Genomic DNA, 137500 nt, shown 5'->3' with positions numbered 1-137500 from the left:
TTCTTTCTTTCTTTCTTTCCCTGGTCCACAGAGTACCCAACACTGCCATGTCTTTTCTTTAAGTTATTCTATGGTTACTTTCTTGAGCAAGGGTGCTTTGTCATGCCTGGGAGGAAGAAGGCATGTGATAAAATCAAGACACAGTCAAATGACCTGCTCTCTAAGACTGTCCCCCAAAATTGTGTGCAAATCAAACGGCACGGACAGCTGAGTTCACCCCACCTACCCCCTCTCTCGCCTAGCAGCTGGAAGTTATTTCCCACCCAATGAGCTTTATTGTGGGACAGCAGGCTTGGCCCACGGTTTCCAGAGAAAGGGTCACCGTGTCTGGTAATCCCTGACCTGTTCTAGGACAGTAACAAGCTGCTGCTGCCTCACTTGTTTTCTATCATCAGACTTGGAGGTGCTGTAGCATTCCCCCTTTGATATTGCTGCCTTCACTCTTGCCTCCCCCTAGTCAGCCCTCTCCTTTCTCCTCTCTGCTTTTATGCCGGTTTCCATAGTAACCACTTGTATTCTATCCGTGACTGTGGAGAGAAATCTTCCGGGAGGGATCCTATGCCTTCCAGGAGCTGTTTGGGTGCATTCTCCTTATCTCCCTGCATGGATTTTCTTTGGCTTGTCTTTCTCGCCCCGCTTCCCTCCCTACAGCTGCACCCCTTTGAGTGCTAGACCCCTGCCTCCCCAGAATCAATAGCCTGCAGGGTGGGTGCAAAGGATGTTGCCAGCAGAGGATGCAGCCTATCAGTTCAGGGGGCTTCATACAAGGATAGGCCCCAGACATGACAGGTTATCCAAAGGAGCCTTGGGGAAGAGGATTGATGGTACCTGAGATCCTGCTGGACTGGTTCACCGGTCACCATCCACAGTGACCTTACTTGAAAATGTTCAATGAACAAAGACAGCCTTGACTGCTTTGATGCCAAACCCTGTCCCTTCTCTCCTGAACTTGAGCCTTGGCAAAGCTCCTGGTCCTACGGGGGCTCCCATGTTTGTCCTTATTCTCTTCCTTTTCCTTCAGGAATGTCAGTTATACTGGTTGGAGGACAGGGCAGGATTACAAACCCACACAAGTCTGCACACACACATATGCACACATACACATGCACATATATGTACATACACATGTAGATATACACACATGCACACATATACACATGCACACACATACATACACATGCACACATGTACATACATGTATATACATATATACACATACATACACACATGTATACACATGCACATACATACACATATACATACATACACATGCACACATATGTGCACACATATATACATACATGTACTTGCACACATACGCACACGCATATACATGCAGACATACATATGTATGCATAAGTATACACATGCATACATACATATATACATACACATTCACACATGTATATACACATGTATACATACATATACATACACACATATACACCCATGCACACACATACACATATGCATGCATACATACACATGTACACATATGTACACACATGTATAATACATATACTTGCACACATATACACACATATGAACACACATATAGATACATACACATATGTACACACATGCATATTACACATATGTACCCATATGTACACAAATGTATACATACTTATACATGTACACATGCTCACTTGCACACACACCAAGGTATCAAAGATCTACAACTGCAGAAGTACCTACTATCCCAGCCATGGCCAGGCTCAGCTAGTGACCTGGAGAAGCAATAAGAAGACCACATGCAGAACTGTTTGAAGATGGCCAACCCTTCCCCATTTTTCCTTGAACCTGGTCACTATGCTTCCACAGCCTGACCGTAAGCAACAGTCCTGAGAAGATCCTGCTTCTTTCCATAAACCCTCATTTATTCACCCCCCGAGAAGGCTGGGCTATATTTAGCGTATGATGTCAGTGGGTTGTTTGGTGTCTTGGAAATTGGCTGGAAGCCACCTCTCACATGATATATGAAATCACAGATAAATACTTCTTTTCACCCAAAGAAAAACAGCTTAATAAATGCAGCCTCTTTCCACTTCCATCTTCTCCACCCCCCACCTCCACCTCCTCCTGTCTGCCTGCCACTGTGGGATTTGTCTTTCTGAGGCACACAGCTCGGCTGAGTCTGTGAAGTGGAAATGAGTCTCTCCATGGTACAGATGAGAATGAGGCTGCCTGGGTGCTCTCTCCCTCTCCTCCAGCCTGGAAGGCTGCCAGTGCAGCCCTGAAACACACACACACACACACACACACACACACACACACACACAGAGGCAAATCTATACCACAGTGACTTTATGGGGTCCAGTATTTATGGCACGGCCTTTGCTCTGGGTTGCTGTTTTGCAGGTAGAGATGAGAAACAGACAGTGATTCAGGATTGCCATTAATGGTGAAAACAGCCCTTGTGCAGGTTGTGTGCAGTAAAACCAAAACGCAGAGAGAGAAGCTTGGGTCTGCCACGCCAGATCAGCCTTGAGGCCCATGAGGCTTAAGCTCCGATACGTGTGGCAGCTGGACCGCAATTTTCTGCTCTCCCTGTCTCTCCATCATGTACTCGGACCATTATACGGAGCTGTGGGGGAGAGTGGGTGGGGTTCGAGTGTGGGATTAAATTAATTCTTGCCCTCCTGTGGGGATCTGTGTATCTGCCTGGGGCACAGGATTTAATTACCCTTAACTTAGCCTGTACAAAAACCGGTTTCATTATCAATAACATACTGGGCCTGTCCCTCTCCCAGTCAGTGGTAATGGTTCATTCAGTGGCCTGCAACAGGTCCCAAGAAATGGAGGCCTCAGCTCTCAAGGGTGGTTTGTTTAATTTGTCCTCAGCTTTATCTAGTTGCCCCCTGTTCTGACCTTGGCGGATCACAAAGAGGAAGGAAGGGCTATGTTCTCCTCTGAATTAACTTGGACTTCTTTGAGTTTCCCTCGAACACTGTGCAGTGCCAGGGCTCTGCAACCCGGTGTGAGTGACACCAACCCTACCCCAGGGGATGGGGATGGAGAGTCCCTTTAACATCACCGTGACCTCAGCCATACAGCAGCCCCATGAGAATGGTCAGCTGGATGAGGAAGACAGAGGCAGCAAAGGAGGAACAGAGAGGACAAACCCATATCTCCCTTTTGTATGTGTGCCTCGATGTTGTGTTGGGTGGGATAGATGAATGGATGGTGTGTGGGTAGATGGATGGAGGGGTCAATGAATGGATGGGTCAGCGGCTCCACAGTGGGAACTGCAGAGGACTGAAAAGTTTAACTGGGGGGAGCTTATTTTTTAAATGAGGGATTGTGGACCCATACGACCGAATGACCAACTAGGCCTCTCCCAGCCCCTGAAACTCTATGGCTCTCTGATCCTATGATTCCGTGAGTTTATAAGCCATTTGGAAATTTCACTGCTCTCCTGTCCCTCCGGTGATGTGCGTGTGAGCCCCTCCTCTAATCAGAGTCCCATGCAAGGGACTAGGAATGCAAAGGACTCGGGAGAAAACAAGAACACTCTTCCTTTGGACAGATAGGATGTTGTCATCCTATTGACAACATGTTCGGCGGGGCTCTCTGTAGAGCTAGGACCCCACTGTCGTGGTGCAGAATGTGGAAAGCAGTTTCTCCAAATGACCTTCACCAAACTGAACAAGACTGGCCTATCATGATGGACAGCCTTTTTTACTTAGTTAAAGCCCCATACTTGCCCCAGGTCATGTGACTTGTGAGTGGGGAAGTCCTGAGAGGATTCCACTATAGGTTCTGGATGCCAAAGGCTAATCTATGCATGGTGCATGTGCCAAGTCCACTTGATGTGCTTAATACGTCTGGTTAATTTGATCTTCCAAATGTCTCAGTGAGGAAGCCATCACCCCTTAACAGTCGGGGAAACTGAGGCACGCTCTAAATATCATCTTGACGGTGGCTGGAGGTCTTGGTCTCTGTCTCCTACCTGCAGCTTGACCCAGGCACACCAACACACTGTGGCCCACTGGCACCCCTTAGTCCAAAGCTGTAAATTGATGGCCATTCAAGAAGACCTTACTGTAAACATGGAAAAATGGAAAACGGGAACTCTCAAAGTGGGCAGAGTTCTTGAAATGAGGCTCGGTCCCTGAGATTAAAATCACTCCTCAAGGTACCATATCCCAGCTTGTCAAGAAACTCTGAGTCTGCTGCCCTGGGAATGCCCATCTTGATTCAAGAAGATCCCCTTAGATTCTGTCCCTATCACTTTATCTTGATGATGCTTTCTCCGGGACCTTCCATATTGGAAAAGACACCATCTACTGAGCATCAGGCCAGGTACAACTCAGGGGACAGGAACTGAGACAGGGAGGAAGGAGGATTCTGCCCCCATCTCTTGAAGCCTGGTTCATAGATCTGGGAGTGCAGCTCAGTGGTAGAGACCCACAAGGGTGCAGACTTGATATCCAGCCCCTACCCATCCATTTACAGATAGAACCAGGCTGCTGTCCTGCACTGACATTTCCCTCACCCCAGCCTCCAGGTAGCACCCTAGATCCAAAGCTGACTCGGCACCTGCTGTAGCCAAAGCCCACAGCTCTGTGGAGAGGGAAAAGGGGATCCAGACCTGAACGAACAGAAGAAGGGGGTGAGGGCAGCCATCCAGAAAGAGCCGTGCCTACAGAGGCCTGAGAGGACTGAAGCTGGAGCAGATATGGCTCCTGGTGCCTTGCCAATAAATACACGGCCCCCTGAAAAAAACCTCTGTAGTCCTAGGAGGTCTTGTCAGGACCTCTGAAAACAGTTAAGCAAGCCAGTGTCTTTAAGATGTTCCAGACAGGACCTAAGGCTGGTTCTTGGTTCAATATAGAGATTTCGGTGTGTGTGTGTGTGTGTGTGTGTGTGTGTGTGTGTGTGTGTGTGTGTGTGTGTGTGTGATGCGTTACATATGTTCATGTGTGCACATGCATGAGTGTGAATGTGTGAAGGTCAGGGATCTGGGGATGCCTTCCATATTTTACTGTTTTGAGACAAGTTCTTTTATTGAGCCTAGAACTCATCCATTAGGCTAAACTGACTAGCCAGTGAGCCTCCAGGAGTTCCTGTCTTCATGTCCCCGGGACTAGGATTACAGAGGCATACCACCATGTCCAGCTTTTTATACACCTTCTGGGGATCCTAATTTACTCAGCGGACACTTTGCCTGCTAGGCCCATCCCTGCCCCCAAGCCCCTCAAAGGATTTCTAGTCTAAGTGAAGATGAGGAATAAGTCTTGAAACATCAATAGCATCTCATTCCCAGGGAGGAGAATCATTGGTCATGCAGGGTGGTAGGGTAGCAGGCATGTGGGGAAGTGATGAAGGGCTGGGATTAGGGCTCTCCCCAGGCAGATTTATGAATCACTGCTCCCTGCTGCGGCACAGTTCATGGCTGCTTGCCCTGGCCTCTCTGAGTTTATGCCCCCCACCCCACCCCACCAGATGGTTGCAGCATGGCCACACCCACTACCTCCAGCAGGGAGTCTGAGCTTCCTTACCCCTCTAGCCTCTGCAAACCAACTCTTCTTCCTGGCTGGACCTGTTCAGAACTTCCTCTTATTCCTCCTTCTCCTCCCTCTCCTTCTCCTACTCCTCCTCCCTCCCTTTCTTTCTTTCTTTCTTTCTTTCTTTCTTTCTTTCTTCCTTCCTTCCTTTCTTTCTTTCTCTCTTTCTTTCTTCCTGTCTGTCTGTCTGTCTGTCTGTCTATGTATCTGACTTGACAAGGTCTAGCTATAGAGCCCAGGTTGACCTGGAACTTGTGGTCCTCCTGCCTCAGCTTCCTGAGTAGCTAAGATGACAAGCCTGCATCACCACACCCGGCTTTAGATCTTCCTAAATGAGTTTGTCTAAGTCTACTCCAACCCTACTTCATGTAGCTTGGGGAATAACGATATGGAAAGAAATGTCTAAGTGATAAAGATATTGAATGTGAGGTTTATATCAAAGGCAGTTCCCTGGCTCTACTGAGGATAGAAATTTATGTTAGTGTGCGTGTGCGTGTGTGGTGTTCACGCTCACGAGTGTGAATACAGGTACAAATAGAGAATTATACCAGTGGACAATTCTGAGTCAGTTCTCACCTCTAACTTGTCTGACCGGGGGTCTCTTGTTTGCTGCTGCCTACACCAGGCAAGCTGGCCCAAGAGTTCCAGGGGGTCTCCTGTCTCTGCCTCCCATGTCTCCAGGGGAGCACTGGGTACCACATTAGACTTAAACATGGGTTCTGGGAATCTGAACTCAGATCCTCATGTTTACACGGTAAGCACTTTACCCATTGAGCCACTAGCCCATGACATTTATCAGCAGTTTCTTTAAGTGTAATCATTTGTACTTGGGAGAGGTCCCCTCAAAGTGCCTGTTGGATGCTCTGAGGGGTGGGGCTTCAAAGCAAATAGGGCCTTGACCAGTGCCAACTACAAATACACAGGCAGGTCCCATCTTCTCCCTCGCACCGTGCAACCAGGGAGATGACAGCAAGACGTCTTAAACTCAAAAGCAAATTACAGCAAGGACATAGCTGGGGCTGCTTGCTGGTCCTTGCCCAGCTGTAGGAGTCAGTGGCAGCTCGCAGGGTGAAAGTTGGCCTGTCAAACGAGCCCGTTCAAGCCTGCAATACCACTGTCGTTTGCCCAATGGGCTTATGATAAAGAGCAAGATGGGAAAAAAAATATGCCAAAAATAGTGCCCAGGAGAGATCTAAGTCAGGGCAGGACTGGAAGCCAGCACGGCCCACCCTGCTGGCCCTGCCATGGGATGGCTGCCTGGAGGACCTGTTCTGACAGGAATGGCATGTTCCAGAGCAGTGACCTCACCTTTCAGCACCAAAGAGGTTTGGGGAGGAAGAGCTGCTGAGAGCCCATCTGTGAATCCCTGAAGAAAGGGAGGGAGATCAGAATTTACACTGCAAACTTGACTTTGCGAACAGCCAGCGTGTTGAGACAGCCCCGTGGGCAGACAAGTTTGCTGCAGGCCTGGGACTCGCCCGAGGCTGATGCAGGCTGGAGATTAATCTACAAAGAATAAGTGGAATGAACTCCCTTCTCTCTGGAGCCCATGTCAGTCCCTTTTGCCCTTCTTTGAGGCCTTTGCTATCTGTTTCCTTCTTTGGACAGAACTCTAGGGGCAGGAAAGAGGAAGCCAGAGCCTCTTAAGTCCAGGTGAAGAAGGAGGCTGTTCTGTCCGTTCTGGAGGACCATAGACCCTGGTTGGTGGTAGGTGCTGTGAATTAAAGACCCATGTTCCAGCCATGTCTGGAGCCATCTCTCCGGAGGAGAAAGGCAGGATGGCTTCTTAGTTCTTCACAAATGGGAAGAACTTCATATATCTCCAGCCTTTGATATGACAGCTGCAGTGCATGGTGCTCCAACCACAGTGCATGGTGCTCCAACCACAGTGCATGATCCTCCAACTACAGTACATGGTGCTCCAATCACAGTGCATGGTGCTCCAACCAGTGGGTGGTGCTCCAATTACAGTACATGGTCCTCCAACTACAGTGCATGATCCTCCAACAACAGTGGGTGGTGCTCCAACCACAGAGGGTGGTGCTCCAACCACAGTGCATGGTGCTCCAACAACAGTGGGTGGTGCTCCAACCACAGAGGGTGGTGCTCCAATCACAGTGCATGGTGCTCCAACCACAGTGCATGGTGCTCCAACCACAGTGCATGGTGCTCCAACCACAGTGGGTGGTGCTCCAACCACAGAGGGTGGTGCTCCAACCACAGTGCGTGGTGCTCCAACCACAGTGGGTGGTGCTCCAACCACAGAGGGTGGTGCTCCAATCACAGTGCATGGTGCTCCAACCACAGTGCATGGTGCTCCAACCACAGTGGGTGGTGCTCCAACCACAGTGGGTGGTGCTCCAACCACAGAGGGTGGTGCTCCAACCACAGAGGGTGGTGCTCCAACCACAGTGCATGGTGCTCCAACCACAGTGGGTGGTGCTCCAACCACAGAGGGTGGTGCTCCAATCACAGTGCGTGGTGCTCCAACCACAGTGCATGGTGCTCCAACCACAGTGCATGGTGCTCCAACCACAGTGCATGGTGCTCCAGCTGCTCTGCATGGGGGTCCTGGTAGGGAGCCCTCCTGACAGGTGGGTATCCTGAGTTCCAGTTTGTGAGTGAAACAGTGAAGTGTTAGAAAGGAAAGTGACAAAGCCCCAGGTGGCCCTGCTAGGGAGTGGTCCAGATTCGAGACATAGTGCGATCTTGGGTCTTAGTCCAGTGTCACTCATGAAAGAAATAGAAATTTCCCAGCCTGCCCCAGAGTCAGTGGCTTTGTGCAATTGCAAGCTGTGTTCAAAATCCCAAGTGGATATTAAGATCCCAATCCTTCCTGTTATTGTTCCTTCACCCACATGTTATGAGGACGACAACTTATGTAATGGATTTTTGCCCCCAGTGCTGGGAGTGAAACCTGAGGCCTAGCACAGATTAGACAGGGGGCTCTACCCTGAGCTATGTCCCTAGCTCCATGAGCTAGACCTTATCTTTGTTAGTGTGTGTGCTGTGTGTATGTGTGTGTGGTATGTGGGTATGTATGTATGTATGTATGTATGTGTGTGTATGTATATATGTATGTATATGTGGTGTGTGTATGTATGTATATGTGGTGTGTGTATGTATATATGTATGTATGTGTGGTGTGTGTATATATGTATGTATGTATGTATGTATGTATGTGTGGTGTGTTTATATGTACATGGTGTGTGTGTATATGTATGCACATGGTGTGTGTGTATATGTATGTATGTGTGTATGTATATATATATATGTGTGGTGTGTGTATATATGCATGTGTGTGTAGTGTATATGTATGTATGTATATGTGGTGCATGCATGTGTGTATGTGTGTGTATGTATGTGTGTGTGATGTGTGTGTATGTATATATGTGTGGTGTGTGTATGAATGCATGTGTGTAGTGTATATGTTTGTATATGTGGTGTGTGTGTGTATATATGTACGTGGTGCACAGCGTGTGTGTGTGTGTGTGTGTGTGTGTGTGCGCGTGTGTGATGTGCTCACTTGCAGAGAATGATGTCAGGTGACTTCCTCCAGCATTCTCACCTTATTTTTTGAGGCAGAGTCTGAACCAGCTCTGCCATTTTGGTCAGGCCACCTGGCCAGCAATACTAAGAATCAAGTCACAAATGGCCAGACCTTGCATTTTGCATGGCTGTTAGGATTTAAACTCAGATCCTCTTGCTTGCATAGCAAGAGCTGTCTTACCTGTTGAGCCATCTCCTTAACCCATGAACCAGATTTCATTTTAATTTTTAAATGCTCACTCACTCATTCATTCATTCATTCATTCATTCATTCATTCATTCATCTTATGGGGCATCTGAGAGCCGCGATGCATGAGTAGATGTCCGAGGACAATTTTTGTCTCTCTCCTTCTACCATGTAGGCTCCAATGAGTGAACTCAGGATTTGGTGATCACCATGTTTACCCATGAACCATATCGCCAGGAGCTGTGCTACCATTAAACTAGATTTTTGTTCTGCTCGCAAACACAGGAGAGACCTCCAGGGTTGCAACTTGGTGGCTGTTTTTCTTTTTTTACGGTAGAGGTTCTGACTGGAGGTCTTGGCCAGAAGGCAGCCCCCCACCCCCGACCCCGGCCCACAGCCTACAGTAATAATAATCGCAGTTGTTATAATGTTATAATGATGTTGCTCTTTCCAGAGTCCACATCTATCAGCTTGTGTCTCTGCTCACTGGCTAATTAGCATGCTCACCTGCCCCTGCCCCTCCCCACTCTGCTTCTAGAGTCTTTCACTTCACTCACAGCAGACTAGCAAGCACAGCAGTCCCAGGGGAAGCCCCACCCCAACCTCACCCCCTGGGGACCCTTCTCTTAGGTGTCCTTAAGCATCAGGCACACTGCCCCAGTTGTTGTTCAAGGAAGGCATCCCCAGAGTTTCATTGAGGCTAACTTGAACTTGACCCCGCCATGTTGATCTGCTTACTACAAGCTCCCCTGGGGAAAGGGTGCCAAATCTGCCCATGGGTAGATTCTGGCAACTGCAACACCTGACAGCGCGTCACCGGTTGGTTTCTACTGAGAGCATCCGTTCGGACTTGTAGGGACTTCAGAGACTCCTCTGAGCCAGCTTCTCTGGAGGTGCCTAGACTGTCTTCTGGGCAGAGAAGCCTCACAGCGCCGTCTGTCAGTGTGATAATTTAAAGGAGAGTTCTGCACTGGGCCCGCGGGGCTGACAGAGGGGGTCACTCAGCACTTGAACCCGAATGTGGAACTCAATGCCAGGTTTGTAAAGTTTGCTGGTGCAGTTCCTAGTTACTCATAAGGAGTGGGTAGAAATTATACGATTTTTTTGAAAATAAGGAAACTGGAAGAGAGAAGGCATCCGGGACTCATTTGTAGAGGCGGGGTCCAAGCCCAGAGGACGCAATATCTCGATGCTTGCCCTCTGTGGGCACCCAGCCAGCTCTCCTGGGGAACAGCGTTTCTGGTGTGTGGCAATGCTGGAGATGGAGCCCAGGGACTTCCTGGCACAGGTTAGGTAAGGGGCCTCCCTACCACTAAGCTACACTCCCAACCTTTGACCCACATTTTGAAGGAGCCATTTTTATCTCTCTGGCCGCCATTAAACTTGAGCCGCAAGGGAATGCAAGCAGGCATAGGGAGGGCAGGGCGCTGAGCAGGCCTCATCAGATCAGAGTGAGTTCACACCCCTCTGCACAGACATGGGAGGCTTCCCATTTCTCATCCGCTCCCCAGTCAGCTTTGAAGAAAGACGTATTTTTAAACACAAGCCTGCAAGAGAAAATGCTCTCCGCGTGTCCCCATAGCCTACTAACCACGGGGGCAAGTGTTGGCAGCCGGTTCCTTCTGACTATTCTGAGGGTTGTGTTCTCAATTGGCTTTCTATTCTTGTCCCCAGCCCATGGTGGAGCCACCATCCTCAGAGACAATGGTGTGTTGATGAAAGAGGTCTCCTGGGTTCGCGTTTGTTCTGTCTCAGGACCTGCTCTGTGCCGCTTCAGGCAGGGCGTGAACTGCCCTTGCGTATCCGTCGCTAGTGGGGTTTTTTTGTTTTGTTTTTTGCATTCTTTTCTGGAGTGCTGGATATTAAACACTTAACACTCCCTGCGCGCTGGATAAACTTCTACTCCTGAGAAACATTTCTGGCCTCTTTTGACTTTTTTTTTTTTTTTTCGGAGCTGGGGACCGAACCCAGGGCCTTGCGTTTGCTAGGTAAGCGCTCTACCACTGAGCTAAATCCCCAACCCCCTCTTTTGACTTTTTATTTTGAGACAAGATCTTGCTAAGTTGTCCTGGCTGGCCTGCAACCTTTTCTGTAGCACTTATATGTTTTAAGTGTGTTCATGCATATGAGGGTGCACTGTGTATGTATGTATGTATGTATGTATGTATGTATGTATGTATGTGTATGTACAGGTTCACGTGCACATGGATGTGGAGGCCAGATGACAACTTCAGATGCTTTTCTGGAGCTACCTACCTTGTTTTTTGAGGCAGGGTCTCTCACTGGCTTGGAACTATCAAGTAGGCTAAGCTGTCTAGACAACAAGCCCCAGGGTCCTTCTTGTCTCAGGGGTCCTCATGCTCAGATTACAGGCATTACCACCATAGCTGGCTCTCCCCATCCACCCTCCATACAGGCTCACCCTAGCTATGGAACCCTCATGCCCGCATTGCAAGCATTCTGTCTGAGCATTTGAACCATCTCTCTAGCCTGGGCCTTGAATTTTATGGTCCTCCTGTTGCCTAAGCCTCTTGGCCTGCTTATACATTTGATTGATTGATTGATTGACTTTTTTGATTTTTCAAGATAGGGTTTCTCTGTGTAGCCCTCGCTGTCCTAGAACTCACTCTGTAGAACAGGCTGACCTTGAATTCACAGAGATCCACCTGCCTCTGCCTCCTTAAGTGCTGGGATCCAAAGGCCCATGCCACCACTGCCTGGCAGCTTACACGTGTTTTGGACTTCTTGTCGACTGCCCGATGGTTCCAGAAGGCCAGTCCCTACCTCTTTGCCCAAGGTTAAAAAGGGCCGGACTTCTGAGGGAAAGCGGTCATCAAGCTCTGGGTCACTTTCACTGGCTTTCAGAGACCAGAGTAATACATTTCCCTCTTTATGAAGGGAAACTTCCATGGTGGAGGCCAACCCCGTCCTTCAGGTTAGGGCTCATTTCCTTCTCTGAAGAAGATAAGGACCTGCCAAGTCCTCGCTGACCTGCTCTGCGGCACAGTCAGGATGTCCTGTTGAGTGGCGATGGTGTGTCCCCGAGAATTAGATTGTTGTTGTTTCAAGGCAGCCATCTCGACCCGACCCGGTGGCTGAGGGAACCGCCCTGGTCTGGCTTCACTGAGGAGTTCTGCTGCTGCTGGGTCTATTTGAGTTACGTAACATAAACAGCTCCAAGGAGATGGGCTTCCCGGCTCTTGTTTGTCGACTTGTCTCCACAGAGCATTGCCTGGGTGGTGTTGCTGGCTGTCTCTGCTCTGCTCTGGAGAACAAAACAGCCCTGCCTTGACCTTCCCTGGGGCCAGCCTTTCTTCTCCACTGCCCTGGCAGGAGCAAAGAAAGCGAAGGACTCCAAAGCTACCTGTGATCTCTTCAAGAGTTTGCCCAGACCTGGGATTATGGGTGGATACGAGCCCTCCCTGGAGCCTCCTATGAGAAGTAACTATATACACAAACTCACAAGCAAGCACGTGTGTACCTGTGCACCGGAGCATGTACGCATGCACCCACGTATGCATGCATCCGCGCATGCGCACATACACATGCTCGCACAGGTTTTTTTGTTTTTTTAATTCAAAGGATAGTGGTAGACACCAGCTCCATGGAAAAGCACCCAACAGTGCCCAAACCTTACAGAGTTGGGTAGCCCAGCGCCTGGCTTAGCCGTGATGGCTTTCAACTGGGTAGACACGCCTCTTGGTACTCCTAATCTGGCACAGCCGCATCGGGAGAAGAGCGGTCCCAGGGCATCCTATCTTGCTTCTGCGTTTATGTGGCCGTCTTAAGGCAGAAGAGCTATTTTCGGGAATATCGTTGACTTCAGGGTCCCTTGTAAGACTCCATCTCTACTCATCAGTTTGGCTATATCCCGTTTCCCTAGCACCCCGTGCGCTATCTTCTCGGGTCACCAACCAACCTGAGGGTAAAGGGAATGATTCCTTTCCTCTTTCAGAGTTGTGAGACTGAGAAGACTAGAAAGACAGGTACTCAGAACTTTGGGGGGAATGTCTGGTCCTAGGGCACTGGATGGTGAGTGGGGGCTCAACAGGAAGGGTCCAGAAACCAGCGAAGGGATTTCTCCCCCCTGAAGACTTAGCAATAAAAGGAGACATGTAAGTGTGCACCATATGTACGTGTGGGGTATGTGTATATACATGTGTATGCATGCATGTGGTATGTATGTGTCTGAAATTGAAGGTTTTGTGTGAAGAAAGACCTCAAAATCTCCACACTGAAGCCAGGTCTGGTAGGGTAGACCTATCATCCCAGTAATTTTGGAACTTGAAGAAGGAGGCTCAAAGTTCAAGCACCCTTGGACCATAGAGTGAATTCAAGGCCAATCTGGGTAATTGAGTCCGCTCCTGTCTCAAAGGGTAAAATTAAATTGATAATAATTTTAAAAAGAGGGCCGGGGATTCTGAGCAGATGGAGCCCTGAGTTACAACCACAGAGAGAAAGGAGTGGGGGAGGGAGGGAGGAAGGGGAGGAGGAGCGACTCCTGGACAATTGAATCCCAGCTGTGGCCTCTGATGAAACTCCAAGTATCCAGTCTCCTGGCAGTTCTAGGATAGTCTGTAATTTGCCAAGTCCCGGAGCTGCCCTCCTTTTCTCTCTCAAGGTCAAATTCCAGCATACTTCAGACTCAGTACTCCTACACAGCTCAGGGTCCCTTGAGAGTGAGTGTATGGTGTGTGTGTGTGTGTGTGTGTGTGTGTGTGTGTGTGTATGTGTGTGTGTGTGTGCGCACACGTGCACTGTTATATATGTATGTGTGATATGTACGTGTGTGGTATGTGTGTGTACATGCGTATGCATGCATGTGGTATTATGTGGGGTGTGACTTTCTCACGTGTATTTCAAAAGTTGGGGTACAAGCATCCTTCTGAGAACCACCTCCCTGCCCCTCCTGCTCCCCTCACTCGAGGGGTTCCAGGAACAGGGTATAAAGCACACAAAGAGAAACAGTGATCTGGTGCCACACTGCATTTTTCTGTTGTTTTTAGGAAATGTTAATGACAGGCTATTTGATTACCCTAAGGCTTGGCTCTGCCCGCTCTCTGTGAAGCGCGTCTAGTATTCAGTAACAATATAAGTAGCAGAAGTTTTTTGGCATTTAAGAATAAGCTCATCGGACGCCGCCATGCCGTTTGGAAACTCGACAGCGGGGCCAGCCAAGCTTGTGGAGATGTGAGCCTTTTTCTGCAGGCTGGGCAGCTGGCCAGGACAGGGAAAAAAAATGTGCATTGGCTAAGAACCACTGCCACGCAAACACTTCTGGAAATTTCTGTGCTCAGGCCTGCCAAGTCCATTATGCATAACATGAATTACAAGCAAGTTTCTCTCTCTCTCTCTCTCTCTCTCTCTCTCTCTCTCTCTCTCTCTCCTTCTCTCTCTCCCTCTCTCTCTCTGAGCAGTTGCTTCTTGGGCTTAATTCTTCTTTGGGTTTTGTAAAATACATACAACTCAAATGAGAAACACTCTCTGCAAATCCACAATTCACTACTCTGTGTGTGTGTGTGTGTGTGTGTGTGTGTGTGTGTATGTGTGAGAGAGAGAGAGACTATGTGAGTGTGTGACTCTATGTATGTGACTCTGTGTGTGACTCTTAGTGTGTGTATGTATGTGTGTGAGAGAGAGAGACTCTGTGAGTGTGTATGTGACTGTGTGTGTCTGTGTGTGACTCTTTCTCTCTCTCTCTCTCTGTGTGTGTGTGTGTGTGTATGTGTGTGTGTGTGTGTGTGTGTGTGTTTCCACTGGGGCTGCCAAGTTCATAACTTTCCTTGAGTTGGGAGAAATGGCTTCCAACTTGAGTTGGAATCACATTAAGTGCAATGTGTGGTAGGCTGCTGTGTTTCCTGGAACTTCTAGAAAGGAAGGATGTCTTGAATCATGAAGACTACAAAATAGTGAGACCAAGAAGCAGTTACATAGAGAATATGGTGGAGGGGGGAGGACAGAAGAGGGAGGAGGGAAGAGGAAGGGAGGAAGGAGGGAGGAGGGAGGAGGAAGGGATGAGGAGGGAAGAGGTAGGAAGGAGGAGGGGGAGGGCTGGGGACACAATGGCTCTGCTTATGCTCAGCAATGCCAGCCACCAGAATCGGAGACTGCCTCAGTCATGCTGGTTTTTTGTTTGTTTGTTTGTTTCTTGTTTCATTTTATTTTATTTTATTTTTGTAGGTCTCACTATGTAGCCCTAGCAGCCCTGAAACTCACTATGCAGATCAAGCTGGCCTCAAACACACGGAGATCCAACCACCTCTGCCTCCCAGGGCACTACAGGCACACACCACTTCGCCCAGCTCCAGCCAGTCGTCCTGTGAGCAAACCTGCCTCCCTGAGCCTAAGATGACAGCCCCCCAGCTTGCCGGCCTGCATACCACGGATCCTTGAGGTCTGGCTCAAAGCCCCAGAGAGTGTGAAAGTGCCAGCCACACAGGCGGATTTTCAAGTGGATGTTGGTCCTAGGAAGGGGTGCCAAGCTGGTCAAAGGGAGAGCAGGCAAGAGAGAAGTTTCCAGGCCTCTTGTCAAGGGTCTGCCTCTGCGTGCCTCCCTCCAGGGCTCAGCGAGGCAATGTTTGCATCATGTGTTTTCTGATTCCCGAATTGAGGCCGGCAGGCCCTCTCCTATGATTCAGACGGGCTTAGATTACTCAGACTCTGCCCAGGGCCATTCTCAAGGGCTGGCAGCCTCACGCCTCTTCTTCAGAAGCCCAGGAACCACATTATTCATTGCCAACATGAGATAATTGTATTAGCACATGATGAGACAGTTACAGTGAGGTCCTTTCAGCTCCCAGCAGGCGTCTGCACAACCTTCCAATAGCAACTCTTCATCCCTCTCCAGTTACTCCCTCTCTTTGCTTTCTGGAGGGTTTGGTTGACTGGAGAGCTCCCTGGAATTAGGGAGATGGCTTAGTTGGTAGGGAAATTGCTGGGCTGGTATGAGAACTTGGTTCAGATACACAGCCTTCCAAATACACACGCCACCAAGCTGGACATGGTGGTACACATCTGTAGTCCCAGGGCTGGGAGGGCAGGAAGAAGGGGATTCCAGGGAGTATGTGACCATCCAGCTTAGTTGGATCAGTGAGCTCTAGGTTCAGAGAGACCCTGCATCAAAAATACAGTACATGGCGATAGAGGAAGACTCCCTCTGGCATCCACATGTGTATGCACTGATACCTGCATACCTGCTAGCTCGCTCTCTCTGTCTCTCTGTCTCTGTCTCTGTCTCTGTCTCTGTCTGTCTCTCTCTCTCTCTCTCTCTCTCACACACACACACACACACACACACACACACACACGATCATAGGATCTGTTAAATCAGAACTCTGAGATGGTCTAAGAGCTGATGAGGCAACATATGAGATTCCATCAAGTCAGCACTCCAGGGTGTGCCTCAGTTTCCCTCTGCACTGGAGAGAGTGCAAAGAAGCCCAGGAATCAGAAAGAGTCACCGAACTTGACACCATGTCATAACCCGGGACCCGACTTCTGCAATGAGGACAGAAGCTCTTCCCTCACAGCATGGCCACAAAAGACCGTTATGCAGAATTGTGTGACGGCTTTGCAGGTCATGAAGTAGTGTTCTGATGTGGGCTGGGATCATCCTCCAGGGAGACCTCACTGTGGAAATTCCAGCATGGGAAAGACGGTGAACACGACATAGTGTGTGTGGGAAAGCTCTGGACACACATCCAGCACACCATGGAACTCTATTGATTATTGACTGACTGAGTTAGTGATTGGCTGTTTTTCTAATCTGCAACTCACTAAGCGTCCATGGATGCTCTTGAATTCCCAATCCTCCTGTCCTGCCTTGTCTCCCCTACAGATTGGGATTACAAACATTTACCACCACACCAGGGAAAGTGGGGACTTATTGGAGGAACAATGTGTGTCTTAGTTAGGGTTTTACTGTTGTGAATAGACACCATGACCAAGGCAACTCTTACAGGTATATTTATTTGGGGGCTGGCTCACAGGTTCAGAGGTTCAGTCCAGTATCATCAAGGTAGGAACATGGCAGCATCCAGGCAGGCATGGTGCAGGAGGAGCTGAGAGTTCTACATCTTCATCTGAAGGCTGCTAGTGGAAGACTGAATTCCAGGCAGCTAGGATGAGGGTCTTAAAGCCCACAGTGACACACCTACTCCAACAGGGCCACACCTCCCAACAGTGCCACTCCCTGGGTCAAGCATATACAAACCATCACACTGTGACTTAGTTTTATTTTCTGTAGTTGCTGCTCTTTTTACAGCAGCCTCTCTGCATGACCTATAATATGTTTCCTCCCCTTTCTGTGTCTTTCCTCCCTTCCCCTGTCTGTTTATACTGTCTCATCCTCCCTTCCCCTCCCTCCGCCCCCTATCTTTTCTTCAAGAATCAGAGCTTGCAATTGTTGGTGATTTGACAGGACCGGCCTAGGAATGGAACTGGGTGTCCCGGCACCAATTAAACATCCTTCTCCTCCCAAACTGCCTCCCAGAACTAGAGTTCACCAGAAACAGTTAATAGGTTTGAGCATTTGGGTAGAAGAAGGGCTGGAGAGATGGCTCAGTGGTTAAGAGCACTGACTGCTCTCCCAGAGGTCCTGAGTTCAATTCCTACAATTACATGGTGGCTCCCAACCATCTGTAATGGGATCCGATGTCTTCTTCTGGTGTGTCTGAAGATAGCGACAAATCATTCTAAAAAGGAACATTTGAAAGAAAGAGAGAAAGAAAGAGAGAGAGAGAGAAAGAAAGAGAGAGAGAAAGAAAGAAAGAAAAGAAGACGAAAAATAAAGCCAGGGGCCCAGAAACACTCCTGGTCTGGTCTCTGTGCCATGGTCTGCCCATTCTTGACTTGTGTTAGACACACACTGTCTGTTTCCCTTCCTCCAGCTCCTGTGCCTTTGTTGTGTGACTGAAGGAAGCCAGAAGTCAGGAGAATTGGCAGTGCTCTGCCCCCTGGAAGTCCTGAACTCAGGTCATCAGGTTTAGCAACCAATGCCTTTTAACTACTAGTCAGCCATGCCTGGCACTTGCTTTTTAAAGTAGGCTGAGTAGAGGCTGAGAGATGGCTTGGTGGTTTAGAGCACTGACTGCTCTCCCAGAGGTCCTGAGTTCAAATCCCAGCGCCCACATGGCAGCTCACAACCGTCTTTGACTCTAGTTCCAGGGGATGCAACATCCTCACCCAGGCATACACGCAGCCAAGGCACCCGTGCACATAAAATAGAAATAAATAAGTTTTTAAAATAGTTGAGCAGTAACAAGCGCTCACAGACCAAACTGCCCAAGTGGGGTGTGGAGGCATAACACAGCGCTCTGGAGGGAGGGAGGGACAGGAGGACGAGGAGTTCCCCAGGGACAGCACCTGAACTTTTCTGTGTTCGCTGGTTAGAAGCTTGTCAAGGCAAGGTTTATTTCTGAAAATACGAGGTCCATGGGGCAGATTGCTTAGGATAATTTTGCCCTTAAAAGAACCTGACAGATGTGCTCTATAAAAATGAAGCTACTTGAAAGTCTGAGGAACTAAAGAGCACTGGCTGGCTTCTTTATTCGGTCTTTCCCTTATTTGACTTAGAAAGAGCAAACAAAACAAAACAAACCCCAGATATTTAGATTCTCCTGCCCGAGTCTCTCTGCCACCATGCCATCCCCAGTCTTCCCACCCTCGACCCCAGTGCCCATACAGGAACTGGTGCTGTGTCACTCTAGGGCTGTGTTGTTTCCAAGAAAAGCAAGCTGAGTCTTTTGAACAAGGGAGCCAGCTTGTCTCTCAAACTGATGCCTTAAAGCCTTCGGCCCCCTACGGCACTATGTCGTTGAGATGTTGTTGGGGGACAGAAACAACCCAGACTTTCGAGACAGCCTTGATTCTTCCTCTCCTCTTCCTGAATCAAGATAAATGTTACCATTTGAATGTGCAGGTCCCCTCCACCACCATCCAACCATCCAGGCTCATGTGTCTGAACACTTGTTCCCCAGCTGAAGGCACTGTCTAGGAAGTTGTAGAAGCATCTGGACATGGGGCCTGGTAAGACCACAGGAGAGGGATTTCCAAGGATTACGGGTGACCTGTAGAGCATATGAGACCCCAGAAAGCACAGTGTTCCCTTACATTGTCCTAGATCTAGAATACATGTTTGTTTTAATTTTTTTTTTTTTGGTTCTTTTTTTCGGAGCTGGGGACTGAACCCAGGGCCTTGTGCTTCCTAGGTAAGCGCTCTACCACTGAGCTAAATCCCCAGCCCCTGTTTTAATTTTTTTAATATACTTTTTTATTTATGTGTACATGTGTTTCTATGCATGTGAGTGCAGGGTCCCTGGAGGCCACAAGAGGGCGCCAGATCCCCTGGAGCTGGAGTTCCAGTGGTTTTGAGTTACCTAACGTAGGTGCTGGGAACTGAACTCTGGTCCTCCCACTTCCAGATTCTCGCCTTGATTTTTGTGTTTTGATGTTTGATTTTGTTTTCACAGAAGCACACCACCCTTGAATTTTTGATTCTGACTTATTTCTTTTAATACGGCGATTGTCGGTTCCAGCCATCTTCCTTGAGGCAGAGCCTCTTGGATCTCGTGAGAGAAGCGAATCAAATCTAGGAATCCTCACAGAACAAATGTCAACTTTTCAAGTGAATTCAGAGGTTTATCCTTAAATGTCTCCTAGGCTGAAAAACAATACAGCTTCAAAACTTACCTGAAAGAAATTCGGTGAGGGCTGGGGAGACAGCTTAGTTGTGAGTAGAGGGGCCTGAGTCAGACTGCAGAAACAATGCAAAAAAAATCAAAACAAACAAACAAACAAACAAAAAACCCTAGACCCAGGCCAGGGAGAGATCTTGCCTCAAAAACAAGGTAATGATAATGTTTGAGGAATGATACCTGGGGTTGACTCTCAACTCCATGTGTCTTCACACATACATCAACACACACGCACGCATGCACACACTCACACATGCATACACACAGAGAACAAAGAAATGGGCTAACCTACACCTGTAATCTAAAACTTGGGAGGTTGAGATAGAAAGATTGGTGTGAGTTTAAGGCCTGAACTACACAGAAAGACCCTGTCTCGAAAAATAAACAAAGAAAGGAAGAAAGGAAGAAAAGAAAGGGGGTAGGGGAGAGGGAGGGAGAAGGGAGGAAAAACAGAGCAGAGAGGGAGGGGTGTGCTGTAAACTATGATCAAGACTGTGCCTTCAAGGACTGGTATCCGGTCATCTCTAGTCCTTCCCTTGTATTTTCAGCCTGGCTCTTCTGTCTCCGTTACTGTTCACCTCCCTCCCTCTCTGGACGATTTAATTATCCGTGTCTAAAGGCCAGGGAAGCAATTACGTTTCGGCTACTGGCCTGGAAAGGCAACCCAGGTTCCTCCAGCCTGGGATAACCTAATAAGTTTTAAAAGCTAGTCTTCCTCTTCACTTTGGAAAAGCTAAAACTGCCAGGCCTGGGGAAAGTGGAGTGTGGAGCGTCCCCTCACACCCGGCACAGGGCAACCATCAGCATCTGAGCCAAGTCTGGTGAAAACGTGTTCTCGTTATCGACTGTCAAACGGCTGGAAATCGGCAGTCTCTAAGAGGAACGTTTCGAAACAGCGATCTGTTATAAGGGTCGTTATTTCTGCATCCCCAACTAATGTGTCCTGCTTTCTCTCCTGCCATGGTCTGGCTCAGCTGGGGACAATCTTGTTCCCTAGGTGGGTCAAACAATGTTAAGAGCTGGTATCTGTGAAGTAGTGATGGCATTTGTGTGTGACGGGCTTGCCTCTGCTGGGCACACCTGGTTGTGCTAAGGTGGGATTTAGGCTGACCTGAGATTTCTTTCTTATCCTTTGTAAACGTTTTCTTTTTAAAAATAATTTTTTTAAAAAAAAAAATAGGGGCTGGAGAGATGGCTCAGTGGTTAAGAGCACTGGCTGCTCTTCCGGAGGTCCTGAGTTCAATTCCCAGCAACCACATGGTGGCTCACAACCATCTGTAATGGGATCAGATGCCCTCTTCTGGTGTGTTTGAAGACAGTGACAGTGAATTCGCATACATAAAATAAATAAAACAAATATTTTTTGAAAACGTAGATGTGTCTAGGAGTTTTGTTTGCCTGTATGTCTGTGTACCGCATTCATGCCCAGTGCCCACAGAGGTCAGAAGAGGGGATCAGCACTCTGAAACTGGAGTTTGGATGACTGTGAGCTACTGTGTGGGTGCTGGGAATCGAACCCTGATCTTCCAGAAGGGCAGCCAGTACTTGTCACCGCTGACCCATCTCTCCCCATTTAAAATGCGACACTCATCAAGATCTAAAGAAGATATATATCTTTATCCTTTCACTCTGGTCTACAAAAGAAGCTTGCTGCTGACTGGGGCTGTGTGTTCTGCCGGCACTATCGAAGCAAGCTAACCTAGATAGGAACTGGAGTTACATCAGCTGTCAGGCAGGGAGTCTGGCCCCGCGCCAGCCTGTGAAAACCAAACGAATTTGCGTCACCGTTCCCTTGGTGATGTTTCTGGGAGCCTTGTCAGCTCTCCCATGAGGCTGCTCCCTTAATATGTCAACAGACGTCCCTAAATCTTTAGTGCTGAATAGCTCTTTCCCGTCTCTAGAAGCACGTTGGTGACCAAACAGCTAACGGATGGCGTGGCTGCCATCTTTAGAGCCCATTTCTTTCATGGATCAGGAGTTTGTACGGGGGGTGGGGAGGCTCTGAGAAGATTTTTGCTGCCCTGTGATGCAGTATCTACATTTGAGGGATCCGGTCAGCAGCTTCAACCCAGAGCTGCCTTTCTGCTGCCTTCCTTAGGAAAAGCCCTCATTCCCCCTCCCAGCTCTCCCAAACCTTCCCATTACCGGGTCACAGTGCCGAGTATGGAAGAAGCGGTCACTCTGAAGACCCCCAGAACGGGCCCCGATTAAGAGCGGCTTTCTGACCACCCTCGCCGAGTGTGGGAGAAGCGGTCGCTCCGAAGACACCCAGAACAGGCCCCGATTAAGAGCGACTTTCCGACCACCCTCCACACGTTTATCCCCTGCTCATTGTGAGCCATAAATAAAAAAGCACGTCTGCCTCCGCCCCTGTGAAATCTCTTGTTTTCTGCGGGATGTCTTTTTATTGATCTCTGCTGCTGGTCAGGCATGTTTTCCTTGGAGAAGCAGTAGAGGGAACCATGCCCCATAATCCCTACCACGTGGGGCACTAAAAGAGCCCTGTAGACAGCCTAGCTGAGTCCTTTGCCCTACATGGACCTCCAGGTCATTAGACAGTTGCTGCCCAATTAATCACAGTCTTTAGATGTCTTAATGTGGAGAACGTGTCTTTCCTCTGTGGTGATTAGGGAAAGGTGTGCTTTGAAAGTTTATTATTATTATTATTATTATTATTATTATTATTAAAATTTTTATGTGTGGGGGCGTATTTTGCCTGCGTGCATGTCTGTACTCAATGTTCATGTCCAGTGCCCTCACGAGTCAGAAGAGAGTGACTGGGGGTGGAGTTACAGATGTCAGTGAGCCACCATGTGGGTGCTGGGAACTAAACCTGATCCTATGCAAGAGCTCTTAATGTCTCCTGGCTCTCTGCCTTTCTTTCTTTGTTTCTTTTTGACCCAAGGTCTTATGTATCCTGGGCTGACCTCAAATTCACCACCTAAGGCAAAAAACAGCCTCAAGCTCCCAATCCTCTGGCGTCCATCTCCCAGATGCTCAGATGATGACGCTGTGCCACCCGCCATCCTGAGACTTGAACCCAGAGCTTTGCGAGTGCTTGGCCAGCACTCTCCCAACAGAGCTATCTCCCTGGTGCCCTGAGGTTCTTTGAAACATCACGAGTTCCACCAGTGACCATGACAAGGGATTGCAGAAGGAGCCGCTGTCCCTTCAGTGAGCCTAGAAGTGAAGGCGGGCTGAGAGTCCTCTGTCTCTGGGGGGTTTGCGGCTGTGAACCTACCTCTGGGTAAGGGCACCTGAAAGTGCTTCTTCCTCTCCCTTTCAACCACAGAAGTAATCTTAGCTTCAGTTCACTCTGTCTCCTATGATGCGTGTGGTGCCATCTCTCCAGCCTGGCTATATAACTCTTATATATAAAACCAAATGTGTTTATGTATACACATACACATGAGGCACACTCTAAAAAAGAATACTGTTACATACAAGTGTACACATGAAAACCCATATGAGGTTCACACCTGCGCACATACATGTCACATGCAAGGGAAATAGCAGGTAGGCATGAGGCATGTGTGATAGCAGGTGCAGGATTTGTCCCTCATGCTCTTTCTCTGTGGCCTTTGGTATGTCAAAATGGCTGATGAGCACAGGTCTGGTTTGCCAGGCATGGTACTGAGGGTCTGGTGACCAAGAGTGCCCAGAGCTCTTATTTCTACAGAGAGACTAGGGAAGGGTATGGGGCACAGGGAAAACTGGAGTGTGTATCCCTTGAGCTTCCCACTGTCTCCTTTGCCACCACAACCAATGGCTGTGGGGTGACTGGAGGGACCTGTCAGTTGGCCAAGAGCTTCTTGTGAAAATGACAAACTCTTTGTGGGAACCTCATTGTTTAGGAACCATGTGTAGTGCCTATGTGCTGCCACTCAGTTCCTTCCAGGCATGGAAATCATAACACACATGTAGACATACATACATACATACATACATACACGCAAACATACCTACATACACACATACATATACACATGCACACACAGAGACATACAAACACACATGTAAACACATGCACATACACATACACACATATATACTGACACACAGACACACATATATAAACACATGCACACACATATATACATACACACAAACACACAGACACACACATAAACACATGCACACACATACACATATACACACATACATACATACACACAAACATACATATACACATGCATACACAGACACACACATAAACACATGCACACACATATACACATATATACAGACAGACACACATACATATACACATGCACACACATACACACATATGCATATATACATACACACAGACACACACATAAACACACATATACACATACAGACACACATGCGCGCACACACATATACACATATATGCAGAGATTACAAGCACGTACCACAATGCCTGGGTTTTCTATTTTCTTACACGGTTCTGAGGATAAAACTCAGGACCTCATACTTGTGTGTCGAGTATTTTACTGGTTGAGCCATCATTTCCAGGCTCTGTAGCTGATTTTAACTCATGCTTGGTTTATTCATTCACCCATCCAACCATCCATCCATCCATCACCCACCCATCCACTCACCCATCCACCTATCTATCCATCCATCCATCTATCCACCTATCCACCCATCTATCCACCTATCCATCCACCTATCCATCCACCCACCATTTATCCATCCATCTACCTGCCACCCATCCAGCCATGAATCCATCCACCCATGGATTGTTCACTGTGATTGTGCTCTGTATGGAAGCACTAATAATAACCCAAGAGGATCCCTCAGGAAGGACACAGGGAGACAGTTGGTGGCTGCCATTAGACACACATCTAATACTGTGCTTGAGGTAGGTGAGCAACTCCATCTGCCACAGGTGAGGGTAAGAGGCTTTTCCAGAGAAGAGGAGGCCTGAGACCTGGGTCTGCAAGTTTGAAGGCACCTCAGGTGATCACCAACATCTTGTCTCCATCCTTTTCCTTACATCCTTTGACCCCTGTGGCTTTAAGTTCAGCCATTTCATTCAACCACCAACTGATGTACAATGGCACCAGCACAACCTTGGGGTCTGCTGCTTACTACACTCTTTTGTGCAATCAGGGATTAAATTTCAAATTCACCGACACCAGAGATAAAACGGCTAATTATACACAGTAATTGCATTTAAAATCCATGCCTTTGAATGCATGATGAAATCTCAGTTAAAGGCTTCTGGAACCCAGCACGCACGTGAGTAAGGGTTGCTGTGTGGGTACGGCTACCCACTTGTCCCCTCGGTGCCTCGCCTAGAATGCAACCTGTGCATTTGAAAGAATATTTTTGCTTCCCTTTTTCTCTGCTTCAGAGTTAGCCATCCATTCGAGTGAAATAAATCAGAGGAAGAAAGGAGAATTAATGTGTCCATGCAACTTAAAGAAGAGAGATAGAGAAATCCTTTTAAAGATCCAAAGATTTAAAAACACTAAGGTCCAGCAAGATGGCTTCTCTGGGGCCTGTTACCATACCTGATGGCCTCAGTTTGAGCCCCCAAATCTCACATGATGGAAGAAAAGAAATGGTTCCTACAAGTTGGCTCTTTGCCTCCATACAGGTGTGTGTGTGCGTGTGCGTGTGTGCGCGCTTGCGCTTGTGTGTGTCGTGTACGTGGAGGTCAAAGCATAACATTATAGAGTCAGTTCTTCTGCTATGTGGGTTCCAGGAATTGAACTCAGGTTCTTGGGATTGGCATCAAACACCTTCACCCACTGATCCATTTCAATAGGCCCCGGAAGTTTTAAAAATTCTAAACTAGCAACTATATTAGTCATTTTTCACAGTGCTGTAACAAAATACCTGATCAAGGTCATTTAAGGAAGGAAGGAAGGTTTACTTTGTCTCACAGTTTAAGACCAGACAGTCCCGCCTGGTAGGGGAGTCTTCCTGGCAGAGCGTGAGGCAGCTGGTCACGTGGTATCCACAGTGAGGGAGCCTCTGGTCACATGGCCTCCACCGTCAGGAAACAGCTGGTCACGTGGTGTCCACCGTCAGGAAACAGCTGGTCACATGGCATCGAGTCAAGAAGTAGAGAGATAAATGCTCAGCTCACTTTCTCCGTTTTATTCTTTTCCCTTCCTTCCTCCCTCCCGCACTCCCTCCCTCCCTTCCTTCCTTCCTTCCTTGTTCCCTTATTTTGTCTTGTTTGTTTTGTTTTTGAAACAGGGTCTCACTGTGTAGCTCAGGCTGTCCTGGAACTCACTGTATAGACAAGGCTGGCCTCGATCGAACCCACAGAGACCCACCTGCTTCTGTCTCCCAGGTGCTGGGATTAAAATCACGCACCACCTCCCTATTGACTTTCTTCTTTTAAATTCAGTCCAGGACCTCATCCTGGAGTGGTACCATCCACTGTCATTCTTCCCGGTTCGGCTAAACTCGCTCCTCGATGTATCCAATGGCGTTTCCATGGTGATTCTAAATCCAGCCAAGTTGACTGTGAAATGTAACCGTCCATCAGAGGAAAATAAAGCACAGGAGTTCTGTGCATTTTCTAAAGTTTGCTGCACAGTATTTTTAGATTAATCACCGAAACTTCTATAACTGCATCTTGAATGTGCGCAAGGTTTTGCAGTGTTCAGAACCGTTCTTCCTCTGACTTTCATATTTTATTCTGTGTGTATGGGTGAATTTTACTTTGTTTTGCTTTGCTTTGGTTTTCATTTACTTGTTCGCTTTGAGAAAGTCTCACTGTATTTCCCTGACTGAACTCCTCACAGAGACCTGTCTTCCTCTGAATACCCAGTGCGGGGATTGAAGGTGTGTACCACTGACTGGATGTTTTGTCTGCATAACTGTCTGTGCACTGCATCTGTGCAGTGCCTAGGGGGTTCAGAAGAGGGCATCAGATCTCTTGGAGCAGGAGTTAAGGTTGTGAGCCACTTTGTTGGTACTAGGAATTGAACTCCATCTCTCCAGCCCCTGACTCACCCTTTCAAGTATTAGTTATGAAATAGGCTCAGTCATCAGGATCTGTTCTCATAGTTCGCCAAACATCACTCACATCTGGGGGCGGGGACAGGAAGGCACGTAGCTCCACAGCAACCTCTCAGCTGTGTGGGATGTTTGGAGCTACTCCATGGCTGGTCCAGTCTCCTGGAGCTCTTCCAGTTGGACAGAAAATGAAGGAAGTAATGTCAGTGACTCATTCTAAATGTTGCCCCACAGAAGAAGCATTTCCTCTTGACAATTAATGAGAGATTAACAGAAAGAAGACTCCTGGGGTACTTAGCAGGAGGTCTAGAGTGGGAACACTGAGATTTATCTCTTTCTGTCAATCTAGCTACGGAAAGATTTTATTTATTATTATGTGTTTATTTGTGTGTGCTATGTATATGTATCTGTTTGTGTATGTATGTATGTCTCCTGGTGTCTGCATATGTCTATGTCTGTGAATGTGTATGCATGTGTGTATGTGTATATGTGTGTCTGTGTCTATGTCTAAGTGTGTGCATGTGTGTATGTGTTTATATGTGTGTATGCATGTATGTGTGTATGCCTGTGTATGCATGTGTGAATGTGTATATGTGTATGTGTGTATATGTGTGTATGCATGTATGTGTCTGTACATATATGTATATGCATGTGTGTATGTGTATGTATGTGCCTGTGTATAAGAGGTGTGCATGTGTGTGTATGTGTGTATGTGAATGTGTATATGTGTGTATATGAGTATATGTATGTGTGTGTGCATGTTTACATGTGTATGTGTGTATGTGTGTATGTATGTGTATGCATGTGTGAATGTGTATGTGTGTGTGTATATGTGTATGTGTGTGCATATGTGTATGAGTGTATATGTATGTATTGTACATATGTGTATATGCATGTGTGTATGTGTATGTATGTGTCTGTGTGTAGGGTGGTGTGCATGTGTGTTTGTGAATGTGTATATGTGTGTATGCATGCTTGTATGTGTATGTGTGTATGTATGTGTGTATGTGTGTGAGTGTGCATTTGCATGTTCAGGTTTATGTGTGGGCCACAGATCAATTTCAAGTATTGTTCTTCAATAGCTACCCATCTTGTTTTTTGAGGCAGGATCTTTTGGTGGGATCTCAGTGATCTTCTTGTCTCCAAATCCCCAGGGATTACAAGTGCATGCCACCACATCCAGACTTCTACATGAGTTCTGAGGACCTCATATTTACATGGCAGGTACTTAGCCAACCGAGCCATCTCAGCATTTTGACAAGAGGCAAGGGTGCCTCAGAGAAACTGCAAGCTGATCCTTGTCAGAGCACATCGTGCCTCTGTGCAGTGACAACTGTTGGCCCTGCCCAACCACCAAATGACATAGAAAACATGTCATCTGCCTGTGATCTCCCAGTAGAGGCCCGGCTACTGAGAAGGGCCCCTCCCAGAAACACTTGCTTGGTGCTCCAATTTGGCAGCACAGAGCTCAGCGTGTATCTCAGAGGAGGTGACCTTTCCACTCTGTCTGCAAATAAACCAGGCACCACAAATGCAAAGGTATAATGGTTGGATCCCAAGGCCACTGCTTTTCTTGTCTTGTTTTCAGAAAATGGAGAGATGTTTCCACAGACTTTCCTAAGAACCCTAAATCTTGTTCAATCAGAAAACACTTAAAGCTCACATTATACCTAATGACCTTGGACGCAGAAAAACAATCTGGGGGAAATAGACTCGTTGCTCCCTGAATCAACACAGACTTGATTGGAAGGGGACCTACGTGGAGAAAGGGGATTGCTGGGAGGCAGACCTGAGGGTTACAGGGTTACTTCCTTCTCATCTCCCCATTCCTCATCTCCTCCCCAACCCCATCCGTCTGTTTCATGATCTCTGAGAGGCAAGCAAGCCATCCCTGGCTCCCTCTGCCGTGTATCTGTCTGCTGGGACATCGTCTCCATCCTGATAGGTCAGACCAAGGACCAGAGTAAATCCTTCTTGTTGTATGGTCTTGCTGTCAGACACTCAGCCAGAGCAACTAAGAAAGCAATGAATGACCCAGTATCTTCCTTTTCAGAATTATCGCCCCACATTTTACTAAAGCAGAACACCAATCCCATATATGATGGTTTGCATATGCTTGGTTTAGAGAGTGCTACAATTAGAAGGTGTGGCCTTGTTGGAGTGGGTGTGGCCTTGCTGGAGTGGGTGTGGCCTTGCTGGAGTGGGTGTGTCTCTGTGTGCGTGGGCTTTAAGACCCTCATCCTAGCTGCTTGGAAGTGAGTATTCTGCTAGCTGCCTTCAGATGAAGATGTTGAACTCTCAGCTCCTCCTGTACTATGCCTGCCTGGATGCTGCCATGTTCCCACCTTGGTGATAATGGACTGATCCTCTGAACCTGTAAGGCAGCCCTAATTAAATGTTGTCCTTGTAAGAGTTGCATTGGTCATGGTGCCTGTTCACAGCAGTGAAACCCTAACTAAGACACCATGTTCTGCCATCCTGTTGAAGGCCATTGCAGTTTTATTTTGCAATCCCAATCCTGTTGTGAATATTGACAAACTATTTCTGCCTGTAACACCACTGCACATCTCTTAAGTTCTTTGAGCTTCCATTTTCCCAGCTTCAAAATGAGGGGGCCTGGGCTAGGCTATTTCTAGCTCTTCCTGTGCCTGTGTGTTTCAGTTCTGAAGCATGTCTGCGTTAGCGGATGCAGTGCTGAAGGAGCTGAGGGCTTCTTCCTAGACCTCTTGGGGCAAAACCTGTTTCTTTTGGCTCCCCTTTCCTCCTTTTTCTTTGTCTAGGACCTACCTCCTTTTCCAACTTTTCATAGGCCTACGGGCCACATGAGTGGACCCTCCTGTTCAGCCCACCTTCCTTCTGGGGAGTCTGACCATCACTTACTGCCCCAGATTCTCCTTGAGATCAACTCTACCTGAACCCTGCCCTCGGGAGCTGCAAGACCACAGACGTGAATACTTTTCTAGACATTTCTTTAGAAGTTTATATTTCATCTTTTAAAAGTCGACAGCAAAAACTTGCATCCTATCCATAGGTTATTAATTTGTTCTGTTATTGAAATACTGTTCTAAAAATAAAAACAAACAAACTAGGAAACCAGATGAGGCTGAAGCCCAGGGAAATGCATGGGACGTCTTCCCCAGTTGTGGATACTCTCAGAATCCAGAATGCTTCCATCCATGCACTTCTTCAGCTGCTTCTGGAACGTTCTCTTCAATTGGAGGCGTGGAGCTGGTGTATTAATGATCTATGTAGCTGAGTAGCACAGTAAGGCATCCTCCCAGCACTCAGAGGCTTAGGATCCAGGCCAGGGACCAACCAGGAGATGTTTGAGGAACGACGGTGAGTCCTGATGATCACTGTGGTTGGCTTGAGACCCTCCTAGGAGACTATAGCAGCAGGAAGTATCCCAGGGCCATGTCTGCGGGGCTGTATTGCACTCAGCCCCCTTCCTGTGTTATTTTTCCTGGGAGCCATGATTTGAGCTTCTCTGCTTTGCCGCACTCCCCCTACCACATGTACTAATGCCTCCGAAACCGTGAGCCTAAATAGACCCTTCCTCCCTTCAGTTGTCTGCACTAAGCACGTCGGCCGAAATACTAAATAAATGCATGCAAAGACATCACAAGAGTAGGAAGGGGGCGTGTGTGAACACAGTGTGGAGAGAGACTCAAACATGAACTTGAAACATGGATGGATGTGAGTGGTGTGGGAAGAAGGGCTCCGAGGTGAACAGCGAAAGAGTCTGAGACACAGAGCCACCTCCGTGTGAAACCTTTAGATTGACTCCCTTCTGGGTGCTGAAACTGTGACCCTTTGGAAGTGAAGGTGGGGAGAGCATACGTGATGGGAGGGACCCAGGCAGGAACCTGCTAGGCTGTTATTTGGGGCAGAGTTGGGAGGCGAGGGGTGCTGGCCAGTTGCCTGGTGCTCAGGTCTGGGGCCAAGCTGACTCATTTCCTTGCATGCTATGCCACTTCCCACCGTTCTCACACCCAAACACGTTTCCACGGAGTCCTATAGAGCCTCCGTTCCCCTAGTACAGGCATTCCCGACTGGTGTGCGTACCCTAATCATCCTGCAAGAGGAGCCTCATTATTAGCCTTTCACGGGCCACTTAGGTTTCAGGGAAGGAATGAGGCTTGGTGAGAAAGTTGCCGCAAATCAAGTCATGAATCCGTGTACCTTGGTTCAAGTTCGGATCTGATTTCAAAGCCTGGGGTCTCCGGCGTCTCCCCAGCGGTACCCCGAGTGCACTTTCCCAGGGTGCCGGTAACAAAGGTGCCACAAACCGTGCGGCTTTGAATGACAGAACCTGATTGTCTTGCGGTTCTGTGGGCAGGAAGCTGAGATCAAGGGGTCACCGGGGCCACCTGCTTCAGAAACCTACACGGATTAGCCTCTTCCAGCAACACTAGGCACCTGCGGCTTGGTGCAGCAGTGTTTCAACCCTCCGTACCATCCTGTCCCTGCCTGGCTCTCTTCTCTTTACCTAAGGACACAGCCTCACTAGGTTGGACCCCTCCCTACCACCTGCCCTCTGACTTGTCTATGCAAAATGGTCCTCCTTCCACACTAAGTAAAGGTCACAAGACTTGGGACAGTTCAGGATTAGCAACTAGAGCCACAACACAGTAGTGTCTCTTCAGAGAGCAAAACCCAAGGGAGAGAGCCAAGACAGGGTGAGCCAGGAAGGTAAGCGACACTCGACTGCCCCGTTTCTCTCCTCTCCCCTGCCTTCTTTTCTTGTATATCGGGCTGTGACAGGCAAGATACTCGCAAAACAGAATGCCGCTTTAAGAAGGGTTAGCCATCTGGATACTGACATTTTGTTCATTGTTTGTTTTGAGACAGGGACTCAGGTAACTCAGGTTAACCCTACGTAGCTTAGACTGACCCTGAGCTTCCGTTCGCCCACCCAAGTCTCCACCCCACTTCTTGAGGGCTGGGTTACAGGGATGTACCAACATGTCTGGTTTATACAGTGCCAGGATTGAACCCTGGGCTTCACGCATGTTAGACATGCATCCCACCAACCAAACTGCCTCTCCAGCCTCAGATAGTGAAATCTCTGATGAGAAGCCCCTCCCAGTGGAAACAAGGGATGGAGGGAAAAGAGAAGCCAGCAATCAACCCAGATCAACTCGAATGGTGGTTTGTTCATCTGTCGACAAGCAAGCACGGCCCGGCATGCTCACCCGGGAACGGTCAGCTGCGGTGCACCATTATAAATGTTTGCGTTCAAGCGCCTGTTCCACGTGTTTCCTCCTGACTTCTGGTCTGTGTCTTTGGGTGAGTTTGGGTGAAAAGGTGAGTTTGCTTACTGGATGGACATACAAGGGCCAAGAGCTAAGACCTCCGGCCTGCACCTTCATCTGGGACACCTGCAGCAAATCTTCTAAAACTAACATCCTCGTGGCAGAAGCGGATGTCACTGAGCAATGGGAGAAGCAGGGGTGTCAGTCTGTGGCTAAGCAAGTTACGCCTAGTATTGTTATTGGGAAACAAAGGTACCTTTGGGGTTCTTAGTCTCATTAATAAAAGAGTTTAAAGAAGGACCCAGAAGGAGGGTCAAAGCCAATTTTATTAATGTTTTGGGGGAAAACAACAGGACTGAAAACCTCCAATCCCAGCAGCAGCTGGGGAGGGGAAAGTTGGAGTTTTTAGGTTAGAAATGGAAGTTAGAGAAACAGTGGGAAAGAAAAAGCATCTTAGGGTGCTAAGCCACAGACGTGTGTTCAAGGGAACCGGATTGCAGGCTCTCGTGTTCCATGAAAAAGATTATACCAGAGACAAGGGGTAGAAATAGAAGTAGAGACAGCCTAATGAGAAATGCACATCACCCCCAAGAATGGGAAGTGGGTGTGAGCTGAGGAAAGGACCTTACAAGGGTGTGTTGCGTGGCCCCTGGCACTTTATAGGACATTTACATGACCCCCACCTCTCTCGAGTTTGTGTGTCCTTGGCTTTTCTCAGGCATGGTGAAGAGGAGGCCCAACGTGTAAAAGCACTTGCCCATAAGTGTGAGGGCCTGAACTCCAGTCCTCAGACTCCACATGACCCTATACAGTAGAAGGTCTGTCTGTAACCCCAGCACTCCCCTAATACTCCCAGGGACATGAGAGGTAAAGACAGGAGAATCCCTAGAAGCTCATGGGCCACTACCCTGTCCTGTGCCTCAGCAAACAAGAGACTCTCTCAAACAAAGCAACAATGCAGACTATAGTGGAGACTGATTTTCAAGTCCATTCTCACACCATACATACATACATACATACATACATACATATGCACACATACACACATATGAGTGTGATATTCTGAATTATGCACTGATTTTTAGAAATGTATTATTTAAAGTGAAGCCTCTTTCTTGTGTGTGTGTATGTGCATGCTTGCACATGTGTGTATATGTGTATGTGTGTGCCTGTGTATATGTGAGTGTGTGTATGTTGCATGTGTGTATGTGATTGTATGTGTATGTGTGTGCATGCTTGCACATGTGTGTATTGTGTGTGCTCTGTGTGTATGTATGTGTGTGTATGTGTGTATATATGTGTATGTGTGTGCATGCTTGCACATGTGTATATGTGTGTGTGCTCTGTGTGTATGTATGTGTGTATGTGTGTATATATGTGTATGTGTGTGCATGCTTGCACATGTGTATATGTGTGTGTGCTCTGTGTGTATGTGTGTGTGCTCTGTGTGTATGTATGTGTGTGCATGCTTGCACATGTGTGTATGTGTGTGTGCTCTGTGTGTATGTATGTGTTATGTGTGTGCATGTGTGTGCAAGTGTGTATGCATGTGCGTGTGTGTGCCCATGAGTGCATCTGTGGATGTCACTCAATCCAGCTGCTGTGTAATTGTTCTGTGGAGCACAGACACTCAGATCTCCTTTCCAGTCCAACTGTGTCTTTAGATCTGCAGAAGGGGTGCATAGGAAGGGAAGAGGGTTCATGACTACTTCTAGTAAGCAAATGGTATCATGGAAGCCCAATGTGGTGAACTCCAGTGTTGGGCTCATTTCTGACACTCTTAGTCCCAAGACATCCAGCCTTCTGCCATGGAGGAAAAGAGGAAACAAAAATCACCCCGGCAGTGCTGCTTTCTAGGGCTGCAATTTCTAGCAGTCTGTGCTGGAGGCCAGTGGGTCCGTCTGTCTGTCTCCCTCCCTCCCTCTCCCTCCCTCCCTTCTTCCCCCCTTCCTCCCCCCCCAAGTCTGTCCCTCCCTTCCCTCCCAACACATAAAGAGAAAAGGTTCTTTCTGAATCACAGTTTGCTCATCTAATCTGGGCCAGGCCTGGACTCCTCTCCCTTATTTCTTTTCTCAGAACCAGGGATATTATAGCTACACTGCCATCCGGCAAGGGAAGAGACGGTTTTGTTTTATTAATTTAAATTTTTATGTGCATGTGCTTTGCCTGCACGTGTGTGCATGTGCATGTGTGTGCGTGTGCGTGTGTGTGTTTACATGATGATGTGTTGCTCTGACTTTACAACAACAGTCTTCAGTGGATACACAAATATGTGTGCCACCACAAAGTGCCTCGGGCACTCTGAAGAGTTCTGGGCCCGAGGGTGGAAGTCGGCTTTGAAAACCTGAGTGTCCTCTGAAAACTAAGCAGTAAGACGATGCTAACCCTAACCCCCCCCCCGCCCCTTCTGAATTTCGCAGGAGCTTCGACTGAAGGGGCTTTCTTTCCACGGCCTGACCTTTACGCACTTGTCACCTGCACAAACTTCAGCGGCCACTTCCAAAATGAACACCATGAAACACGCTCACCTCCCGTGCTGGTCCCCTCTCCTTTTTTTCTCTCCCAGGGATTCCCTGGACCATGTGCACCCTGACATGACAGACACCCGGAGCTCCCCCGGGTCAGCATTGCCCAAGTGTTGCCTGGGCTGATGCAGGACAGAAATGTGAGTGATTTGCTGCAGCTTCAAGAACCAACGAAGCTCGTGGGGAGCTGAAGCCAGGTTTCCCAACAGAATGAAAACCGGAAGGAAGATGCTCTCGGGGGTTTCCTCGTCAGACTGGCAGGAGTCCCCTGAAACAGTGAGAACAAGCGAAGCGAGCACCCGAGAGATAGTGGGGTCCTCAGTTGATCCTGTTGTCTGACTCTGCCACATTCTCTGGCCGAGGCCCGATGCTCTTCACCACACTTGAGGTGAGATAGAAAGACAAGGACAGCGAAAAGGCGTGGGAAAGGAAAGGAACCCTTGACCCCAGGGTCTAGTGGGTGTCTCTCCCAGCTGAGAAGCATCAATTCCCAAACAGTCAACAACAGCTTACGGCTCCTCTTCCTTCCGTCTGTCCATACACTCTGCTAGGAATCTCACCGGAAGTCCTGTACACGGGAAAAGGACAGGCCCTAACCTCTTGTACAACCCTGAAGGTTCCTGGTTTTGCTTATCAGATTATATCCCATCCAAGTCACCCCCAGAGCTGCCCTAAATATCTCTTACGGGGAAAAAAAGGGAGAAAATATTTTGTGTCAACCCTTTGAAGTATAACTCGAAAGTCATCAAAACAGTATATATGACAACTGCTAGGACAGACTTCTAGGACAGACAGACTCTTAAGGATGACTCTCCCAGAACACATCTGTGTTCTCAGGCTGCCTATCCATCCCCCTAAATACCTTTCTTTCTATTTTTAATAAACTCCAACTCTGCTTCCTACTGGTTTGTCCTGAACGTCTTTCTGCATTGAAGCCAAGGATCGGTGTCTTTGAGTCAAGACCTCTGAGAGGTTGAGGAAACTCCGGCGGCTGACTGATGCAGGTGACAGCGGATCCTTGACTCCCTCCCTGCTGTCACTGACACACCTCTCCCCACTGTGGAGACCCTACTGCACCACACTCATCTCTTGGGATGTAGTAGGGGGAGGGGGCACAATGGGGCAGGAGAAGCCTGTGTACTCTCTAGCTCTGTGTTCTTTAGCTGTTCCCAGTGAAGCTGAGCTGGACAAGAAGAGGCGTAGACTTACCTGCCTCTTGCAATTGTGGCATGACACAGGGCCTCCATTCTTTTTCTTTGTTTCTTTGTTTCTTTGTTTCTTTCTTTCTTCCTTCCTTCCTTTCTTTCTTTCTTTTTAAGAAAATAGACAATCTTCCACATTTATGTTGCCTCCCTCCCAACTATTTTTAATGCTTTATTTTTGTTTACGTATAGATGTCTATAGTTATATATACCCCTCGTGGGTACCCAGAAGAGGGTATTAAATCCCCTGGAGCTGGAGTTATAGGCAGTTGTGAGCCACCCAATATGAATGCTGGGAACTGCACATGGGTCCTCTGAAAGAGCAACAAGTGCTTGTAACTGCTGTGTTGTTTCTCCGGTCCCAGGCTCTCTGGATTCGGAGGTCTCAGTCTTCCAGCTTCTGCCTTTGATTTCATATATGACCACATTTATTTAGCTTCCAATATAAGAAATCCAGGAGGGCTTGGGGGAAAAGTCTAGGCAGGCAAGAACATCTGATGACCAAGCACGAAGATTGGAGTTCAAATCTCTAGCACTTGTGTAAGAAGCTGGGTGTGATCACACTCACCTATAACCCCAGTGGTGTGTAGGACAGAGACAGGAGGATCTCCTGGGCTTGCCTTTCGCCAACCTAGCTCCAGGTTCACTGAGAGGCCATCCTGTGGGGGGACAAGGCAGAGAGTGAGAGAGCAGGACACTTGCCATCCTCCTCTGACCTTTGCATGTGCACAGGTGTGCAAAGTGACTCACAGGCATGCGCGTGTGTGTACACACACACACACACACACACACAAAGCAAAAAAAACTAGAAATGTTGACTTACACTTGTAATCCCAGTATATGGGACCTTAACTTTAATGGTTTCAATATTCTTGCCCCAGGGAGTGGCACTATCAGGAGGTGTGGCCTTGTTGAAGTGGGTGTGGCCTTGTAGGAGGAAGCGTGTCACCGTGGGGGTGGGCTTGGAGACCCTCCACCTAGTTGCCTGAGAGCTAGTCTTCTCCTGTCCGCTTTTGGATGAAGATGTAGAACTCTCAGCTCCTTCTGCACTGTGCTTACCTGGACTTTGCCATGCTTCCTGCCTTAATGATAATGGACTGAACCTCTGAAACTGTAAACCAGCCCCAATTAAATGTTGTCCTTATAAGAGTTGCCTTGGTCATGGTGTCTGTTCACAGCAGTAAAACCCTAACTAAGACAAGGGACTCAGGTAGATAGATCCCTGGGCCTCACTGGCCAGTCAGTCTAGTCTACTTGGTGAGTTCAAACCAGAGTCTCTCCAAAAAAAAAAAAAAAAAAAAAAAAAGACAGTATTTAAGAAAGGACACCTAGGGGTTGGGGATTTGGCTCAGTGATAGAGTGCTTGCCTAGCAAGTGCAAGGCCCTGGGTTCGGTCCCCAGCTCAAAAAACAAAAACAAAAACAAAAAAAACCAAAAAAAAAACCAAAAAAAAAAAAACCAAACACCTAAGATTGTCTTCTGGCCTTTCACACATATGTATACACACTCAAGCAAACACAGATGCACCCATACGTACATGTGCACATGTACACTCACACAACGGAGCTCAAAGCCAACAAGCCAAGCAGTTGCCCCGAGTATGGAGTAAGAAAGTACTTATATAACATATGGGAGAGAGTGCCTGGTGCCGGGCAGGTGCCAAGGTAAATATCCGATCCAGCTGCTCTCCATCCACTCGAGTTTCTGATGGGTCAAAAGCACAGCCCATAATAAACACAATGTTGCCTCTGTCTGCTCTGCCTTTCACTCCTGGGGTTCTGCTGCAGACAGAAGGAACCAACAGCAACCATCAGAGAACCCTATTGAAAGTGTCACTCATCCATTGAAATGTCCTCTCCATTCAAGAATGCAATGATTAATTATTCATTGCTTTTGGAGCTGTAAGCGAGGACAGGGCTCTCTGCCTGAAAGCCAGAGCTTGACAAGAGTAGATTTCCAACTGCCAGATTTTGGTCACGGCCTGGCTCCTATGGGATGGACCCCAAGTCTCAGATGTGCAGGGCTGGGAGGCAAGCTTCAGAGGGAGCGACCGTTCCGTGCCCATTCCATGCCTGCGATGGGTCTCTGGGAGTTATTTCCCTGCATGGGTGGCCCGAGTCCTTTGGCCTCCAGCCCCATGGCTCATTCCACCACTCTGGGCAAGCAGAAACCACCCACCCCAGTGCAAGTCTTTCTTCCACGGCTCAATGGCACGAGCACCTCATTAATTCTCCAGGCCCGAGGTTGGGGATTACGTCAGAGTCTTACACCCGCACTGTAAGTGGTCTAAATGCCAGGGTAACCGGATTTGTAGGACTGCCTTCGCACCACGGGTGCAGACCTATTGATACATAGTTCTGGGATATGCTTCTCTTCCATCGGTTGTGCTTCTCCAGGACAGCAGGTTTCAAAATGGAAGCTCAGTGTCCAGCCAGGACGCAGGCACGGGAGCGGGTGGAGGATTCTTCTGGCTAAGGGCCTCTTCAGGGTAGGTGAGATCTTGCTGATGTGTCCCCAGGAGGAAAAGGGGACAGAGCTAAGCCATACGGTGTGGAGTTTCACACATCTCTCTAAAGATGAGCTTCCTGTGGTGTAGACGCTGGACTGCTGCGGGAGGAGGGGGAGTGTTGGGCAAGGGAGGCACAGTGACACATTTCCTGAGGCCCTGGGCTGTGAGCCTGCACAGCGGAGGCAGAGTGCCATCTGGTGGCCATAGGTTGACATTGCAGGTACCATCCGGGCCTTTTTCTTAATAATGGAGCACTTTTGGGCTTTTGGAAGATGAGGAGGCCAGATATGCCCACTCCCACTCTTCATTCTACCTCTGTATACTCACAGTCTCCCATCCTCCTTGAACCATACAATGACTTCAATGACTTCAAGTACTCAAAGCAAAGGAGTCCCTGTCTCACCCCTGCCTGAAACACAATACGTTCTTCTCCAGTCTGCTGAACCCCACACTTTCCAAGCTCCATCTGTGGACGTGTTTGCACCCTCAGAACACCAGCCTCACGGTGTTCATGCTGATAGACCAGATCACAGGGCATCTCAAGAGCCTCTGACACCCTGAGGGGCTGTGGGTGTCTAGGCACTGAAGTGTGTTTGACGTCTGTCTTAGTTAGGGTCTTATTGCTGTGAACAGACACTATGATCAATGTAAGTTCATAAAGGACAACATTTAATTGGGGCCGGCTTACAGGTTCAGAGGTTCAGTCCATTACCATCAAGGTGGGAACATGGCAGCATCCAGGCAGGCATGGTGCAGGAGAAGCTGAGAGTTCTACATCTTCATCTGAAGGCTGCTAGCAGAATACTGGCTTATAGGCAGCTAGGATGAGGGTCTTAAAGCCCACACCCACAGTGACACACCCACTCCAACAAGGCCACACCCACTCCAACAAGATCACACCCACTCCAGCAAGGCCACACCCACTCCAGCAAGGCCACACCCACTCTAGCAAGGCCACACCTCCTAATAGTGCCACTCCCTGGGCTGAGCATATGCAGACCATCACAGCGTTGAACCCCACCATCCCACTCCCACCACCCCACTCCCACCCCTCACCCCACCCCCACATTAAAGACACTGCACTTGATAAAATGTTAGGGAACACCGGTCTATCCGACTCGTCCAACATGTGACCATGTTGCTGTCTTTTCAGAACAGGAAGACGGCTCTGGCTGTGACAGTAACGTCCCACACCATGATTGGCTTAATTAATATTTTCTTAGTTCTGGGGCTAGAAGTCTGAGGTCAAGGTCTTCTTAGAGTTGGTGTCCTTAAGGCCTCCCAAGGGCACTACACAGCTGTTATCTCCCTGTGTCCTCAATGGTCTTTCCTCTGCGGCTGACTGTACCCTACTCTACTTCTTACAAGGACATCAGTCATGTCGGAATAGGACAGATCCTCCTGACTTCTTTTTACCTTAGTCACCTCTTTGAAGGCCTTGTCCCCAAATGCATCCACCTTCTGAGGAAACGCTCCCCTTCTGGGGCGTAAGACTTGAGCATTTTGTTGCCCCTGCTCCCGGTTGCCCAGTAGACTTGATGGTAGGATCCAATTGCTGAAGACGACACGGTACACGTAGGCCACAGGAAATGGAGAACGACTGACAGTTGTATCTGTTTTCATTAAGTGTACAGCCCCTGGTGGATTAATCATACTCCAGTGGCCAGCCCCACACTCGAGAGTAAATGGGCAGCACAAGTTCGTCTGTTAAAAAAGAAAAAGAGGCAAGGAGATAAAATCAAGGGCATGAAGTTGGGAGAGGGCGGGGATGTGGGTAGATCTGGGAGGGCAGAACCACGGGGTGAATATAATCAAAATGTATCGTAAGTATGTATGGGATTCTCAAGAGGTTAATTAAGATATGTTTGAAAATGCGTCATATGATTTTAGGGGACCACAGCAATGTTTTTTTTTTTTTTTCCCGAGTGGCTCAGGCTGGCTGCCAACCCAGGATGCAGCCTGCATCACCATGCAACCTCAGATGACCTCGAGTTCTGACCCTCCTGCCTCTAACCTCCCAAGCGCTAGAATTATAGGCCTGTGCCACGTCTGGTTTATATACTTCTGGGGGTTAAACCTTTGGCTTCACACATGCTAAACCATCAGTCTACCAACCGGACCCCATCTCTAACCCCTCAGTGAAATTTCATGCTTTGATGGAATAGTACACACAGCATAGGAAGGTGCAAACCAATGGGCAGGGTTGCCACCACTTGTGTTTATAAATAAAACTTTATCAGCACACGTCCTCATCTATTCCTTCATATGTTGTCTATGGTGACTTTTTATGTTTAATGGCACAGCTGGGACGCTGTAGTAACAATAGTCACCTGGTTTGGAGAGCCTGGCGTATTTAAGTATTACTTAGTTTTTGGACAAACAGTCGACTCCTTCTCTACAACACGCACTTCCGGGTCAGTTAATTTTGATCCCCTAGGGGCTCCATAGTTTGCTGGCTCTGTGCCAATAGATAGCATTGTACGGGAACCTTTGACCAGGAGCCTGTCTGAGGCTGGGGTACAGTTCAGTGGTAGCACAGTTACACATAGTCCCGGGCTTCATCCCAGGGACTACTCGCAGGCCCGACCCTACATGACTCCTCTGGGAGCAGGTGAGAAACTGCAGCAAGCTCTTCTGAATACTGCTGCAAGCTCCTTTAATATACCCTCCACTCATATCCCATTGGTCCCAAGGGAGCGTCTCCTGTAAATAGCAGCTCCTGATTGGCTAGCAGTGTCTGTGCCAGTGGTCTTTCAGGCAGTCCTCAATCAGGTCCTCCTGCTGGACATGCCTTTGTGGCTGCATTTGTAGCAGTGATAACATAGAGGTGGCCCAGCTATTCCTGCTACAGTGAAGGGAGGTGAAAGGAAGAGGATGGGAGAGGGAAGAAGGGAAGGAGATGCAGAGGGAGGGAGAGGGGAAGGGGAAGAAAGAAAGGAGCCATGTTTCCCACTGATGAAGCTCTCTTGACTTCTGTTCCACACGGACGCCGCTACCTCATTGTTCTTTCATCAGTGATTAAAGTCCATTTTGTATGCTTAGCAACCATCGTCATTCTACCCTTTAACGTATCAATGTCCATTTTCCTGGACAAGATCGTGGCACTGGGATTAGGAAAACGATGTTTTCGTTCTCTGAAAACATATCCCGAAGCACTTAAGTGCGTGTTGCCTGTCACCGACTTCCGAATGGCTCAAGCTCTGGGAATCTGTGCGTCTGTCTGCTTGTCTGCGCATGGACCACGGGAGAGAGAGAGAGAGGAGAAAGGAGAGAGGAGAGAGGAGAGAGGAGAGAGGAGAGAGGAAAGGGGAGAGAGGAGAGGGGAGAGGGGAGAGGGGAGAGAGGAGAGAGGAGAGAGGAGAGAGGAAAGGGGAGAGAGGAGAGGGGAGAGGGGAGAGGGGAGAGAGGAGAGGGGAGAGGAGAGGGGAGAGGGGAGAGGGGAGAGGGGAGAGGGGAGAGGGGAGAGAGGAGAGAGGAGAGAGGAGAGAGGAGAGAGGAGAGAGGAGAGAGAGAGAGAGAGAGAGAGAGAGAGAGACTGTGGTGAGTCCAGCTGAAGGCCAATTCAATGCTGGATTGTTCACTTAGTACCACTGTAGCTTTGACATTTTTTTCGGAATAAAAATGTTTATAATATACTCCGAGATAAGCAAGCAGTCAGGTGCCTGCCTCCACAAGCTGTCTGACTTTTATAGTGTGCACTTCGAATGAAATGTTAATGTCTCCGTTGCCAAGCGACCCCATGTCTATTTTTGTTTTGTTTTGTTTTGCTTTTTTTTTTTTTAACAGTCCTAGGCCTCTTGCTTGCTAGGGAGAGACTACACTGACCTGCATTCCGAGCCTGCCTTCTAGATTTTTCTTTTTAATTTGAGACAGGGTTTCGTGTATCCCAGGTTGGCCTCTGACTCACTGAGGCACCTAAGGCTGACCATGAGCTTATGATCCCTCTTTACTGTGATAGAATCGCGGCTGGAGTCCGGACAGACCACACCAGGCCAATGCAGTTACGTGTGAGAAGAGGTTTATTTTGGGGAAGGGGACAAAGGGGGGTGACAGAGACAAAGGGGGAAAAGAGAGAGAAGAAGAAGGGGCGAAGGTCAGGAAGGGTCTGCCTTTTATTTAAGCTGTGACATCACGGTTCGTAGGTAAATGTGGGAGGTAAACCCAATGGATGCTGGGAATGTATGGCGATTGTCATGGCAACAGTGGGTGACGTCACCGTCATCGCTGGGTTCATTGTCCATCTGCAACCTAACTGTAAAGCCGGTTCCTGATACCAACACTCTTCCATCCACCTTCTAAGGTACAGGGGAGTCCTCTAGTTTATTTGATGTTGGGGATTGAACCCAGGGCTTCATGCATGCTAGACAAACATTTACTAACTGAGCCATGCCTGTAGACCTATTCTAGAGTTCTTAATGATGTCGACTGACCAAGATATTGAAGTGGAGCATCTTCAAGCTAGACACACCACCGTCCTACAGGATGCTCTTTGAGCTGTTGTTTGTCTTTATTTATGATGTGTGTGTGTGTGTGTGTGTGTGTAATGGCCCGAGAAAGGTTGCAAGATCCCCTGATGCTGGAATTATAAGGCATTAGGAGCCACTTGGCATGGGTGCTAGGAATTGAACTCAGGTCCTCTGAAAGAGCACTGTATGCTCTTAACCACACCTGCTATCTCTCCAGCCTCTTCTAGAAGGTCTCCTAAGTAAGCCTGGGAGCTGGTGGGGTAGCTCAGCAGTTAAGGGTTCTACCTACTGCTCTTATGAAGGACCTGAGTTTGCTTCCCAGAACCCACGTGAGGCAGTCTGATCTGAGGGCACTGTGGGTATCTACAACTTACTGTACAGACCCTGACACGGACATATAGGCACACCAACAAAATGAGTCCTTTTTTTTTTTTAAGGAGCATATTTTTTCTAAACAAACCTGAGATCAGCCCTTCAGTCACTCCCATTCATGCTCACAATGGCTGGGAGCTGGGGTTTCAAATCCTGGGCTTACCACACGGCATTGCTTGCCCTCCCTCTAGCTGGGCATCTCAGGCTTCCATAGTCAGGGCCTCCCCTCCGTGAGCTTCAGCGTGATTGATGAGTGAACTGTGGCCTTGGGATCTGCTCCTGTTGCACCCTGAGCTCAGCGGTGCCACAGGCAACCCCGGGAGGGAAGAGAGCTTCATTCCCAAACATGGTGTCATCTAACATAAAGGTTAAAGACTGAAACGTTCTGCCTGAGGCAAGCAGGGGGAAAAATAGGTTTTGTAGGAAACCTGCCTGTTATATATAAAAGACACGCTAAAAATAACTGAAGGGACCCAGCTACTGTAGGCCTCCTGGGTTGCCCCATAGGAGTTGCTGAGTGAAGAATCTGTCAGCCCACAGGACTACTGTCAATAGCTCAGACCTCATGGGTTGTGTAGAGCCCTCCCATTGCTCAAAAGGAGGCAGGTCTGAACAGGCTATCCCCAAAGGATCCCACAGAGGAGAGGATATGCCATAGAGGCTGAGCATCCTGGAGGTAAGTGCAGTATTCACTCAGTGATCAGACCATCCTTAAGTTGGAGCCAGTGAAAGCAAAAGTCTTTAGTCAAATCTGCCACTGGCTCTGTATAAAACATCCTGTCGGACACGGTAGGTATCTGTAATCCCAACACTTGGGATGTGAAGGCATCTGGAAGCAAGGTCATTCTCAGCTATGTATCTTGTCTAAGGCCAGCCTGGGCTACATGAGATCTTGTCTCAAATAAAGGGGGAGGGAGCGGGACTAAGGCCATGCAAGCAGGAAGACCAGAGTTTAATCCCCAGAATCTTCACCAAAAAGCTGGACTTTGGGTAGGAGAGATAGCTTAGCATCTAAAATCTCCTGTCACTGAGCCTGGTAACCTGAGTTCAATCCCTGTAACCCATGTGAAGTTGGAAGAAGAGAACCAGCTCCTGAAAGTTGTCCTCTGACCTCCACACTCTTGCCACAATGCACGTGCACCACCCCCAAAGCTATGTGTGCTTGGTCTGCACCCTGATAAATCTGTTACCCATGCACCCATAAACACATGCACACAAAAGAAGGAAGAAAAGAGGGAGGAAGAGAGGGAAAAAGAGAGAAGGAAGGGCAGAGGAAATGAGAAAAATGCTCTACTTTCCCCAGCAGTGCTCATGGAAAGCGGGATTTTGCTCACCTGGGCTGTTACCACAGCACCCGCCAAGCCCTGGACCTCCATGTTCTCACTCCAATTTAGACTTCAGCCTGTAGCCCTGTGAAGTTCAGCTCGTTCCATTTCTAGTTCACTTTTACAAATCAGATAACCAAGTGTCATTGCCTAGGTGAGTCCTTGGTCTTCTGTAGGGTAGAACTCATACACAAGCCCACTTTCAAGGGAAGGGAATTGATTAACACTCCCTACAGAAAAGCAGCAGGGAGGTAACCCAGCAGGCAGAGGAAGATGAAGTTCACGAGAGAGTGGGAGTTTTAGCGTGGGTGTGCTCACTCTGCTTGTGTTAGAGCCCTACTCTCACCCCACCCTGGGTGACAGTCTGTCAGCCAGGTTGTTGCTTCCTTGGTCACTACTCTTAATCTGCTCAAAGCTCCTTCCTTTGCTGCCTGCTTCCGTGGCTCCCCATGGTGTGCTTGCTGTTGTAGGCAGACTGCTGGCTCCCAGCACCACACAAATAAAAATATTCTGTTAGTTTTTGTCAACTTCCCAAAAGCTAGAGTCACCCAGGAAGAGTCTCTGTCAGATTGGTCTGTTGGCAAGCTGTGGGACATTTTCTTAATGATTCACAGGGGAAGGTGAGGCCCACTGTAGGTACGCCCCCCAGCCCCCACCCCCGGTATTGTTTAAGAAACAGGCAGAGCAAGCCATGGAGAGCAAGCCAGTGAACAACATTTCTCCATGGCTTTTGCTTTGGTTTCTGCCTCCAGGTCTGTGCATTGAGTTCCTGGATTGGATCAATCAGTATGTGTAAGACAAATAAATTCTTTCTCCTACAAGTTGCTTTTTGGTAATGATCTTTAGCATAGTAAATAGGAACCTAAGACACTAATGAACCCACAAGCATGTAAAAACCTTCAGATGCTCCATATTTATTAAATTGTCTCAGCCCCTTCCTCAGTGCTATTAAGGCCTCTCCCTCTCTCTTTCTCCTTCTCCCTCTCTCCCCCTCTTCCTTTCTCCCTCTCTCCCTCTCTCTCCCTCCCCCTCCCCCTCTCTCTCCCTTTCTTCTTCTCCCTCTCTCTCTCTCCCTCTCTCTCCCCTTACCCCTTACCCCTCCCCTCCCCCTTCCTCTTCCTCTCCCTACCCCACCCCTACCTTTTCTCTCCCTCTCCTTATCTTTCCTTGCCTCCCTCCCTCTCCTCTCCTCTCCTCTCTTCTCCTCTCCCCTCCTCTCTTCTCCTCTCCCCTCCTCTCTTCTCCTCTCCCCTCCTCTCTTCTCCTCTCCTCTTCCTCTTCTCCCCCCCCCCCAATCAGCCTTCCTAATTTGTTTGGTCCATGACAATCGAGAGAGGAAGGGAGGAGCTTGTCATCCCATCCTGTGAAAACAGCAAAGATTGTGTCAAATCTATGTTTCTAAACCTCCATTATATTTATCCAAGTGCCAGTCTTAAAAACATCCAAGAAGCAGCCTTTGGAGGCTTGGAAGATGGTTCAGCAAGCCAAAGTGCTTACTGAGCAAGCTGACAGCCTGAATCCAATCCCCCAGAAGCTAGGTTTAGAACAAATGGGGTGGCATGAATCTAATCTCGGCATTCCACAGTGAAATGGTAGAGAGAAACATGAGAGAAAGCCAGAAGCTTCCAGGCCAGCAAGTGTGGGATGCTACACAGCAGAAACAGCAAGAGAGACCCTGCCTCAAAACAAGGTAAGAAGGCAAGAACTGATCCCCAGAGTTGTCATCCATCCACCACAGTGGGAGTTGTAGAATGGCACAGCACCCCCTCCCCAAAATAAGTAAATACAATAATAAAAAAATGAACAGCTTTGAGAGTATACACACAGATGAGTTAAAGACTGTCTTAGTTAGGGTTTTACTGCTGTGAACAGACACCAGGACCAGGAAACTCTTATAAGGACAACATTTAATTGAGGCTAGCTTCTAGGATCAGAGGTTCAGTCTATTATCATCAAAGTGGGAGCATGGCAGGATCCAGGCAGGCATGGTGCAGGAGGATCTGAGAGTTCTACATCTGATTCTGAAGGCTGCTAGCAGAATACTAGCTTCCAGGCAGCTAGGATGAGGGTCTTAAAGCCCACACCCACTCCAACAAGGCCACACCCACTCCAACAAGGCCACACCTACTCCAACAAGGCCACACCTACTCCAACAAGGCCACACCTACTCCAACAGGGCCACATCTCTAAACAGTGCTGCTCCCTGGGCCAAGCATGTAGAAACCTTCACAAAGGCAGAGACTCCAAGAGCTGTCTACATGTCTATGTGTATAGCAATACCTCACATAATACACGTGTCCTGAGAGACAAATGGTAAATGATTCGTGGTGTTTGGCACCAGTATTTAGCCTTGAAAGGAAGGAACTTCTGACCCATTCTACAGCCTGCGTGAGCTTTAAGGACACAATGCTACTTGAGATCAGTCAGTCACACAAGGATAAATAATGTTGTGATCACACTAAAGTCACAGAGAGTGGTTGTCAGGGCATGGGTTGAGAAAGGGGTGCTGTTGTCAATGAATGGAGGGGTTCAATCTGCAAATGGCTGATATCCTGATCTGCATTGGAAATGTACCCCAAGAGAGTCCATGGTTTGAAAGATTAGCCCAAGCTGGGGGCACTCTTGAGAGGTGATCATGTCATGGAGAGGGGCTTAGACCATGGAGGGGGTGTTAGACCATGGAGGGGGTGTTAGACCTTGGAGGGGGTGTTAGACCTTGGAGGGGGTGTTAGACCATGGAAGGGGTGTTATTTAGATCATGGAAGGGGTGTTAGACCATGGAGGGGGTGTTAGACCTTGGAGGGGGTGTTAGACCTTGGAGGGGGTGTTAGACCATGGAAGGGGTGTTATTTAGATCATGGAAGGGGTGTTAGACCTTGGAGGGGGTGTTAGATCATGGAGGTGGTGTTAGACCATGAAGGAGGTGTTAGACCATGGAGGAGGTGTTAGACCATGGAAGGGGTGTTATTTAGATCATAGAGGGGGTGTTAGACCATGGAGAGGGTGTTAGTTAGATCATGGAGGTGGTGTTAGACCTTGGAGCGGGTGTTAGGTCATGGTTGAATCAATTGGTGAGTATAGTAACTCAGTTGAGTTGAGGGATGATGGACTCATTTCTCTGTGAGTACATAGAAACCTAAACAACAGATGAATCCATTGATAACTTCATAGATCTTAGTCAATGGATTCACACACATCAGTGAATTCATAGATAGTTGCTTTGTCAATGAATCATCCATATGGGTTCTTAGGAGGAATGGCCTACAGCTTGCCCAGGAGAAGAAAGTAGGTAAGCCAGAGAAAGGTATATTTTGTCCCCTGACACTCTCTCTCTCTCTCCCTCTCTCTCTCTCTCTCCCTCCCTCCCTCCCTCCCTCTTTTCCCCTCCCCCCTCTCTCCCTCTTTCTTGTTCCCTCCCTCCTTCCTTCTTTCTTTCCTCTGTGCCTCCTGGCTGCTGTGAAGTGAGCAGCTTTGTGGTTACCATAATATTCTACCTGACCATAGTCTATACAAGGGATCAAGCTGACCACAGACTAAATCCTGAGCCCAAGTAAACCTTTCCTCTCTTAAACTGTTCTCTCAGTTTAAATTGTTCTGTCAAGGCAATGAAAAACCTGTAGGTTGATGTTATTATGAGGGCTGGCACAAGTTAGATCAAGGCCATGATTGGACAGTAAAAGAATAAAGCAGGGACAAAGTTTTTGTAGGGAGGGAGAAAAGGAGGAGGGAGAATCAAAATGGAGACTGAGAAGGATGAATCTGGGTGGTCCTGGATTGCCAAGGTAGCTGGGATGAATTTCTGTAGACAAATTTATCTTATCTAGGTGGGCGGTTTATATCCTTATCAATTGGTTGTAAGTTTATTGTGTGGATGTATTGTACATTGAGTATTTAACATATAAATCTGGTTGTGGGGTTACAGCTTGTTGAGCCTTGATATTACCGGGTAGCTGGGACCAGAGTTTCCGGCTGGCCAGGACTGGCCAGGGTGACTAGCAATGGGAGTGAAGAGACCACTGGGGCCAGAAGATAGCTAGGCTAACGTAGCGTGGTGCCTCACTGAAGCCAGCCACCGCTGAGATAAACTAAGGTTAGTTCTATATGGCCCTACAGTGTCAGAACTAACACCAGGGAGTGACCACCCCAGTCCGAGAGTACTAGGAGCCCAGCACGGAGCATGCGGGAACAGGTTGTGCCCTTTTTAAAATTATACCACAATGACAACAACAAAAACAGTTCAAAGAATGTGAACAACAACACCAAACTTACCTCACAAACAGCCAGAATGCAAAAATTTTATGTTATCTTCAATTTGAAAAAAAAATTTTTTTCCTGTTTCCACTGTTTTAGCTGTTTTAAAGTGATCCCTTAACACTTTTTTAAAAGGTGCTTCTCCAAAGCCTGGCGGTAGTCATGCATGCCTTTAAATCCCAGCACTCAGAGGCAGAGGATCTCTGAGTTCTAGGACAGCCAGGGCTGCACAGAGAAACCCTGTCCCAAAAGTAAAAGTTGCTTTTCTCAATATTTCTTTATTTTTATAGGCAGGGTCTTGCTGTGTAGTCAAGGGTGGTCTTACATTCACTGTCCTATCCTCAAAAATTCTGGGATTGTAGGCACCTGCCATTATGCCCGGCCTTATTTAATTTAAATCTTTATCAGCATCTTGTGGTGGTTTGAGTGGCTTTCACAGACTCATAGACTTGAATGCTTGGTTATCTGGGAGAGGGGCAGCACTTGAAAGGATCAGGAAGTGTAGCCTAGTTGGAGCAAGGGTCTCTCTGGGGGCCGGCTTTGGGGTTTCAAATGCTCAAGCCAGGCCCCTATCTCTGCCAGCTGCCTGCAGATTTTAAGGCAGAACTTTCCAGCTCCTTCTCCAGCACCATGTCTGCCCACGTGCTGCCATGCTACCCACCATAACAATGGACTGAGCCTGTGAACTGTAAGCCAGCTCCAGTGAAACGTTTGCTCCCCTTGTAAGAGTCACCCCGGGGCTGGAGAGATGGCTCAGCGGTTAAGAGCACCGACTGCTCTTCCACAGGTCCTGAGTTCAGTTCCCAGCAACCACATGGTGGCTCACAACCATCTGTTGTAACACCACCTCTTCTGGTGTGTGTGAAGACAGGGACAGTGTATTTATATATAATGAATAAATACAATCTTTAATAAAAAAAAAAGAGTTGCTGTGGTCATGGTGTCTCATCACAGCACAGGCAGTGGTGAAGACACAGCAGAGGTGAACTGGATTTGATTGTGTCATCTCTGTGCATGCGTGTGATGTGGTTTGGTCCTACTCAACTCACTAAAACCCAAATTTACTCTGCCCCGTCTAATTCCCTTCCTTTCCTCCAGTAGCCCAGCTTCTAGTCCCCTGCCTTTTATTTCCCTCTCTGTCTTTCTAGATTCCCCATGTGAGGAGGAAAGTTGAGTCTTTCTGAGTTTGACCTATTTCATATCCCAATATGACTTCTAGCTCCACCCATCTCCTGGCACATGGCATGATTCCATTCTTAATGGCTCTATAATACTCCATATATATGGAATATGTGTATGTATATGCACAGTCCATTATATAAACATACACACTTCATATATATGGAATATATATTATATACTCTCTATATGTCCAAATATGTATACTATATATGGAATATATTATATATATTATATATCACACAAACACATATATAGTATTATATATTACACACACATACACACATACACACACACACACACACACACACACACACACACACATGCATATTTGATGCTTTACTGATTGGGCCGTTTCCCCAGTCCCTCCATCTTGTTTTTTGAAGACAGGTTCTTTCACTGCTGTAGACTACCAGGTATGCAAGGCCTGCTTTACTGACTGAGCTCTCTCTCCAGTCTCCAAAGGGTTTACTTCTGCTTTGGTTCAGGATTCTAGACTGACGAAGAATGGGCTTCTGTAGTCCGTAGGCTTGCACAGTAGGCTTGCAGAGAGAGGACAGTGTCTAGGACAGCAGCTGCTCCAACACCGTGCCAAGCAGGCCACAGGACCCCAGACACTTGCTAGATGTGTAGTGAGGGTTTCTGTGGCTGTGAGGAGACACCATGACCACAGCAACTCTCACAAAGGAAAACAAGAACTTGGGGCTGGCTTGCAGGGTCATAGGTTTAGCCCATTATCATCATAGCAGGAAGCATGGTGGCACACAGACAGACATGGTGCTTGAAGAAGGAGCTTTCTGCCCCTGGATCTGAAGGCGGCAGAAAGAGTAACGGAAATGGATCTGGTTCGGGCGTATGAAACCCCAGAACATACTTCTTCCAACAAGATCACACCTCCCAACATTGCCATTCCTTAAGCAGTCAAACCTGAGCCTGCGAGAGCCTCTTATCCAAACCACCGCACTCGGGGACCGAGGCTCACCTTACTTCATGTTCTCTGACGTCCATACCATTCCCAACCCTTGTGAGTCTGAGAAGTGCTAGGACCCCCAGACTCCATGCTGCTGGAAGCTGGTGAAGCTGGAACCACCAGTTAGTCCTACCCATACAGCCCCGGGGCCCCCTGATGAACCCCTCTCTTTAGAGAGAGAGCCGGGCACAGGCGCTGGGCAGCCTGGCCCTGCTTGTTCACCGGGATGCTAATATTTCCCAGGCTGTCTGCTCGGGCATGAAAATAAATCGCCCAGACAGTGCTCATGCGTTTTGCTGGTTACAGATTTTCACTGAGAGCAAACAAGACCAAGCGTGCGTTTACCTCCACATTTCCCTCCTGGCACTTGGCTCTTCCTTCCCAAAAGACCCGAATGGGTGCTTAGGATTCCCTTCCTGTCCTCTGTCCTTTAAAGCTCTTATTCAGACCACCCTCTTCCAATTCCATGCGCTCCCAGAGACGCCTGCTGTGACCGGGTCTCTCAATGGGAGAGCTGTTCAGACCTTTTTGGGTGCCATCAGAACTGGTCAGGAGGTAGGGCTTCATGTGTATCGATCGGGGAGGCGTGAGGAAGGGTGGTCTTCACTATTTCGGTGTGTGCCTTAGGGTTTCTATTCCTGCATGTGATGGTTTGCATATGCTTGGCCCAGGGAGTGGCACTGTTAGAAGGTGTGGCCTTGTTGGAGGAAGTGTGTCACTGTGGGGTGGGCTTGGAGACCCTCCTCCTAGCTGCCTGAGGATGCTCAGTTGGTTCCTGGCTTCCTTCGGGTGGAGATGTAGAGCTCTCAACTCCTCCTGTACCATGCCTGCCTGGATGCTGCCATGCTCCCACCTTGATGATAATGGACTGAACCTCTGAACCTGAAAGCCAGCCCCAGTTAAATGTTGTCCTTTATAAGACTTGCATTGGTCATAGTGCATGCACAAACATCACAACCGGGGTTGGGGATTTAGCTCAGTGGTAGAGCGCTTGCCTAACAAGCGCAAGGCCCTGGGTTTGGTCCCCAGCTCTGATAAAAAGAAAAAGGAAAAAAAATCACAACCAAGAAGCAAGTTGGAGAGGAAAGGGTTTATTCAGCTTACACTTCCACATTGCTGTTCATCACCAAAGGAAGTCAGGACTGGAACTCAAGTAGGGCAGGAACTTGAGGCAGGAGCTGATGCAGAGGCCATGGAGGGATGTTACTTACTGGCTTGCTTCCCCTGCGTTGCTCAGTTTGCTCTCTTATAGAACCCAGAACTACCAGCCCAGGGATGGCACCACCCACAATGGATTGGGCCCTCCCCGCTTGATCACTAATTGAGAAAATGCCTTACAGCTGGGTCTCATGGAGGCATTTCCTCAACTGAGGCTCCTTTCTCTGATAACTTCAGTTTGTGTCAAGTTGACCCACAAAACCAGTCAGTACAGGTGTATATCTATGTTTGTGTGGTTTGTGTGTGCTTGTTGTCAGAAAATGTGTGTAGGTATATGTGCACACACATGCACAGAGGTCACAGGAGGGAGTCTGGTGTCCCACTCTGACACTACTACCACTGAGACTGTTTCTTGCTGAACCTGGTATTCTTAGACTGGCAGCCAGTAAGCTCCAATAATCCTCCTGTCTCCACCCACAGAGTAACAATGTTACAAGTGAGCAATGCCATGTCTAATTTTGTTATGTTTATGTTAATATTGGAACTCCAGTCCTCCTACCCATTGAGTCCTCTCTAGTCCTGTGGTCTTCATCAATCAGGCTAGTGGGGAAGCGGTCATTTCCAAGGCAGCCTCTAGGTGGTGCTGTTCAACCACATCTTTGTACTGCAAAGACATCCATGTGAGGGGAGAGAAGGGAAGGAAGGGGAGGAGAGACGAAAGAAAGGAAAAAAGGAAGCAATTATTAGCTGTTAAGAGCAATATTCAATTTGAAAAGAAAACTGACTGTGGTTAGAAGGATCAGAGACAACACATTGAAAAACCCAGTGTTCTTAAACTGAACTTCCTGATATGTTTGCCAAAGACATTTTTCTCTTTTTACTTCATGGCATCTAGTGAATGGACTTTTCGTACTGAAGAGTTTGGGAACTGTGTATATACCAGGGTTCTCCAGAGAGATAGACGCTGTACTCTCTCTCTCTCTCTCTCTCTCTCTCTCTCTCTCTCTCTCTCTCTGTGTGTGTGTGTGTGTGTGTATGTGGTATGTGTGAAAGTGTGTATGTGTGTGTGTTTTGTAGTATGTGTGTGTATGTGTGTGTGTGAGTGTGTGTATTGTGGTATGTGAGTGTGTGTGTGTATTGTGGTATGTGAGTGTATGTGGTATGTGTGTGTGGTTTGAGTGTGGGTGTATTATGTGTGTATCGTGTGTGGTATATGTCATATGTGAATGTGTGTGTGGTGTGTGTGGTGTATGTGAGTGTATGTGATGTGTGGTGTGTATGTGTGTACACAGGGACATTCACACACACTCCTGCATCCCCAGCAGTTTCCATATCCCAATGTCAACATATGCTGTCCTTGGGACTTTCTGGGGAGACCTGGAGAAACCAATCCCAGAAGCTTTCCAAGTGCCCCCCACCCTTCTTAAACTCTACAAGTAAGCAGATGCAGCCTCATCGGTGTGATCGATACTGTCAACCTTTCCAACTGTGACTGAGCACTTAGGTGGAAAACTTGGAACAGGACTCCGTTGTCAACAGCGCCACCTTCTGTCCAGTGAAACTCCAGCTTCTAGATGGATTTCTCTTTCTTTTCTGATCTTGTTTTAGTTTATACTGCCCTGCATTCCAGGACACAAACACACCCCAGATGCACACATTTAAAAGGCATTTTCCAGTGGCCTTTCAGTTCCGTGTGCCTCTCAGATTAACTTAGTCCGTGCCGTGCCTTGACATCATCATCATCCTCAGAAGCAGCTGAGACAGACTACTCTCCAGTGATCCACAAGCTCAGACCCAGACCTCCCCGTGGAATGATGAGGGTAGAAAAGGCAATAACACCCTTATTTGACTCTGCCCCTATGCCCCCCCATGACAGCTATAAGTAAATCTGGTCCAGCTGCCTTTGGGTTCTGAGGACGAGCGCAGCTCCTCAAGTCGGTGATGCTGCAGCTTTTATCTACTGAGCCATCTCGCTGGCCCACAGCCCCGACTCTTAGGAAACACATATGTTGTGTCCCAACCATACATTTTTCATTCCTCAATGTAAAATAACTTACTGTGACCATTATGTGTTAGACGACAGACGTGGGGGTTACAGAGACCATACATACAGACACTCACTCGGGCATAGTGATAGTCCTAAAACCAAGCTATCACTTCCTATGATGTTTGAATTTTGGGAGCTGACAGTCAAAATGCCTGCTGTTGGAAACCCCTGGGTAATCCCCCAGTCTCCCTCTCCTGAGAAGACCCATATACTGTACTTTAAAGTCCTCACAATGCACCAGGCATCTCACATTTGTCATTTCAAAGGCTTTCCCCCTTCCTGCCAGCAGTATGGATTGAGCAGCAAGGTGTAAGTCAGGTAGACAGCTATTGCTCAGTAAGAAAGGAGAGTGTCTCAGTTAGGGTTTCATTGCTGTGAAGAGATACCACGACCACAGCAACTCTTATAAAGGAAAGCATTTAACTGGGGCTGGCTTACAGTTTCAGAGGTTTAGCCCATTGTCATAATGGCAGGAAACATAACAGCATCCAGGCAGACATGTTGCTGGAGCTGCTGAGAATCCATCTTCCTCCAAATGCAGTCAAGGTGAGACCAGATTTGTTTGACACTAAACCTGGAGCCAAACCTCTGAAACGAAGTAAGCCCCCTCCCCCTTCCCCTCTTTCTCCTCTTCCTTCTCCTTTGTTGATGACTCAGGCATTTTGTCACTTCAAAGAAAAGGCATTTAAGGCCACAAAGTCCCGCTTCCACAGTGACACACTTCCTCTAACAAGGCTACATCTCCTCCAATAAGGCCACATGTCCTCATAGTGTCCCTCCCTATGGCCAAGCATTCAAACACATGAATCTACGGGGGCCATACCAATTCAAACCACCACAGAGAGGTTGAAGACAACTAAGGTTTCGATGGAGGACAGACATTGGGAAGGTTGCATGGATGGATTGAAGACATGATGGAGAGTGAGAAGTCGGCGGTTCTCACACTTCTTACAGGCCTTTACTTTGATGTAACAGAATACCTGCATTATCAAAGTAAAGGAGGGGGAGGAAGAGGGGGCGGAGGGAAGGCGCTTATTTAGTTTCAGAGGTTTGGCTCCCTGCTTAGTTGACTCTTGTTTCTGAGTCTGTAGAGAGGAATCATGGTAGAATGGTGTGATGGAGCAATAGTGCATATTTATTTTGTGAAGAGAGAGAGGGGAGAGGATCAGAAGAAGGGATAAACCTTCCAAGACAGCAACTCTCTCCAGTCTGATGGAGTTTTCACCACCTCACAATAATGCCATCCGATTGTGAATCCACCACCAGCTTCATTCTTTGACTACACCAGAATCCTCTTGACCTAGGCATCCATCAGGGACCAAGCCTCCAACATAGGAGCCTTTGCAGGGAAGCTTCATGTCTAAACAGGTGCACAGTGATAATAATGGAAGAACGGCCTCAGGACAGATAATGCTGGGGGTAGGGTGTGACAGTAGGGAGAGATCCACCCCCAAGTGTGTACTACAGGGTTGATGTCTGGTTGACAGCTGGATGGACACTCTGAAGTGCTCTGGGAAGAAGAGCTTGGGAGACACATGTTCATCATTACCATGGAATGATGCATCTATATGGTATAAATGGTAAATCTATGGCTCAGTTTTTTGAAACCATCTGGCCTCAAATTCAGCATGCAGCAGGGGGCAGCCTGGAACTCCTCTGATCCTCCCACCTCTACCTAGCACCCTTCTCCTCCAAGTTTAGGGATCATAGGCATGTGCCAACACTCTTGTTTATGTAATGCTGGGGATGGGTTCATGCATCCTAGACAAGCTCTCTACCAACTGAGCTACCCAGCCCCAAGACTACAATTTTAACAAAGTTACTCAGAAAATATTTACAGAATGAAAAGAAAGAAAGAAAGAAAGAAAGAAAGAAAGAAAGAAAGAAAACCAAAGATCTGTGGATGCTACTCTGAAAACTTGGGCAGAAGAAAAGGAGGTCAGTGGCAGAGTTGGGGAAGCAGAGAAAATAAATTGGGGGTGGGGGTGGGGAAAGAACACTAGAGGAAGACAGCAGTTCAAGAAAGACAGGACTGGCAGTGGGGAACTCTCACTTCTAGACAAAGAACTACAGGCAACAAATGTCTTTGGAGACGGGGAAATCAGCCTCTCCTGGGCAGGCAACCCCCAATTGGTTATCCAATACAAAGTGGTCATCTCTGAAACCAAATACATGCGAACAACAAAGATGTACTCAGGGGGTTGCATTCATATATTTGTGCACACACATATGTGTAATAATAATAACAACAACAACAACCACAGGTGATCAACTTTCAAAAGTGTAATCCCAGCTCTCAGGATGTGGAAAGAGGCAGATCTATGGGGCTCCCTGACCAGCCAGCCTAGCCTACTTGACAAGCTCTAGTCTATCAAGAGACCCTGTCTCAACAAACAAGGTGGTCAGGGCCTGAAGAACAGCACTTGAGGTTAACCTCTGCATTTATTCCTGTGTACACAAATATCCACACCTACACATATCCATCCCTACACGCACAGGCACACACAAGAGTGGGGAGGGATTCCCAGAGTTCAATAGATTCAACAGAGTCAATTTAGGTAAGGACAGAAAATGTACACAAACATGCATGCATGCGAGTGTGCAAGAGAGCACATGTGCATGTGTGTGTACATATGCACACATGAGAAGGGGGAGAGGTGCCCCAGAATCTAATGGATCCAACAAAGCAAGGTCAGAAGTCAGCAATTATATCACCCATGCACAGGAGAGACTGAGAGCCTGGGGTCAGGGGTAAAGGTGAAGGGTAGGACGGGTGAGGTTGGGGAGGTAGGTCCTTGTGTGTTTTGGAACACAGTACTGAGAAGGGGGTCAGGTTATCAGATTGGCTGCCTGTATCAGCTGGAAGCTTGGAAGCCATGCTCACCACTGGGTTTAAGTCTGTGGGTGAAAATGTTCAAACACCCAGGCCAACTTACCTTTTTTTTTTTTTTTTTTTTGTAGAAGTCATTTTTTAAAACCAAGGTAAAATTTACAAAGACTGAAGTGCACAGACTTCAGGGGTTCAAGGCATTTTGACAAGGGTTAAGCTGTGTAATCAATACCTAGATACTGCCCTAGAAGCTCCCCTGCAGCCTGCTCCTAGACCATCCACATTCCCTATTGGCGGCTGCAGTCTTCATCTCTAACCCAACAAGCTCCCTATGCTAACCCCTGAAAGTCAGCAAGTGGAGTCCCGGGATGTAAAACATTGTTGCAAAGATCAGCAATCATTGGGGATGTAAAACATTGTTGCAGAGATAAACAATCGGCTCTTCATACTTCCGGTGGCCTTATCTTATAAACGGCTATTTATGTATCCAGTGCCTAGTGATAGATGCTTAACTTGTTACAAAGTTTTAGCTGCAAAGTCTTCTGCTGTGAAAAGCAGCTTCCTACAATGATTTACTAGCCTAGATATTATTTAGGTCAAATATCTGGGGTGGAGAGGTGGAGAGGGTGGGGGGATGGGGAGTGGGCTTGCTATATTGTAAGGTAGATATATCTTTATAGGAAACAGTATTTCAAATCAGTCCTAACATTTCCTTGCCCTCCAGTAATGCAAGTCTGCTAATCCTCCATTCTTGGTCCTTGTCACTTGGTGTTTTAAAATACTATTTACAAGTTTATTGCATTTATTTATTTGAGTGTATGTACACAGGGATGGGTGTTGTAATGCTCTAGCATAGAGGTCAGAAAACAACTTGCAGGAGCTGGTTCTCTTCTTTAACCGTATGAGATCCAACTCAGGTTGCCCGGGTTGGCACCAGGCACCTCCACCACCTGTGCCCCCTTGCCAGCCTTTACTTGGCGTTTTGAATCTTTCGTAGGACAGGGTGTGTTCTCCTGGATTTAATGTGCCTTTCTCACGTGAGCAAAACTGTCAGACACCTTTGCAAGTGCATATTATTTTATATCTTTATTTGTTCAGTGTCTGCTCAAAACATTTAGCCTTTTGTGCTCGACAAGTCTTTTATGTTGAGAGAAATAATATTTATAACCACCCTTCATGAACTAAGCAACAGATGTTTACTAACATTCTAAGTGGTTTCAAAATGGAATCTTTTTTTGTGTTTTGCCATAGTGAAATAGAATGGGGAGGGTGTGGGGAGCGGGCTCAAATCTTTCCTGTGAAATGCCAGCTAACTTTAAAACCATATCCATGGGCTGGTGAGATGACTCAGCGGTTGGGAGCACTGACTGCTCTTCCAGAGGTCCTGAGTTCAATTCCCAGCAGCCACATGGTGGCTCACGCTCTTCCAGAGGTCCTGAGTTCAATTCCCAGCAGCCACATGGTGGCTCACAACCATCTATAATGGGATCCTAGGCTCTCTTCTGGTGTATCTGACAGCCACAGTGTACTCATACAAATAAAATAAATCTTGAAAAATAAAACCACATCCATGTTGCTTTATGTCAAAGTATTTAAAGATGGGGCTGTGTCTCCCTCGTTGACTAAGGGTAGGATTTGTATTTAGAAAGATGAAGGAAATTCATTTCCCGGGATCCTGTGAGGAGTAGGACCAGCAACATGCATGCCAAGAAAGGGTCTTCTTTGTCTAGTTCTGAATCTGTCAGTGGATGCAATCAGAAATATAGAGCCACGGGGAAGCCTGAGTTTGAATTTGCCCCTGGGAACCCGCAGTCAGCACTGTGTGGGAGGATCAATCTGTGTTCTTGAACTAGGGCCCTGGCTTCAGAGTGCCGAGAACTTGCTTTCCGCTGCAGCCTATTCTGCTGAGTGTGCGGCCCACCCGAGTCCCTCACATGACCCTCCTACCTCCCACTTTGAACCCAGGAACTCAAGCATGCCAGGAAACATCTCTCCCACCTGTTTCCCCAGCCCTCTTTCATTCTCATATACTGACAAGACTGACCTTGATTTGTAGCCCAGGCAGGTTTGAACAGGTTACCCTCCTGCCTCAGATTTCTGATACTTGCTTATAATGACAACCACGTACACCTGACTTCATGAGTTGTCAGTGTGTGAAGTATATGCTTGTATTAGACTGTGAGGTCAGGGCTGCTCAACCTCTACCTTGAATTTGTTTATTTGTTCTTTGACACAAGGCCTCCTTTGTAGCCCTTGTCCCAGAACTCACAATATAGACTAGGCTGGCTTTAAATTCACAGTGATCCTCCTGCCTCAGCCTCCCCAGGGCTGGGGTTATGGGTGTGTGTTACCCACGCCCTGCTTTTCACCTTGTTCTTAAGAGATAGGCTCTCTCAAAGGACCTGGAACTGATCTCAGCCATATGCCTGATCAGCAACTCCGGGGATCTGTCTCCATCACAAGAGAGGGCAGTTACCCTTCCATGGGATCTTAACTCGGATGTTCATGCTTTCATAGCAGGCCCCTTTCCTACTGTGCCATCTTCTCAGCCCTCATATCTTATTTTCAAAACAGAAATCCAGATTGCATTGGGATCCGTTGTGTTAGAGACTTTGTGGTAGCTCTTAACACCCTTTTTAAAAGCAGCCCTCTGGGGGACTGCAGGACATCTGTGTAAATTTAGGGCCTGCTAGTTAGTTAGTTTAGGCCTTAGGCCTGTTTCTAATCAGGAAGTTCGGAACTGGTGTAACACTACGGTGAACGCTCGCAGTAACTCTTTTTACTAAAAGCTTCAAGAGAGTAGCAAGAGGTACCACACTCCAGCAAAGTGGAAGGAACCTCACCCAGTCCGACACAGGGCAGGGTATGTGTGGGTGGGAACCTCTCGCCGCGCACGCGCACTCGCGCTTAGGTGGCCGGCGCACGCGCACAGGGTCTACTCCCCGCGAAATGGAGCGAGTGTTGGTAGACGCACTTCTAACGCAGAGTCGGGAGCCCTGCGCGTTGCTGGGCGCGCTGTGCGGCGGGGAGGCGAGTGCGGAGCGGGCGGAGACCCTGCGCCTGGTGCTGCAGCGGCTGGAGGAGCGCGGCGCGGGTGTCGGCGCGCTGGCCAAGGCGGCACACGAGGTGGCCAGGGGCCACCTGGTGCCCTTACTCTACGTGTCACAGGGCGGAGGGCCTGCGAGTCCCCGCGTGCTCCGAGCGGCGAGTGCAGCGCTGCGCTCGTGCGCGCGCCTGGCAGGTCCCGAGCTGGCGGTCACTTTGGCCGAAGAAGCACTGCGCGGGCTGCCGGGCGCGCCGGCCGTGGAGCTGCTGGCTGCTGTGGCGCCGTGTCTGCGCGCGTCAGAGGATGCCCCGCTGCTGCGTTGCCTGGCGCGCGCGTCTGTGGAGCTGGCGCTGGCCGGGGACGCGCCGCCGGCGGTGGGAGCGCGCCTACTGCCGGCGCTGGCACAGAGCGCAGAACCCGCTCTGCGGGCGGCGTGGGACGCGCTGAGCTCTGTGGAGCCCGGAGCTGAAGGCAGCACTGGGCCAGAGCTGCTGGTGCTGTGCGCATTGGCCGAGAAGCTGCTCCCCAAGCCTGAGCACCACGGGGACTTCGACGCCCGTCTCTGCGGCCGCTTCTGGAGAACTGTACAAGCGGGGATGAGTCGCGCGCAGGACGCGCTCACGCGCAAGCGCGCGCGCTACCTGCTGCAGAGGGCTGTACAGGTGTCTGCAGAGCTGGCGGTGGACTGCACCTGCGATCCCCAGGACACAAAGGGTACCCACTTGTCTCTCTAAAAAAAATGTGTGTGTGTGTTTGTGTGTGTGTGTGTGTGTGTGTGTGTGTGTGTGTGTGTGTGTGTGTGTGTGTGTACGCGCGCGCCTGTTTAAGTATATGTGCACCACGTGTGCTTGAGAGGGCATCAAATCTCCTTGAGCTGAATGGAGTTAAAGGCAGCTGTGAACTACCTGATGTGCATGCTGGGGACCAAACTTCAGTCCTCTAGAAGAGCATCTAGTGCTCTTAATCCCTAAACTATCTCTCCAGACTGGTACCTATTTATCTCTCTGCTCCAGCCCCACTCTGCTTCCCCAGAGCAGTCTCCAGGGGGCGTCCACCTCATCCTGAGCGGATTTGGCACTTGCATGTGGTACCCCTACACAGGCCTCCTCCTGCACTTTGGGAAAGTGGACCCAGTGCAGGTTAAGATACTGCACACCCGGTAGCATGCTCTGTGTATGACCAAGCCTGCTCCAAGCCATTACATCCTGATAGAAAAAAGGTTGGTATTCTTATCAAACTGAAAGAAAGGTGCTGTAACCCAAGTTAATGTTTGAAACTCGAGGTACAGAATTAAATATTACTCTCTTACTTTCTTGACATTCCCTTTAGGAGTATTAGGAGCAGGGTTTGTTAGTGTTTTCTAAACATAACTCTTTTTTTTTTTTAAGATTTATTTTATTCATATGAGTACACTGTAGCTGTCTTCAGACACACCAGAGGAGGGCATCAGAACCCATTACAGGTGGTTGTGAGCCACCATGTGATTGCTGGGAATTGAACTCAGGACCTCTGGAAGAGCAGTCAGTGCTCTTAACCACTGAGCCATCTCTCTAGCCCTCTAAACATAACTCTTGTGTGTGTGTGTGTGTGTGTGTGTGTGTGTGTGTGTGTGTGTCTGTCTGTCTGTCTGTCTGTCTATCTATCTTTCCTGTCTGTCTCTCTGAATCTGGGACTCAGGATTCAGCTGGAATTGCTGGCCAGGGATCCTCTTTCTTTATCCCCTCAGCTTTATCCCCTTCCTTGTAACTTTAGCTGGGGTTACAAGCACATGGCTGTATGCCAGGTGATTTACATGGGTGCTCTTTTGTGTCTGATGAGTTTTCTAAGCTATTTACATTCCTGTCAGCGTCCTTTGACATAAGAGTTGTTCACCTGTCCAGTGACTGAATGTCGAGGCCTTTGCTTTTGGTCCTGGAGTCAGTTTCTTGTTCCTTATAGCGAGTAGTGAATATTTCTGCCTAGAGATGGGCCCTTACCTTCTGTTAGCCCGTGGCTTTGAGTCGAGTGACCTGGTTTGTGGTTGAGTCGGGTGGGAGTTGCGGTGTCTCACTCCGGTATTCAGTCCCAGTGAGTTTCCGGTTGCCTCCTGCAGAGCGTGGAGTCTGAAGGTTTGTCTTTCCAGGCTGAGGGATAGTTTGCTCAGGCCCAACTTCTACTGGGGAAGACATTTCCATCTGCACTTTAAAGGCATTCATCCATCCAGAAACACTCTGAGAAGCTGGAGATTCTACTCTTGCTGTTTTGAAGTTGAGATAATTCTGGATCCTGCCCAAGGGTGGTCTGTGACTTCTCTATGAAGTTCCTGGGCTTTAGGGCCCTGGCATCCTGGAGCCTTTTCCTAGATGTGCTGGGCATGCGGTACACTTAGACGTCTGGAACTTTGGTTCTGGGAAGATTTCTTGAGTGGTTAGGTGGTTATTTTCTCCATGGCTTTCTTTTCCTTCCTCTCTTCTTGACTTGGAACCTCCTGGACTTACTGTCTGTCTGTCTGTCTGTCTGTCTATCTGTATGTCTTAGTTACTTTTCTATTGCTGGGATAGACACCATGACCAAAAGCAACTTGCAGAGGAAAGGATTTATTTCATCTTACAACTATCAGGTCACAACTCCCATCACTGAGAGGAGTCAGCAGGAACCTGGAGTCAGGAACTGGAGCAGAGATGATGGAGGGGTGCTGCTTCTTGGCTTGCTCAGCCTTCTACAGACCACCTGCCCAGGCTTGACACCACCCACAGAGATCTGGGCCTTCCTAAATCAATCATGAGTCAGAAAAATGCCCCCCAAAGACTTGCCTACAGGCCTCTCTGCTAGAGGCAGTTTCTCGGTTGAAGCTTCCTCTTCCTGGGTGACTCTGTATCAAGTCTGTATCTGGCTTGTATCAAGTTGACAAAACCCAGCCAACATCCCACTGAAACTCCTTCAGTAGACTTTTCTAGAATTTTGATGTTTCCTTCGCTCACTGGTTAATTTCTTTGGATTCCAGACTTTTCTCTGCATTTCTTGTTTCTATTAACAGATTTTGGTTTTCAGACTGTTCTGGGACAACCCCTCTAATTTCACACAGCATCCTGTCCTGACCTCAGTAAGCAAACCCCTCCATGGCTCAGCCTGGCTTGCAACGTCTAGTCACAGCAGAGATTTTCTGCCTAGGATTTCAGTTTTTTGGGGAAGGGGGGTTTGAGGTAAATCGAATTATTTCTTGGCTTTCCCTGTCAACTAAACTCCCCCCCCCCACCCCACGTCAGCTCAAATTTTCAAATTTTAAATTTTATTGCTTTGTTTGTTCCTACGTCATTTTCGGTTTTGCCATTTCAGTTTTTGTTGGGATTAGCCTCTGCAAAGTCCTTTATTCATAGAGTCTTGGAGAAGAAGGTAGTGTTTGCGCACCCACAACGGTAATCTCAAGGAAACAAAGCAATACAGAAATAAAGCAAGGTTAGATAGGCGGGGTGTCACATTCTCGTCATCCCAGGAGAGGCAGATGGTTCTGGAGTTCAAAGTCATCTTTGATTATATAGCAATTTCTGGGCTACCCTGGGAGACTTTGTCTTGACAGACTCTCAGTCCAAACAAACAAAAACAAAGACTTAAAAACTCAGAGTAGCCAAAAGAAGCAAACCGCAACAACAAACCAAAATTAAATTTAGAATTCCTTTCTGAGTTTCCCTGGGCTTTCAAAGTGTGCTCCCTCCATGGTTGGTGACTGCACTGTTTGGTGATACTAGAATTAAGTTAAGAGCTGCCATTATGAGGGTCTTAACCAAGTAGCTAAAAGAAGAACTGATTTTGTTTTATGTTTTCTTTTAAAATTCTGTTAGGTCCGAGCCTATTCTGGTGGTCTAAGAAGAAAAAAGACGAGCTCCTAAAGTTTTGGGAAAACTATATCTTGATCATGGAAGTTTTAGAAGGAAACCAGGTATGTGTTTCTCCCGTCTTAGTGAATTTTATAGCCTGTGGGCCTTTCCCAGGCATTCACGGAATGGCCGGCTTACGTAAGCATGGCCGAGGCCTTTGTTTTCTGGCATAAATACAATTTAAGATAGCACGTTATTTTAGGAAATTAAGAATGCTTTCAGTGGATCTACGTGATTGCTCATAATTTAGTCCCATTTAACTTCCCTTGGCATCCTCCAACTGTTATGTTGTGAGAGTGGCCGAGTCATACTAAGTAGATTACTGGGCCTATCACTGTACTCTTGGATTTAGTGCCTCTGGAGTAAGGCCCGAGAGTGTGAACTTTGAATGAGTTTCTAGGTGACATCCTTGCAGCTGTCCTGGTGTCGAGAGTTGTAATCTGTAAAGGTCCCTCTCTCAGTAAGAATCTTAATATGTAAGGGCCCCTAACTGCAGTCTAAAAGAATCCCATTATGTAAGGTCCCTCAGTCTGTAAGGTTCCTGTGCGTGAGGGTTTCTGTGTGTGGTCCTCTGTCGGTAAGCTGCAGACCCCGAGTCCGCTAAGACAGTGGGTCAGCTAGCCACGTGTGAGGTGTAAGTCCCCTTTGCCACATCACTCTCTGTGCTAAGCACATAGAGATCCAGGATGGGAAATGGACTTCTTTCTTTCTTTTTTTTTTTTTTTTTTTTGTTCTTTTTTTTTGGAGCTGGGGACCGAACCCAGGGCCTTGAGCTTCCTAGGTAAGCGCTCTACCACTGAGCTAAATCCCCAGACCCCGGACTTCTTTCAAATACACTTCTAGGGTTGCTTCAGTCGCTTGACCCATAATCAACTTATTTATTTGTTTGTTTTAGAAACTTAGATTTAAAGTTATTTTGAAAGACATGAGTCAGACTCCAGTGAGAGTTGCCGCAGCATGGTCTAAGAGACACAGGAACACAGAGCTCGGATTCCTTTCTGCTCCCTGTGTGTGACCCAGACAGCAGCAGGAACTAGGGGCAAGCTTCTGTGCATTTTCCTGGTTTAGCCTTCCAGCCTCGCCTGTCTCCTGGGTTGGTTGAGGATCCCAGAACCTGTTAGGATATTCATGGAACCATAACTGGGGACTAGACTGTTCCCAGCTTTGCCTGCTCAATGTCACAGACGTGAATCCTGCTTTGATTCAGACCGGGGAGAACCAGGCTCCTGACACCTGCTTTTGACATGGTTACAAGAGAAGGACTACAGTTATGTAAACAGGAACCTTTCCCTGAGGTTTTACAGGCGTTACGTGTGGTTTTTTCATGAGATTCTTTGCTTTTGTTTTTAGATACATGTCATAAAGCCAGTCTTACCAAAGCTAAACAGTCTGTTTGAATACGCAGTATCAGAAGAGAATGGTAACGATTACTTTTTGGTTCTGTTTATTTGTCTTAATAACATTGATAGTTCCCTGACCTTGTCACTAACCATTATTTATTAAAGAGAATTTGGGAAAACCATTGAGCAGTGAGGAGAGAACAGGATGGTCTTGGCATGGCACCAGCAAGTAGTATTGGCCTTTGGTGGTCTGGGTTCACCCTGTGTTCACACTGCACCCTCAACCCGTCTCCTTAGAACATGGCTCTAAGTGGCTGCATAGATTTCAGTTATTTAAGTACAGTTATTTTTTTTTTAAAGCAGTTTATTATAAAATTTCAAAAAAAAAATCCCTTTCTTTAGAGAAAGGAAAGAACACATACAATGAACCCAGAGCCTGCCTCGGTCAAAGCAAGTGCACACTGTGGGCAGCCTGCCTCTGTCAAAGCAGAAGCACATAGTAGGCGGCTTGTCTTGGTCAAAGCGAGTGCACACAGTGGGCAGCCTTGTCTCCTGGGTCATGTGTATCCTCTGCTGCTACCTCTCCAGCGGCTCAGCATTCTCTCATTTTGTCTGTAAATCTCAGTGTCTGTCCTTAATTGCCCATAGCGGTGGGCCAAACAAAGGGCTTGCCATACAAGCATGAGGGCCAGAGTTTAGATCATCAGAACCAATGTAAAGGCCTTCTGGGTCTGGTTACTCATCTGCAATGCCAGCGTCCCTGAGGCAGACACAGGAGACCCCTGGGTGAGCTGACTGGGTAGATAAGTGGAATCAGCAAGCTCTGGGCACAGCAAGAAACCTCCATATATAAGATGGGGAGGAATCAAGACACTTGATGTCAACCTCTAGCCTCTATGCACTTGGTGTCTATATTGGATCCGTGGTGCCTGTACATGTACTCCCTCCATGCACACACATACACCTCCCACACACACTCACACACAAACATACACTGACATACTCACACATACTCTCACACACTCATACACCCACATGCACTCACACATACAAAAACATTCACTGACACACTCACACACCAACACACACTCATACACACTGACACACTCACATACCCACACACACTCACACACACTCTCAGACACTCACACCCACACATACACCGACATACACACCCACATACACTCACATAAACACAAACACATATACTCACACACACCCTCTCACATATTCACACACACACTCACACACAAACACACATACTCACACACAAACACACATACTCACACACAAACACACATACTCACACACAAACACACACTCACACAAACACACATACTCACACACAAACACACTGACACACAGATACACACTCACACACAAACACACACTCACACAAACACACACACTGACACACACACTCACACAAACACACACAAACACACACTGACACACTCACACACTCACATACCCACATGCACACACACACTCACATACCCACATGCACTCACACACACAGATAAGAAATTACTAATGCTTTCGCCGTAGAGCTGTGTTTTACAATAGCCTTTAGACATGAATGTATGCTTTTAACTGCTTCTCAGCCTTATTGTCTTCATATACCTTTTAAATACGTAGATGTGCATCCACCTTTTGTTTATTAGACTGGCGGGGGTAGTTTTTGTTAAGTATCTTTAAGTTCCTAGGAAGAGGACATTCAAGACTTTAAATGTGTCTTGGTCACCCCTGAGTCAGGGGGATGTTTGAGAAGATGCACTGCAAACCTGGAGCCTCCTAAAGTGGTTTGAGATTAAGCTTGGGCCAATGATGCAGCTAAACGCAGGCCGGGGGCTTTCCATCCACAGGTGCTGGAAGGTGCTGTGCCGCATGTTTATGCACAAGGACTAAGCCCTGTGGCTGGTGCCTGCCCTGGGTAATGTCTCCCTGATAGTTTAACCCCTTAGGAGTTGGGTTTTATTCTGCTGAAGGCTGTGGCTGTTTTCTGACTCCGAGTTTTTGCAGACCGTCAGCATCTCTTGAACGGAAACCCCACCGGTTTTCTCGAGCGCTTGCTGTTAAAGTGATGCTCTCATTCCGTGCTTTGCCCATAGCTTTCTTGGCAAACCAAGTCAAATAGCATTGACTGGCTTTTAGCATTGCCAGAGAGCGAAAAGGCACGTTGGGGTGGGTTGCAAGCAAATAGTAGACTGATGTAGTGATGGAATACCGGGAGACTGAAAAACGACGGCCTTTCTAACAGTCGAATAAAGGCTGTTTCAAGGATCAGAAACAGTGGAGAGAGGTACAGATTCCATTTCTTCTTCCTTTAGATTTAGTTATTTATTTTTATGTGAAGGGGTGTGTGTGTGTGTGTGTGTGTGTGTGTGTGTGTGTGTGTGTTCCTGTGTGACGCACCACATGCCTGCAGGGGGCCCTCGGAGGCCGGAAGAAGGCATTAGTTTTGGTGGTGCTGGAGTTACAAGTGGGTGTGAGCCGCCTGGTGTGGGAGCTGAGACTCGAACCCCAGTGTCCCGGAAGAGAAGACTGGCACTTTTAACTGCCCAGTCATCTCTGTGGCTCCTCAGTCTGTCTTTTACTGACTTAAGAGTCAGTGTCAGTGTGTGCAAGCTTGGGGGTGGGGTGGGAGAGAGAAACACTATTTTCCATATATATATATATATATGTATATATATATATATATATACATATATATATATATATATATACATATATATATATCCATCCATCCATCCCCCCAGCTCTAGGTCCTATGAAGAAAAAAAAGAAGGGGTCAAAAGGAGCTCATGTGAGGTTAGGACTGACATGGGGGTGACGGATGGCCACAGAGCTAGGAACTGTCCAGCCCTGTGCTGGGGAGCTCTGTGAGGATAGTGAGGCCTCTGAGGAAAGCAAGTTTGCAGAGGCAGGAAGCCTGCATGACCAGTGTCCACCTGTGTCCCGTTCCGAGTTTCAGAATGGTGGGAAGCCATCCAAGGGTTTTAAGTAGGGGGGTGATGGTTTTAGATTCACGTATGAAATGTCCTCAAGTGGGGTGAGGGGAGGACACACTGAGCCACCTCCATCCGAAGCCCCATCTGTACACACAGGGTAGTGCTTTTTTGAGTATTGCGCTGGCTGCAGCAGCCGGCTGCATCCCGAATGCTGAACACCAAGGTGACTGAGCTCTGCAAGCTCTGCGTGTGTCATTAACAAGCCCGCTGCCACGGCGTTCTCACGTTGTTCGTATGACCGTCTCGCACACGCGTTTGCTTGTCAGCCTACAGTGTCCATGCAGAGATCTAAAGCTACAATCATAGGTCAGCATCGGGCACTTGTCCCCACAGGCTGCTGGTTCTTTCACCCCTCCTGGCACACGTGCGTCTATAGAAGAATGTTTGAAGGCGAGAATAAGATTCTGGCCAAAGAAGGCGTGACCCACTTCTTGGAGCTGTATGAAGTGAAATCGCTTCCTTATTCTCCGGAACTCTCAGAGGTAATGGCATGGGATTCCCAGAGGGTTCTTAAAGGGCCACTGAGCCCGGCACTCTGTGCTGGAAGCGGGAAGAAGCTGGGTTGTGCGGGAGCAGGGAATGTTCATGTTAGCAGCAGTGGCAGCTACAGAGTGAATGAACGCACCAGCAAGAGGTGAAGACAGGCAGGCAAACTTGGTGTCCTCTCTGTACCTGGGTGGTTGCTGAAGGGTCTGTCCACATCCAGGGAGGGACTCTGCTTCAGGTAATCCAGTCAGAACTGTGGGCTTGTCTGAGTCATTTCTCAGCTGCTGTCTTGCAGAGTCTGCAGTCCGGCAGAGAAGCGCTGTGCTGGAGCTATGCGTGGGAAAGCCCTGCTAATTACGGTCAAGGTCTACCATGTGCCTCTGAACTCTGTAATATGGGAGACTCCCTTCATTAGAGGGGTGTCTCCTTTTCTGACCTTGTCTGGGGAACTCTAAGCCTCTACCTGAGGAATGTCAGGCAGCCTCAATCAGTTTATAGGATCAATTTATTTCTCCTGACAAAACCTGTTCAGTCCTGCAGCGCTTCCCCATGCTATTGAGCATTCCAGGTGCCCTAAGGCCCCAGTCGCTGGCCTTGCCCATCCTAGATGTTCCTACATGCAGCCCCCCAAAACTTTATAAGCCTTCAATCACCCCACTCCTGATAGTTGGTCCCTGTGTGGTCCTTCGCTGTAAGCCCTCACAGGACTTCCAAACCCTCTCTGTTCAACATGGATCGTACGAGGGCGGGAGACCCACACTACAGGTCACAGTTGTCCGTGTGTCTTTTGCCATCTTTTGTCTGAGCTCTGTTTGTTCCTGCCTCTGCCTATCAGCAGCCTTAGGCAGTGAGGAGACCGTGAGAGTTAGCGAGTTAGCGTCTTTGCAGCTGGGCCCCGTGGCTCCCGCCCCTTAGAGCTGATAGCTCGCCTCGCATTAGGATCCTCTTCGCCAACCTGCTTTTTCTGTCTGAACTCCATAGTTTAGCACCCGTGATGCATTCTGGCCCCTGCACTTCAGGTAAGCTGAGGATTTTTGACTAGAAGTATTTTGGGGGATGTTAATCCTGCCCCACTTCTCAGCACAGTCCATCCCTCAGTCTTGTCTTGAGGAATCTGTTTCCTTATTGCTGTCTGCATTCCCTGCCTAGTTCCTCCATCAAGCTTCTTTCTCACTGACCCACGCCCAGGGCCCTGGAGGCTGTTACCGGGTGGCTGCAATCTGTCTGTGCCCAAGGGACCCTCCTTGCATTAACCTGCTCTGCTCCCCAGGCCCCCTGGATCCCTGTGTAGAGCAAACGCAGATCCTCCCCTCTCACTGACAGCTCCCCAACTTTTCCCTTTTAGTTTATTACTGGCCCGCTGATGGATGCCCTCTCAGAGAGCTGTCTGTACAGCAGGTAAGCACCGTGCTCTCTTGTTGCCGTGGGACTCGGGGCTCGTCGCGGTTTGGGTCCCAGCTCAGTGGTCACTCTCTTCCTTAGCAGATGCTGTGCATCTACGGGCACACTCGATGCCGAGAACCAGGCCTCGCTCCCATTCTTATTTTAGCTTTTTGATTCTGACTTAGTTTCACAGTTTTCTAGAAGAGTTTGGGGCTAATACTGTATAGTCAGCTCATGCTAATGTCCAATGGGATTTTCTTAGTTGTCCGTGTGTGTGTGTGTGTGTGTGTGTGTGTGTGTGTGTGTGTGTGTGTATGGCTCTGTCTGCTAAAATGACTTACTCTCCTGTGTGTTTCACCTGTCCATCTGTCCTTCCCTCTGTCCTTCCCTTCCTCTTCTCTATCCCGCTCTTCTTCCCTCCCTCATTCCCTTCTGCCTCCTTTTTTTTTTTTTAAAGATTTATTCATTTATTTCATGTATGCAAGTCCACTGTGACTGTCTTCAGACACCAGAAGAGGGCATCAGATCTCATTACAGATGGTTGTGAGCCACCATGTGGTTGCTGGGAATTGAACTCAGGACCTCAGGAAGAGCAGTCGGTGCTCTTAACCACTGAGCCATCTCTCCAGCCCTCCCTCTCTTCCTTCCTTCATTCCCTCCACCTTCCCTCCCTCCCTCATTCTTTCCCTCTTTCCTTCACTTGTTCCCTCCCTCCTCTCTGTACCTCTCACCCTCTCTTTCCTCCTCCCTTCCTCCCTCTTTCATTCCTTCCCTCCCTCTCTCTTCCCTCATTTTGTTCTCCCTCCTTCCTTCTCTCCCTCCCTCCTCTCTGTTCATCCATCTGTTTTAAGAACCTAAGTTCACACACACGCACACACACACACATACACACACACTAACACACACACGCACACACACACACACGAACACACACACACATGAACACATACACATACGCACACACACACGCACACACACACGAACACATGCACATATGCACACATGCACACAACTTAGCTTTGCACAGCTCATAAGCACAAAGATGGAGATTATGTGGGAAGATGTTTCCCGGAATCTACCAGGATTTTTCTTATTTTCCAGTGCCTATCATGGACCTGTGGGGTGTGTGTGTGTGTGTGTGTGTGTGTGTGTGTGTGTGTGTGTGTGTCCACTGTCAACCCCACTCCCCACAGCCCACCCTAAACATTCCCTCTTCATATCCGACAGTGGCCACCATGGCTCACCTTGGGAAGGTTAGCGGGTAGAAGTGCGTTAGTTCTGCACCTTCGCCTTGTTTGGAGGGTTATCTCTACCCTCAGCTGCCCTCTCAGATCTCCCCTGCTGTTAGCATTGTGTTGGCTTTCTGAGTCTGATCACTAAATTCACAGCTCTCAGTAAATTTCACTCAGGATGCCTAAAAAGAAAACTATCCCATTCCCCACCCTTTTCTTTAAAAAATGCTAGCATCTGGCCAACTTACAGAAATATATACTGATTCCTAGTGTCTGATGAATAAGCATTGATAACATAAAATGGACTGATTTGGCAGTTTTGAGTCACCAGGGAGTTATGTTGCCCCGTGTTCCACATCTGCGAGGCAGGCAGCCGGGGCAGTGTAGGGTCGGCACTTGGCCTCTATGCTTTTGAGAGTTGGTGCGTCCGTTTATCACGACACACCTTCTGGTTCTCTGTTGTGTTCAGTTAGCAGATAACACACGGCCAAAACCCGCCGTGGCCGAGTCTGTGTTCACGGTTAAACACTACAGCTGTGAGCCACCTCTAACAGTCTTCACCGGGAACGCTCTTAGATGGGCAGTCACCAAACTGCTTATCAGGAATGATAAAGTGCGGTTTAAGGTTTTGTTTTGTTATTAATGACCCTAGACTGATGTGTGTGAAGAGAGAAAAAGAGCGCTGTCATTGTCAAAGGCCGTCACAGCCCTTCAATCTAACGGTCTGGAGTCCTGCTCGCTCTATTAGAGCATCCAGATGTTTCTATGTTCAAAGGACCTCCAAATATTACTGAAAAATAAAACGCAGGCCCGGGGAGAGAAGAGCCGTCCAGTTATTTTATTGCTGAGAACAAGGGTCTCACGTTGCATTTAGACTAATGCCCGAATGTGCGTTTGTGAATGGATTTTAAGTTCATGTTTTTTTCTCTCCCTCTCTCTTTGTCCTCAGGTCCCCAGGGCAGCCGTTGGGAAGTGGCTCTCCCCTGGGGTTAAAGCTGCAGAAGTTTCTAGTCGCTTACGTTTCCCTCCTTCCAGAAGAAACAAAGAGTATGTCAGGAGAGATTTGAGTTTACGTTTTAACTTTTTAGCATGTTCTGGTTCATGCTCCAAGTACCATGTAACAGTACACATGACGATTATGATCAGTGCCGCGCCGCTGTTTGTAGCGGAGCACTGGCCTTGCAGTCTGCACACTGCCTTCAACGCAAGCATCAGCAGACAAGATTGAACCAAGAACTGGGTTCTTGGAAAAGCGTTGGATGGTACCCAGCCCTGACTGGGTTGCCCTTTTCAGCAGAAAGATTTGGCTACACAGACGTAGCTAAGGAATACACATTTGTATAGCCCCGTGTCCTAGAATCAGCCTCCTTCCCCGGGTTGGGGATGGCTTTTCTTTGAGCCAAGTCTGGAAGTGGACTTAAAGCACTGAGACTCTGGTGCCCAGTGGCAGAGGGCTTATTCTTCTTGGAGTTGTATTGCCATACTGTTCTTTGTACCTTAAGTATGGATTTTTTTCTCTATGGATTTTTTATTTAATCTACAAGTTTGACGAGATGACCAGTGATGTCGTCTATGCACATGAGGTAAATGACCAGTGATGTCATCTATGCAAATGAGGTAGATGACCAGTGATGTCATCTATGCAAATGAGGTAGATGACCAGTGATGTCATCTATGCAAATGAGGTAAACGTGGTCTGCAGTATCCTGGTGTTAAAGTGGATTGTCTCAGTGACTCTTTAAAAATCAGTTTCTGGAGAGGACAGTGGAACTGCCAGCTCTGGGCACCTGGATTCCAGCCTCCTGGGTCTGCATACTGGCAGTGTGGCTGGCATGTACAGCAGAGTGCCTTCCGTAGGCTGCCTGCCTGGTGTTTGGTGAGGGGTTAGTGTGAAGAAAATTCTGGCATGAGATTGGGTCTGGTTAGTGCAGCCAGAAGAGAACAGAATGCTTACCCACAGTTCCTTGAGGCTCCTCCTCTCACCACTTCCTAGAGAATATCATGTCCAGTTTTATGCTCCTTGCTTTGGAAGATACAAAACAGACTATGTCTTAAGAAGCCTCTGGAATCTTTTTTTCCCCTAGACAGTCTCACTAAGTAGTCCTGGCTGTCCTGGAACTCCTATATAGACCAGACTGGCCTTGAACTCAGAGATCTACCTGCCTCTGCTGCCTCCTGAAAACTGGGATCAGAGGTGTGCTTCACCACGTCTGACTGCTTTTAGGATTTCTTAATGAAAGAAAAACAGTTCTATGAACAGATGCTAGAGGAGACAGAGAAAGCACCTACCCCTTGTGTCTCAGAAAAGGACATCAACCATGGAATGACACCCAAGAGACGCATGAGATGGCCTCCCAGTGTGCCCAGGAGCTAGGGGCTGCCCTGGCAGTGATTCTAGTCCTGTTTTGAGCAGCTCAGAAAAGTGGTCCCCAGAACCTAAAGCTTTACCTTTAACTGTGTGAGGTGGTTCATGCCTCTGATCCCAGTTCAGGGGAGATTGAGGCAGAAGAACCACCATGACTTCAACCTAACTAGACTACTTAGAGGGACCCTTTCTCAAAAACCAAACTGAAGGAACACCTCTTTATCTCCAATTTAAAAAAGAAAGAAAGAAACCCACAATTTCCTGATTATCAGAGTCTCCATGGCATAGTGGAATCTATCATACCAAGTAGGAATGAAATTGCAGTAATTTTTAAAATAGTGCTATTGGAATTTAATCTACACCCATCGAATCTCTCTTTACACTGTTTACACTCTTCAGATCATTGGTGTTTGTTGCATTTAAAATTGAACAACTATCCCATTGTCTGTTTACAAAATACCTCCCTCATCTCCAGAGGGAACCCCATGCCCTGAGCTGGTCCTCACATGACAGCTTCTCACAGCCTCTGCTGCACGTCTGTCTGTCAGCCTATGTGTCTGTCTCCCTGCTGCACACCTGTCTCTCTTCCGTAAGTCTCTCTGCTGCATGTCTGTCTGTCTTCTACAAATCTCTCTGGTACATGTCTGCCTCACTCAGGTACTTCAGTCTCTCTGCTGCACATCTGTCTCTCTGCTATGAGTCAGTCATGTCTGTCTGACTGAGGTATGTCTGTCTCTCTGCTGTCTGTCTCATTGAGGCAAGTCTGTCTCTCTGCTGTCTGTCTGTCTCATTGAGGCAAGTCTGTCTCTCTGCTGCCTGTCTGTCTGACTGAGGCATGTCTGTCTCCCTCCCTGCTGTATGTATTCCGTGGTTTCATGCAGGGAACTGAGCACTTGTCTCAGGACTGGCCTCTTCCTGGAGTGGGTTTGTGCAGCAGGAGCCTTGTTTCTGTGGCCGAGTCAAACTCCATCCTTACCCCACGGTGGGCTGTTCCCTGTTCTTTTTCAATCTGTCCTTCCATTCACCCGTTGCTCAGGTGTCTGCATTCTCTTTTCACTGTGGTCAGCAGTGCTGCTGTGAATGTAAATGGTAGCACAGCTAGAAGTGGATTTTCAGGGTCTCATCCCCTCTCCTCCCTGACCGCACCCTTTCACATCCCCAGCAGCAGCTCGAGGATCTTCCCAGCATGCGATATTCTTCTGGTTTTAGCTCCCCTCGTAGGTCTGAGGCGCTGTCTCACTGAGGTTTGCTTTTATTTCCTTACTAACTAAGGAAGCCAAGGACTTTCCCATGTGCTCACGGCGGTGATAACGCTTCCAAACCATTTCTTCCAGGTCATTTCCTGTTAAAGTTCATCCAGAGGATGGCAGACAGACATTGGTGTGCCGTGCCGGTTTTGTTCCTGTCCAAGGCTTTGGCAAGCCTGCCCAGCTGTAAGGCCCTGGGTGGAGAAGGGCTTCTTGCCCTCAGGTAATTTACTTACGGTGTGTTCAGTGTCTGTCATGTAGTGCATGTGAGAAAAACCGACATATTTTATTCATATAGTTGAATTAATTGAATATATTTGTTTGATAAATTACTAATTTAAATATATTCCATAACGTATGGACTTGGGTTTTGACCACTTAAGGATGGAGTTTTTTAAAATTGTATTGGTAAGTAGGAAAATTTAAAGACAAATATCAAATCATGATATTGATTAGAAAATATTTAAATATATATGGGTTTTTGTTTTTTTTTTTTTCCTCCCAGAGCTGAGGACTAAACCCAGGTCCTTGCGCTTGCTAGGCAACCCCATGGAATTCTTACTTTAAAAACATTTTACTTTATGTCCTTTTGTTTGTTTGGCTTGTTTAGTTTCCTTCCTTCCTTCCCTCCTTCCTCCCCCCTTCCTTCCTTCCTTCCTTCCTTCCTTTTTTCCTTTTTTCTTTTAAGACAGTTTCTCACTGTGTAGCCCAGGCTGAGATTCTCACTGTGTAGCCAGACTGAGATTCTCACTGTGTAGCCCAGGCTGAGATTCTCACTGTGTAGCCCAGGCTGAGATTCTCACTGTGTAGCCCAGGCTGAGATTCTCACTGTGTAGCCCAGGCTGAGATTCTCACTGTGTAGCCCAGGCTGAGATTCTCACTGTGTAGCCCAGGCTGAGATTCTCACTGTGTAGCCCAGGCTGAGATTCTCACTGTGTAGCCCAGGCTGAGATTCTCACTGTGTAGCCCAGGCTGGCTTTTAGTTCACACCAGTCCTCCAGTCTTCTTTCCCATGTGCTGAGATTACAGGCGTGAGGTGCCATCTCCCATCTAATCCTTATTTTTAAAAGAGATTTCATATTAGAACTGAACAGTGTCCGTGGGGCGGTGGCTCACACTCGTAATCCAGTCCTGAAGAAAATGATGGAGGGAGAACACAAGCCTGGGGCCAGCCTAGGCTCAAAGTTACCATCCGTTTGGATTACACAGTGAGACTTTTGTCTCGAATTAAAAAGAGAAACAGGGGTTGGGGATTTAGCTCAGTGGTAGAGCGCTTACCTAGGAAGCGCAAGGCCCTGGGTTCGGTCCCCAGCTCCGAAAAAAAAAAAAGAGAGAGAGAGAGAAACAAAAATTGTGTTCTGTGTAAGACCATAGTGGGTAAATGGCTATGCTAGTCTTCTGGTGACCACCACTCCTAGTGATGGCCACTCCTGGTTCTGACCACTCCTGGTGATGGCCACTCCTGGTGACAGCTGCTCCTGGTGACCACCACTCCTGGAGATGGCCAGTCCTGGTGCTGTCCACTCCTGGTGACCACCACCCCTGGCGCTGGCCAATCCTGGTGACAGCTGCTCCTGGTGACCACCACTCCTGGAGATGGCCAGTCCTGGTGCTGTCCACTCCTGGTGACCACCACCCCTGGCGCTGGCCAATCCTGGTGACAGCTGCTCCTGGTGACCACCACTCCTGGAGATGGCCAGTCCTGGTGCTGTCCACTCCTGGTGACCACCACCCCTGGCGCTGGCCAATCCTGGTGACAGCTGCTCCTGGTGACCACCACTCCTGGAGATGGCCAGTCCTGGTGCTGTCCACTCCTGGTAACCACCACCCCTGGCGCTGGCCATTCCTGGTGACAGCCGCTCCTGGTGACCACCACTCCTGGTGACCAACACCTCTGGTGCTGGCCACTCCTGGTGACAGCCACTCCTAGTGACAGCCGCTCCTGGTGATGGTCATTTTGTATGTAGTAAGGTGTAGGCTTTTAAATCAGTGATACTGAGTGATCAGACTCCTCCCGGTGTCCTTGTTTTGAACCAGGGATGTTCTCCAGTGCACCATGATCACACACCAAGTCCTCTTGAGGGGAGCAGCGCAGTGTTATCTTCTTCAGGCAGCCATGCGTCTGGTGGACGTGGTGAGTGTACCTGTCTATATAGACTTACAAGTGCCGGTGCACACAAGTCTAGACTGTGCACACAAGTCCTAACTGTGGTGGTGCTGTCAAGGCCTCCTGACAGGGTTGGCTCTGGGTGTCCAGATGGAATTTGGACTTGGGGATGGTTGATGCCACCCCAGGTGGGTGACAGAAGTGGCATAGTGTGCAGGTCGTGTTGGCACTTGTGACATAGTTGGGTTGTGTTGAGCAGTGGCTTGGGAATGCCAGCATTTGTGAGGACTGGGCTGATGCAGAACCAGGTCCCAGGTCAAACCTGGCCCAGGGGCCCTCGTCTGCTTTCCCGGAGTCTTTCACAAACATTCTCACAGCCTGGTAGAGGGACCGGGCTGTCCTGGGTGACATGTTAGGAAAGGAGCTCATGGTCATAGAGCCCCAAGGAAGAAGGTCTAGAGCCTGAGTCAGCCCATGGCTGCACAGGGCGAGTGGTGAGCATGGGGCATCTTTACAGGTTGTGTGGCCCCTGTTGAACTTTGGGATTCTTTTTTGTTGTCTAGAGCAGCCTCATCACATCAGACAGTACAAAGAAATGTTCGTGCCACATTGCAAATGGACCTTGCTCAACCCCGGGGCCGTGTGTGCCGTTTACCGACCAGGCCTGGTGCAGAGTCTTAATTCAGAATCTGTGACCTTTGGGCTAAGGAACACTGCTTTTCTTCAGTTGGAGGTTCTTTTTGTGGCTTCAAAAAGAATCGTTTTTTATTAGTAGTAGCTAATTTTTATTAACGGTATTTTTTAAAGATTCTCATTTTTTTCTCTCAAATATAATAGCCAACTTTAAAGAAAATAATGTATTTAAAAAATGTTACCCACCCTGTAGGCAGAAGGATTGCCCTGAGTTTGATATGAACTGGGGATGGATTGATATTATTCAGTCGAGGCTAGTCAAGACTACAGAGTGAGATCCTGTTTCAAACACTTACCCACCAAAAAAAAAGTCGCAAAAATACATATGTGTACATTTAAAAAGAATTGACTTTTAATATAATAATAGCTTGCCACTGAGTAGTCGCATTTATTTATTTATTTAGGCATGTGTCTGTGTGGGGCATGCAATATGTGTGCGTGTGTGTCTGTGTGTAGGTAGATGGTTTCTGCTGCCCCTCACTTACAGAGGCAGCATCTCTTCCCAATTCTAGTAGTTCGCCTGCCGGGCTTGCCCAGGGAACCCTTGTCTCTGCCTCACAGGTGATCACAGAATTGGCAACCAACTCGTTCAGTTTTCACCTGTGTTCTGGGAATCTGGTCCTCCTGCACCAAATACTTTACACACTGAGCTATCTTCTCAGCTTCTGAACTTTTGAAACAATGTAGCTTCTTGTATCTTAACTGAAGACATCCTGCTTTAGTTGACTTGCTCTTTCTACAGAGCTGTGATGTGACTCCCAAAAGTTTAAACTGAGCTTTTTCTGCCTAGGAGAAAGTGTCTCTTTCTGACGTCTCAGCTTTTCTCATGTCTCTGAGACAAGAGGAGTCCTTGGGACGTGGGACCCAGCTGTGGACAGAGGTGAGCTGCAAATCAGCTGTTTGGAAGCTCCCTTTCCCCGGGGAGCCATCAGTAACCACTATGAAATGCAACAGTTGCTTTAAAAATTGTATTTTTCTGTGGGCACTTCAGTGAATGATGGCTGTGTGAGATTGTATCAAGCTGTTGAATCTAACAATTTAAATTCAGTTTATGTGGAAGCCAGAAGATTGATTCAGGGAAATTAGGAATGCTTTGTTCTGTTACATTTTAAGACTAAAATAACCCTGCCATGGTTTCCCTGTGTAGCTCTGTGACTGGCTATGTGTCAATGAAAGATACTTTAAGCAGTCCTCCATTGGTGGCTCTGATGGACACGAGGCATCGTTAAATGCTTATGTGAAGAACCTAGTTCAGGAGTTCGTGAAGTCTCCTGGTTGGGAAAGTAAGTCTGAATTCTTTAGGGAACGATAGAATGTGTTTAGATCGATGTGTAGGCATAGGCCATTGTGCTGTGTGAGTCTGAACTTCAGCCACATGAGCAGAGCCGCTCCCTCCTGGCCCTGTGGGTTCTGAGTCTTGGGGATGGGTTGAACCAGTGTCAGTGTTTGGGGGGGCTGCTCAACCCCTCCAACACTGAACAGGGCAGTTGTGTGTGGGTCTCTAGGATGGAAACTGCTGGGTGCAAATATTGTAGATAGGTTTATTTTCATGTTTTAGAAGCACCGTGTTTATTGTGAACTGATGAACGTGTTTATCCGATTGATATGTGTGTGTGCGCGTGTATATGTTTGCATGTGTGTGTGGAGGCTGGTATTTGTCATTGGGTAATGCCTCAGTTGCCTTCCACTTTCTTTTTTTGAGGCTGTCTCTGATTGGCTGCCTAGTGTGGCCTGAGGCAGGGTCTGATTGGCTGGCTAGTCTAGCAGGCAGGCTTATCCTGGCAGTCCATCCAATCTGATCTGATGTGCTGTCTGCCTCCAAGCACTAAGATTGCAGGTGGAACACCACCTCTGCCAGCTTTTACATGGCTGTTGGGAATCTGAAGTCCCAACTCCTCATCCTTTCTCAGCTGGGGTTTTACCCCCTGAACCATCTCTCCAGCCAACCCCCTCCCCCGCCCCCAACCAGCTTCAGAGAGCACACATTTGGAAGGGTTATTTCCATCTCTCGCTTGTAAAGACCTTTCTTCTCCTTTCCTTTATTCTTTTGTTTTTCATGTGGTTCAGGGATTTAAAGCCCTGGCCTTGGGTAAGAGAGTCCCACTCCTGGCAGAGACTAGAAAGACCCTTTGCAGGAAACATGTCAGCTTGCTGGAGGGAAGGATTCTAGAGACTTATTCATCAGGGTCCCTTCCTCTTCGCTAAGGTCATTAGCAATAATTGGGGGGGGGGGGATGTGCCTTTGAATCAAATACGCCTGAAACCCCCTGCCTTTGTCCCAGATTAGCACATTTCATCTGATTTTTCTGACCCGGGAGTAGGTCCCAACTGACCAGGTAACTGTCCTTGTAGAGCTTGTCCGTCAGCATCCTTTTCTTAGTTTATCTCTCTGTGCTGCTGCTTGGGAACTTCTTGGGTTAGGCCTCTGGCAAAAGTAAAAACTTCCACTGCTGCTGCACACTCGGGTACAGTGGCTCCTGTGGGTCTGGCCCAGCCCTGGTGCCTCACCCCTCCTGTCCAGGGTCTCCGCCCAGCTGGGCTTATTCTGCCTGCTTCCCTTGTTCCTTCTCCTGCTTCCCAATAGTTTCCATGTGGAACTCCTCCCTCCCCCCAAGTGCTTCTATCCTCGGAGGCTTCCAGTTGCCGCAGAGCTCCCTGAATGTTCTGCTAGGTGGCTGGGTTGGTCACCTCATTTTCTGCCATTCTCTCTCTGCTGTGTGTGCATCCTTCTGCTGACTGGTGCTATCCCTGTCCTACCTGACCACACCCACATGTTCTTGTCTTCCTTCCCCCGGGTCTTCTCATCTGTTCCCTTCAGCTCCATTGTCCCCAGATCAGGACATTTCCCCTAGTGTGTCCTCCAGTGTGGCCCTCGCTGTAACCGCACTTCTGGTATTCTTGTCTGACTGCTTCCTGTGGTCCGAGGAACCCTGCGACTGGAGCGTTCAAGTGGGCTTGCTGCATGAAGCAGGGGCTAGGATTTGAATTTATTGTCTCTAAACGTTGGACCTAACGTTTCTCTACTGATGGAACATGAGGGATCAGGAACAATCATGGCGCTGTTTTCGTTTCGGTGCATCAGTTTTGAAGGAATTAATGCTTTTATAAAAAAATTTGAAAAATTAAAAAGTGCATGTGTGTGTGTGTGTGTGTGTGTGTGTGCGCGCGCGCGCGCGCACTCGTGCATGCACACAAGGTCAGAAGACAACTTATGGCAGTAAGCTCCCTTCCCCCCACTATGTAGGTCCTGGGGATCAATCTAGGTCATCAGGCTTGACTGCAAATACCTTGAACCGTTGAACCGTTTCTCAGGCCTTGAGAATGTGTCTTTTTTGGGGGAGGGGGGCTATTTTTTATTTACACTTCAAATGTTATTCCCTTTCTCGGTTTCCTGTCCACCTATTAGTCACCTATCCCATCCCCCTCCCCCTTCTTCTACAAGGGTGTTCCCCCTCCCCAACCACCTCCTCCCTCCCCACCTCCCCGCCCTGACATTCCCCTACACTGGGGGGTCCAGCCTACCCAGGACCAAGCTGTCCAGGACCAAGGGCTTCCCCTCCCTTTGGTGCCCAACAAGGCCATCCTCTGCTACACGTGCAGCTGGAGCCATGGGTCTGTCCATGTGTACTCTTTGGGTAGTGGTTTAGTCCCTGGGAGCTCTGGTTGGTTGGTATTGTTGTTCTTATGGGGTTGCAAGCCCCTTCAGCTCCTTCAGTCCTTTCCCTAACTCCTCCAGAGAATGTGTCTCAAGCAGTACCTTTTGTCGTCTAGAAGAAAGTAGCTTCGTGCCAGACTGGCTGGAAGCCAGGCTGACGGCGCTGATGGTCCTGCTGGCTGTGGACGTGAAAGGAATAAAGACCAAATTCAGGTCAGGGTTTTCTTCAGTGCTGGGAGTGGGGAGTGCGTGGGGGAGAAAAAGGCTAGTTAGGTTATCGGGGGCATTTAGACTTTTCGGTGATTGGTGGAGTCACACTGACAGAGGCCAGAACCGGACGGAACACTGGCCGCATACTAAAGAAATGTTTAATTTAACAGCAGATTAATAGGAGTAGGGCCGCTCAGTGCTTGCAGGTTGGTAAACTGAATGTCAGGTTCGCAATTTAATGTTAAATTAGACAATTTATGATGCTTTCTGTTTTATTACTGGCACCAGAAAAATTGATAGCAAGATCCCAGTGTAAACTGTGAAGTGGCCCACGGGCAGCCAAAGTAGCAGTTAGGATGCATTGGCCTCTGGGTACAGGGCAGAAGTACCAGGGTTAGGCGGGACTTGGGCGTGGTGTGCCGTGACCTTGACATGCCACACCCCTTCTAGACAGTTGTAGCGCCAGAGGCGTCCTTCGTAACAGTTTTATAAGTCTAGGGTTTTTGTTTTTGAATTTTTAAAATGTTTATGGCACACATCTTTTACTAGTTTATTTATGCTTTTCTTTTTTTTAAATTTATTCATTCACAATCAGACAGGTACATGGATTTGGGTTGTTTTCACCCATTTCCCTCTCTTTTTTTGTTCCACTTTCCTGCAAAACCATCGCTCAGGACCTCAGCAGTTTTTGGCTCAGGCTTTGTGTCCCACACTGTGAGGCTGTAAGGCCCAGACGGGTCCTGGGCATGTGCCCCACCTAGGAAGTAAACTGTATGACCCCTGATGACCCCTGAGCTGTCTTGCCTCACAAATGCTAGGTGGGGAATTGTCCTGCTTCCGAGACGCTGACGTGGGTGTCCTTTTACCATCCAGGGAGAAGCAGAGGACTCAGAACGTGTTAAGGATCTTCTTAGACCCCTGGCTGGATGCCCTAGGGAAGCTCGGCACCAACGCCTACATGCCCTTGCTGAGGACTGACCGGTGCCTCCAGCTGCTGGTGAGGCTGCTGCATTCTTGTGTGCCAAGAGGTTCCAGTGCCCAGGATGGTGAGGACGAGTGGCTTGCTGGGGGTGCTGCTGGTGTTCAGAATTCGAGGACTTGAGTTTGAGCGAGTTCGTGCTTTTTCGTGTTTGTTCTGTAGGAACTCCAGGGCTTCTATTTAGGAAACACCTTTGCCCACGAGCTCTCTTGGCACAGCGGTCGAAGCTTAGTTGGCTGAGAACACGGGCCTAGAAACATGGTGTTTTTCTTGTTTAGGGGCACCAGAAATGGTGTCTGTGAGAAGTCTGTGTGTCTTTTCCACATAACGGAGTTCTAAAATCCGTCCAGGGGCACGTTCTACTGTGTGCTGACGCCATAGACCGTCCAGTCTCCGCACGCCGGGCCCGTGATAACGAGGTTCTGGACTCTAGTGATTACCTTTCTCCCTTAACAGTTTGTACAGGAGCTGCTGGTGTGTTTTGTACCCAAGACCCCGCGTCTGTCACGTTAATAAAGCACTTTTCCCCCACAGATGAGGTATCGGCTGCTCTCCGGGCCTCCGTCATGTCTGCCGCAGAGAGCGTGTCTCAGTTCGTGCTCAGGAGACTTACCATGAACGAGCTGCAGGACGTGAGTAACTCCGGGCTTCAGGAGCTTCTCCCGCAGCCACCCTCAAACAGCTGCTGCCTTCCCTTGTCACACTCACTAGACCAACCAGAGAAGGGATGTTTCTTTGGTGTGATGGCTTCTCTAGAAGCCACCCTGGGAAGCACAGCCACCACAGACTTCCACACAGCCCAGTGTAAACGCTCAGCAGCAGCTGCAGCAGCAGCAGCTATGTCAGGAAGGTTGATTTTGGCTTGTAGTTTGACAGACTTGGATCTGTCATGGCAGAAGAGACGATTGACGGGAAGGGGCTGTAACGAGGAGAGGGTGACGCAGCTGGCTACATCCTGTAGTAAACCGGAAGCAGCTAGATTCCAGCCTAAGGCCTGCCCCCAGCAATTCACTTCCCCCAGTCAGGTGGCAACCCCCAAGGTCTCACAGCCTCTCAAACAGCACCACTGCCTTCGGACAAATATTTAGGAGCCTCCAGGGCGTTCTGAATTCTAACCACTGTGCCTAATTTCCCTCGCATCTGTGTTAGTGACCGTGACCTGAGCAGGGGACGCAGCCATTCCAAGCGTCAGTTTCCCCAGATGATATGTCTGTCCTCTTACCACATTTAGAAAATTCGACTATCATGGATTTGAGGTCCTTGACACATTTGTGTGTGACTGGGACCTGGACCCAGATAGTCTGAATATCAGATTAAGGATAGGACCAAGGGCTGTGTGCGCGTGCTTGCATGCACAAGTCCTGTGCGAGCCTGGACCCATCAACATCAGCTATCGAGGCAGGAAGGGCTCTCATGGTCCTGCTCTTTGCTCTTTCCTGGGGATTTCTATGTACTAAACAGGTGCTAGGAGAAGGAGATATTTTCTTCAGGGGAGCAGCCTCTGCAAAGGTGCCTGTTCCCACATAAGCAATCCCTCAGCCATGCTCTTGAGGCAGGAGAAGGGGGTCATTGCAAAGAGGAGAGCCATTGGGAGAGGCTAGGAAGACTATAAAGGGAGATGGGAGACTGCACAAAATGCATTGCAGAGGAATGAAAATACAGAGATACCCATTGAAATGCACATTGATATCTGCTTAAAAAGAAAAAGAGAAACATTTCTGCCTCCCAAGAATGTTTTCAGCCTCCCAAGGCGTCCTCGTCAATGTGGTTTCAGAAGCTATGCTGTGAAAGTGTGTGTCATTCTGGGAGAGTCCAGACTGTAAAGAAGGATTCAGCTTGCACAAGGACGTGCCTGCCGGGCACTGCATGATGGGATGGCTCTCTCTCTTCAGTGTCCCCTTACTGCAGGGATGGCTTCCTGCCCGAATCCTGCTTGTGCAAAGTCACGGATCCTGTCATCCTCACGAATCCTGACATATGTTGTAGGTGGCAGACCTGGACCGCTGCCAGCTATACCTGACGGTGTTGGCCGAGCTCGTGAGTCTCCAGGTTAAGCTGGGCTGGAAAGCAGGCAACCCCGTTAGCCGAGTCATTTCTCCTTTGAGAAACGCATGTGTTCACCATCTGCAGGAGGCTGAGGGCAGACAGGTAATCCTCCTGGGCCGAAGGTGGGTGGTTATGTCCAGGAAGGAATACCTATTTGATCGTTCCATGATACTTTGTAATTATAAGGCTTTCCTAAATCTGATAGTTGAGATTCTGCCTGTAGGTGCTAATACTGTAAGAGTATAGGTGGAACACATCAGAAATTTGAATGTGTAATGAAGATCTGATCTTACTCTTTCTTTCACTTTCCCTCCCCCTCCTCTCTCCTTTCCCTCCCTCCCTCCACCTCCCACCTTCCCTCCTCCTACCTCCCTCCCTCCTTCCATCCCTCCTCCCACCTTCTCTTCCTCCCTTCTCCTGGGCATTGAACACAGGACCTCACACACCCTAAGCCAGGTCTAAATCTTTTTTCACTCATGACCCCCTTTCACGGAAAGTTTTTCATAAACCTTGGTAAATAGGTCTATAAAGTGAGAACACAAATCAAGCATTTGCAGATAATAAGCCATAAAGAAACTTACTTTAAAACAGTTCTTTGATATGCACATAGTTTAGTCTTTAAAAGAAGAAAGCAAATTGCATGCTAATGAGGGAGATATGATTCTCCAACAGTACACTCCAAAGATAAACTAATTTATGCTTGCGTGCTGAGAACCGGTTGTAGGAGCTTGAAGTCTCTGCTTTCTGAAATCGAGCCTATGTTTCTGTAAGAGCTGAGCTGCACACACAGCACTGAGTATAAGATAGGGTAGTCTCAGTCTGGGCCCGGGTATATCTGGTGCCTTCACTGGCTCTCTGTGGCTCGAGGTCAAAGTGAAAGTGTTTGTGTTCAGAACCAAGGCTGCCATAAAGCCTCACTATGAGTATGGACAAGCAGAGCCATAAACACCTTAGGCTCACCACGTGTTTGATTTATCAGGTAATTTTGGGTCACTGTGTATTAAAAACCTGGCTGTGGTTAGATTTTTCATGATCCCACCTTCAGTTATAGATGCCTGACCTGTACTTCAGAGTGCTTTTGTGCTCAGCCCGTGCTTTGGCACTGAGCTACATCAGGGCTCCCACCTCATCCTACTTAAACTAGGAGACAGACTCTTCCTAGGTTACCCAGGCTGACCTTGAACTCACGATCCTCCTGCTTTCGGCCTCCTGAGCAGATGGATTTGTAGGTGTGTGACTTTATACCTAGCAATTCTTCAGTCTTAACATTACCTGGTCCAGATAATGGAAGGCACCTGGGTCTTTTGCTCACCCTGCCCCAGTATAGAATCCTTTCATCAGCCTTAAGTCACAGCTCCATGGTTGGCTTCCTTCCTTGGCTTCCAGGCTAGGTATCCACCCTTCCCCTCTGTTCCCATTGTTTCTTGTTTTGCAATCGCCCCCCAGTAACCACCTAGAGCTTCTCTGTCACAGGTATGTGCTCTTTACTTACCCGGCAGAGATGACTTAAGGGAATTCACCTCTTGCCTAGGGTTTAAGAGGGACCGGTTTTAAGGTGGGGAAGTGGTACGGTGCCTTGGTGTCATCGGAGTGTGAGTGGAGCTCTTGACATCGCAGCAAACCAGGAAGTAAAGAGCTCATACCAGAACCCCCTTCTGGATCTACCGGCTAGTGACCTGTTCACTAAGATTCCACAACCATCCAAACAGTACAACCAGCTGGGGGACTTGTGCTCATGTGAGCCTGGGTGGTTTTGCACTCAGACCGTTTAGCACCTCCTCCATGGCCTGGCCCTGCCAGGAGAGTGAGTGGCAGTATTCTATGTTGGATCAAGGTCTCTCCCCTTCCTTCATTTCCCTACTGCCTCTTGTGCCTACACAGTGGTGTTTATTTCCTTATACAGATGTGTCTACACTGGATTTTAGACCCCGTAGCATTTCTTAAATGTAATAGAAAGACAGAGTAGTTAAAAGCACAACTTTAGTTGGGGATTTAGCTCAGTGGTAGAGCGCTTGCCTGGGAAGCGCAAGGCCCTGGGTTCGGTCCCCAGCTCCGGAAAAAAAAAAAAAAAAAAAAAAAAGCACAACTTTAGAGGCTGGTCCCTGCGTTTGGACCCTGACAAAGCCAAGGACATTGTTCTTCACAAGTGGCTGATCTGTCCTATAAGAAGGTCTAGGCAGCTCTCATTGTAGAGGTCAAATTGTCCTCTTAAACTGTCCTTTTAAACTCTGCAGCGAGCACACACTGCACACTGCAACATCTTTTATCCCACTGACGTTCGGCTGCCACAGGAGGGAAGGCAGGACGTGAGGTGTCTTGCCTCAGACTGAGACTAGAGTGCCTTGCTTCAGGGTCATCTCGTTCTCTGCAGGAGCCAACCCTGAGTCATCAGGTGCAGACAGCAGTCAGCATGGCCACCCTGGCAGCTCTGTGTGAGGCCGCGGACCGGCACCCAGTGCTGCAGCCTGATTCTTCCAGTGCTGAGGCCGTGGACAGGTTCCTGTCAGCTCTTCCACTCAATCGCATGCTGCAGAAGCCCCGTTCAGAGGGGCAGAGCATCGGTGTGTGTCCCCTGGAGAACGGCAGGTGAATGAGGACTGTCTTGGTTAAGGGTTAACAGCAATCCAGTTTTTGTTGTACTGTGGTTGTCGGTGATGCCTGGTGGTGCTCATGGTGCAGTGGAGTCGGGGAGATGAGTCCTCGTTTTGGAGGAAAGTGCACCACTGGGCTCTTCATCTCCCTAATCAGGAGCCTGCCCACCAGTCTTTCAAGGTTGTGGAAATACCTTGCAAAATTTAATTCCGTGGGGTTGCTTCAGTGTTTCGTGGCTGGGCAGCTCGATGGTGACTGGGTATATCCCTCATCAGTTTTTTATCTCAGGTCAGGTAGCTTATAAAGAGACACTTAACAGTCCTGGAGACTGAAAAGCTGATGAGTGTGGTACCAGCATCTACCTGGGTCCTGGAGAGGCTTAGAGGCCCTTTTCTCCTGACTGAAAAGTTGGGAGCGCCTCTACCTCCCAAGCTCTGTCCATGGATTTGCAAGAGCCTGACCGCTTTCAAACCGTCTGTCCGCTTGCCTCATAAGGAACAGCACCGTATGCCAAAGAAATGAAGTCAGGTTGGGAAACTGAGATTCACTATCTTGTCTTTTGATATTTTCAGTGTCTTTGAAGAATCATCGTCTTCTCAAGGATGGGGGAAAGTAGTCGCACAGTATCTGCATGATCAGTGGGTCTGCCTCTCCTTCCTGCTGAGAAAGCACCAAGGTCTTATTCCAGCCACAGAGAGTGACGTGCTGAAGTGCTGTCTCCCTGCTGTTGAGATGCCCGTGCTGACCCTGCAGTCAGCGCTGGACGTCCTCACGGTCCTCCCTGCTGGCCTCGTCTTACCTGTGTTCCACTGCATGGAGGTTCTGGTTCCCAAGGTGAGATGGAGGGAAGGGAGAACCAGGTAATGAAGAAGCAGCAGCATTTCAGAGATTGACACTGTGTGCTTTCACCCACCTTCTGCCAGCTCCTGACCTCTGAGGAGACGCTCTGCATAGAATCCTTTGACGTGGCTTGGAAAATGATATCTTCCTTGAGCAACACACAGCTGACGTTCTGGCCTAATTTGAAAGCTTTCGTTCACTTTGTTTTCAATAACGAGATTCTTACCATTGCTGCAAAACTCAAGGGCCCGGCATACGACAAAATAAAAGAGGTAACTTTCTCTTTGCAGTCTGTGTGGTCAGTAGGACAAGAGAAGAGGTGTGCCTGGAACCAAGTACTAGGGCTGCTGCTGCCTTTGTTCTCAGAACATGTTCTCTCAAGAGATGAGGAGCTCTGGTGACAGGGACAGGTGGCTCAGATGGGGCCACATGCCCTGCTGCTGTGACTAGATGGCTGAGATTGGCTTTGGCTCACAGTTTCAGGGGTTACAGTCTATCATGACAGGGAAGCAATGTGGCTGCCCCATCAGTGTGGAAGGAGAGGGAAGCAGTGGCTTCTGACATGTTGGTGTACCAGGAAGACGAGAACAGACCAAGGCAGGGCCAGTCTGTACCCGTCAGAGGTGCCAAATCTACCACCAGATGGACAAAGGAATAGAACGCCTGAGCTGTGAGGACACTTAACACTCAGACCATGGCCTCCCATCCTGTTCAAACGGTTTTAAGATCTTTAGGCACAGGCAGGCATGGAGGCACATGCCTTCAACCTTAAGAGGCATGCCATGGACCCTCTGGATTTGAGGCTTCACATTTTACCATGTACACATTGAGCCAATAAATAGGAATATTTGATGGCCAGAGAGATGGCTCAGTGGGTAAAGACACTGGAATCCAGAGTTAGATTCTGCTCACGTGATGAAAGTCGAGAGCAGCTCCCAAACGTTATCCTCTGCTCCCCATATGCGTGCTATACCATTTGTATACTGCTCCCAAAATAAATGGATGGGAGGAGTTTTAGAAAAAGAATATTTAAAAAGAATATTCTTTAAAAAAATAATATTTGAGAAAAAACTTGTATCGGTACTGAACAAATACAGCCTTTTTGTTGTTTATATAACAACTATTTCTACTGTGTTAGATGTTGTCAGCAATCCAGAGATTACTAGGGGCAGGCTGTCAGCCTTCGGTAACATCATTGTCTGTAGACATTTGTAGCTGTCCTGGGTCAGCTGCAGCCATGAGCCCAGGTTGCACACATCTGATCTAAAGCAGCCATGATGTTCCTACGTGGAGACTCCACATTGCTTTATATAAACAGGGCTTGAAGACTCTGTAGAATTCGCTCTCCTGGGACATTCTAGAGATGTCTGCAGGGCTATGAGAGGTGGCTATACTTATAGTTGTAGCCATCCCTTCAGCAGGGAGGATGACCCAATGGGGTTCTGTCCTCTTGGAGTCTCTGGTTGCTTCTGGTTCCTGCTCGGGGTCCACACTCCCCCTCCTACCCTTTTCCCCACTGTGGGGCACGTCACTGTGGTCTTGTCCTCCTGGAGCACTGGAGTCCTAGTTCAGCAGAGAGGAGTTACCTCCTCCTCCTGCGTCTTTGGCAGATGTCTCTCCTGAAGAGTTCTGGATGGATGACTCAGCCAGGAATACTGGACTTAACGCACACTCTTGAAACACAAGGAATTAGCATTCTATGATCATGGTTCATCTGAAAACATTCCAGGAGAGTTTAGTTTTGGATTTTGGGGTGGTGGTGGTACGTGTATCACACAACTTCAGTTCACCATTTCAGCAAATGAATATGCTACAGAGAGGAAGAATGTAATCTTCATCAGGCCCTGAGGGTTGTGCTCTCCATATTGAGACCCTCTGTAGTTTGACATCAAAAGCTGTGTATTTTGCATTTGACGTACAGGGCCAGGCTGTGAGTTGCTCTTCTCATTCCTGTGAGAAGGAAGGAAAGGGTTTTTTGGCTCACAGTTTGAGGACACAGTCCGTGGTGAGGAGCAGGCCCATGAGGTAGCTGTCACAGCATATCCACAGACAGGAAACAGGAAGATGGACGCTGGTGCTCAGATCAGTTTCTCCTTTCCATTCAACGCAGGCCCCAGGCTGCAGAACGCACCACCACACTCAGTGGATGTCTGGAAACACCCGTAGGCACTTAGACACTTAGAGACTCCTGTCTCCTCATTGGTTCAAGTCTGTTGAGCTGCCTATAAAGAGTGGTCATCCCAGGCCGGGAAGGTTTCTTTCTTAGGATCCATCATCTGAAAGTGCTCGATACTTTTTAGCAAAGCTGTTATGCTGCTAATCTTAGTCGTTACTATGTTGCTGGTTTTAGTTGGTATTATGTTGCTGACTTTAATTATTATTATGTTGCTAATTGTATTCATAACCAACCGGGTCAAAGGTTAACCTGAGTGTTGTGTCTCATTTCAGATTATGTGTAAGATGATTGAAATGTCCTCCATAAAATCAGGTGTCTTCAATATTCTGATATGCTACTGCTGCCAATCTTGGCTAGCAGCTGCCTCCGGTGTGGCCCAGGGGTCATTCTCCAGTGCTAAGGATTACAGTGAACTTGTCCTGGAGGCTTGTGTGTTTGGAACAGTGTTTAGGCGTGATCAGAGGTAACAATGCCATGGTCAGCTTGTCACACATGGGTGGGGTCCTATCTGTGTTGAGCAATCAACCAGGCTGTAATATTATCTTTGGGGATTTAATTTGCTGAGCCTGTTTTCTTTTTCTCTCCACATTTTTAAGACTCATTCAGGATGTCCAAACCTTCATAGAAAACCTTGGACAAGGCTGTGCAGCAAACATCATCCTAGAGAAGTAAGTGCAGCCTATTTTTGTGTCTTGATGCACGTGAGACTTCCACTTGATTTAATGTCTGTGGCGGTCTTTATTCATAACATTTAAAAAATATTCATTTATTTTTATCTTATATGTGTGTTTTGCCTGCATGGATATCAGTGCTCCGCATGCATACCTGGTGCCCTCAGAGCTTGGAAGAGGGTGTCAGATCCCTGGAAATGGAGTTAAAGAAGGTTGTGGCCCATCATGTGAATCCCAGGAATTGAACCTGGGTCCTCTGAAAGTGTAGCTAGTGCTCTTAACTGCTGAGACATCTCTATAGCTCTGCTGTTCATAAATGTAATGAATGTTTTCTCATTTTATCTAGTTTAATGAATAAGCTGTATTACTACCACCACTGCCACCACCACCACCACCACCACCACCATTACTACTACTACTACTACCATTGCCACTACAACTGCCACTACCACCACCACCACCCCTACCCCTACCCCTACCACTACCACTACTGTGGCTAAATGTTTAACAGGAAACTTAAGAGAGGTTTGGGGAAATACAGCCCATTGTGACTTCAGGCTTATGGCCATGGCATCCAGAGCTTGGTAGCAAACAGAAATGGGAAGTGAAGCAGGGCTGTAAACGTTAAGGCCCTCCTCCCCCAGTGACTCATTTCCTCTATCTAGGCTGCTCTCAGGGTTCCATAAACTTCATAATGGGGCTACCCCTTTGGAATATACATTCAACACACGAACCTGAGAGGGAATTTCCCATCCAAACCATAACACAGGCCTTCAAAAATGCGTTAAAAGGAGGCTGGAGAGATGGCTTAGTAGTTAAGAGTATTGGTCGCTCTTCCAGAGAACCTGGGTTCAAATCCCAGCACCCACATAGCAGCTCACAACTGTCTGTAACTCCAGTTCCAGAGGCTCTAACATCGTCACATAGACATACACGCAGGCAAAATACCAATACACATGAAATAAAAGTAAAAAAATTTAAAAATTAGTTAAAAATATTCTTTGCTCACACATTTTATTTGTATCTCCACAATTTACTAGTTTAATAAGCATTCAAAAATGTAATGTACCCTGGCTCAAATAAGGACATGCTTTCAGATAATATACTCCCCCTCCTGCTTACGGGAGGGGCTCTGGGTGGAGGCAATCGTGTACTTTATTCTTTTTTTTTTTTTTTTTTTTTTTTTGGTTCTTTTTTTTGGAGCTGGGGACCGAACCCAGGGCCTTGCGCTTCCTAGGTAAGCGCTCTACTACTGAGCTAAATCCCCAGCCCCTTTCTTTAAACCTTTATTTGGTTGTAAAATTTATAGAATTCGTTGTTACAATTTTAGCAAGTGAATACAATGTATATAAAAATAGAGTGAATGAAAGGCTCTGAGGTCGGGTTTTTGGCTGAGTGTGGGGCTCAGGTGCCCAGGCTTCTTTGTCAAAAGCATTCCCCATGAGCCATTCTTACCAGCCCTAAATTGAAGTTTTTAGAGCTTATCAAAGGCTTTTTATTCAAATCTTGTTTTCTCATCTTCTTTCATAAACCTGCATGCGTGCTTGAAATATGAAATCATTTATTGTGATTTTAAGGCCAGCAGGTGATCGCTGTGAATAAATGTTCACTCCAGGGCTCGCTGTACTTTACGTCATCTGCCATGCTGCCCTAAATGTGAGCAGTTGTGATTGTTCTCAAAGACTTTTTCTTACGTGTGTCTGTCTGTGCACGTGAGTGCAGACACCTAGAGAGGCCAGAAGAGGGTTTTAGGTCCCTGGAGTCGGAGTTCCAGGAGGCCGTGAGCTTCTTGATGTGGGTGCTGGGAACTGAACTGGGGGCCTACAGACGGCTGGTTTATCTCTCCAGTCCAGTTAATTGTTTTTAATTTATTCTGTTTATTGCTGGGCTGCTCTGACATAGTAGTCAGTATCTCTTTCAAGTGGGTCTTGCCAAGTGCTTATTGGTGCATTAAAGTGATATCTATTAATGTAAGAGTTGACCTGAGATGCGGAAATACCAACAGCTTCACTTTGATGTGGATGGGCAGACAGTCCGAGCACGTGGGAACTACTGTGTAATAGGAGGCAGACACAGGCCATGGAGTTGTGAATGCTTGTTCTTGTTCCTCATTCTCATACTAGGGTGTGGACAGGTGTGTGTGTGTGTGTGTGTGTGTGTGTGTGTGTCTATGTCTGTGTCTGTATGTACATGGGTGTGTGCACACATGTGTGTGTATATGCATGTGGGTGTGTTCGTGCATGCATGTGTGTGTGTATGCATGTGGGTGTGTTCGTGCATGCATGTGTGTGTGTATGCATGTGGGTGTGGGTGTGTCTGTGTATGCACATGGATGTGTGCGTGCATGTGGGTGTATGTGTGTGCATGTGTGTGTGCATGCATGTGTGTGTATGTCTGTATGTGTGTATGCACGTGGGTATGTGCATGTATGTGTGTGTATGCACGTGGGTGCCTGCATGTGGGTGTGTGCATGCATGTATGTGTGTGCGTGTGCATGTGTGTGTACATGTGTGTGTGCATATGTGCATGCATGTGTGTATATGTGTATGCACGTGGGTGTGTGCATGCGCGTGTGTATGTGTGTGTGTGCGCACGCACGCACATACATGTAGATCCTTGAGGTCTGTGTGGATCTGTGCCCATTCTGTGCTTTTCTGTGAAGTACTTGTTTGTTGTTGCCTACTGCCTCCCAATTAAAAAAGATATTCATTAAATATAGACCTACGTAATCTCAAGCATGCTTCAGGAGAGAGCATGGTACATTTGGTTCAAAACTGTGGCCATAATTTTTTTATTTCTAAAACATATTAGCACAGTTTATCTTTTTATATCTTAAGCACCAAGAGAGAAGATTATTACGTGAGAATCTGTGTCATCAAATTCTTGTGTCTGCTAGATGGCTCCGACGTGTCCCACAAGTTGTTTTTAGAAGATCTTGCAGTCAAGCTCTTGGATAAGGTAAGGAGGAGCCTTTATCCTGCCTCAGACTAACTCTGCTTTCAGCCATGGTCTAGAAGGAAATTTCCCTTTGTTTGACCAGAACGTGTGGAGACACGGAGTATTTCTAATCACCTTTTACCACAGAAAGCCCAATGGTGATGTTTGTGGTTTAATTAAAGCTTCGTTTGTTACCTAAGCTTCTCAGGTTTCATTCCCTTGGCCCCGTAGCCTTTACCTGTGTATCTTTTGTTGCCAGTCCAGACATGTTGCATTTCCCGTGTTACATGCACACACTATGTATGAAACCAGCAGACATCCAGGAAGGGACACCCCGAGAGGATCCAAGAATCCCTCAAACACTGCTGTGTCCATTACTTTTTTTTTTTTTTTGTCATAATAAAAGACAGGACAAATGTATCTTAAGGAAGGAAGGGTTTATATTGGCTCCAGGTTTGCAAAGTCCAGCACACCATGACCAGGAAGGCAGAGATAGCCACAATGAGCCCATGGTCTAGAGAGCAGAGAGAGGTGAACATGGGTGTTGAGCTCACTGTCTCTGTTCAGCCCATCAAATCACACAGCCTGCATTTAGAGTTGGTCTTCCCACCCCAACCTAACCTAAAGCCTCTCACAGACATACTCAGCATCTTCTCCTTCAGTAACTCTACATGGTGTCCAGCTGCAGTGTTAACCAACACTGTTACCTGTCTTAAGACTCAACTGCTGTCAGGCTCAAATTGGGTTCCCGATGTTTCTCTACGATTGACAAAAATTTCTTACTCATAGGGTAAAAATGACCAGCTTTTCTGAGCTTGCCAGATCACCTGCCAAGTCACGTATGACCTGTAGAGTATCTGAAGGATGAGTTTCATAAATCTGGGAGAAAATAGCATGGCATTGAGTATAGTCAGTATGAGAATACTGTTCTACCGCTGAGCTGTGTCCTGGTTCTTCTGTTCCGTTAGTGGACAGTTCTGTCCTGCGGTCTGACCTTGTGGATGCTTGAGTGACTTTCACAAACTTTGTTCTCTGATCGGAGAAGGTCAGCTTTGGTATATAAAACCTAGGAATTATTTTTCATGGAAAAAAAGTCCCATCCTTCCTTGTGGGAGCTGCGTGTTGGGGCTGTCTCAGAGGGAGTGGAATTTCCCTGGCTACCTCGAGTCTGAGTACATTTGAAAGTAGAGGAGCAGAACATTATCTAGAAAGGTCTCTGAGAGGCTGAAGTGAAGACATGGCCACTTTTGGTGAAAATGGCCCCACAGATGTACGTTTCATCTTAAAGGATCTCACAATATATAACGTTCTTCAGTGGCTTCTTGGCTTAGCAGTGACTTGGTGACAAAAGTCACCCTTGAGGAGCTGAAACCCTGCAAAGGTTGGCCGCTTGGCTGATTTTGCTGAAAGCCAGAAAGAAAAACTCTGCTGTGCAGAAGGACACAGTGCTGCCACCTTGTGTCTAGAGGTGGCACTGAATGGTTGACCGTTGGAATTTAATTGTAGATTCAAATTCAACAAGGACAAAGGGGCAGAAAGAGAGGTGTATGGAATGTTGCTCTGTAACACCTTTCAGGTTTGAAGTTGTCACTGATACCGTTCTTAGTCACAGGGGTGGTAGGAGGCTTTACACTGACCGATTCCCACCCCATCTCTCCAGGATGAGTCAGCATCCAGGTCCAGAACTCGATACCACGAGAACTCCCTCCAGCACCGGGTGAAGAACCGTGTATGGCAGACTCTGCTTGTCCTCTTCCCTGCATTTGATCAGGTGTGACAGTTCTCATGTTCTGTGTTTTAGTTAGGGTTTCTATTGCTTCAAAGAAACACCATGACCAAAATGGGGAGGAAAGGGTTTATTGGGCTGTTCATCACCAAAGAAAATCAGGAGAGAAACTCAAACAAAAGCAGGAACTCAGGAGGCAGAGCTGATGCAGAGGCCTTGAGGGGTGCTGCTCACTGGCTTGCTTGCCCCCTGACTTGCTCAGCCTGCTTTATTATAGAGCCAGGACCACCAGCCTAGGGATGGCACCACCCACAGTGGGCTGGGCTCTCCCCTATTGATCACTCATTGAGAAAATGTCCTATAAGTGGATGTCATGGAGGCATTTCCTCAACTGAGTCTCCTTCTTCTCTGATGACTCTGGCTTGTGTCAAGTTATAAAATCATTTTCATTAAAAAAAACAATCTTGTGTATGAGAGAGGCAGAGATAGAGAGAAAGGAGGAGAGTGAGAGAAAGAGACAGACACACAGAGAGAAGCTGCCGAACCTGACAGTCTGAGTTCAGTCCTTGGGACCTACATCATGGAAGGAGAGAACTGACTCCCAAAAGGTGTCCTGACCTCTCCATGTGTACACACACATACACACACACACACACACACACACACACACACACACATCTGTACACACACACATACACACACACCCATACATATATACACACACATCCATATATATACACACAACACACACGTATATACACACACACACGTACATACATACACACAAACACACACACACCCCTACATATATACACACACACACATCCGTATATATACATACACACACACACCCATACATACATAAACACATTAACTAGATGTAGTTTTAAAAAATATGATTATTTTTTGCCATTTTTCTACCAAAATTTTCTTACCAAATTTACCAAAAAAATTCTTACCAAAAGATTCTACAAAAATCTTCTTTAAGAGTGGTTTTCCTCTTTAAAATGAAGAATGTAACAGGCATTATTTTTAAATGTGCCTATTAAGTAAATGTTATATAAAATGCTTATGTAAATAAGTGCTTTTCTCCCGATGCTTACATCTGTATCATAGTCAGGCAGAGGTACAGTTGTGAAGAGGAGAGGTGAGATGGAGGGGTGAACTTGGAGCTCATGGTCTAGGCCAAAGAATAGCTGTGAGTGGGGTGGGGTGGCCGTAGAGCTGAGAGACCAGCTGGATGGATGCATTCACTGCCTGGAGCTGTGCTCCTTATCCCAGGGTTTCTGAGCTGCTGGGTCCAAGTGTGGAATAAGCTGTGCATGAATGCTTCCCCTTAAGCACTAGGCTGAGCCCTGGGGTGACGGCTCAGTGGGAGGACTTGAGGTCACTCCCCAGTACCCACCTAAAGATCCAAGCTTGGTAGCACACCGCCATCCCATTGCTAAAGAAGTAGAGACTAGAGGAGCCCTACAGCTTGCTGGTCAGTCAGTCTATCCAAATTGGGGAGAGTGGAGGGTGACTGAGGAAAACACCTGACACTGATGACCTCTGGCCTGCCTCCATATGTATGTGCGCACATACCTGCACACAAGTCCATGCACATACGAACATTTGCATGTATAAGCACCACCCACAGACATGAAGTAAGTATATAACTTAGGAAAATTATTAGACTTCTGCATCTTCCCCCAGCAGAATCTAGATGGTCAAAACCGTCATCATAGAATTGAGGACTGAGTAAACAAGGTGCTCCCAATGCTGTAGCACAAAGTCAGTCTTATATTTCATATATATGAGTGTTTTCTGGCATGTATGTCTGTGTACTGTGTGTGTACAGTGCCCACAGAGGCCAGAAGAGATATCAGATCCCCTGGAACCGGAGTGACAAATGCTGGGCTCTGGGAAGCGTGACCAGGTCTTCAGCAAGAACAGCCTGAAGCTGCTGAGTCCAACCTCATAGGCACATTTAAAAGTAATGCCTGTTACATTTTTTATTTTAAAGAGGGATATCATTCTTAAGGAAGTTTTTTTTGCAGAATCTTTTGGTAGGAATTTTTTGGTAAATTTGGTAAGGTAACTGCTGAGCCATCTCTCCAGCCTCAGTTGGGGAGGTTTTTTTTTTTATTGGAAAGTTATAGTGCGTTAACAACTTAATGTATGCTTTCTCCCTCAGAACTTCTTACATGGAATTATTGATAAGGTTTTCCATGCTGGCTTCACCAACAATCAAGCGTCCATAAAATATTTTATTGAGTGGCTTATTATATTGATCCTTCATAAATTTCCTGAGTTTCTTCCAAAGTTCTGGGCGTGTTTTTCTTACGTAAGTGTTTTCTTCCGCTGTTCTGAACTAGGAGAGGGTGTGGCTGTGGAGGTGCACCTCACTTCAGTGCCCATTTCTGTCCCTCGGTGGCTGTAATGTTCACACTGTAGTTTATAATTGTGCATCCTGAGTGCCACTGGGCGACAGAAGTTCTCCAAGTTTGTCTTGAGTGTGTTGTGATTTGTTCTAATATTAACAAAATAAAGATGAGAGGCTTTTGTTATTAAGATGTAAAGGAGGCTGGGCATAGTGTTGTCCAGCATTTGGGAGTCTGAGGCAGGGAAATCAGAAATTCCAGACCAGCCAAAACAGAACAAAGAAGCCAAGCAAATGGACACCATGTAATACCAAGCTGGGTCCTGGCTTGATGCTTTAAGGAAGGCGAGGGGTGAATTGCTTCTTTCCCTTTGAAAAGAGCTTTAGAAGGGAAAATTCAAACAACCAAAATAGAGGGTCTTTTAGTGAGGGTTTTACTGCTGTGAACAGACACCATGACCAAGGCAACTCTTATAAGGGCAACATAATTGGGGGCTGGCTTACAGGTTCAGAGGTTCAGTCCATTGTCAAGGCAGGAGCATGGCAGCATCCAAACAGGCATGGTGCAGGAGGAGCTGAGAATTCTACATCTTTATCTGAAGACCATTAGGAGAAGACTGGCTTCCAGGCAGCTAGGATGAGGGTCTTAAAGCCCATACCCATAGCAACACACTTCCTCTTCCAACAGGGCCACACCTCCTAAGAGTGCCACTTTCTGGGCATATTCAAATGACCACAGAGGGTACAGAAGGAAACACTTGCCACCCAGCTACAGACAAGCGTCAGCTTGTAACTGTTCTATCTCGTGTGGGCTGGCACCACCTCTTACCTTACCCTTTCCAACATGTACTAGTTACTTCTTATAGATCTGATAAAATTCTTGACAAAAGCAACTTGAGGAGGGAGGGGCTCACTTTGGCTCACAGTTTGAGGGTACAGACCATCATGGTGGAGAAGGCATGGCAGCAGGAGTGTGAGGTCACATTACATCTGTAGTCAGGAAGCAGGAGGAGATGAATGGTGATGCTCAGCTCATTTTCTCCCCAATTCAGTTAACGTAATCTAGGTCATCCCTCGCTGGTGCGCCCAGAGGCTTGTCCCTTCTGTGACTCTAGGTCTAGCCACTTGACAGTATTAACGTCACCCTGCTCTCATGCTGTGTGAAAATCACATTTGATGAGTGTTGGTGGCCATAGTGGGCTTTTTGCCCTCCTGGATCCCATCCCTGTGCCTATGCTTGAGCATATACGCCCAGATCACCCAGGTTTGGGTTGCTAGGATACTGGACAGCTACCTAGCCATGTAAGCAGCATCTGTTCTTGGTGGTTCTGTACCCTGAGAGTCTTGATACCCATATGTATCTGCAAGGGCTGGGGCTCTAGATGGCACTTCTTCCCCATGGCTGTCACCTTGTATGCAACAGTAGGATATTGTCCCAAGGGTCAGTGAGACTCTCACCTCCTCTGCCCTGTGTCTTTATTTATCTTGTTCTTTTTACCAGCTTCCTCTGTGTCCTAACCCCATTCCCCACTCCTGTCCTATAGTCCTGGCCCAAGGGCTTGGTACATGTGAGGCCATCCGGTGCTGTCTGAATGTACTCTCAGTGTTGCCTGTATTGCACTGGGCTATAGGGAGCGCCCCACCTCTCTGGTTTTCAGTCCTGTGTCCTACACATGACAAGCACAAGCTGCTTCAGGGAAGAGGGCAGAGGCTGCCTCCCACCTCTGCCTGCTCAGGGTCCAGCAGCCTCTCTTCACAGTTAAGCCCCAAATGACGATTCTTCTATCTCATCCTCTATCAGGGTGAAGAAAAAATTAAAACAAGCATTTGTACATTTTTATCCGTTTTATCACATTTGGACATCATTGTTCAGAATATTCCAGAAAAGGTGAGTTTGAATTATTTGCAAGAAGAATTTATGAACTGGGAGAGTTCTAATATTTTTAAAAAAGATCTATTTGTACAATTTTGTTGTTTGTTTCATGATTAGTGATCTTTACGATGTGTTTCTTCCTCATTTTATTAGACATTTAAGAATCTCTTACAAGGCTGCTTGATCCTATCCATCCCTCCCCAACTCCCAGACCCGTCCTCTTCCCTACCTGATCTTAGACTGTCAAGTGTCCTCGTGGGCTTGGCCCAGACTGACCCTGAACTTCTGATTGTCCTGTTGCCGTTTCTCAAGTATCCCATGCCTGCTTAATTTTGCCTCTGAGTGGCTCAGGGTGGCTGTTAGGGAGTTCAGGGGAGGAAGGTCAGTACCTAAGGTTCTCCAAAAGTGGGACTCCTATAGGATACTTCCTTACTTTTCAGACTGTGTCATGTGTAGATTGATGTCATTATGCAGGTAAAGACAGGTACAGATAGAACGAGACCTGTCATTGGATGAGAAGGAAGGATGGGTAGGAGAAAAGTCTTAGAGAGGAGACCAGAGCGAGAGGGAGAGAGCAGCCGAGAGAACATGGCAGCGGGTGTTAAGATTCCTCTCTGCACATCTACAGATTGTTAGGCCTATTCTTAAGGGATAGATGTATACAGGGCTTTGTGTGTCTAGATGAATAAAATATATCTTATCTAGGTGGGCAGTTTATATCCTTAGCAATTGGCTGTAAGTTAATTGTGTGGATGTATTATATACATTGAGCATTTTAACATGTAAATCTGGTTGTTGGGTTCCAGTTTGCTGAGTAATGATTTCACTGGGTAGTGGGGAATGTGAACAGTCTGACAGGAAGCCATGATAGGTTATAAAATGCTTGGGGCTAGTGTGGCACGGCCTTCAGAACGCAATGTGAGTCTCGGTCATGGCAACAACCACCAAGGAGATAGTGTGTGAAAGTGGTAACTGAGAAACAGCAAGAGTGGGCGGATTCTGGGCAGAGTGGGAACTCGCGGGAACCAGGTCAAGCGCCCCTTTTTTAATTTTGCTGCAACAGTCATGTAATAAGATAGGTCACATAATGGCTCATAATGGTCACACCGGCATGAAGACTGATGTCAACTTAGGTCGTAGGAAAGGGGGACCTATTGTAGCCGTCAGAAGAATGGGGACACCTGAAACTGTTCTTCCTTGAGACAGCTGTGAGCGCTGCTGCGATCATTTGCCTGGGAGGAAGATGCAGCCCCAGAGCCAGGCCAGTTAGAGGCTTGCCAGAGCTGGGCCTCTGTCAGTCCTCCATTCCTTACAGCCAGCCCTGCTCATGGCTGCCACATCCTCCCCCTCAGGTTGTTTCTTCTGTCTTTGCAGAAGCTGGTTCTGAAGCAAGCCCTCACCGTGGCCCTGCAGTGGTGTCTGAGCCACAACTTCAGCGTTCGACTCTACGCTCTGGTAGCCCTCAAGAAGGCCTGGCATCTGTGTAAAGCACTGCAGTTTGAAGAGTGTGGCGCCTGGACCACAGTCATTGAGTGCAGCCTCAGCCAAGCAGAGAGCATGCACGGAGCAGGGTAAGGACACCTCACGGCTGTTCCTTCCAGCAGAGCCTAGGGGAGCCTCATTACTCTCTTTTATGTCATTGTCCCTCTGTGCTAGGGCACAGAAGGACTTGGGTCAGCCCCATGCAGCAGATGCTAAGACATATAGATGGATGATGAATCCACATTGGGGTTTCGGTTCTTTGGTTGTTTTGTTTTCTGAGACAGAACTCTGTGTAGTCTGGGCTACCCTGAAATTTGCTCTGTAGATCTGGCTGGTTTCAATCTGCTTGTCTCTGTCTCCCAAGTGTTGGGATTAAAGGCATGAGCCACCAACACTGGGCCAGGTTGGAGTTTTATTTGAGCCTTGTAAACTCTTGAGTTGGCTTCTGCACAGCGGGCAGGCAGCCTACAGGAAGCCAGACTGACCTCAGAGTGGCCCCTCACCCTTCTGCTGCCCACTTCCAACTGAGCATTGTTTTCTGTGGTGAGATCATGGCTGACTGTTGAGCATTGAGTTGTTTTCTCTGCCTGTGGACCCTAGGTTAAGGTCCCTGGTCCCTAAAAACTGTTGGCTCAGATCCCATATATCTTATTATTACTATAAATTAGTAAATTCCTCGTCCCAAATGTGGACACAGTCAATGAGAATCGGGCATTCTGAGCTTTATGCTTTCTCTGTTCTCTAAGTGCGCACCCCCTCTTTGAGACCTCTGTGGCCGGCACTCACCTCAGCAGGCCAGGTAGACAGAGGTCCTGTCTTTATGTGGCACAGTTGGCTCAGTGACCATCAGCAGTCACCCCAGTGCGCAGACCTCTCAGTAGGGGATACGAATGCAGAAGGCACTGTGGCAAATACATGTAGCTTAGAGAAGTGCTTTAACTAACATTATCTGTGACTTCCAAAAGAGCAGGAATCAGTGAGTGAAGAGACATCTGGGCAGGAGGAGGGGCTTTGGGAGTTGGAGATTGGTGGCAGGCGGGACACTGAAGGAAGGCAGTGCTGGGGACATGGGGCAAGTACTCAAGGTACTCAGAGAACTGAAGAGTTAAGAGTGGGATGACTGTGAACAATATCTGTGGCCTCGGCTTTGGGTGAGAAGCATGTCCAAGGCAGCCCGCATCGTGAGAGGGAAGCTGCTGACTCAGACTTGAGGCTGGTGGGGGGAAAATGGACAGGAGGGAGGAGAGTGAGAGAGAAGACAGCTCAGTTTAACAACACAGCTGGGGTTGCACAGGCAGCGTGAGCAGGGATGGAACCTGGATAGCCATGGGTTTAGCTCACGAGTGGCAGACCCATTACCTCTCTATACTTCATTATGTTTGTGTTTAGACACCTGGAAGGTTTAAAGTACTGCTTGTCGTTCATTTCTTTGAAAACATAGTGAGGAAGGTGAGGTGCAAGGAACTTATGCAGAAAATTCTTTAAAGAGCAAAACAAAGTATAGGAAGTCACGTAGCCTGACAGCGCTGCACGGTTCCCGCTGATGGTCCCAGTTCTAAATGGCTTGTCCTGTCACATGACTTTTGCTTGCTTCTTTTGTCTTTCAAACCTGGTGGCTGGGTTTGCCTTGCTCGTGGTCGGTGCATTTGGGTTTTGAAATGGATACTGTTGTGTGCCTTCAGAGTGAAAACCGCAGCCTAAGTAAGATTCCTGGAGAGAAGGGTCCACTGCCAGGCAGAGACACAGGGACCCCCAACCCCAGAGGTGATGGGTGTTTTGGGTCTGTATTATGTGACTGAGTTTGAGGCTAGCCTGGGCTACACAGTGGAAGTATGTTCTCAGCGTTCTTCAGGTTTTACTGGACAATGCCTGTGCTTGACACTCAGAGATGTGGGTTTTATTCCTTCCTTTCTTTTCTTTTTCTTCCTTTCTGATTTTGAAAGCATTAGTTTCTCTGTTCATCCTTGAGTTCCATTTCAAAATATAAAGCTCTGTGGGCTAGCTGAGTGGTAGAGCACATTCTGGAGAGCATGAGGCCTACTCAAGCTGCAGTTCTGCAAAGAACAACAAAGCAAAACTTTGTTGTTTTGTTCTTTGATTTTCGATAGTGTCTGAATGTTGGAATTGTAGGTGAGCAGCACGATGCCTAGTTTAAAGGAAGAAGAAAAAAAACTAGGCATGGTCGTGCGTTATTTGTAATCCTGGCATTTGGAGGTAGAGTTCAGGGCTACCCTCATGAACTTGAAACTATCTCAAAAACCACAACCAAAGTGAGAACATTCCTATGTGGCAGTTTATCTCTGTGGCAGTTTAAAATGCACATTGCATACTGGGGACAGAGCTCAGGGGCAATATGTTCACAGGGCATACATGAAGTCCCAGGGATTAATCCCCAGTAGCCCCTTGTTAGCGACTGATAAATATAGCCAGGCACAAATTACAGAAGGGAGAGTTTGTCTTGGCTTACAGTTCTAGGGGGATGGGTTCACCTTGCTGAGGATGCCTGACAGCAAGAACAGGAAGCTGAGAGATCACAACTGGAAGTCGGGTGGGGTTGTGAACTTTCGAAGCCCACCCTTAGCGACATACTTCTTCCAGAGAGGCCATAAACCTCTTAATCCTCTCCACACAGCACTACCTACTGGGGACCAAGTGTTCAAATATATAAGCGTATGGGGGACACTTCTCATTCAAACCACAACCTCAGAAGACAGGCAGACAGAGACAGAACTAGAACAAACATACGTTAATGTAGGAGAGTATGGGATATGAGCGTGGGATACAGAATTTTTTAAGGTACTGTACTGACTTCCCTCCAGAGCTGTTCCCTCCCTGTTCTCCCCCTCAGGAACGCCAGGAAGAACTGGCAGCGCATCCAGGACCATTTCTTCTTCTCCACCTTTCACCCCCTGAAGGACTACAGTCTGGAGGTAAGCGGAGAGTGCTGCCTGTAAGCCGTCTGCTGTCCGCGGCCCTGATGCTCTTTTCTGTCCCCGCTGTTGAAGGCTGTGATAGGCTCATCCTCTGTCCCCTTGACCCCCTGAAGTTGTGAATGTGCTTGCGGTTCACCCCTCAGCAGTGACAACTGGCTAGTCATTCTCACTTTCTATTTCTCTGGCAGTGTCTGGCTTGTAAACACGGAAGGGAGTATTTAACTAAGCAGAAATCAGAACAGATTTCTAAAAGGAAGTGAGTGAGAGAACATGTGTGCAGGTGAGACTCTCTTGTACTGAAGCCTGTTACCAATGCAGTTAGTCCTTTTAGGTTCTGGGTAATGAAATGGATGGCAAATGTTGCTCCATGTTGTTGAAAGTAGCAGAGTGCTTATATAGTTCTAAAAACTGTCAACATACATAGTGCAGTTAAAATAAATGGCATCAGAGTGTTAACTCTTAATTTACATAGAGCACCAGGCATCCTTACACCCTTTTCAACTCCAGCTATGGCACTGTTTGTGCTGTCTACCTAGCTGTGAAGTGAGAGCACCTGACCCAGGTGACTTTTCCTCTGGGGGTCTATATTGGGAGCCTAGCTACACACACACACACACACACACACACACACACACACACGCACGCACGCACATGTACACATATACATACACACATTTATACACATATACAAATGAGCAAATGCTTTGTCGTTCTACCGATATCATTCTTCTCAAGATAAGACATACTAGGATTTTTCACTATCATACGTCGTTGGTGCTCCTCAGTTCCACAGCCCTCTGCTGAGACCTTCCTAAGGGCTCTCGAGCACCCCATCCACTTTGTACCAGGCAGCCCCCAGGCTCTGAGTCTTCTCTCCTTCCCCTTGCTGCTGCCAACCTTCCTTTCAGCTGTTATCTTATCCTTAGCAATACCAGGCAGAGTGGGGGAGCAGCAGTGGGCGTTCCATGCGTATTCTTGGAGTCAGGGAGTTCATGGTCCACCAGATTCTGTCACCAGCCTTAGTGTTCGGAGCTGGGCTCAGGAGGCCCAACTGATAACCGTTATTCTCCAATATGACACCAGTTTAAATTTGCACAAATGTGGCTAGCATGAAGCAAACCATATTTGCCTTAGAACTACCCTGAAACAAATTGTATCTGCCTTTAAACTGCCCTTGAAAACATGTGCATTGGGCGTCATTTCAATTTCAGTTGCCTGTTGCTTGGGGTTTTCTCTCTCACATGCCTTTCCATGGTTGAGAGTTCTTCGAGAGGGAGGAACAGAATGGCGGCCTTGTGGTCTTATAGGCTCCATTTACCCACCTTCACACACACGATGAGCTGAAGCTGACGAAGCCTTCATGGCTCACTCCACATCATACAGTGGGTTACACTGTTGAGCCAGGATACAGGGTTTGGATGTCTGCAGTGGAACTGAGCATGGGATGAGTGGCTGGTGGCCAGGACACTGCCTTTAGGTATATGTTTCTCTTTAGTAACAATGGCCTTTGAATCATGGAGTGCTTGAGAAAGAGCATAGTAGTCACATGTAGTTAGTGCTGGAGAGAGGCCCTGCATGCTCTTTGGGGTCCCTAAGTGACTCTGAATATCCTAGGGTAGAGTGAAGCATACCTACAGAGGTACTGAGGCCTGAGAGCCTGTAAGTTGAGGGTGGCTTGAGAAAAGCACTAGCACTAGTAACACCTGGTTTGGTTTTGTTTTTCTCCTTCTATTTTTTAAGGAAAATAATATAATTCACAACTCTCTTTTCAGACCATATTTTACACGTTCCCACGGCTCTCAGGTGTCACTGAAGAAGAGTGGATTGCCCTGGAGAAGTTTGCCAACTTCACAGACATCCCTTCCAACGTGGGGTCCCAGTGGTACCTGTCTGGGATTACACTTGGTGAGCTGAGTCCAGGAGACTGGTCCCAGCAGGACCAAGGTAAGGGAGCTCCATTTTACCCTGGTTCACTGGTGCAGGCTCCTGACTGCTGTTCTAGAATGTGTCTCATTGATTTCATGTCATTGACCTGGTTCTCTGCCTCTATTTAGAGGAAGGCAGGAGCACGTGTGGCTTGGCTCTGACCAGGACTTCTAGCTGAATGCTCGCTTTCCAGACAGCGCATCTTTCTGTAACCATGGTAGCTTCCTTTTTAAGTAGGGATTTTAGAATTCATTGTTGGTGGTTTGTTCTAGAAAGGTAAGCTTTCCATAAGGCTAAACGTGAGGTCACATTCTTGCCTCCTCACAACAGAGTAGAGCTCTGGATCCTGGTCCTTTTGGGTCTGGTTAGGCAACCCCCTTTCAGCACGTTCCCCACAGCCTTCCCTCTTCCAGTGCCAAACCAATCAGGCTTCCTTGAAAGCCAGTGGCTCAATGTGTCCGGGGCATCCTCACTCTGCTGGCTCCTCCCTACCACTGTGACTGCTTCACCAAAGCCAGAGTCCTACAGTGTAAGTCAGGGCTTCCCCCTCTCCACACCTGCCTACTCTGTAAATTTTTTTTTTTTTTTTGGTTCTTTTTTTCGGAGCTGGGGACCAAACCCAGGGCCTTGCGCTTCTAGGTAAGCGCTCTACCACTGAGCTAAATCCCCAGCCCCTGTAAATTTCTTTTGCTGGTCTGCTGCTGTTTTTTTTTCCCAACTTCCCAGCCTCTCCCTGCCAGCCCCAACTGTTGCTGTTTAGGCCCTCCGTGTCTCCAGGCAGTACTTAGCTTATTAAAAATGCAGCCCCAAGTGCTGGTGAGATGGCTTGGTGGATACTTACTGCCAAGCCTGAGTACCTGAGTTTGACCCACATGGTAGGAGACAACTAATTCTCACGTGTCACTTGACTTCCATGTGCACACCATGACAAGCATGTCCCCTCACCTCCTAACTTTTGTAAAGCTGCAGGCTTCAGTCACACCTCATGGTTTAATTTATTGTGTCTGGGTACAGTTCTATGAAAAGCAGAGATGGTTCAGTCTTTGGACAGATCACCTTGAATCTATTCATCCATTCGAAGGGGATTCACTGTGGGTATCCTATGTGCTAGACATGGACAAGTTCCTTCTCACGGCTTGTGTTCTTTAACAGCAGACAGCTGCACACAGATCATACAGTGGCAGCAAAACCCCAGTAGATCCAGCCCAGTGGAGAGCGCACCAAGGGCTGAGAGGCCCTTGTGAGGACATGACGTTGAGTACAGACTGCAGCTAACTGGTTGCATTCTTAGCATCCACATGAGGTGGCTCCCAACCACAGGGTATTCAATGTCCTCTTCTGGTCTTCCAGGGCACTGCATACACGTGGTGCATATACATACAATCAGGCTGTATACATGTGTTAACAAGAAAAGAATATTTAAAAATACATCTGAAGATGCAAAGAGAATTGACTTGGGCAGTTACCTAGAGGCACTATTATTTCTTCTCAGGTTCTACTCTGGGTGAAGCAGACAGCCAATCAGAGTGGGCTGATGTCCAGAAAAAAATCATCCCGTGGGGACACAGTGCTCTGGATTCAGACCTGGAGCTTGAGTTTCAGGACCGGGCTGCCAAGCTGGGAAAGTCCATTAGCAGACTGATCGTTGTGGCCTCACTCATCGACAAGCCAACCAACCTAGGAGGTAAAGCATTTACCCTCTGTGGCTGTCTGTTCCACACACAGTCCTCAGAGGAAAGGCTGGGCGCCGTGAACCTGTGACATGCTGGAGACAGTCTTTGTAACGGGTCACTCTCTACAGGGCTGTGCAGGACCTGTGAGGTGTTCGGGGCTGCCGTACTTGTCGTCGGTAGTCTTCAGTGTGTCAGTGACAGACAGTTCCAGCACCTCAGTGTCTCTGCAGAGCAGTGGCTTCCTCTGGTGGAGGTAGGTGTGAAGTCGCTTATTAGACTCTGTATTTGTGAAAATGTTTCAGCACGGTGTCTTTGTGCCAGTTTCTCAGTGTAATCCTTTTTAGTCCTGAGTTCCATGAGGTTTGGTCTGTGACCTGCAGTGGTGTGGTAGTTCCCTTAGCTACCCCTCAGCAGTCTGTGCTGTGGAGGGAATCTTCCTGATGCCGTCTGGTGTCCTGCTTTTCATCCAAAGTCCTTTTGACAGGTCCGGTTTGAGTTTTAATGCTCTGTCTGCTTTCTCATTTCACAATGGAATGATTTCATATTCTGTTCTTAAAACTGCCCTGAAGGTCAGGCCATCCCAGTTAGTGGATTATCTGCAGCAGAAAAAGGCGGAAGGCTACACTGTCATTGGTGTGGAGCAGACAGCACAAAGCTCAGACTTGGCCCAGTACCGCTTCCCTGAGAAGTCACTGCTGCTGTTGGGGTGAGCCGATTCCCTGGTTCATGTCTCTTCTTTAGACTGTTTCATGATGTACCCAGGTTCCTGTCACACAGCTTCTGTGAGCTTATAACATTGATGGGGACCCCCTGGTTTTCCTTTTTCTCACCTGGCTGTTTACTAGTAAACACGACATTGGCCTGTCTTTGTCATCCCCTTACTTACTGGAACCCAGGTTGGCTTCACTTGTTTATCTGTCTCCAATAGTAACATTCAGGACTCCTAAAAAAAAAAAAAATAGTAAAAGGTACTTCCCTGTATGACAGGGAAACTAAGTCGTCTTAACTATTTTTCTTCTTCAGAAACGAGCGGGAAGGAATCCCAGTCAACCTGATCCAGCAGCTGGATGTGTGTGTGGAGATTCCTCAGCAGGGCATCATCCGCTCACTAAATGTGCACGTGAGCGGGGCTCTGCTGATCTGGGAGTACACCAGACAGCAGCTGCTCGGGTGTGCAGGGCCACCGTCGTGAAGGCTGGGCCTCACCCTCGATCTCACATGGTGCTATGGATGGTGACTCACAACCATCTGGACTAACGAAATATTCTGAGATGTCCTGGGGTTACCTTCATGTCTCTAACCTTGCACCTCAATGCCAAAACCTTTTCATGTGCCTTAAAGTATATCACTATATATATTGTCCCCTTTTTAGCTAACCTTTTAAAAGTATTTTAAACATTTATGGAGTTTTTTAAAAAGGAATTTTTAAGGTATGTTCTTCCTAGAAACCAGTATTGTTAGGCTGGCATAACTAACGTTGTTGTTTATGAGCACCTATGTCCTTCTGTTTTGAAGCAGCAGCTGAGGCAGAGGGAAGGGTTTGAGAGCCAGCAGCCTTCTCTCCCTGCTGTTAGGTACCTGTGTATTCCTGCTCAGAGAGGAAACACTTATGGCAAGATGTGAATCAGCTCCAATGATGTTCTTTATCCACGGGTCCTAGGCTTCATCACCAAAGCCATGAATTGAGCCCACATTGTTCATTAGGTTTACGTGAGATTTGCCCTATACGACTGTGCTCTGACGGTGGTTGGAAATCTGTCTCTGAGGACTGTAATCATCGAGCCACTCCTGTGAATCCCTACTGAAGCCAAGAACTAACCCAAGCAGGCTTCCTGTTCAGACAGCTGCATTTAATGGTAATCCTTATCATTCCTGCAAGGAATTGCTGTCCCTGGAACCCTTACAGGAATACTGCAATTTCAGAGTCCACTGCCTATTCATTCTCTCCTGAAGCTTTGATCTACAACAGTGTTTCATGACAGGCCACCACACTTCATCTCTACCCCACTTCAGCCAGAAGCCGCTCCAGTGATGAGATGACTGACATTACAGGACTGGCTCCTAACAGGAAGCCCAGAGCATTCCCAGCTCATGCAGGTGTCTGCTTGTGTCGTTGGTTTTTCCATCCATCGCTGGGATACCTCCTCCTGCCACGGGGATCCGGTTTTACGTGACTGAGTGATGCTGCAGCTTTTCCTTCCAGTTCATTTGGTGAGGGTACCTAGGAGTGGGGCTGGTGGGTCAAAGGTCAGCGTGTTTGACTGAAAACCTCTGCAGAGGGCTTTCCCAGTTTACAGTATCACCAAGAGTGACTTGTTCTGCATCCTTGTCATCATTTGGTATTGTCAGATTTTAATTTAAGCCATTCTAACAGGTATCTTGTGACGTATCAGTATGGCATTAATTTCCATTCTAATATTGAATGATAAGGAGGATCTTTTAAGAGATTTGTCTTCTGTCGAATTTTGAGAAATGTACATCACACAATTGGACCACTTTTTAAACAGGAATTTTCTTATTAAGAATCATGAGGTTCTTTTTATTTTTTTCTATTCTGGATTCAAATTCTTCAGGATATCAGTGATTTGTGAGTATTGTCTCCACATTTGTGCGTTACTGTTACACTTTCAGGAGCCCATCCTTAGGCGTTTTCTTAATCATCCTGGAGTAGACCCAGTTTTCCCTTCCCAACCTACATATTTATTTCTCTTTGTCTTACTGAACTAGGTAGCAATCCAGGTATTGTCTGATCACATCTGAAAACAATGTTTTATTATAACCCCTCTATTAGTTTAAGGCTTCTTCCAACTTCACTGTGTGATTTCTGATGCTAACTGCCAGAAGCACGCATAATAACCTATCTTAGTTTATATTTTCTTGATGTGCAACTATATTCGCTTACTATTCAGCTTTTATTCCAAAGGGGGAAAGGAAGATGAACAATGTATTTTTTTATAATAAACTTTTTATATAATAACTTTATGCTTTTTCTTAAAATGGATCTCTCACTAAATTAAAGCAGTCCTTCATAGTTTGAATGATGAGATCTTATGCTTTTTTCCACCATTTTAGTAACTTGTTTACAGAGAACATGATGTGCACTGTGATTCAAGCCCGGGAATCATTTCTGAAAGTCCAGAGGAATAATTACCACTTGTGTGAAAGTCCAGAAAGAGGGCTAGGAATTTTCAGTTGACGGTGAAGACTGGAATTCTCCTGCTTCAAATTTTTCCTTAAATTTTAAGTAGTCTCTTCTTTTGTCAAAATATTTTATCTATTGAGATAAAAAGGTCTGATATTAGAGCAAATTATGCAGCTTAGGCAAGCAAAAAACACAGGTGTAAATGTAACACGTTATTTAGCATCAATGGTATTGAAGGAGATTGTAGTTTGTACTCTGGAATCCTGAGTCAGGGATCCAGTGAGCTCCTAAGAAGCCTGGAGAACCGTGAGTCTATTCCTCATGGCTAGTGTCCCTGTTTAGCGTCCAAACATCCTGGGAACTTATGAAACAGTTTTATGCACCTGTAGACAAGACAAATGTGGGATACCTCACATGTGCATTGTCAAGACTAGAAAATGCTGCTCTTGTTAAAAGCCTTCAGTGTATGTCTTAATGGACCCCCTGCCTGGATACGTCTTTCTTGTTCCCTGAGAAACTCGTTCTCTGGCCTAGCAGGCAGATTTGTTCCTTAAAATTCCATCTGGAAGAATGTAACATCCTCCTGCCCAATATCAAAGGTGCCTTCACAGAGGGGCAGTCCAACCCAAGTGTAGGATTCAAACATAGTTTCTGAACATGATGTTCAATCTTTAACTTCACGGGAAGCGGGACCTCAGTTCAGAGTGGGTGAGAAACTGTGTACAGCTCCACTGAGCCTGTCACAACACTGCTTCATTTGAAGCCTCCTCCTCCCCTTTAAGTCCGTTTGGTTTGATGGCCTCTGCCCGTCTGTTGTGTCTGACAAGGAATTCATAAATCTGCTCCATCTGTCTATTATATAAAGGATATAAGATTAAAAACGTATGATATCCCTCGCATTTTGTGACAAATTATTACTGAGACAGGCATCAATGCCCCCAAGAGACAATTACATTTAAATTAATTACTTAAAGCATTCCATCCCAATTTAAATGGGGCGGGGTGAGCCATATCTTACATTGGATCTTCTACAGGACTGACTTACTGATCGGAACCTGAGTGCCTACGGAGAGAGGCTGCCAGGTCTGTCTTTAGCCCTCTTAATCTCTTGTCCTCCTCTGTAACTGACATAACACCCTGGGGACAGGTGAACCCTTTTGGAATGTTTTAACAGACCACTAGCTCCCACCAACCAGAAGGCTAAGAATACCACCACACAGCAGACTTTCTTCCTTTGCTGTAACAAACTTACGTGGTTTTCCACTCTGTGTTACATTCTATAAGACGGCGTGAAACTTCTGCCATATGGTATTTGGGGAAAACCTCAGTCTCTGTTCCCGAGCCAGTCACTCATATTTGGCTACAAAACAGACTGGCCTTGAAGTGAGAGCGGTATTTTGGTGTTGACAACAACTTGCCCAGAACTCAGCACCTCTTGGGCTGTTTCTCCTTCTGAACCTGTGGATGCACCAGCCACCCAGAGCCCTGGTTCTCTTGTCCCTGCACAGCCACAAACCCACATCTTTCTCAAGGGACCGCTGTACAGCAGAGTACACATGAACTTCCCTCTCCACTACGGTGGCTGCCTCATCCTGGAGAAATGTTTCTCCTCTCATGCATGGCTCCTGCTGCATAAATCTGGATGCAAGACTTTCTTCCAAGGCTGAATAAAAGTCCTAGTGAATGAATCCAAGTGTCTACCTCAGAACATATTCCCATGATCCAACATTTCCTCCCCGCCCTCTCACACAGGTGTCTTTGGACACACCTCTCAGTCTATAGGTGACAGAGGCTGGGACAAGGTGAAGAGAGAAAAGAACTGATACTAAGTGAGCCAGACCGATGAATATGAGGAAACTTGAGGGGAGGGACTGTGAGAAAGACTATGACGCCTGCAGAAGTCATAGCACTGCACCACTATGTCCTCCAGAGTCTGATAGCGCACTGACATTTTCTCCAGTAATATCAACTAATGTGACTTCCAACTCGTGACCTTGCCCCTCAAAACCTACCCTGAGGTGAGGGTGCACACAGGGACGCGTTGCAGCCCCGCGGGACTTACCCACTGCTGGGGGCAGCTGGCCTCGAACGAGCTCCTCAGCTTCTGGCACCGGGCCGCGTCCTCTGCGTTGTCGTCGAGGCAGCGCCAGTACAGGTCGCGCGCGCCCCAGCACGCCTGCCTTTCCTTCATGGACGGGGCTGCCATTCCTGCAGGGGTCACGCGGGGAGCCACGTGACGTGCGACCCGGGGATCAGCCCACGTGGGAGCGCGGTGCGGACTGTGCGTGCTGCACTGTCGCCCTGCAGGTCCACCAACCGTACAGGGAAGCTCACTGCGAAAGTGCCCGCCACGGATTGACTGGTCCTGGCCACCGTCTGCAAATGGGAGGGCGGGACTTCCGTTTGCGTCCTTTTCCCTGGCGGGTAATTTCCGGCCCCGGAGGCGTGGCCCGTGGACGGAAACTAGTGTCTGATTGGTACCGCCCTCTGCCCCATGGGGAAAAACGGTTCGTAATTGTGGTGGCCCAGACTGACTTAGGAGGGACTCAGAGTGGGCGGAGGAGACCGAACCCGCACCATGCTCCCTCCTCTGTGTGTTGAGAAGGAGATCGCTCTCCAGAGACCGCTGACTCTGGGTGACGGTGAAGCTGAGGTTGGCCATGCAGGAGGCTCCCTGTACCTTCCTTTCGGCCATTCTAAGGAAGACTTAAACCAGTCCAGGAGAGCCAGCCGCACACCTCAGCAGCTCCAGTTCACAGCTCTGTAGGTTTTCAGAGTGTGTGCAGTGTGATTCTAAGCACCGCCATATATAGGGGTCTAAGGACCATACCAGCGATGGCTTTACCTTATCAATGTCAGTTTATAAAAAAAGGTAGAGCATTATATAAATATGACTGATGGCTATAAAAAGGATGACAGAGTCTTAGATAAGTTAAGTTGAAAATGCAAATATATTTTATCGATATGGCTGCAATTATGATTGTGTACACAGATAGGAATATCAGGAGCTGGCATGAATAAAATGGGAAATAAAAGCTGTGGTGTTCACAGCCGGACACGGCTCTCTATATCCTTTCCCGACTCAGTGTTCAAGAATTCACTGGTAGCTGGAAACTGACCACCATGCCACACTCACACTGTAAAAAGCAAGCCAGAATTCTGCTTTTTGTCAAGTCAGGAACCAATGTACTAACACACAACTGTATCAAACATTAGGATAGAAAGCCAAGTTGAATCTTTTGGAAAAAAAAAAGCCACAAACATTTGGTGAGAGAAATTAACAACAGTAGCAATTTCAGCAGTGAGGTTTAGCTCTGTAGATGACAAGAAAGAGGATCTTAAAAACGATTGAGAGCAAGTAAAGTTTAGCAAAGTGTACAGATTAACAGAGAGATGAATAATGGTGCTAGTGAGAAATTTAAATGTGTACTGAAAATCTTTCTACAGACAAATTCCAGTGAGTTCCTCCAGGAGGTTCCTCTGGACCTTTACTAATTAGATTTTACCTGTATTCTTGCTACTGTTAATTTGTACTAGTTAGAGAATCTACCGAACTCTGAACTACCAAATTCTTTGGAACTCATTGATTTCAAAGAGAGGAGGAAGGAAGAAGGGAGGGAGAGACAGAGCTAAATGGTGCGATAACTCTTTTATATTTATCACTTAACTAAGGGGTTTTGCTGTAGATGGATTAACATATGTGGTTATGGACAGCATACATTATACCACTGTATGTTCCCCAGTGCCTTTACAATATCACAAAAAAAGTGTCTGTTCCAGATTCTGGTGGATCTGTATAAGGAAGTATGATTTGGGGGCTGAAAAGTAATTTTTAAAAATTTATTATTTTGAATGCATGTGTGTACTGCATGCATGCGACCTTGAAAAGATTTTTTTCTTAGACACAAATTCATCTGCACAAAACCAATCAACATCATAAAATGGATAGAAAAGACAAGTCACAACGCAGACATTCGATACACCTACAAACCGTAAGAAATAGAAACCTCTTTTTAAGGTGCAGTAGGCAGATACAGCACTTTGAGGAAATGAGCAATACATGCAGATACTGACATCCTCACTGTAACCACGGCAGTACATGCAGATATTGACATCCTCACTGTAACCATGGCAGTACATGCAGACACTGACGCCCTCACTGTAACCACAGCAGTACATGCAGACACTGACATCCTCACTGTAACCACAGCAATATATGCAGATACTGACGTCCTCACTGTAACCACGGCAGTATCTGCAGATACTGACATCTACACTGATCCTGAAACCGAGGATCACAGTACAGCACCCTTAGGCACTGGTCAGACCAAGCACCACTTTAATAAAAGTCTGACAGTAATGGGCCTGAGTTCAGTATCCAGAACTCAAATGAAAAAAAAGGAAGGTGTGGTGGTGGTGGGAATATGTCTTTAATCCCAGTGCTGAAGAGGTGGAACTCACTATGTTGACCCTGCTGGCCGTGAGCTCACAGAGATCCACCTGTCTCTGCCTCCTAAGTGCTGGGTGATTTTGTGAGATCTTGAGCTTTCTGTAAACTACAGTATTAAGGATAAATACATACGTAGCAAAACCATAAAGGGCAGCAAAGATTATTACAACTGTTTCTAGGGCAAGGAGAGATGTGATCAGGAAGGGCACACAGAGACTGAATGTGACGACTTTGGGTTCTGCTCCTGGACCTGGACATTTTTTGTTTGTTTTGCGTGAATGTGTGTGCCCAGTTTTTTGTTTTTTGTTTTTTGTTGGTTCTTTTTTTCGGAGCTGGGGACCGGTGTGCCCAGTTTTTAACAGAACAAGTAGCTGGCCCAAGAGAGGTGATCATCATTAGAATTGATCTACAGACAGATAATATCGGCCATTATATAGAGAGCTTGATTTCTAAATTTTAATGTGTTTATCATTTTACATGTTCTTTCTGGCCAAGTCAGTGCAGGAGAGTCCTGGCCAACGTCATAGGCCCAAGAGAGGTTATTACTGTTGGGATTGGTCTACAGGAAGATAATTATGACCATCCTATAAAATATGATAATTGAATTTTTTTTTAGATTTATTCATTTATTATATATAAGTACACTGTAGCTGTCTTCAGATACACCAGAAGAGGGCATCGGATCTCTTTACAGATGGTTGTGAGCCACCATGTGGTTGCTGGGAATTGAACTCAGGACCCCTGGAAGAGCAGTCGGGTGCTCTTAACCGCTGAGCCATCTCTCCAGCCCGATAATTGAATTTTAATGTGTTTACCGTCTTATCGGTTCTTCCTTGCCAACAGTCCATAGTGTCTAGTGCTAAATACCACTTAAGCAGCCACACAGTCCTTCCTTGCCTGTGATAGGGCTGTGGCAGAGAGGAGACATACTACCAAAGTGAGTGAACTGCAGTTGGGTACCTGCTTTGTCCCCCAGGTGATTCAACCACCAGGAAGGAATCTGGAGATCCGAGTGAACAGCGGCAACGCCAATGCTCACACTATCAAAATGGTGCAGACAACGGGGCCAGTAAAAGAATGTTAGTGCCACAAGAGGGTGTCAGGTGTGCTGTCTCCCAGCCCGGGTGTGCAATGGGGGGCCAGTAAAGAGAGGTCAGGGGAAAGGCTGGAAGGCAGGCTGTGCTGGCAGTCCCAGCCACAAGAAATTGTGCGAGTCACCCAGTCCGAACTGAGTGGATCCCCAAACGCCTGGTGGGCAGGGCAGGACAGACTCAGTCGTACTGAAAACAAGGGTGTTGTTTTTCTGTCGCTGCCCACAGACTTTTATTTATACTCTGTTTTTTCAAAGCAGTTATCAGAGACACCTACTCAGGAACACAAATGGGGCAGATTCCTTTGACTCCAGTGTTGCCACACACCCTTCTGAACACCAGGTCCATCTGCCCTGGTGTTTCCCTCTTGTTAACCAGAGATGTGTTGCAAAGTTCCCCCTCCCCTCCCTCTCTCCTTCTCTTTGTCTTCCCCCCTCCCTGTCTTATTTTCCTTGGTGAGTTGATCTAACTTCACAGCTTCAGTTACTATTTCTGTCAGAAAAGCAAAGCAAGACCAGGTTTGGGTTTTAAAAATAAACATTCCTTTTTCAGGTCCCCAGTGGACATCTCCACTATTCTGCTTTTTAAAGGTCCACGCTGGACCTATCTATCCATCCTGCCTTTCATTTATCCCCTCTTATTAAACCGTCATTGACTCTCTCTCCGTCCCTATTACTTCTGTGTATCTAGCATCTGTTGTTGCTGTTTCAACTTTGGTCTCTATGTATCTAGCCAGCTTTAATTGTGCACATACATTGTATTATGTGTATGTTTTTACCCATTCTCTCAGCTAGTCATATGCATAGCTCACATTGTGCTGTTTACTCAAACCCACAGATGTTGGTGGTCTGACGTTATCTGTTGATATTGAGAACAGCTGATGTCTCAGTTAGGGTTTTACTGCCGTGAACAGACTCCATGACCAAGGCAACTCTTGTAAGGACAACATTCAATTGGGGCTGGCTTACAGTTCAGAGATTTAGTCCAATATCATCAAGGCAAGAACATGGCAGCGTCCAGGTAGACATGGTACAGGCAGAGCTGAGAGTTCTACATCTTCATCTGAAGGCTGCTAGTGGAAGACTGACTCCCAGGCAGCTAAGAGTAGGGTCTTAAAGCCCACACCCACAGTGGCACAATTACTCCAACAAGGCCACCATCTGTTCCAACAAGGCAACACCTCCAAATAGTGCCACTCCCTGGGCCAAGCATATACAAACCATCACATTCTACTCCCTGGCCCCCATATGCTTGTCCAAACATAAAAGTCCATGGGGGTCATACCTAAACATTGCATAATGCAAAAATACATTTAGTCCAACTTCAAAAGTTCCCATAGCTTATAGCAGTCTCAACAGTGTTAAAAGTCCAAAGTTGAAAGTAAGTCTCTTCTGAGATTCATCCAGTCACCTAACTGTAATCCCCAGCTGGGCAAACTCCAAACTCTGCATCTCAATGTCTGATATCAAAGCCATCTTCAGATCTTCAACTCCTTTTACATCTTTGTTCACTTTAAGAAACTTCTTCCTCCTGGGCTGGGTTCCACTCTCTGTTAGCAGCTTTCCTCAGCAGGTAGCCCACGGCTCTGACATCTTGGGTTCTCCAAGGCAATATCAATGTTACAGTTTTTTGTTCCAATTTCTGGGATCCACACATGATCTGGCATCCTCCAAAGGGTTTGGGTCACTTCTCCAACCCTGCCCTCTGTAGCACTCTAAGCTCAGGTTGATCCACTCCACTGCTGCTGTTCTTGGTGATCATCCCCGGTACTGGCATCTCCAATACACTGTGGCCTTCTGCTGCAACTAGGCTTCACCAATAGCCTCTCACAGGCTCTCTTCATGGTGCCAAGCCTCTACTTCTTTGCAAGACCCCTTCAGTCCTGGGTTGCCAACTACAACTGAGGCTGAACCTTCACCAGTGGCTTTCCATGGCCTCTCACAGTGCCCAGTTTCAGCTGCTCTTCATGACCTCTTCATGCCTTCAAAACCAGTTCCACCTGGGTGACTCTTACACATCACCAAGTACAGCTGTAGCATGAGGTACAACCATGGCTATCTCTGGAACACAGCTTCTTTGTGCTTTCAGGAAACACTTCCCAGAAGATGTCACCTCAGTGATGCTGGTCTCTTCTTAATCACCACTAATTCCTTAGCTCCAGCATCAATTGTCACAATATTCCCTTTTATTCTGGACTCTAAAGCCAGAGCCACGTGGCCAAAGCTGCTGAGTTCTGCTGCTTGCTGGGGCTGGAACATGACCCCCTTGTTATATTACATTATCACCAGCTTTCTGTTTTCCAACTCCTTCACTGCCTAAGCTTGGCTGTCCTGGAACTTGCTCTGTAGACTTGAGTTTGAACTCAGAGATCTGCATGCTTGTCTCCTAAAGACTGGGATTAAAGGTGTAGTCCACCAAGTCTGGATTTAAATTTTTCTTCACCTAGAACTCCCTTGAATTTAAGAGATCTGCTTGTCTTTACCTCCTGGGATTAAAGGTTTGTACTATAGTGCCTGAACCTAACCTTAGCTGGGTTGGATCTTGCTCCAAGGTCACTACTCCCTCAGTTCAATTTAATCCCCAATACAGGATTGGGTTCCATTTCACTTCCTGGTGTCCCTTTAATCCTGGAACCATATATTTTGTATTTTTCCTTTTTCAGCTTGCTCCTTTTCATTAAAATGCTCTTCCATAAAAGTGAACTTTAGTAACCATACAACAGAATTTACACCAGGCTGTTTTGAGACTTCCTTTTTCAAAGCAATTAATCTAAATCTTTCACCTTAGCCTCAGGCAGATTCTTCAGACAATGGCAAAAAGCAACCACATTTTCCCCCAACACAACACAGAAACCCTCTCTAGGTCACATACTGAAATTCTTCTCCACTGGACCATCTTGGGCCAGACCCAAACAGTTCAAATCACTCTCAGTAACAAAGTCTTTTATATTCCTATTATGATAGTCCATTAAGCCCCACTTAAAGCATTCTACTACTGCTTTCCAAATCCAAAGTTCCACAATCCACATTCTTCCAAACAAAAGCATGGTCAGGCCTATCACAGCAATACCCAGTCCCTGGTATCTACATCTGTCTTAGGGTCTTACTGCTGTCAACAGACACCATGACCAAGGTATTTTTTATAAGGGTAACATTTAATTGGGACTGGCTTAAAGGTTCAGAGGTTCAGTCCAGTATCATCAATGAAACAGCACGGCAGCGTCCAGGCAGATATGATTCAGGAGGAGCTGAGAGTTCTACATCTTTATCTGAAGGCTGTTTGCTAGTAGACTCAATTTCAGACAGCTAAGATGAGGGTCTTAAAGCCACACACATAGTGACACGCCCACTCCAACAAGGCCACACCTACTCCAACAAGGCCACACCCACTCCAAAAGTGCCACTCCCTGGGCCAAGCATATACAAACCATCACAGCTGGTTACAGCACACTTCCTGACTATGTGCTTTACTACTTTTCATATTTATTTCTAGCATTTATTGGTTTGGATATGGTATGAAGGCGCCCACCTAAGGTTCACGTGTTGAATGATCGCTCTCTTATATGATGTTAGGAAGTGGAGATGTGGGGCCTGGTGGAATGCTGCAGGGGTGGGAGGGAGCAGAGGAAGCCCTGAGCAGGTGAAGTCTATGAGTGCTGTTGGGGCGTGGCCAAGTCAAGGACCACAGAGCCTCCGATGGAGGAATGTCAAAGTGTTCCCTCTTGATCTATGTGCATGTGTGGACAGTGTGTGCAGGAAATGTCCACCATAGCCCCCCATCCAGGTATTTATGGCTTAAAAGACTGGGACCCCACCGAGACTCTTCCTGTCTAAACCTGTCCCTTTGATCCAGCTGTGTGCTTGCTTCCCAGTTGACCGAGTGGTGACCTTGCCTCTCTGTAAGCTACAATAAAAAACACACTGAGTTTTCCCCATCTGAGAACCCAGTCCAGCATCCTGTCTGTTTGTGTGTCTGTATGTGCAGCTGTCTGTCATTTCTTCATACCCTCACTGCCCTAGTCAGGTCCAACTCCCTGGAGCCTTGATGGACACAACAGAATGCCATCAGGTCACTTGGTAGGTACGTTGTCCTCTGGAGGGACGAAGGAAGCTCCCATGAGTCCTTGGGTGGTTCTCTCAAGTGAAATCTTAAGAGAGGACAGGGGTTGGGGATTTGGCTCAGTGGTAGAGCACTTGCCTAGGAGGCGCAAGGCCCTGGGTTCCGTCCCCAGCTCCGAAAAAATGAAAAGAAAAAAAAAAAAAAAAGAAGGACAGACCTCTCCCTGTCCTGGCACCACCTCTCACCTGTGATCTTTCCATTCTATCTGCCATGGTGCAGACACACTGGACTTTCAGTCTCCCACACTGTCAGCTAAATAAATGGCTTTCTTTATGAGTTACATTGTATTTAGTTATAACAATGGGAAAAAAGTCTGGTGCAGTCCTAACAGCTCACAGCTGGCTCACTGGGCGTATAAGCGGTGCTGTGTTTCAATGTCTAACTCCCTTCCTGATTCATATTCCTGGGCTTGACTTTCACTAACCTGGCGACTCTTGGCATTCACTCACCCACCTTCTGGAACATTTTCTTGTTGCCTTTCTCTCCCCAGTCCTGTATTTTCTTCATTTTGCGTCATTCGGTTCAGTTTTAGCTCTTAAACAGAGTTCAGTGCCTTCAAAACTCTTATGTGAGGGTCCCTGACCATTTTTGTTTGTTCTTATTTTTTGACAAAGTCTTGTGTACAGCCCACACTGGCCTGTGTACCAGGTTAGCCTTGAACTCCTGATTCTCCTGCCTCTGCTCCAAGTGGGGGATCACAGACATGCCTGCAATCATTCAGCCCGGGTCTCTGTTCTTCACAGTGAGCATGACCTATCTCATTTTCACTGACCATAGAAATGTTTATAATCATCCCAGCATCTAGCTGGGTTCTGCTAGGTTTCAGGTAGAAGTTTGAAGAGTTTATGTTGCCTACAGCTTGTATGTAGAAGTTAGGAGTCATGCTGACAGTGTATCCTGTCTTCTATTTTGACAAGTGGTTGGTCATAGGGCAACATTAAAAGCATTAGTATTTGGGGCTGGGGATTTAGCTCAGTGGTAGAGCGCTTACCTAGGAAGCGCAAGGCCCTGGGTTCGGTCCCCAGCTCCGAAAAAAAGAACCAAAAAAAAAAAAAAAAAAGCATTAGTATTTAATAAAAATGGCCAAATATCAAAGTTGTCTGAGTTAAATTAATATTGCCATATCTAAGAGTCTTTTCATTGGGCCACCAATATTTAATAATGTGATAATTTATCTAGATATATATACATATTTATTCTTCAAAAATAAGTTTTCCTTCATTTAAAAAAAGTTTATATGACTAAAAGAAAGTTTCACACAAATCTAAAATAATAATATATTCAATAATAATGTGTTCAAAATATAAATTGAAGTAAATATAAACTGAAAAAGTCAAAGTTTGATACACATTTTTATACTATAGTGATAGAATATTCAAATAAATCAAAATATAAAAGGCAAAATGGACAATAAGGTCACTTTATGAAATGAAAGAATAACATTTTAGGTAGAATCTTATGAAATTTAGTTAAATATTAGATATTTCTATTAAAAACATCCAGACCTTCACAGGCACTGTGGAAAATGTTACCATGTGTTTGCTCTTGGAGTGCCTCCCTCCCAGGGCACCTGTTGTGGACATCATGTACCACACACCTGCAGAATCCCGGCCAGGGCTGCTATCTCACACCTGCTCTGCTTTGCCTGCATCTTAAACACCATGACTCCTCCCAGGTTAGCCCATTTGCACAGCCAACACGCTAGGGTTTAAAACCTGGGGCACAAGCCCTGGCTCTGAGCAGAACAGTTCTCTCAGAAGGGGGTCCACAGCCCCTGCACTATCCTGTCCTAGAGCACTGAGTTTGTCTGGAGCCATGCAGGATATGATGCCAATCTCGCCCATACTCCCTTAGTAGGCACTTAACCCTGTAGTTTTTCTCTCCCACCCTCTGGAACCCTTCAGCATTTCTGGATCTTTCAATTTTCAGGACTAGAGTTGGGAGAGAAAGTAAGTACTTAAGCTGTCATCTCAAGTTAATCTCTTTCCAAACACCATAGAGACGCTGACAGGAGACACAGTTGCCCAGCACGAGGGCTGCTCATGGTGAGCAGGTGAACCAACGATCCTCAGCAGGCTCAGGCCGCCCACTCTGCCCCTTCTCTCACAGTCTCCCCACTGTGGCCACTGCCACCCTGCCCCCAGTACCCAGCATGCTATTCTTCCTGCTGTAAATAAAACAAGCCCATTCCCTTTCAGTCCACCTGTCTCCGTTTTAGCCACAAAACACACAGCTAATGTGAGGTCTTGATATGTGTGGCAATTACTTGATTCCAGAATGCGGACAGTTAATAGAACTAGAGCCACACATGTGAAGCCCCGTCCCGCAATGCAAACCCACATTAGAGCGACTCCTTTAGCATTTTGTCACCGCATGAATGGTCATGGCCTCAGGGCTAGAAGCTAGAGCACTGTCCTCTTTGAGTGGTGGAGGCCACGTCCAGTCAACTTCTAGGCTCTCATTGTATTTGTGGGTATCCTATTTTTAGTCAACCACAAACCCAAGGCTCGAGTTTTCATTCCACCTCATTTTTTCTCAGACTGTTTCGAACAGAGAGGATTTCAAGTATTGATTTATTCTGATCTATAACTGCTTCAAGAAACTGACTTAATTGAAAGAGCTCCTGCCTTCCATTTGGAAGTTAATCAAAGGATGACCAAGTTGCCAAGACCACCAACACAGGCAACACACTCAGTATCTTAGGGTTTTCCTGCTGTGAACAGACACCATGACCGTGGCAACTCTTATAAGGACATTTACTTGGGGCTGGCTTACAGGTTCAGAGGTTCAGTCCATCATCATCAAGGCAAGGACATGGCAGCATCCAGGCAGGCACAGTGCAAGAGAAGCTAAGGGTTCTACATCTTCATCTGAAGGCTGCTAGCGGAAGACTGGCTTCTAGGTGAGGGTCTTAAGCCCATGCCCACAGTGACACAAGTATTCCGACAAGGTCACACCTTCCAATCCTGCCACTCCCTGGGCCAAGCATATACAAACCATCACATGCCACTCCCTGGCCCCATAGGCTTGTTCAATCATAAGTCTATGGCGGCCATACCTAAACACAGCATAATGCAGAATACATTTAGCTTCATTTCCAAAGTCCCTATACTCTATAGCAGTTTCAACAGTGTTCAAAGTTCAAAGTCGCCTCTGAGATTCATCCAGTCACTTACCTGTAATTCCCAAAGCAAGACAGGAAACCAGCTGGGCAAACTCCAAGCTCTGCACCTCCAAGGCTGTCGTCAAAGCTGTCTTCAGATCCCCAACTGCTTTTCCATCTTTGCTGATTGCAACCAACGTCTTTCTCCTGGGCTGGTTCCACTCCCTGTTAGCCGCTTCCCTCAGCAGATAGCCCACAGCTCTGGCATCTCAAATATCTTGGGGTATCCAAGGCAATGTCAAAGTTACAGTTTCTTGTCCCAATGTCTGGGATCCACACATGATATGGGCTCCTCCAAAGGGCTTGGGTCACTTCTCCAACCCTGCCCTCTGTAGCACTCACTCTAAGCTCAGATTGACCCACTCCACTGCCGCTGCTCTTGGTGTTCCCGGTAATGGCATTTCCAACGCACGGGGAGCTTCTGCTGCAACGAGGCTTCACCAATAGCCAGCCCCTCATGCTATCTTCATGGTGCTAAACCTCAACTCCTTTGCACGACCCCTTCAGTCCTGGGTTGTCAACTACAACTGAGGCTGCACCTTTACCCATGGCCGTCCATGGCCTCTCTCAGTGCCAAGCCTCAGCTGCTCTGCATGACCCCTTCATGCCTTCAAAACCAGTTCCACCTGGGTGAGTCTTACACATTACCAAGTCCAGCTGCAACTCAAGGCACAACCTTGGCTATCTCTGAAACACAGCTTCTTTGTGCTCTCAGAAAACACTTCCCAGAAGATGTCACCTCAGTGATGCTGGTCTCTTCTGAATCACCACTAATTTCTTAGCTCCAGCTGACCAGTATCAATAGTCCCAGAAGTCTCCTTCTCCTCTTGACTATAAAGCCAGAGCCAAAGGATGAGAACTGCTGAGTTCTGCTGCTTGCTGGGGCTGGAACATGGCCCCCCTTCCTATATTATATTATCACCAGCTTTCTGTTTTCCAACTCCTTCACTGCCTAAGCTTAGCTGTCCTGGAACTTGCTCTGCAGACAAATTTTGAAACTCAGAGATCTGCATGCCTGTTTTGTGGGATTAAATGTGTGTACCACCACGCCTGGACTTAAACCTTTTTTCACGTAGCATTTGATCTGTCCCAGGCTGCTCTTGAACTCAGAGATCTGCCTGGCTTTATCTCTTGGGAATAAAGGTGTGTACCACCATGCCTGGTCTAAATTTTGCTGGGTAGGATCTTGCCCCAAAGTCCTATTCCCTTAATCTGCTATCTCCTAGAACACAGGATTGGGCTTCATTTTACTTCCTGGTGCCCCTTTAATACTTGCAGCATATATTTGAATTTTTTTTTCATTTTTAGCTTGCTATGCTTGCTTAAAGTGTTCTTCGTGGGTTGGGGATTTAGCTCAGTGGTAGAGCGCTTGCCTAGCAAGCACAAGGCCCTGGGTTTGGTCCCCAGCTCCGAAAAAAAGAAAAAAGAAAAAAAATGTTCTTCGTAAGACTTAACAGAGAACAAAGTCTATGACTGGCATTTCTGAGACTTTCTTTGTCAATACAATTAATCTGAGTCTCTTCACCTTAGCCTCAGGCAGACTCTTCAGACAAGGGCGAAAAGTAGCCATATTCATCACCAAAATTTTACAAAATCAGTCTTTCAGCCACATACTGAAATTCTCCACTGAAACCTCTTGGGCCAGGTCTGAACATTTCAAATCATGACCAGTAACAAAGTCTTCCATAGTCCTACTATCCTATTAAGCCTCATTTAAACCATTCTACTGCTTTCCAAATCTAAAGTCTCTAAATACACATTCTTCCAAACAAAAACATGGTCAGGCCTATTACATCAATACCCCAGTCCCTGGTACCAACTTCTGTCTAAGTTAGGGTTTTACTGCTGTGAACAGACACCCTGACCAAGGCAACTCATAAAAACAACATTTAGATGGGACTGACTTACAGGTTCAGAGATTCATTATCAAGAGTAGTCCATTATCAAGGTAGAAGCAGGGCAGCATCCAGTCAGGCATGGTGCAGGAGAAGCTGAGAGTTCTCTCTCTTTATGCAAAGGCTGCTAGTGGAAGACTGCCTTCCAGACAGCTAGGATGAAGGTCCTAAGCCTATGCCTAAAGTGACACACCTACTCCAAAGAGGCCACACCTTCTAATCCTGCCACTCCCTGGGCATATACAACCATCACAGACAGTTCAGCCAGGTAGACTTGAGATAGGTAACTATTTTACAAAAAAATAAAGCACTTGGGTTGAGCCTTAGAAGATGAATAGTTTTCAGAGAAGGTGAAAGACAAAGTAGGTGAGGTAGAAGGAGACAATCATCTCATCTGGGTCAGAATAGCAGTAATCAGAAAAAAACAATGCGCTGGTGAGGATGCAGACCTGAGGGAGCTTTTGCAGGCACATCGGAAATCAGTAGGGTGGGACTTAAAGAAGCCAAACATGGAGTTTTCATATGACCAAATCTACCACTTCTCAGTATTTACCCCAAGACTCCCAAGTCAACATACCACAGAGATCTCATGCATCCAAGTTTACTGTACACTATTTACAAGAGCTAAGTATGGGCCAACTCATGCATCCAACCACTGAGGAATGGATAAGGACAGTGTGTACACATGGCTGAATCACTGCCATCCGCAGCTACAGGCTTGTAGGAGAATGGATGAAACTGGAGACGGCCCTACTAAGTGAACGGCATCAGTCTCAGAAAGGTCCGTTCTTCATGTTCTCTCATTTGTGCTCTGGATTTGACAGATCCATAAAATCATATGAACTGATGGACGGCTTGCAAGTAAATGTGAAATCGGGGCAAAAGGGCTGATGGGAGACAGGGTGGAGATAGGCTCAAAGATATTTTGCACTTGCACAAAAATGCCTTACATAACTGTCCCTGTCAGCTTTCCGTTGCTGTGGTAAACACTGTCAGCTCACAGTTTACAATCCATTGTTGAGGGAAGTTCAAGGAGGAGTTCAAGGTGGGCAGAGACTGAAGCAGACACAATAGAGGAAAGCTGGCGAGGGCTCATTGTCTCTGGTTTGCTCAGTGACATTTCTTAAGCATCCCCAGCTCACCTACCTAGAGATGACACTGCTCAGTGACCTGAGCCTATGTCAACTAGCAAGCAAGAAATTTCCCACAGATGTGATGATCTGGGTGACACTTCAGATGCAGTGACCTTTTCTAGGTATTTGCCAAGTTGTCTTAAGAAGATAAATAGATAGAGATAGATAGATAGACAGAGAGATAGATAGACAGACAGACAGACATAGATAGATATAGATAGATATAGATATTGCTTCATAATACTTTTTTAAAAAATCAATGGAGGGGTTGGGGATTTAGCTCAGTGGTAGAGTGCTTGCCTAGCAAGCGCAAGGCCCTGGGTTCGGTCCCCAGCTCCAAAAAAAAAAGAAAAGAGAAAAAAAATCAATGAAACAGTGTCATTTAGTCTTCTTGGACTTCAATAATAAAACTACCATAAACAATAGTTTATAATTTATCCTCACAGTTCTGAAAGCTGAAATGTTAGAACTCAGACTCGAGACTGCTTAGGCTATGCCCTCTGTAGCTGTGTCTCTCCTCACACACATTACTGAATCTGCACCCAGGCTCCAAGGGTGCCAGAGTAGAGAGGTTGGAATGTTACAGATCCAGAGCCTAACCAAAATTTATCTTGGACTATCTTTAGACTCCTTGATAGCCACTTAGTGCCCACTTCTGTGTCTGACCTCACATTCTTAGAAAGTAGAAACAGACCCCCCCCCCCGATTCCACCAACCAAAAGACTGCCGTTGGGTAGAATCTGAGGCCAATAGCTGCAGTTTCCTTGCTACCCGTGACTGACTTGATGGTCCCACCAATGGCTTTGAAAGGTATCTTGATTTATGGCTTTCTTTATTCTATTATGATCAAAACTTCATGAAAACACTAACACACCAGAACATGGAATTTAGAATAAACTGAATCTGTGTCCCTGAGCCATCTTTCCTTTCCTTTTCTTTCTTTCTTTTCTTTTCTTTTCTTTTCTTTCATTTACTCGGATAAATGTAGTTCTTAGTGTCACTGCTGTTGCTTCAAAGACCTGGGAATTTTACAAGATCAGAGATGGGTTTGCTTGAATTTATTGGAGTAAGAATGCAAAGTCTCTAATGTGGCATAGGGAAATGACGAAGCAGTTTCAATGTGGCTAAGAAGTCTGATTTTCTTTTTTGTCTAAGTAGACCTGAATGTTCAGAAAATTTTAAAATAATCATCTCAGCGTGCCAGCACGGGCCCTTAGTCACCTAGGCAATGGAACAGGTTTCCATGGAAACCCATGGGTCTGTATCAAAGAAATACCTTGATTTTTAGTGGTAGGAATGAGCTTCATCTAAGGAGTAACCTAAATTCACTGCAGGCTGCTTTGTCTCCCCTGGCCATCGAGCTCACAGCTGTGAACGACCTTTTACTGTAGAGAAATGAAAGATGCATATTTCCTAGTTCCATCTCACTGTGCAGCGGCTGAAGGACAGCTAGTTTTTAAGGGGGTCCCGCATGTTACTGTACATCTTCCAAGGGCCTGGATTCTCTGTATCGTCATCTTCCATGCTTCCAGAAGCAGGGAGGGGATATGTGACTGATGCTGCTGGCCTTGTGGATCCAGGGCTGAAGAATGGGATGGAGGAAAGCAGGATGAAGCAGACAGGCGTTTCTGGTAACCCAATTGGTACCATCCAGTCTTTGACTGAGGCAACAAGGCAATATCCTAGGTCCAGCTGCTTCAGGGAACTCACATTTAATTCCTTTCAAACCTGTGGACAAGGACCGCCTGGTGCTGTCCAAGGTGCTGAAGCTTAGATTCTGTTGGGAAAGCATATCTCTGTCTCTGTCTCTCTCTGTCTCTCTCTGTCTCTGCCCCTCTCTCTGTCTCTGTCTGTCTCTGTCTCTGTCTGTCTCTGTCTCTGTCTGTCTCTGTCTCTGTCTGTCTCTGTCTCTGTCTCTCTCTGTCTCTCTCTCTGTCTCTGCCCCTCTCTCTGTCTCTGTCTCTGTCTCTCTCTGTCTCTGTCTCTCTCTGTCTCTGTCTCTCTCTGTCTCTCTCTGTCTCTGTCTCTCTCTGTCTCTGTCTCTCTCTGTCTCTGTCTCTGTCTCTCTCTCTCACACACACACACACAGGCACGCACCGCATTCTAACTAATAATTTCACATAATTTAAACTGCATGGTACTAATTAAAGAATTACGTAGGATGAGGTTGTGGAGAGTGATGGAGAATGCCATTTCTTCAGTGTGAAAAATCTTTGTGATGAATCTCAGAGAAGCTAAAAGAACAGGTATTAGGGACGGTGCCTTCTGTGTGGAGGGACAGCCAGCCTGCAGTGGCGGGATGTGAATGAGGGTAGCGCACTATGTGCCGGGAAGCACGTGGAACTCAGCGTCACCTGGTGGATGGAATCCCATCATCTTCCCTGACCGTATCTCCAGCCCAAAGCTTTGCCTAGGGCCCTACCTAACTCACTTGACACCCATAAGTAATCAGTCAATATAAGTGATCAGTGATCAGTGTCAACTCAAGACACCCAGCACCAAGTTCTCAGCACAAAGGAGATTGATTTGCCCTGGTGGAACAAAGGTCTAAGAATGAAAGTCAAAGACAGGAGACAGAGGACCAGAGAGAAGGGGCATTTGTCCTGGAGAAGGTAGGACACAAAGGACCGCCTCTGAATAGAGAGGAGACCAGACTTGATGCATAGGCAAATGGCAGTTTATAAAGGTAAAAAGGGAAACACTGTATGAGGATGAGGTGTCTAATTTTAATTGAACATGTTAATTAAGTGACCTAAAGTGAGCTTTTGATTGCTGGATTTCAATACTTTGATAGCAGGATGTTGGTAATCAGCCTCAGGATGAGGAAACACCGAATAGGGTAATAGCCGTTGGTAGCTAGCTTTAGGAATGTAATCTAATGGTTTTCAGCAAGGCAGAGGGAACGGGGGAGAATGGCAAGGCCAGACAGAGCCGTGCTTGCTACGTTCAAGCTGGCCAGAGTCCCTTCATCTGGTATGGGAGCAGCTGGGGTAAAGGAGAGAGCTAATTCAAAGGAAAGGGGTATGAGAAGCTTCTCATACTATCTCACAGCAGCAGCAGCAGCAGCAACAAAGTGGAAGGAAGGGTTAGCTCAGCAGTTAAGAATACCTGCTGTTCTTACAGAGGACCTAGGCTCAGTTCCCAGTGCTCACATAGGAGTTCATAGCCACCTGTAACTCCATGGGCATCAGGTGTGCAGGTGCTACACACACACACACACACACACACACACACACACACACACACACAGGCAAAACACACACATATAAAATAAATACACCTTTAAAATAAGCAAGGGAATGTAAGATGTTAAGACTTGTGAACAGAAAGGTGAGGGGAGACCGGGGATGAAAGGGTTAATTGGGGATGCGTGCAGGGTGTGGGAAGGAGTTAATGGGTGGTTTACCAGAGCTAAAGAAGTATGGAAAAGCCCATGGAAATCCAATACTTAGTAAACTCATTTCGAAATACAAATTTAAAAAAGTAACCCAGAAGATTCTTTCTCATGGTGATCCCATCTCCTCCGATGAAGACACACGGTGAGGCCAGAGACCTTGTGTTCCTGGGGTTTTGCAAGTACCATTGATGCCTAGTAACCCCCTCCCCAGAGCAGCCTTGTCTGCCACATTTCCAATTCATCCTCAGGCTCTGCTTCCTCTGGTGGTGGGAGCTAGGAGGATTCCCCACCCACTGGGCACCCTGCACTCCTCTCTCCTCTCATGTTCCAAGAAGCATCCAGAGCTGCTTGCCCGCTAGGCTTTTCCTGATTTGCTTCAGGTGAAGGAGGACAACCCTAGGCTTCCTTTAATTAAAGCGACCTGGTCAGACATCCCCATTTGTGGGGAACATGTTGAGCGCCGGTCTACCATGCTTTGCCTCTTGGCTCTGCTGGGCTTCATCTTGATGACTTTGAGTCATGGATAAATCTCTGTGGAACCCGTCTTAAAGCCAGAATGAAGCTAGTGCTCTGTGAGACTGTTGTGTGTACTGAGAAGGTCAGCTGAGGGGGAAATGTGCTCTGTAAACATTCTCTGTAAACTGGAAACAAAGTATCCACGGAATATGAATAGACCACGAGTACCCTTCTTCTGCCTGCTCCCTAAGTGCTATCATAACATCGTGGTTTACTAACAGGGTATGTTGTCCAGGTATTAGACATGTTTGCTAATCTAGCCCTGTAGAAAAAAGTCCTCATTTCTACTTAGGACTGGAGACAAAAAGACATGAAGACTAAGTGGCCATTTCCAAAATGAAATTGGGACATTCAGTCAGATCTCCTATGTACAGCTATGCAGGTATTTGGGAACTGGTTTAATTAAAAAAAGTTCCTGAAACACAAGCTTAATTCCCTGGGGTTTAGATGGTTTGTTCGTTTTATTCTCCCTATGAAGCATGCTTCTTGTCCTGTGTTCCCAACAGGAACCCGTTTAGGAGGGATTCACATGGCATCAGTGACCAATCTGGACCCAGTATTTTTCTGCGCATCCACTTCCTATCATGCCAAAGGCTGTGGCCCACTTACAGACACCTGGATGGCCATGGCTCCTTTTCCATTTTGACTTGCCTCTACCTGATCCAAGTACGAATTCTCTGCCACAATCCTTCCCTCCTCCATCTTCCTCTTCTCCATTAAGTGGGCAGCCTGCCCTCACTTGGGCTGTGCTCAGGAGTGTCTGGCTGGGCTCACTCCCTTGGTTTTCAAGGAACTAAAATCTCTGAAAATGTATTTGCTACTGTTAAAGCTTTTGGAGTAGAAAGATAGATCTATATTCTCTAAGACGGGGAAGATACAGGGATAAGAAATTTGAAGGAAATCGAGAACAACTTTGCACAAATTATCGTGATACACTTTTGGGGGATGCAAGGGCATTTAATATGTGGAATTTAAGAGAGGTAAAAGCTTGAGATGTGTCCCCGAGATTCTCCACTCCACCAAAACAGCCTTTAAAATAAAGTGTATTGGGGCTTCCTACGTGGCCCAGTTGGTAGAGTGCTTGCCTAGTGTGTTATCAAGTCCTGGGTTCAATTCCCAGAACTATATACATTAGCGAGATAGCAGACACCTATTCGTTCCAGCATTCAGGAGATGAAAATGGGAGACTTAGGACCTCCGAGTTCCCCACTGCTACCAATCACTTCAAGCTAGCCTGGGTTATCTGAGACAATGTCATTTGTAAGACACTGCACCCAGCTATTTTCCCTAATAGTCTGGGACTGTCTAAGGCAAATGACTGTGACAATAAGCCAGGCTGCCTGCAGCCCATCTTTCCTGGGCTGACTAGATGGTAGTTATTTATTCTACCTCTGGTCCAATGCATTGTTGGGTTAGACCAGCTTGATACACAGCTCTTCCCTGATACCAGATTTGAATGTAAGAAGAGCTTTCTAGAGGTCGCCTCAAAAGAATGACTCTAATAGGGTTTTCCCAGAGGGGTAAGTTAACAAGCATGACTTCAACCCCCAGCAATGCTAGGGATTTGTTTTTGAATAGCAAATCAAGAGTGAGAAAGAAATTGGGTCAGGGACATGGCTCACTGGTACAGTGCTCATGTCTGTCTGTCTGTCTGCATGTTCATTATCTCTCATCCCTCACTATCATTTATCTATGGACTATGTCAACCATTTAACAATCAGTCACTATCTCTCAATCATCTATCCATTAAATTATTCTATCCTTAATCACCCTGCCTCCAGGCTCCTGCCTTGTGATTCTTTCTGGGTTGTAAGTTTAAAGTAAGTCACTTTCCCCTTAAGTTGCTTTGGTCATGGTGTTTTAGCAGCAATAGAAACACTAAGTCGATGCCAACACTCGCTTTGATGCTAACTCACTCCCCAGGGGAGAGGGCCCGACCCAGGATTATTTCTAAGCCCTAGACTCACTCACAGACTTTGTCTTAGTAAGGTGCTTGTCCCATCTGTGAAAGGGAGAGGAGGCTGCTGCAGAAAAGCTAGATCCTAATATGACATTCTTACATGTAGATAGGGATTCCTGCAAGAATTGGAGGAATTAGACTTTCCAGGCAGTCTAATTAGTGATCCCCAGGCCAGCAAAAGACACAGATATACACGATCAGAATGATGGAGTGCACCAAAGACCGACCTCTGAACTCTGCATACACGGGCATAACTTTGCACCCGCATACATGTGTAAGCGTGCACACAAACACTCAAGGTAGCCAAAACAGAGCTGGTCTGCAGGTGCTACCTATTCTAGCCTCTAGAGGGCAGGGCCTTCCCCAGTGGGGTGGCCTTTGTCCCATCAGCTTCCTTTAGTATTTCCCAGGTATAGTATTTTTCTGTTACAGGCTTTCCCCAGTATCTCCAGTGGTTACAACTCTATGATTATCTCCTTTCCAAAAATAAATCTACTGTACCCTCACTTCAACTCAAGCCCATGGTGTTCCAAAAAGAGCAAAGTTTTAACCTTTTCACCCCATACCTCCTGCATTTTTTAGTCGTCTTTAGGAACTCAGAATATGTATCTACATAGCCATTCTTTTGTGTGAAGTCACAAGTGTTAAGCCATGCAGCTGTCAGAACCTTCTCGTCTTCGAAGTGAAGCCCTGCACCATTGAATGCCAGCCCTCCCCAGGCCTTAGCAGACACTTTTCTTTCACTTTCTGGCAGAAGACAGAGCCATGCAGATCTCCGAGTTCAAAGTCAATCTACAGAGCAAGTTTCAGGACAGCCACGCATATTGTAAACACCACAGGGGGTGTTACTGCTTTGTTTTTTTTTTTTTGAAACAGAGGCTCTAAGATACTATGGCTGGCCTGTAACTTACTGCATACAGCAGGCTGGGTTCAAATTTGCAATGATCCTCCTTGCCTCCACCTCCTGAGTGTGGGGACTGCAGGTGAGACACACACCTGCTTCCTTTCTGGTTGAACTTGGCCATCCCGGGGATCTCACACGGCACCTGTCCCTTTGTGTTGGGCTTGCTTCCTGCTACTCAAGCTCCTCCAGGTACAGAGCATTGCAGCAGGTGTAAGGGCTTCCTTATTGATTTCTAAGGTTGAATAGTTTTTGTTTCCACCCGTACATACCTAAATCCACCCACTCAAACTTCTGTCTGCCAGCCACCCCACTCATGCCCTTCCACCCTTGGGTTATCATGAATAATGTTGCTTTGAACGTGGGTGCGCAGATACCTTACGAAGTGTTTGCTTCCAATTCTTTATCAAAAAAAATTTATACAATATATTTTGATTATGCTTTCCCCCTCTCCCAACCGCTTCCAGATCCTCTGTGACTCCACTCACCCAATATCGAGCCCTCCAGATCTCCTTAAAAAACAATCAACCCCTCACCCCCCCCCAAGAAGAACACAAAATAAAACACCCCAGGAAAACACAAAAACAGAAAACAATCTATACAAGCGAAAAGCTGACCAACTGGACAAAACATTTTCTAAACAAAAGCCAAAGGAGACAAAAAAAGTTTACAAAGTTACCACAATCTCTGATTTGTGTTGGCCAATTACTCGGGAGCTTGGTGCCTGCCCTGAGGCTCCTGTCGGTGTTTCCCCTCTCAGTGTTAGGAGCCCCTCTGGCTTTAACTTGTGCAGGCCTTGTACATGCTGCCAGTCTCTGGGTTCACTCGTCTGTCAGTCCAGTTTCCTTGGAGATACCCCTCATCCCTGGCCCTTACGATCTTTTCAATCCTTCCCTTACAGATCTTGAGTCATGAGGAGAAGGTTTCGGCTTAGAACGGAGTGCTCCAAAGTCCCTCTCTGCACACTGTCCAGATGCAGGTCTGTGCCACATCCCCTCTACTCCAGGAAGAAGCTTCTCTGATGGCAGCCGAGAAAGCCACTGGTCAGAGTGCCAGCCTGGGGTGGCCACTTGAGGTCCGGGGGTTAGAAGGGAAGGCTGAGAGGGTCAACAGGAAAGAGTTCCTAATCTTTTTGTTAATCTTTAAATTTAAAAAAAAAATGTGTTTGTGGGTTCTTGCCTGTACGCATATATGTGCGACACGTGAACTTGGTAACCGTGGAAGCCAGAGGAAGGTTATCAGATCCCCTGGAACTGGAGTTACAGACACCTGTGAGCTGTCCTGTTCCTGTGGATGCTGGAAACCAAATTTGGGTTCTTTGGAAGAGCAGCCGGTGCTCTTAATGGCTGAGCCATCATCTCCCCAGTTCCATTTTTCTTTTAAATCAGTGAGCTGACAGGAGGAGATCGATTTGCAGTAAGGCAGGTTTAGGGCTAACTTTACAAAGGGAAATGCTGGGCTGAGTTAAATGAAGGATTCGGCGGCGGTGAAATTTCTGGGGCAGAGACATGGGTGATGTGACTCCTACGCCATCTTTAGGGACCCTGCCGTCTGAAGCTCTGCACAAGACACTTGGGTCTCACAGCTCTCGGCCACAGCTGCCTAGACACAGCTTCACTGACCCTCCTGCCTCGGCCCCACACAGTGCTATGGTTACAGGGGTGCACGCGTGCACGTGTGTGTGTTATCCACGCTCAGGTGTTTACATGGGTGCACATGCTTGTGCAGCAGGTATCTTAACCACTGAGTCACCTCCTACTGCACCATCCCCCCAGCCCTGCAGACTCACAGTTTCTATGTCTGTCACCGTAGCAACAACTACCTTCCCTCTGGCAGCTGGGCAGGCTGCACAAGGACCCTTAGTGGGAGGTGACCAGGAGGCATGGAAAGCACACGCAATGCTTTTTGTTCGTTTTTGTTTGTTTCAAATATTTTATTAATCTGTTTGGCCAAACAAGTAATGGAAACTGAGAATAGTAATTGGCTAAAAAGTTCAGGTCGTGAGTACCCCTTCCCCGCAGGAAACGAAAAACTCCATGGTTCCAGAATGCACCTTTTAGGATTATGATACCATTTCAAAATCAGGTTCCCATTTATGTGTAACAATGTAAACTTCAAAAATAGTAAACTCTAAGCCCAGTCCCTCTGTGCAGATCTATCACAGATAGAAGCCTCTGGCAGACCCACCTAAGTTGTGTAAGTAAACAGCCCGGCGCTTAAAAGTTTCTTAAAAAGGCTTACAGACTCAGTAAATAAAGTTTCAGTCTTGGTCTGGAAGTGAAAGCCACCAGCCGTCCCTCCCACACAGTGCACCTGCTGTGCATGCCGCACACTGCCACCCTCCCTCCACGCTGGCCGCCGGCTTTGTCACTTTTGAACACACATATACACATATAGTTTGTTTGTTTGTTTTTTTTTAAAGATCTCTACATCTAAATTATAAGACGGCGCCAGTGACATATAATGTCACCTCGCTTCACATAGGACAGAGATGCTGTAGAAGGCACTGAGTTCTCCTCGTGGTCTTCTGAGACCAGACCAGCTAGGTCAGAGTTCTGTTTTCTATCATGTGACCCAGCACAGGCCTGTCCTCCATTTATTAACCTTTCCTGCTTCACCTCTCTCTTCCCTTCCCATCCACCCATCTGTCCACCAACCATCTATCTACCTATATGTTTATCCGTCCATTCACACAATCATCCACCCACCCATCCATCCATCCACAATCCAACCACCTACCCATCCATCTATCCATAAACCATCCATCCACCCATCCATCATTCACCCATCCATCCACCCATCCATTCATTCACCTACCCACCCATCCACCCATCCATCCACCCATCCATCCACCCATCCATCCACCCACTCATCCATCCACCCACCCACTCATCCATCCATCCATCCACAATCCAACCACCTACCCATCCATCTATCCATACACCTTCCATCTACCCATCCATCCATCATCCATCCATCCACCTACCCATCCGTCTATTCACACATCATCCATCCATCTATCCATCCACCCATCCATTTATTCACCCATCCATCCATCCATCCATCCATCCATCCATCCATCCATCCATCCACTCATCCATCCATCCATCCACCCACCCACTCATCCATCCATTCATCCACCCACCCATCCACCCATCCACCCATCCACCCATCCACCCATCCACCCATCCACCCATCCACCCATCCACCCATCCACCCATCCACCATCCACCCATCCACCCATCCACCCATCCACCCAGAGTAACTGACAATTCTCTTTTGGTTCATTGAGATTCCTTAAAATTAAGTATACAGTTCTGGTATAAAACAAAATATGACCTACTATAGCTGAAAAATAATCACAGTGCACAATGTCATTTTCAATTGCTAAGAGGCAGAGCCTTTGCCCTGGCTTGTCCAGCTTGCCTGTCCTCTGAAGAGACCGACACAAGGCTCATTTTACCCCACTTTACATTCATTGAAGAAGCTCTGAGAGGTTCATTTCTCATCTGTTTTGAATCGGTACCCTTAGTGGAAGGTCTGACGTGAAAAAGTGCAAGCAAATTGGACATGCCAATAAATACCGTAGAACTTACCGCGGTTACCAAAACTGTACATGTATGTACACCTCACCCAACTGAGGTTCCTCCCTCAGGAATAGACCTCAGAAACATTACCATGGGGGCATCCCAGAGTTCTAGAGGAGTTTTCTCAGCGAGCAAAGGATGGGCGGGCTCTTCTGCTCCTGCTCTGGGGACCTGTGCCCAAGTCCCCGCTGCTCTCCGCTGTCTCCTCCTTCTTCCTCACTTTGAGGCGGGTGAGCAACTTGATCAACCAGACATCCCACTCTTCTGGAAGGAGCAGGAGGAGGAAGCCCAGGCCGATAATGATGA

At 47.3% G+C, this 137500-nt stretch overlaps 3 protein-coding genes and 2 long non-coding RNA genes across 13 annotated transcripts in view; 2 read left to right on the top strand and 3 right to left on the bottom strand.

The window, feature by feature from the left end:
* Positions 1-9909: 9909 nt before the first annotated feature.
* LOC147999622 (uncharacterized) lies at positions 9910-17934 on the top strand. The gene is made up of 3 exons (XR_015643683.1): positions 9910-10539; positions 10921-11234; positions 15427-17934. It is a non-coding gene; the product is annotated as an uncharacterized LOC147999622 (long non-coding RNA).
* Positions 17935-25796: 7862 nt separating this feature from the next.
* On the bottom strand, positions 25797-38514 carry LOC147999621 (uncharacterized). 4 transcript variants are annotated; one of them, XR_015644260.1, is made up of 4 exons: positions 37506-38514; positions 35896-36547; positions 26904-27076; positions 25797-25974 (listed from the first exon to the last, which is right to left on the bottom strand). It is a non-coding gene; the product is annotated as an uncharacterized LOC147999621 (long non-coding RNA). The 4 variants fall into 4 exon arrangements; XR_015644262.1 differs by lacking the exons at positions 25797-25974; positions 26904-27076 and adding an exon at positions 32470-34954; XR_015644259.1 differs by lacking the exons at positions 25797-25974; positions 26904-27076 and adding an exon at positions 34257-35254 and having other exon boundaries at positions 37446-38514.
* A 21409-nt stretch (positions 38515-59923) lies between these two features.
* Tarbp1 (tRNA guanosine 2 -O-methyltransferase TARBP1) lies at positions 59924-111881 on the top strand. 5 transcript variants are annotated; one of them, XR_015644255.1, is made up of 31 exons: positions 59924-60755; positions 63860-63957; positions 65246-65315; positions 68580-68728; positions 70078-70130; positions 72297-72394; positions 75047-75182; positions 76997-77093; positions 78550-78639; positions 78907-79042; positions 81531-81627; positions 82498-82670; positions 83138-83235; positions 84590-84751; positions 87021-87235; positions 87814-88075; positions 88165-88353; positions 90530-90720; positions 90854-90925; positions 93825-93886; positions 95526-95636; positions 97768-97917; positions 99755-99841; positions 101201-101397; positions 104157-104238; positions 104430-104521; positions 106014-106185; positions 107660-107851; positions 107969-108093; positions 108410-108546; positions 108864-110817. XR_015644255.1 is itself a non-coding variant. In XM_087596674.1 (30 exons), the coding sequence occupies exons 1-30, from the start codon at positions 59945-59947 to the stop codon at positions 109030-109032; spliced, it is 4740 nt and encodes a 1579-aa protein (XP_087452800.1). In that variant the 5' UTR covers positions 59924-59944; the 3' UTR covers positions 109033-111881. The 5 variants fall into 5 exon arrangements, 1 of the variants encoding a protein (XP_087452800.1); XR_015644257.1 differs by lacking the exon at positions 104430-104521 and having other exon boundaries at positions 87021-87210; positions 93766-93886; XR_015644256.1 differs by lacking the exon at positions 104430-104521.
* Coa6 (cytochrome c oxidase assembly factor 6) lies at positions 110737-113339 on the bottom strand. Its single transcript, NM_001401093.1, is given in 2 exon segments — positions 110737-111114; positions 113045-113339. Coding segments are annotated over 2 exon segments (240 nt in total). The 5' UTR covers positions 113189-113339; the 3' UTR covers positions 110737-111018.
* Positions 113340-135509: 22170 nt separating this feature from the next.
* Slc35f3 (solute carrier family 35, member F3) overlaps positions 135510-137500 on the bottom strand; it is a 270090-nt gene continuing 268099 nt past the window's right edge. For both annotated transcript variants that reach the window (NM_001431967.1, NM_001431968.1), the window contains 2 exon segments: positions 135510-136692; positions 136761-137500. The exon segment at positions 136761-137500 is cut by the window's right edge and continues 54 nt beyond it. In NM_001431967.1, the coding sequence (NP_001418896.1) occupies positions 137319-137500 (182 nt within the window). In that variant the 3' untranslated portion in view covers positions 135510-136692; positions 136761-137318.

Source organism: Rattus norvegicus, chromosome 19 (assembly GCF_021556685.1).
Source record: "Rattus norvegicus strain SHRSP/BbbUtx chromosome 19, alternate assembly SHRSP_T2T, whole genome shotgun sequence".
NCBI lineage: Eukaryota > Metazoa > Chordata > Mammalia > Rodentia > Muridae > Rattus > Rattus norvegicus.
This window is presented reverse-complemented; position numbering and strand designations above follow the sequence as displayed.

Bases quoted from the DNA above. Each gene is read 5' to 3' on its own strand.
- Tarbp1 (XM_087596674.1), top strand. From the start codon at position 59,945: ATGGAGCGAGTGTTGGTAGACGCACTTCTAACGCAGAGTCGGGAGCCC. The intron at 78,640-78,906 runs GTGAGCTGCAAA...TTCCCTGTGTAG, and splicing joins GGACCCAGCTGTGGACAGAG to CTCTGTGACTGGCTATGTGT. The intron at 97,918-99,754 runs GTAAGTGTTTTC...ATCCTCTATCAG, and splicing joins TCTGGGCGTGTTTTTCTTAC to GGTGAAGAAAAAATTAAAAC.